The 141,977-nt window shown below is 39.9% G+C and overlaps 1 protein-coding gene across 1 annotated transcript; it reads left to right on the forward strand.

Moving 5' to 3' along the window:
- Positions 1 to 29,707: 29,707 nt before the first annotated feature.
- LOC134204256 (RING finger protein nhl-1-like) lies at positions 29,708 to 119,288 on the forward strand. Its single transcript, XM_062679077.1, is given in 12 exon segments — positions 29,708 to 30,423; positions 60,584 to 60,724; positions 60,972 to 61,107; positions 61,186 to 62,618; positions 63,409 to 63,481; positions 63,484 to 64,123; positions 64,220 to 64,453; positions 82,485 to 83,174; positions 83,242 to 83,401; positions 83,471 to 83,611; positions 93,137 to 93,213; positions 119,045 to 119,288. Coding segments are annotated over 11 exon segments (3,933 nt in total). The 5' UTR covers positions 29,708 to 30,423; positions 60,584 to 60,589; the 3' UTR covers positions 119,259 to 119,288.
- Positions 119,289 to 141,977: the final 22,689 nt, after the last annotated feature.

Consider the following 141,977-nt stretch of genomic DNA (forward strand, 5'->3'; position numbering starts at 1 on the left):
CCAGGAATTCCTCCGGAAGTTCCTCCAGGAATTCCTCCGGAAGTTCCTCCAGGAATTCCTCCGGAAGTTCCTTCAGGAATTCCTCCGGAAGTTCCTTCAGGAATTCCTCCGGAAGTTCCTTCAGGAATTCCTCCGGAAGTTCCTCCAGGAAGTTCCTCCGGGAATTCCTCCGGAAGTTCCTCCGGGAATTCCTCCGGAAGTTCCTCCGGGAATTCCTCCGGAAGTTCCTCCGGGAATTCCTCCGGAAGTTCCTCCGGGAATTCCTCCGGAAGTTCCTCCAGGAATTCCTCCGGAAGTTCCTCCAGGAATTCCTCCGGAAGTTCCTTCAGGAATTCCTCCGGAAGTTTCTCAAGGAATTCCTCCGGAAGTTCCTCAAGAAATTCCTCCGGAAGTTCCTCCAGGAATTCCTCCGGAAGTTCCTCTGGAAGTTCCTCTTGAAGTTCCTCCGGAAGTTCCTCTGGTAGTTCCTCAGGAAGTTCCTTCAGGAATTCCTTCGGAAGCTCCTCCAGGAATTCCTTCGGAAGCTCCTCCAGGAATTCCTCCGGAAGTTCCTCCAGGAATTCCTCCGGAAGTTCCTCCAGGAATTCCTCCGGAAGTTCCTCCAGGAATTCCTCCGGAAGTTCCTCCAGGAATTCCTCCGGAAGTTCCTCCAGGAATTCCTCCGGAAGTTCCTCCAGGAATTCCCCCGGAAGTTCCTCCAGGAATTCCTCCGGAAGTTCCTGCAGGGATTTCTCCAGAAGTTCCTCCAGGGATTTCTCCAGAAGTTCCTCCAGGGATTTCTCCAGAAGTTCCTCCAGGGATTTCTCCAGAAGTTCCTGCAGAAGTTCCTTCTAGTTCCTCCTCTGGATTTCCTCCAAAAACTCTTCCCAGTACACTTCATAAATTACTTTGCAAACTCTGCAGAAATAACCAAGCGATTTTTTCGGAAAAATTATCCAGGAATTCTTGAAGATCTTCTTATGGAAACTAAATTGAGAAATCGAGATCAAGAAAATTTTACGCGCATTTCTCTGGGAATTCTTGCAGAAATTCCTACTCCAAAATTTTCCAAGGATTCTTCCGGAAAGTCGTTCACAAATTCACAAATTTCTCCAAGAATCTCTTCGCCAACTTTCACCGACACTTCTGCAGAGTTTCTCCAAGAATTAACACTTAAAAATTTAATAATTAATTTCCTTAAAAATAAGGAAAATACTTCAGAAATTCTCACGATTTCCCGAGAAGCACAAATCAGACAAAAATGGTTGCAACAACTCGATTGTGACTAAATCTGGTCACATATGAGTTACAGTAGCCTATGTGGAACATATGTGCTGCTAGGGTTTTTCCTCTCTAATGAAGAATTCACAACGGAGTTTTTGTGGGAATATCCGAAGGAGTTTATAAAAGATTTTGATGATCCATACATGAAGTATTTCTTGAAGACGCAAAGGAATTCCTGGGTTTTGAATCTAAGATTTTTTTTTTGAATGAATTTCATGTGGTCTTATAGAGTTTCTGCAGAAATGCTAGAAGAAGACGTATTAGTTCATAAATAACTTCAAAAAAAGATTGTCGAGTTTCCAAACAATTTCTTACTGAAATTCTGAAACATTTCGAGACCGAAATAATTTATTACGTACTAGAAGAAGTTCTAGGAGTAATTCTTTGAATTCGTAAAGAAAAATTCCCTTATTTTCTGAATAATTTTAGGTCAGGTGCATTTTGTTTGAACGAACATTGTTATGTTTGACCGAGCATACGTTATACAACAAGGGATCTAGTGGTTTCCCAACAAACAATTCAGGCTGAATAAGCTACTTGCTTAGCTGAAAAAGCCGGTTTTTAATTAAATAAGCCCTTCATCAGCTTTCAACTTTGTTGGGACTTTATTGGAAATGAGAATAATAACTGCATAATTGTAAAGAAGATAACTGTCATATGAACGTGGCTGAAAATATGTATTTCCTACAGGAGCTAGATATATCTAGACGGTAAAAATGCCATCGGCGTGGTCAATTTTCATACGGCGGCGCGCCGAGTCATTTTTGACGGCAGTGGCGGCGTAAAAAAAATCGTCGTCGTCGGCGGCGCATAGGTTTACAAAATTTACAAAATTTACTAAATAGTAGCGGCAGAAGACTAATAAATGCTTCAACAGCAAAAAAAAAACATCTCAGTAATATGGTAGTAATTGTTTAGTCCTATACCTCTTATATCGTGTTTACCTTTATTGCATATCCACAATGAAGCAGTTCAATCAAAAAAGGCTCACGCTCACTATTTAATCGAAGTCAATCACATGGCAGAAACGTCTACCATCTACCTAGGCCGGAACCATGCTCCAGATGGTTGGGCTCAGGTAAACGCAAAGAAAGAACGAGGTCGATTGGATGGATCAATCAAACTATACACGAGAGAAGCATAGTGATTACATCGATTCAATGGATAAAGCTCAGATGTGTTTCACTCACTGGCTTCCAGGTTTTCTACGACGACGACCTTCCCCTGGTCCCACTTACTGGCATCAGAACAAGAATGGACAACTTTTGCAGGCTTCGGTCGTACAAAAGTGCATATCGCACGTCTCCGCTCGTCATCGTCGTCGATCGACATTGATGATGTGGTGCGCCTATTCTTCTCCGGACGGATTGGCATATTGTACAGGTACGTACGTTTATTGACGTTTCACTTCTTCCGCCGCTCAGATCCTGCCAGCAAGCAGTCTGTGGAGAGCGCTGCAACAGCAAACGGGATCCTTTGGTGGAGAAGTGGCATAAAATTCATTTTTCTTTTGATGACACAACCGGAATTTTTCCTTCATCCTTAATTGTACCCCAGTTGAGGAGGTGAGCAGCCACAAATGCAACGAGGTGGAAAATGTATAGCAATATGGAGATGAAGGTATGACGATGAATGTTCAGTTAGATCAACTTTTTGAATAATTATAAGAACGATTGCTTGTTTAATGGCTAGTTGAAAGTTTGTTTTATAATTTGAAGAAATTGAAAAATATTGTAATTAGATGTTCAGTTAAATTAATTCAATCATTTTACCGTCGCCACAGAATGGTTCTAAAACAGTTCAGTGGTCTGTCGAAAGTTCCAAATGTCGACTAGTAAGATCACACCTCGCATCCATCAATCTATTTGTTGATTCCGGCCCAACGTTTCTCCATCATCGGCTCAACGATTTTGACTGAACACATTAGTCAGGAACGATGCGGCTTTTTTCGCCTCATTATTTCCGGTTGCCATTCGAATTTGACATGAGCTCTGCTGGGGGTATTTGCTCTGCAACGATGTGAAAGAAAAGCTTCTGGATCCATCCTGACAGTAAATCGATTGGATCCATCTTCTTAATTGTTGTTGTTGTTCCCACAACACCTACCGAAATAAGTCAATGGGTGCTAGTTGTTGCATATGACACAAAGTAGACAAAAATTAATTATGTACCCTGAACTTAGATTCTAGATGTTCTTTAAAAGCTACTAATATAGAGCTGGCAAACACAATGGCATTTTCAACGATGTAGAGAAAATTCCCAACCGGAAAAACCCTTCTAATGAATTGGGGAACGCGTGACCCTACCGTGCCTCAACCAATTAGGCTACCTGAGTTAGCCAAAACACACACCTAATTAAACTTCATTCGCGAACTTGAACATTGGTATGGATTACATAACAAAAGCAAATATGTATAATTGAATTACGACAATCGGTGGAGTGGCATGTCCTCACGACAGCCCATAAATAAAACTTAACAGAGGAAATAAACAAACTGACTGGCGTGAGGCAAATCGCGGCCTTCACACGGGTTCGTGTGACGGAGAAAGTGTAAGAATGAGATCATTAACAAAATTTAAATAATGGCACGGCCAACCAAAGCGAGGACAAATAAAAGTCGCGGCGAAAGAAAAAGAAACATGATAAAACGTTGCCGCAGTTTAGGATTTTTTTGTTTTGATTTTATCGGTGGTGTAACATGTATGAAATATGCTGAACTTGTTCCTTTTTGTTATGTAGATGAGGAATGGTTTCCGCGACAGTTAGAAGAACAGATCTGAATGTGGCAGGTTTTGGAAAAATCGTTGAAATTGCAGCAGTTTGCACACTGACTGATTTCTTGCTACATGCAGATACTTCACAGACTTCGAACTCTCGGGGAAGTGCATCAGGTATAGCTCATTAAATTTTAAAATCTGCGTTTATTTAAGGCCCGTCTCCTTCTGCTTGCTGGTGCACAGGATCAGTCGGTCTGTGATGAGTGAAACATTGCACCAACTTCCGCTTGAAGTAAACATCTACGAATCGGTAGCTCTTACCGTCAATGAATCGAAATATATTTCCTTGCAGTCCTTGCTTGACATGGTAATTAGGATCTGAATGAAGCTATTCTGAAAACCCTTTGGTGTGGAATATCTCCGAGGGTCGCTATACGATTGCATTTTTGCTCATCCAGTAACGTGTAATGATCTCAACGAGTGTTTGTTAAATTTTTCATAACTAAATAGTGTTAAGGCAGGCATTTTCGTCTTTTTTCATAGTCTCGAAAACCAATAAAAGATACACTTTCTTGCCAAACTCATCCGTACCAAACCGTAAGCTCAGGAGAAACGTTCTACTATAATGGAGCTCTAGCAAATGACGTTGCTTTCGTTGGCTTCAGCCCCCACGACGATGGACGGAAATACCTACCATGTCCCTATATTTTGTGAATGACTGCTTAGAAGATGCGGCAGCCTGGTGACAATTTCATTACTGAAGATCGAAGTCGTCATTCCTTACTTTCACAACACAAGAATAAACATTGGCCCGCTGAGTGAGAAACTAACGCTTTACCATACAGCTATCTTCGTTTCTTGAAAAAGAGGTGATCAAAAGGTAGCAGATTACGCGATTTACACTGAATAAGCATTTCACTGGGCAAAGTCATCGACGGCTTCAGCGTTAGTTGCGTTGCATGAAGTTTTAAATAATCTGACATTGGAAAATATACGATTCGGTTCAAGTTATATACTTTTCGGTTCGTGGAACTGCAAATCTCTCAACTTCATCGGGAGCACACGCATACTCGCCGATGTGCTCAAGGACCGTGGATTCGGCATCGTAGCGCTGCAGGAGGTTTGTTGGAAGGGATCAATGGTGCGAACGTTTAGAGCTAATCATACCATCTACCAGAGCTGCGGCAACACACACGAGCTGGGAACAGCTTTCATAGTGATGGGCGATATGCAAAGGCGCGTGATCGGGTGGTGGCCGATCAATGAAAGAATGTGCAAGTTGAGGATCAAAGGTCGGTTCTTCAACTTCAGCATAATCAACGTCCATAGCCCACACTCCGGAAGCATTGATTATGGTAAGGACGCATTCTACGCGCAGTTGGAACGTGAGTACGACAGCTGCAAAAGGCACGACGTCAAAATCATCATAGCAGATTTAAACGCTCAGGTTGACCAAGAGGAGCAGTTTAGACCAACTATTGGGAAGTTCAGCGCTCACCGACTGACGAACGAAAACGGCGTACGACTAATTGATTTCGCCGCCTACAAGAATATGGTCATTCTCAGCTACTTCCAACACAGCATCCCGTATCGGTACACCTGGAGATCACCACTGCAGACAGAATCACAAATCGACCACGCTCTGATTGATGGACGGCACTTCTCCGATATTATCGACGTCAGGACATACATCCAGTTTCTTCGAGTAATACGTTGTCCAACGTTAAAAAGTTGTTTAGGTGATTATACAATCAGGGCCGTGGTGAATTTCAAATTAACCACATTTTTTTCTACTCCCATTTCCAAAAGCCCAAATCTGAGGTAATAGTTGTCATACAATGTTGACATTTAAGTCGATTGTTCATCATACGTAAGCAAACCATCTACCATTCTATCCCCCCACATGCGTGTTATGGTTGCCCCAAACTAGTGCTCTTGAAAAACATACAACACGTGGTTTCCAAGATGGCCGAATCGTGACTTTGTTGTATAACCACCTAAAAGGGATTACTCATAATGATTGCTGATAGGAACTTCTAAAATACTGTGCTAAAAATAGGACCAGGAATGGTCAATAAATGAGTCAAGGAGTCTACCCAACCAGACCTACGCCACTATTTGACTTCCACGACTACGTCGACAACAATTGATACTGATCCCGTCGTCGTCTTCCAAGCCTCAAAAAGGTCATTGTCGTCAACAGCCTTGGTCAGTCCTTTTGCCGTTCGGTCGCTGATCCGTTGAGCAGGATGATAAGTCACGGTATGGATGAAAACCAGTACTGAGGGATGTCATGATTGTCAGCTGACAGTCACCTAAGTGAAATTTGTTTGTCACTGTCTTGCGTTACACGGCATCTGCGCACATCAACAAGCCATACAGTGAGCTACATTTTCGACGTCGCCTGTTATACCTTGGCGAATGAATCTCGTTTTTGAATGGTGTTGAAATGATGTACTAATAGAGTCATTTTCTAACACGTTGATACGCTGTTGACAAACAAAAACAGTGTTTCCAAAAACTAATTAGCCTTTGATTTTACTACACGGCGTTCACGGTTTTCCTCGAAACAAGTGAATACATGCACAATCTGACAGTTCTTTATGGAATTTCACGGCGGAGGAACAGGATGGGATTATTGTTGGCCATGTTTCACTCATTATGACAGATAGCGATGAATTTGATAATATGAGTGAGCAAAGGCATCAACATTGTATTCGCTATATGCGAATGATATACCGCCGGAAAGAAGTATAAAGACAAGCATGATTTTCATACATTTTCATCATGTTTGAGTATCGAAATCTCGATTCGTTGCGATTCTATTTGAATAATAAGCAATATGAGCAGTATAAGCAGAAAATAAGCATAAATTTAACATTCATTGAATAAAAATTCAATTTATTTTAGGCCTGCTGACAAAAAATATTCCAATCAAAAAGCTAAGAATCGAGACATTGACCTCCCAACATGTAAATTTTGTATCGAAACCTAGCTTGTCTTTATACTTATTTCCACCAGTGTACACCGCACCAAGACTTGCACACTGAGTTCAAACGCAGAGTCCATCCTTCTCTATAAGCAGCTGTGTACGATTGTTGTAACAATCAAATCCGCTATAAACGTGACACGCTTGACATTGCTTTATTTCTGCAATGGGCAAAGTCAGAGTGTATGTAATTTAGAGTGGCGACACTGTCAGAATTGGAATAAAATTTATCTGTCATTCCCATTCAAAATTGTGTTCCAAACGAGCAGGAGACCTGTCAAATGTGGCACCATGTCGCTACGCTTAATAACATACACTCTGGGAAAAGTATTTATCATGATGGTGTGCCGAACAGCGCAACGAGACAGCTATGCATAATCGGTTACCATGAGTGATGATTGGTGATGGCGATAGCTCGCAGTGCGATTGACCTCAAGGCAGTTTTCCGTGACTTTCGCTCCGTTGGGAATAACAGTAATAGGGCAAAAGATCCGATAGTCGTGGGTGTTCCTATAGTTGCGGTAGTGTTATTTTAACAAAATCTACTTAATTAACGCAGCAACCCATATTGTCTATCAATTTGTTGAGCTGTGATTACTCGAAACCTGAACATTACTCGGCTTTGCACCAATAGTTGCGGTAGTGTTGCAAGTCCCATAAGAAAACAATGGGATTCGCAACTATAGGAACACAAATTAAAAAATACCGCAACTTTTGGAACACTGCACCAATAATTGGAGGTATCATTTTAGGTAACAATAATGGTTTCTGCAGCGTTTGAAATACTTTTCGTTTAAAATATAATTGATGAGCTGTTGAATAAGTACTTAAGGTAAGCGATATGAAAAATAGATGCGGTGTAAGCAAAGAAACAGTGGTAGAACGCGCTTAGTTCCTCTACTATTGGGTCTTTTACCCTACCTCTCGGTTAAGTTAAGCATACTTCTCGAAAACACGCGCAAACAAGCCTTTACTTATTCTCCACACAAACTCGGATTTCTCAAATGTTCTGCGTCCTACCTGAAACACGTCCGATCTTGCATCATTTAATTTAATCACTCTTCTTTAAATATATCAAGCAATTACAAAATTATCTACGAAATAAATATTTTTTACACAAAAAATTGAAAACTATATCCACGAAAATCCTTTTAAAAAATTGAAAAAATATAAAAATTTCCATGTAAAAATAAAAATAAACAACTAAAATTGATTTATTTATCGGAATTTTGCATTTTTTCCAATGGAAAATTTTTATTTCTTCACGGAAATTTTGGTTTTATAATTTCATACTTCATTTTTTACTTTTTAAAATGCTTAATACATTTTTGTTTCTTGGGAAGAAATTAATTTTTATGGAAATTTTGCATTGTTTAGGGAACAATCATTTTAATTTATATATTCTTCCCTAATTTCATCATTGGAATATTCCTAATCTTCTTCATCTATATACATAAAAATTAATTTATATCTGTCTGAACCTACTAACTGAATCGATCGGCGTGAAAATTTGTATGCAGAGGTTTTTGGTGCCGGGGAAGGTTCTTAAAATGGTTCAAGACCCCTCCCTCCGTTAGAAAGGGGGGCTCCCATACAAATGAAACAGAAATTTCTGCATAACTCGAGAGCTAAGCAGAGAATTAGTCAATTTTATGCGAATCGAAGTTCGTCGGGTCTGCTAGTCTTTTATATAAAAATATAATTCTTAATAAATCTTTTTTTGCTGCTGGCAAACTACCACGTCGACATTCACTTTGTCAATAATTGTCTTCAGATTTTTTTTTCATAATCACCATGGTAATTATGACATTGTTTATTTTTGGACACATAACAAAAATTATTATGTATGAGAATCGAAAACGTTATGCAGCTATATTCCTATTCCACTCTGAGCCTTCACGTACTGAAATAACAAGACTGTTATGCTTGTTACGGGATAAGAAAATATCACACGTTCGGGTTACTTTTATGGCATCCACTAGAGCTCTGCTGACAAATTAGCTCACGTACGCACCAATGTTAGGGTGTCTCCGACAAACCAAAGCGTTGGTAAAAATCACCGCGAATTATATGATGAGAGAAATACGTCCATCTGTTATGATGATAGCAGCAAAATCCGAACAAAATTCAATACGACTATGATCTAAATTCGTTCGTCGATGAACCTTAGGTGGTAAACTAACAACTCGTACACTTGATTGCACACAGCCAGCGAGTGCGGAGTCTACCCCAGAATCCAGAGCCTACTACTACATTTTTGTATACTTGGTACAACTCGTGACTCATGAATCTGCGCCATTCACCATTTTCACCGCCAAGTATTGAATGCAGTATTTTCCGCTCAAACAATTGGAGAATTCGATAATCTGCATCTTTTAAGGTGAATCAATCCAAATAAATTATGCCTCGCGTTTTTAGAGGCACCAGCCTCGATAAAGAAACGATGAATAACTATCATCTTTTTATTTTGGTTTTTCTTCGTCGCAGCAAGCGTAGAATAAAAAGATGTTAGCAACTCCCCGCTTAAATACTGATAGTGGTGCCCTTGAAAACCAGAGGTGTGTGTGTGTGTGTGTGTGTACTGGCAGTGATGTTATGGAAGAAAGCTGTCTGTTGAAACAGTCAGATTTAATCCGAGTGTTAGAAAGTGTTAGCTCTACTGCAGCTCCAGTGACCCATTTCAGAGTGCCTGGTATTTCATGTCCACTCCGAGGTCACTATCACTAACAGTAAGCCCCGCCTGGTTATTCCACCGTTTATCAGATGGATAAAGGTGTCATAATCAAACTTCCTACTTTAATTTATTTTGAATCTAGCGTGCATATAGTTCAAAGCATTATATATTTTTTGTTGAACAGATGTTTATTGCCATTTTAATGTTCCTCACATTTGCTAGTAATTATTCTCGTTTCATCCCATTCATCGCTCCGGTTATTTCCATCCACTAATCCTTGGTTAATTTTCTCTTGAAAAGTTCGACATCCACCGAAATGAAGTCTTCTGTTGCAGAGAGCACAAATATCGCCTTGTGCAAGGTGTTTCAGTCCTCAATGAACCTCCATTTCAGAGCCCTGGTTTTGTCGCGTTCTGGAAAGCTAAACGTCGTTAGATAAAAAAAAGGACATACCTCTAAATCCTCAATCCAATAGGTTGAAAAGTAGAACCAGGGGATCATAAAGTCACTATCATCTTCCACATCATCTTCTATCTACATCGCTCATCTACATCCGACTTCAAAATTGGCGACATGATCTTGCGTATTCGCCAGAATCGCTCCAAAATAGATTCACCTTTCCTGCCGGAGCGCTGCATAATTGTGGCTAGAGAAAGTGCAACAGAAAAATGCTCCGAAAACTAAGGAACATGCTCCCTAAAAAGAAGAAATACTCCTTAAACCAATAAAAAATGCTCCTTAACCTGAGAAAATGCTCCTTAAACTAAAAACAGTGCTCTGTAAGAAAAATGAAATGCTACATAAACTTATACAAAATGTAATCTTAGCCTACAAGCAATTCAAAGCATTGTTGAAGAAATTGTGCACCAGACTGCTCATAGACAAACAGACGTCCCATACAACTGCACATCGCATAAACATGCTTGACGATACGAATTTCATTAAAATCACATTGCATATAATGCTAATTGGTTTATTCATCAATTTCCCTGCAACCACAAAAGATATCTTAGTTACAAGATAAATATTGTCGCTTCGGTTCCCTTTGTTCTGCTGTCCGAAACATGTTGGGTACCGAACTGTCAAATTGTATGTATTTTTCCTTCATTGACATTTAGCACCCTATCCTCGCCAGCAAAAGATGTTCCGGACAGCCACGACAGCGACAATTTATATCTTGTAACTTGAATGTCTCTTATCACCACCCACGGCTTGAGGAACTCGAAATTGTCGAAATCTGCGCTTACAAAATTTTCTAAGGAGCATTTTCAATTGTTTACGGTACATTCTTTTCGTTTTCTACGGTACACTTTTCAAATGTTTACGGAGCATTTTATATATTTCAAGGTAATTTGTTCAATAATTTAAGGAAAAATGAACAGTTTTTCTAACGAGCATTTTTCAATTGTTTAAGGATAATTTCATTTGTTTTAATGAACAATTTTGGGCTGCCCTTGACGAATCAACGATGTATACAGAGCTAGTTTTTTCCGTGTATGTAGGCTGCGAGCTTTAGCTGGCCACGCCAACTGTAGAAAGTCCTACTTGCAGCAGCAACACGTCCTTTCAACACGCGACAAACGTTATCATCACATCACAATGAGTGCTCCAGGATATATGAACTTGCCAACAACCTCGAATCGCTTCCCATCCCTTTCCACTTCGGGACAAACGACTGTTGATTGCCCTTTGTTTTGGTAGCCACCAAATACTAAGTTTTGAGTTTATGATCAGTTCTATTCGTTTAGTCTCCCGTTTAAAAGGCACGAACGCCTCTTCCACAGCTATGACATCTACACCAATGATGTCGGTGTCATCCAAAAAACAACCAAGGAGCATGCAAGATTTAATTAATTCTTTAGAGCGTCTTAGGGGAAATGTTACACAGGGATGAATTGTAAAGCCTTATAAGATTTGTTTATGATGGTTCCGTTTCTGTGCACACCAGATCTTCATATTGCACCATCCAGAACTATGATGAATAGCAGATTAGAGATCGCCATCTAACGTTATGAACGAATCGGATCTAGTATCGCACAAATCAGCCTCATAAGCTTTGCCAGAAAGCCATGTTCTAGCATTATTTGCCACAGCTCGTTCCATTTTAGTGAGTCGTGCGCTACCTTTCGAAAAATTTCGTTTCAGGTGGTTCGAAACGAAATTCCGCGGAATTTCGCGGAATTTGAGCATGGCGAAATTTGAATTCTTGATTTCGTTTCGTAAAATTACAAAAATTTCGATAGAAAAAAATAGTTTTCAACGAAATTTAACTGAATTCCGCGGAATTTTGAAACAAATTTAGACTTAAACCATACTGTCTCGTACGGTCGTGTATTATTTAAAATTTTGGCTGCGCGGCTGAACAAAATCATAAAGCACAAACAAAATAAAAACAAATGTTATACAAATTTTTCTATTAACGTATATACGTATTTAGTTTTGTTCTATAAAACGTCTTCGGTGTTTTGTTAAAAATGTCCACCAGAAAACCGAAAAATATCTTTAACTATTCTATCCCATTTTTTCCCAAAAGTGATCCGACCTAATGATGTCAGGCTCAGAGTGTAAATGTAATCAGATATGAATCAGATCAGTACAACTTAGTCAAAGAAGCAAAGTCTTTTTTTTTTGTGTCTTTATTAAGGAGACTTTCAGCCCGAGGCTGGCTCGTCTCCGCGAAGCAAAGTCGTGGCGGATTCCTGAGACTCTTGTAAAGTCTCTGTTTTATTAAAGTCCCACTTCTTCATCTCTTATGTCTTAAACCACCATTCCATTGAAATGAAATAAGGTTTTAAATAGAATTAGAATCAGAATACAAAATAAATCCCACAATTTCTATATTTCTATATACCTACTTACTGATATAAAACTGAACCGATATAAAATTGATCCAATTCGGAAGCACCCACTGCACGATGAATTCCTTTGAAAGCGGCATAAATGCTGGGGTATTTCCTTATCGCCAATGGTAAACGGAAACACGGCGATTTATCACAGACTGCTTCTTCTGTTACTATAATTTTATTAGTCGCAAAGCAGTTATTTGACTTTGAGAAAATGAATTCAGAATTGCGTACATAATGTACATAATGTAATAAAAATTCTGCGGAAAAAAAAAAATTAAAATTTCGTTTCGTTTCGAAAAATTTCGAATTAAATTGGCGTTGATTTCGTATCGTTTCAAAGTCTCGAAAGTAAATATAGATTTCGTTCCTTGTAGTTTCGAATCAACACAAACATTTTAAATTTCGTTTCGTTTCGTTTCGTTAGGAAAAAGTGTCTTATCGCATACCCTTATTTTAGAGTGTATCATTCACCACAATAACCTTCTATTATGTAAGGTTTGTTGTGGAAAAATACTCATCTGTAAATACTTTACTCTTGAAAGGCATTCGAACGAAAACACAAATACTCAATTTTTGTTATTTGGTCATAAATAGAATTTTGAAACTTAGCTTTGGAACTCATTTCATTATTTTTAAGCAAAAAACAACTGCATAAAAATTATATTCCGTTAAAGAAGATTGATATCGTGTTCGCAATTTTTTTTAATCGGCGCGCCGCTGCTCAAAATCTGTCATATGGTTGATCTGAAGCTACTCAAGCGCTTCAATTTTCTACAATAAGGACACAAACTGTATGAAAATGCAACCGAGCTCTTGACAAACAAAGGAAAAACCCAGATTAATCCACCTAGCGGCGATGATGCCTTTCTCGTACATCGTAAAATGTACTGAAAAAATCACATAGGAAAGGTCAAAAAAGCACTTTAGGGGGACAGTTCGCATATTTTCTATCATTTTGCATGTTTTTGCATTAATTACTATGCATTTCCACCATTTTTGAGAAAATTTTTTTTTCGATTTTGAAATTTTTTTTTCCAAGGGGGGACCCTTGGGAAAAAACAATGATTTTTCAATAATTCCGAAATGCAATGTCCGATCAGGCCAATTTTCAATAGCAAACAATGGGACCGCATTCCCCGTCGAATGCAACTTGTTGCGAGTAAATCGGGTAATGCTAAGTTCCAAAAAGTGTGTCTACAAATTTTGTACACATACACACATACACACACACACACATACATACATACACACAAACAGACATCACCTCAATTCGTCGAGCTGAGTCGATTGGTATATAACACTATGGGTCTCCGAGCCTTCTATCAAAAGTTTGGTTTTGGAGTGAAATTATAGCCTTTACGTATACTTAGTATACGAGAAAGGCAAAAACCTTATAAAAAATAAAATAAAATCTACCCAGGTAACCAGTAACATTAAATAAAGCATTCAAGTGGCATTATTTGCGTCGTAACGGCAAAACATTAAATGCCAAAAAGCTTTATAGTCGCCTTTAATGCTATTTTAATGCAAGTTTTGGCCCAATGTATGACTTCTTAAGTGCTTTATCCTACTTTATTTATAAAGTACAACTTTTGCTTAGTAGCATTTTTAAATTAAGAAAATTCTATTCGTTACAACATTGTTTTTTTTTTCATATTATATCGTTATTGTATTTTCATATTCAAATAAAACACAATCTTTTACTCTCTTCAAACGGGATTCAAACTCGCGCTCTTGCCACCCGACGCTGTAGTTGTCATCACCCTTACCAGCTGGTCCATAAGAGAGAGAAGGCAGTGGAAATAATGTTGCCCAATATAAACATTACGCCCCTTCAGGAACATTGAAACTTAATCTAACTCATCTCAGAATGCTATCTTCACAAACGTCATACCTAGGTGCAATGAAACAGCTACAGTAGTGCCGCTTTAAAGCATCAATCGAACATACTGCAGTGGAATAATAAAATGTTGATAAACTTAGTGATAGGGTTAGGTTAACGATAAATACTCCTGTCGTCAGTGGTCAGAATGGGAAAAAAATGGTGTACCTACCGATTTCAATTCTCATCTGGAAGTTCATTGGACAAATAGCCTCCGCTATATGATTCCATATTGGAAAGATGCACGTAAGTATATGGTTCCATATTGGAAAACGTTGGACGTATGGTAGTGTTCATACTTCAAAGTAGCACTAATGTAGCTGTTTCGTTGCAAATCACGAAAAACAAAATTGTGCAGGTCAATCAAAGTTAATATCCTATTTCCGGGGATTAAACCACCCGACTTGGACATTAATTTACAATGTTTTGAAAACTCATATGTCAATATGTACATTATGTGAAAGATAATGATTTGAAAAATGTTTTGGAGGTAACCATTTTCCCTTCGATGGGACTCGAACCCACGACCCTCAGTACGCTAGACTGGGGCTTTAACCAACCCATTCCCAAATTGGACGCATAGTCAAATCACTCGTAATCCATTTGTCAAGCCAACACTTCCACATGTGTATAGTACACGTTCACATTAGAGGAGCGTGATTATTTAGAATGTCTGGCGGCTACATATTAACGCATTTGCACAAAAGTACACGCGGCGCTCCGTACAGGAAACGACGTACCGCGCTTTTTGCTGCCCGTATACTCGATTCTTATGGGAAGATAACATTGCGGCGTTTCCTAAGGTGCGGTTGTTTCTTTCGAATCTGAAACGCCGCGTGGAATTGCACAAGATTCCTTTTGGGAACATTACCACAGCCGCGCGGTGTATCGTATTGACAGCACCCTACAAAACATTCTTCACCAGCAACTGTACTGATCAAGTGAGGTTGTGTGAGCTATTTGCCAGTCCGGTCGTCAAGCTCATACCCGACCGCATTGCGTAGGCAAGAGCACGCAACTCAGGTTCAGTTCAATCAAAGTTATTTGCCTATTTCCGGGGATTAAACCACCCGAGCGAGTGATTTGACTATGCGTCCAATTTGGGAATCTCGAGCTCATTCAGTAGCCGCTAGGTTGCGAAGGCCGACGAAGGTCCTTCGTAGTACAGTTGGTTGAAGCACCAGTCTAGCGTACTGAGGGTCTTGGATTCGAGTCCCATCGAAGGGAAAGTGGTTACCTCCAATACATTTTTTAAATCATTATCTTCCACATAATGTACATATTCACATATGAGTTTGCGAAACATTGTGCATTCAAAATGCTATTATAAGACTATGCCTCTCATGATTGCTTTGAGAATGCTTATTTAGAACAGCCAAGTTTTCGAAATGCTTATATACAGCATGGAGCATATGCAATGCAAGTATAATGCTGCTATAGTGCTTACTTTAATGCTTATTGGTTACCTGGGTATTGAACAAGTTAGGTCCCAGAAGATTATTCCGGGAAAATTTTGAGAAATTCTGCAAAACCTTCCTGGTAAGTTCATTAGAATTTCCTAAGGATATTATAAAATTGTTTCCGAAGAGTTGTCGGAGGAAATACCAAATACCTTTCCCAAGAAATTCCGAAAAACTGCTCTTGGAAATTCGAACGTATTCCCTTTCATGAGGAAATTTTAATGAAATTTCCCAGAAAATTTTAAGTATTCCCCCGTTAAACTTTCAAAAAACTTTCCATGCGAATCTCAAAGAATTTCCCGTGAAAAATTCAGGTTACTTCCCGAGGAAATTTAAATGAATTTTTCAATACTCTAAGATTGGAATACATCCAAATTGGCAAACCGTGTTACTCCACTACCTCCGACGGCTAAAAGTACTGTCGTTGTAACATCGAAAACTCTTTAGTCTAGCTGAGTCTCTGAAACTCCTATTAAAAGTTGGTTTCTGATGCGATCATATAGCTATTATATACACTTAGCGTACGAAAAGGATTAACACATGATTGGGAGCTTTTTTTTCTTCCTAAAATCCTTTCAAGTGCTGAATGGAACCCTCGAGCACAAAGCGCTAACGAAAATCTATGCAAGGACGTTGACATGGATTTATGCGTTGAGAGTGAAACGCGTTTCACTTCTCGTTAGAATGTCGAATCGTACTTGCCGAGTCATGATAGAAAATCGATGCATGCTGTGGAAAGCGACATGTTTTTATTTTCGACACATGATTTGACCATAATTTTGTGATCGATGATGGCCATCCATGAACATTGAACATCATAGGTACAGTTAATTCCAGAATTGAAACCTATTTAATATTTTTCTTCTATAATTTTCATACTGTGTGCATTTAAATCGGTATATTGAAATGAATATAAAAAATGCGTTACACGCAAAAAAAGCGTTCATGAATTCGTGAGCTAACAAGTTCCCGGTGTATTTTTTCAGGAACAATCATGTCATGGATTCGGGAATACAGTCACGTTTTCTGGAACGTTCTGGTGTTCCCGAATCCATGAATTAAATCACGGTGTATTTTTGCTGGTTCACGAATTCGGGAACGCTTCTTTGCGTGTACATTACACTATTTTGCTACCGATTCCAGCGATTTTAGTTGATTGATATGTGACACTAAGCTGCTCGATGGACTCTTTATAGAAATTAGTATAACGAAGCTATCTTTTTGCTGTTTGATGATTCTTCTGTGTGTTTCTTTCTGTAACTCCATCCGATTGATGCTCACTTTTAGGAGCATCTGCAAATTTCGTCAAAAAAGACAGAAAAACAAACAACTACCAAACAGTATGAACTATCGGTTTTTATGTCACACGTGTTCTTGATAAAATGTTTTTACGACACTGGTTGTCTTATGACTTTGTTTTTTTGGCTACATTTTTGTACTTCCCTATTGCAGATTGCATTATCACATTACCCTATCTTCAGTACATATGTCCATATGCCAATCAAATGAATTATATTTTCCCAAAGAAAACATGAGTAGATCACATTTCCATCGAAGCAGTATGCTCTCCTCCTACAGGTTCTTTGAAAATTGATAAACTTCTACAAATCTTTACCAGAACGTTGTATTTATTTTGAGCATTGAACTAAACGATGATGTTTTAGTTTTGAATAATTATTTCTATTTTAAGCGTTAGGGTTTCCTCGCACACATTTCGCTCGTTTGCGTAAACATGTATATGGACTTGAAAATAAAACCCTTTTCGGGAATATTATTAATGAACATCAAACTTTTTAATGCCATTCCACACTACTGGTGCAGTAAATCTATTCCTTTCGCTTCCACTTGTAATGCCTCGACCGAGGAGAAAAGGCTGTCAATTATTAGGAGTTTGCAATCAACAAATTTGCAATCCATTCTCCCAGAATGAAAACTTTTCGGAATGCGAGTTGACGGTTCCTTGTCTCAATTTGTGCCGCTTGAAAAAGTTCGTGCCTGTTCGTGGGCAAAATCCATCATTCAGCAAGCGAGCTGTGAAATTGAGTTACTACTTAGTCCAATACATAATAAACGGTATAATAAATGTTCTGCGCACAGACAATTGGGAAAAGCCTTTGAATAATTCTCGCATTATGTTCTAAAGATGCCGGAACTATATGAAATGAGTTATTTGCGGTTTCTATTTATTCCGTTTAATTCAAAACCGTCTGAGCTTTATTATATCGTTCAAGCAAAAGCAACCGCATGGAATGTTTTGCCTTAGTAAAATCTATTTAATGTTTTAAGTCATCACCAATTAGTTCCATTTGAATATCATATCAAGAGTTATTGAAACTATTTCAGGAGGGGACTTTGAGAACTCCCATTCCGATAATCATGCAGAAATTAATGTATGTGTAAAAATTAAACGTCTAAATCTTCCCACATTTATAAAAAAAAGAATGAAAAACGCCCTGATAATGCGCGTTTGCTACTTTCATTAACGTTTTCACCCATTCTGAACCTCTAGTTCGGTCAGTGCTCCGCATTGCCGCAATGCCTCGACCCGATTTCATCCATCGGTGAGTAAATTAATTTTCCCCACTTGACCATGGCCGTGTCTAAAACGTCTGACGTCCATTATTAGCGAATCATTCGTGAAAACAACAACATCCGCTCGACTACATTTATACGTCGAACCATTCCGAAGCGGTCAGACAACGACCGTAGTGACCAATTCCAAGGCGAAAAATCAAATCCAATATTCATATTTCCGCTGCGCACCGTCGGATGGTCACTGGTTCGTGAAGCGAAGGGTATTCAATTTTGGAACTGTCGTAATAGTTCGAAGCATATTCTACTTCTGTTGGTTTCAATATAAAAGCAATTAGCATCATTAATATTTATAAAATATTCTCAAATCTGCATCATAAATATTTACTATTATTCAGATTTTTCAAAAAGTTTTAAAGAAAACATAAACCCACTTCCCCTTATTCAGTTTGGCGATCACTGCTTTAGTTGCGGGTGGGTTTCAGTTGCGCCTGGCCGCCAGCACGACATTATTACTGGCAAGCGAGGATTATGCTTCCGCAAAAATCTTCGCTGGGAAACGTTCGTCGCGCCGCGTGAGTTGAGAGAATTGGGACCTATTTTTAGAATGGGGGAAAACAGTCGCAAAAACCAAATAGGATATCTTCGAGATCGAGAGGTAATGTGGGTAGGTCGGTGGCAGATACTTACGTACGGACATGCTCTCGCTTCAATGGCGGGCACGAACACACGGAGTCGTCTATTTTTAAGAAACGTGTGCGCTTCTTAAAGTGTTTTTTTTTTTCATTGGTGCCGTGAGGTAGAACGAACTGCACGGGGTGTTGTGATGACCGTTCGGTGCGTGCGTGACCGGCTTTTGGGTGTTTGCACGATACACTCGAGGATCCATGTCTTGTGTCGATACAAATCCTCCGGAAAACGTTCGCTTGTGATTGATGTGTGTGGGAAACAAGTTTACGTGGGAATATATAGTGGGATTAACTGAAAAATTCCATACACTGAGCATCTATAAATTACGCCATGTTATCATTTTTTTTGTATTGGTGGATATAGCAATGTACTGTTACAAAAAAAGGCTTACCATCTTGACAAGTACACTCATTTTATCTTAAAGCATTCTTTGCCTGAGTTCTGGTAAGTTTGATACAATCGCTAACCGCGTTTTGAATGCAAAAATCTTGATTGCATGATAGTCGATATGATTTACTCAAATCGAATTTTCGTTGGAAATTTTCGAAGTTGTCTGATCCTCTGCGTTAAGATTCATAATATTGAAATCAACGATTTTTTTAAATAATGGGATTTAACATGAAATTACTCTCTCGGAGATACGCGATTTTTTGTAAAATGTGTTTAGACCCAGGGGCTTGTGCCGACGAAGCCTCAACAAAGATATTTCGCGATAACTATAGATGCTTGCAGTGGCGCCGGGAGTGGGTGGGACAAGTAGGACATGTCCTACGCATGAAAATACCTGGGTAGGACAGTCAAAGCATTGTCCTACCCATGATTATGGTAAGAACATACCATATGGATAACTAAAAGATCTATCCACATAATTACAAACTGTACATGGATATTTTCCCGTGCGGTCGGTAACAGTATCCTTTACTGTTGACAACTGTGAATGAACAATCTCATATAAAGTTTAAACAGTTTGTGGTATGGTTATTTGACAAATAACAAAATGTTGAATGGTTTGTTAAGTTATGTCACCATAAAAAAACAGCCGTTTTCGCGTGCAAAATTTTCGCTCGACAGTATGATAAAATGTTAACATATAATGCAGGCAATTTTAAAAAAAAATTAGGGTCTGGATGTTATATATTGACATTTAGTATGATGTCAAGTAGTTATGGTTGAATCGACCGAAAAGTATTTGATAACCGCAACGTAAACTGTGAAGCTATATCTTACATCGTAATAACGATTCTGACCATATAACATGTTGTTTATTTATTATGCGGAATTACTATCAATACTTGTTCAATTTCTGAAGATTTCCACAGGTATGAATTCCTAGAAGTTAGTGATAATTGCTTGAAATCATCCAATGTATTATAAAAGCTACAGAAATCCATAATCATAATGTTCTATAAAAACTGGAAATGTAACGATTCTCCTAATAGTCATAGGGAATTTTATAACTTATCTGAGGAAGTCCGGAGAGGATCTCCGGAAAATCGCTGAAATTACATTCTATAGATTTAATAATTCCGTTTTTGTCCTACCCACGTCTCGGAACGTGCCCGCGCCTCTGGATGCTTGTTATGGCCATGTCCAATTGGTGAGGAAGGTACACGATGGTTGCTGGACACCTATTTATGGTAGATTCAAAGAACTATACGACCTTTTTATTTGTGCCACGTGAGATTTTTGGAAATGCTATTATGAAAGGTATAATTTAAGAAAACGACCTAAGTTTAATGTAAAGAAGTACCATTAGAAAACATGAACACAGTTATAACATAATATGTGTTACAAAATAAGAAAGTTGCGAAACTGAGTTTGAACCATGAGCACAAATGAGCGTCACTGAGTGCTTGTGATTGTCAAATAGTTCCCTCCAATGTCAGTGAGTTTTGCTAGTGCTAAAAAGTATCAATGAGCTTTTCAGGAACAATGAGTGTCTATGAAGCACACTTCTGCATAGTATAGTTCGAATAATCATATCGCAACCTTCAGTGCGATTATTCAACCATCAAGACATTTGGAGAAAATATTACTCAAGGTCTGGCGAGTCCACCAAAAAATACATAAAAAATAAGAACATATTTTCATTTGTTTGCCTGAGAGAGAAAAAAAAGGTTTGTTCACTGTCTCTTGACGAACACGAACTTTCCAGTGGAATGTATTTTGTACCATCCGTTGCAGGGCTCATATTTTGGACCACCGAAATGCATTTTGTCATTTTAATCATACAATGATATGTTCCGATTTCTTCTAGTTCCGATTCTGTCACGCTCCGATTTTGTCACGTTCCGATTTCGTGAACAGAATTAATCCAAGAAAGTTCAATCAATTTTTTTAAGATTTAGCTTTTAAAATAAAATAACTTGGGCTAGTTTTTGGCCAAAAGTTGTATTCATAATATTACAAGCACTAGCGGAAATAAGGCCGAAACTAACAAGAGAGGATTCTCTTCATCGATTTTCCCTCATCGAAGTACAAGATGCGGCTTTTTTTGCACTTTGTCACGAAGAACGAAGGATTACATTGTTATCTGGCGTTCTGATATGATAGAGTGTAAACAATCCCGCATCTTGTCACTTTTATTTCGATGAGGGGAAGTCGTACGGAAGTCGTATACTAAGTATACGTAAAGGCTATATGATCGCTATAAAAACAAACTTTTGATAGAAGCCTAGGCTCGGAGACCCATAGTGTTATACAGTGAACTCTCCCTAACTTGATATTCTGTAACGCGATATTTTCCCTTACTCGATGAAATTGAAAGTCCCTTGAATCTAGCATACTGCGTTCCCTCCGTAAGTCGATACCTCCCTTACTCGATATTCTCTAAGTCGAAATAATGTTCCAATGCATTTTCACCTCGCTAACTCGATGTTGTCAGAAACAGTTACAGTGAGAAGTGGGAAATAATCAGTAAGAAGTATGAAATGAGAAATGAGAAGTGAGAAGTTCGAAGTAAGAAGCGAGAAGTGAGTAGTGGGAAGTGAGATATAAGTGAAAAAGTGCGAAGTGAGTAGTGAGAAGTGAAAAGTAATAAGTGAAAAATGAAAAGTTAGACGTTAGAAGTGAAAAGTGATAAGTGAGAAATAAGAAGTTTGAAGTGAGATATAAGAAGCAATAACTGAGAAGTGAAAAATTAGAAATGAGAAATAAATAGAAAGAAGCAAGAAGTGAAAAAATCGAAATGTGAAGTCGAAAGTGAGAAGTGCGAAGTGCAAGGTGAGAAGTGAGTAGTGGGAAGTGAGAAATAAAGAGTGAGAAGAGAGAAGTTTGAAATGAGAAATTCTTAGTAAGAAGTGAAAAGTGAAAAATGAGAAATGAGAAGTAAATAGAGAGAAGTGAGAAGTGAAAAATGAAAAGATAGAAATTCGAAGCGTGAAGTGACAAGTGAGAAATGAGATGTAAGAAGGGCGAGGTAAGAAGTGAAAAGTGAGTAGTGGGAAGTGAGAAATGAGAAGTAAGAAGTGGGAAGAGAGATGTGAGAAGTTAAAAGTGAGAAATTCGGAGTGCGAAATAGTAGTGAGGAGTGAAAAGTGAAAAGTTGGAGGTTAAAAGTGATAAATGAGAAATGAAAAATCAGAAGTGAGATATAAGAAGTTGTAAGTAAGAAGTGAGAAGTGATAAGTGAATAATGAGAAGTGGGAAATATATAGAGGCAAGTGAGAAGCGAAAAGTTAAAAGTGAGAAATGAGGTATTCGAATTGTGAAGTGAAAAGTGAGAAGTGAGAATGAAAAGTGAGAAGTGCGAAGTAAAAGTAAGAAGTGAGTGGTGGGAAGTATTAGAGGTGAGAGGTAAGAAGGTAGAAGTGAGAAATCCGAAGTAATGAGAAGTGAAAAGATAGAAGTTAGAAGTGATCAGTGTGAAATGAGAAGTCAGGAGTGAGAAGTCAAAAGTTAGAAGTGAGATATAAGAAGTTATCAATAAGAAGCAAGAAGTGAAAAGTGCATAATTAGAAGCAAGAAGTGTGAAGTAAGAAGTGAATTGTGCGAAGTGAGAAATGAATGGTGAAAAGTGAAAAGTGTGGAGTGAGAAGAGAATACTGGGAAGGGGGAGGTAAGTAGCGAGATGTGCGAGAAGTAAGAAGTAAGTAGAGAGAAGTGGAAAATGATGAGTGTGAGGTTATTTGTGAAAAGGCAGTAGGAAGCTTCTTGTTGCTTCTGTTTATGTTACTACTCACATCCTACTTCTCACTTCGCAACTATCACTTCTAACTTTTACTTACTTCCGTTTTTAGTACTCGCTTCTCGCAACTCTGTACTTAATTCGAACATCTCATTTGCTCACTTAATAAGGAAACAAATGTTTACTACTCGGCCAAATGGTATTCGGTCAAATATAAATGTGTTCCCTATCTAGATACCTCTCTAACTCGATGCGCCCTTCAATATCAAGTAAAAAGAGTTCACTGTGTACGAATCGGCTCAGTTCGGCACCAACACCGCTATCAATCAATCAATCAATCAATCAATCAATCAATCAATCAATCAATCAATCAATCAATCAATCAATCAATCAATCAATCAATCAATCAATCAATCAATCAATCAATCAATCAATCAATCAATCAATCAATCAATCAATCAATCAATCAATCAACTAAATAACCAACCAATCAACTAACCAACCAATCTAGCAATCAACTTATTAATCAATCAACCAATCAATCAATCAATCAATCAATCAATCAATCAACTAATCAATCAATCAATCAATCAATCAATCAATCAATCAATCAATCAATCAATCAATCAATCAATCAATCAATCAATCAATCAATCAATCAACCAATCAATCAATCAATCAATCAATCAATCAATCAACTCAATCAATCAATCAATCAATCAATCAATCAATCAACTAATCAATCAATCAATCAATCAATCAATCAATCAATCAATCAATCAATCAATCAATCAATCAATCAACTCAATCAACCAATCAACCAATCAATCAATCAATCAATCAATCAATCAATCAATCAATCAATCAGTCCGTCAAGCAATCAATCAATCAATCAATCAATCAACTAATCAACCAAACAATAAACCAATCAATCAATCAATCAATCAATCAATCAATCAATCAATCAATCAATCAATCAATCAATCAATCAATCAATCAATCAATCAATCAATCAATCAATCAATCAATCAATCAATCAATCAATCAATCAATCAATCAACCAATCAATCAATCAACCAATCAATCAACCAATCAATCAACCAATCAATCAATCAATCAACCAATCAATCAATCAATCAATCAATCAATCAATCAACCAATCAATCAATCAATCAATCAATCAATCAATCAATCAATCAATCAATCAATCAATCAATCAATCAATCAATCAATCAATCAATCAATCAATCAATCAATCAATCAATCAATCAATCAATCAATCAATCAATCAATCAATCAATCAATCAATCAATCAATCAATCAATCAATCAATCAATCAATCAATCAATCAATCAATCAATCAATCAATCAATCAATCAATCAATCAATCAATCAATCAATCAATCAATCAATCAATCAATCAATCAATCAATCAATCAATCAATCAATCAATCAATCAATCAATCAATCAATCAATCAATCAATCAATCAATCAATCAATCAATCAATCAATCAATCAATCAATCAATCAATCAATCAATCAATCAATCAATCAATCAATCAATCAATCAATCAATCAATCAATCAATCAATCAATCAATCAATCAATCAATCAATCAATCAATCAATCGACTAACGTAAAGATGCCTGGTTGAAATTGCCATTTTTTCATGACATAATTACCTTCTGTTTATTTCTCTGCTTAAAGGCCATTTAAATCCCGAATGCAATGCACTGAAAAAACTCGAATGCAAAACATTTCGACAGAAAACGTATGAGCTACCTTTTGAACCTCTATCGTGTATTTCAGCTTCATCGTTAAACAGCGCAAAAACTTAAAGACTGTACGAAAAGTAAACCGTAAGTGAAAGTGCTCCAGATATTTAACGACGAACACGGCGATCAGCTAAGGTAACATAGAATTTAATCATCCGTCGATCATTGCACTGAAATCAACTATGTTTGTGCAAAACACAGAATGGCGGAAGGAAATAAAAATCATGGCGAAATCAAACGAAAATCACACACCATTAAGCAAAAATTACAGATTCTGCAACATCTAAACAATAAAGAGATGCACTTGTCGTAAGACGAGTTTGCACAATCTCATTGAATTCCACCACTTAATTGTATCTTGACAGATACGTATTTCGACCTCAAAAGTAAGGCCGTCTTCAGTGTCTCGTACTTGACTCGACTTCTAGTCCACTAAAAAGCTCAAACTAATTTTCTTAACAAATAAAGAGATGTCCAAGACAGATCTTGGCAAGAGGGATGGTTAGATCAGCCATATGTAAAATTTAACTGAACGGAAAGAAAATTCTGCATAACTCATCTATGGGTTCTTCTTCTTATTGGCATTACATCCCCACACTGGGACAGAGCCACCTCGCAGCTTAGTGTTCATTAAACACTTCCACAGTTATTAACTGCGAGGTTTCTAAGCCAAGTTACCATTTTTGCATTCGTATATCATGAGGCTAACACGATGATACTTTTATGCCCAGGGAAGTCGATACAATTTCCAATCCGAAAATTGCCTAGACCGGCACCGGGAATCGAACCCAGCCACCCTCAGCATGGTCTTGCTTTGTAGCCGCGCGGTCTGCGTTGCTTTTCTAATCTTTGTCTGAACACACTCTCGTGCACAATTAGGAATAATCCAGGGCACAAGACGGTAAAATAGCGGATCACTTTCATGCCCTGTGTAATGGATCAGACTCACAGAAGCTGCCAATACTGAAGATTAGTCATTCGAAGAACCCTCGGGCGTTCATAAATGTCCATGGGGGTGCCAATTAAAATCGACTTTTCGAATTAAAAAATCGAGTGGTGCTCAAAAGTTTCATATCATCTCCTAAGCCCCCAATTTCAGCTCAATCGGAATTCGTTAAGTGTTTGATCAAAGCGGGCGAAGTTTGACTGTTTCGAAACACGGAAAAATCCTAAAAAGACGGGGGGAGGGGGTGGGGTGTCAGTACGGGAAAATTTCGAAATCGAATTTTTGTTTGATATTAAAGGCCTAAGAAATGCATAAACCGTCGAGATCTGGTGTTATCTCTGAGACATTTTTTCAAACATTTGGCATCAAAATAAAAACTCGATTTCGAAAAAAAAAATTCTAAGTCTCAAAAAGTTATTTATTTTAATTTTTGTTTCGAGAAACAATAGAGCCCGACGTTTCATGGATTTCTAAGACATTTGGCATCAAAAACAAATATTCGATTTCGAAATCAACAACAACCCCCCCATCCTTGGAATATTTTCGTGTTTCAAAAAAGTCAAATTTTGACCACTGTAGTCAAACCCTTAACGAAGTCCGATTGAGCTCAAATTTAGCATGGGAATTTTTGAGGAGATGAAACTTTTGATCACTACCCGTTGTTAAAATTCGATGGTCATTTTTACCCATACATTCCATTGGCAACCTAATGTCCATATTCCATTGCTGTACCATTGCCAGTTTTCAAGCTGAAGAAGACTATTTTTGGTTTAAAAGCGCTTCCAATGTTGGATGGGTACCGATGTGCTTCAGTAAAGGTGTGGGCCAAAGTCCTGTATGTCTGTTTCAGTTGAAAAAATAACCAAAAAATTGCCACCCACAGTGGAGTGAATAACAAACGTGACGTCCACTCTGTGAAGTGAAATGTCACGTCTTTTATAAAAAATGTACTGAGTATGCCAGAAGTGACGTCACATTCGGTAGCAATCGGCCATCTTAGAAAACCCAGCTGAGAGTTTCCTTCTCAAAAGAGCGAAAGTTCGTTGAACAAATACTACTTTAGGGTTTTGCCCACACCTGTAGTAAAGCACATCGGTTGGGTACTATCAAGCAATGGTTTTCTGGCACATATGTTCTAATAGTATGACAGTTTGCTGCAGAGCAAGGAATAGAACCCAAGTCTATCCTGCTTTTGGACGACTGCTCGGCACATCATTTCGAGGATGAGCTAGCGGCTTAATCTTTGTGGATTTTCTGTCCTCCAACGTTACGCCTCTCATTCAGCCAATGAATCAACATGTTATTCAAACAATCAAGTATCAAGTACAGCAAAATACTACACAACGAAAATATTTTTGGTGGCGGCGATGCGGCACAGCGTCTTAAGCAAGTAAACCTCAAGGACATCGGCTTCTGACTTCAAGAATCCTGAATGGAAGTGTCTCAAAATGGGATTCAGAAATCGTTGAAGAACATCGGGGTGATTGTTGGCAACAAGTTGATGCACGAAGACGATATATTATATCTGGCAACGCTATTCAATATTCCGACTGTTGAAACGGACACGTCGCACCTTCTGAATGTCTTGAAAAGGACTTATGCGTTGATGATTACAGCGATACGGATATTATTACTATGGTGAATGCTGGTCAAAACTACGGATAAGAATTCCTTGAGGATGACGACCTGGATGAGTCGGAATGTTCTCAAAGTAAGATCATTATTTAGTATCCATGTTTTATTCTAATATTTTTGTTTAAATTGAAATATAACTGACTCTGTTTTCGTTTGGATGTTTAATGATAGCTTGTTGGATTGTTGTCATAAAAATAAAATTATTCGATGAAAACTTACAAGAACGATTGAATTATGATTGCGCATTAAGTACGGCATTCTTATTAATTTGATCCGAATAAATAAAGTTCAAACAAGACAAAAATTAAAGCAATTTTACTATTCATATCCGGTCAAAACCATGGAACCTCTATTTAGGGAAATCGGTGAAAATTTAGACGGTGCTTTAAAAGAGATTAGGTGGCGTCTAGAAATAACGCAATACTGAAAGAGGGTGGAGATCTGTCTAAGCATTACGACTTCTAGAAACATTCTAGAGTTTTCATACAAATGTATTTTGCTGCTGCAGATTTTAAAGTAGTCAAATATTGTCAAATTTATTGTTATATTACCAACGGATGCTACTTTATCTTAGGGAACGTTCAGAAATTACGTCACACTTTTAGTGGGATGTAGAAGGCTTCTAGAAGTGTGACTACTGAAATCATTTTTTTTGGAGATTTCATGAAGAAAAAAGGGATTGCAAATGGTTGATTTTTGCGTGACATAATTTATGGACGTTCCGTTGATGCACTCCTCACTTACCAGGAATCTTAACCAGTCACAGTTGATGATGAATATACATTTCCTATGTTTAATAACTTTGGTCTCTTTTCACTAAGAACACTTTTCTTCTCTCCCTAGCATGATCATGTGGTTTATGATCAGTTCCTTAGCATTTAAAAATGTTAGAACCTGAAAATCTAACATTTTCCCAGCAATACACCATTTTACTAAAATTTTAGCTAAAAAATCGTCACTGTTTCGATTTTGTCAACTAAAACTCTCGGACGGTGTTGATAAAAACGGAAAATATCTCCCAACAAACAATTTAAGCTGGACAAGCTAGTTTTTTGGCTGAAGAAGCCACGAAACAAGCTCTTCTTCAGCTTCCAATGTTTGTTTTAGGCAACTAAATGAACATATCGTGCGCTCTTTGATCACTTTCGCATGAAAGCCATTCATGAGAGAAACTTGGGGTTTGTTTTGCAATTCAAATTTCCAAATTATTTGAACAGTTGAGTGCAAACAATTGTCATTATACGATATTGTGATACACTGTTTGACAATATGCAAAGTAATTAGACAAACTGAATCTTTCAAAACGGTTTTATATATCAGAATATCTGATACTGCCAATGATCGAAATAAGTGAACCTACCATAGAAAAACGTTATTGGATGTTCCCTGCACCATCATTGAGCCTCCGGATTAAATTTCTTCCATATTCTATCCTTACCAGGAGCTATTGTTTAATTAACTTGCTACAGGTTTTCATTTTGAAGTGCGTTAAAGAGCATTGCTAGTAATATTTGCAAACTGAACTTCCTTTATAAATCCTGTACAAAGAAAATATGCCATGTATTAAGATTGATGAAAATCATTATCACACAGCTATTGTTGTCTCATTCTCATTAACTGAGATAAAACTCCAGTAAATAGGTTCGTTGTTACAAAATTGGAGAGCTACATTAATTTCTGACGTTGACAGCAAATGCATAAAGGCACTGTAAAATGTAATGCTTCCAGTGGCAGACTGGAAGCCCTCAAGCAGAACAGTTGTTAATCTAACGATCGGCCTTCCCGATTCGCCGAGACGCTGGATAGTGTTCTTCTTTTGTCCATTTAATCCAGCCGGACAGGTGTATCGATATTCTATTTCAAACTTTCCTTTCATCCGATTTTCACACCTACATATACCATCCACCTCATCGCAAAATAGCCGACCATTCAATAGCGAGCGAAAAAATCCAAACGACGACGTCAGCAGAGCACTGCAAAGGAAGATCACCACTACACAGCGTTGGTTACTGATCATTCCCATATTTTTTCCTCACCGAACGAACGGAGAAGTGCGATCGACAGGCAAGGGCATTTACATGTGTGTGCGCGAATTTTCCACCAGCCAACGGGATGCTGCTTTTCTCACAACAACTCGCAGCTGAACTGGCCAAAAATCGGCTGCACCGCCAGTAGTCGTCTTCCGTTCGCTCGACCGCAAATAAGTCAATTGCGGATCCCAGCTGGCAATCTTCCGAACATTGTGATTTAAATTTCATCGGGAGCAGTTTTTCGGTGGAAAACTTTTGAAGTGCACAGTTGACTGCAAAACTGTGCGAGGAAAAGCGTGAACTGAACTGAGCTGTGATTTTTTTTTTGTTAGAGTTACGAGTTGCGAGTACTTCTCGGAATCGAGGCTGTGCAGTGTGCAGTGCCGTGCATCTTCAAAGGCATAGTTGTAATAATCGTGAGCCGCAGAAGCAGTGCATATTGCACGGATTCTTCTTAGTGACGACCGAATAGAAAAGCTGAAAAGGCCAAGTTTCACGCGGAATGGAAAATTAAGCAGAAACATGGAAATTCCTCAGACCTGACAGAAGTTTTCCCAAGTGCGCTTTGTTATTGCAACCGGTGTAAAGGTGAAGTTGAGGCTAAGCTGGGTACGCTCTGTGAGCGAAACTGCATTGAAGAAAACAAAGGAAAAGTATTTTGGTCCCATGTGTGAACGAAAAAGTCTGTGAATAATCCACTCTACATAAGTACACATACGAGCAGCGGCAAAAGGTTAAAGCTGGCTACGAAGTTAATCAGAAGAAATAGCAGTGAGTGAGTGATTCATCGAGTTGGTGCACAACGAAAAAAAAGTAAAGCGAACGAATTCTGAGTTTCACAACGCCAAGCAAGAAAGTACGTATCCACGAGGACTGGTCATTATAAATTTGGTAAAGGTCGTGGGTGGTATGTGGGTGATACGACATACGAATTCATGATGTCACTACTGGTCGGAAACGGATGGGGAAATTTCTTGTTCCTTTAATCTAAGCTGTGTGTGCTCAATCTCATCATAAATTGGAATTTTCTATATTTATAAATATATTATCTTCATATAAGTTGCATAGCCGACCTCGAAGGAACAAAGCCAGCCATAGTGAAATGAATGGCACGTTCCAATATCGGACAACAATGCATTTCGTTTTTCATGCTTTTGGTTTCTGAAATTTCAAACAGCCATTCTCTCATACAGCAGATGCTCGCTTTCGGGAGGAATGCGAATTTTCCCCCAAAAGTTTGCGATGCTTTGATGTTGCATCCTGCAATCGGTGCTGCTGGATGGACGTTTTGGGAATTCCTTTAAATGTTTCCAGTGTGCCGAAAATGATCAATTTCTGCTGGGGAGCCGGCAAAGGCTTAACATTGAAATGAAAATCGCTAACTTTGTGGCACGGCATATGAAATAAGATAAATTTGATCGGATATATCTGAATATTTGAGCATATAAGACTCGAAAGCTTAGTACATTCACGCGACCGCATTTTTAATTAATGAAACCCGCCAAATTGAAAAATAAAAGGAATAATTTATTCAGGCACTGAAATAACCCAGATTTATCCTGCTAGCAGTGTTAGCCTTTCCCGTGCCATAAGGAAGTTAATAAAAACAATCATATATAAAACTAATAAAATAGCATATAGGTAGGGTAGGTGTACCAATTGTCGCCATACATAAGAACAACTATTTTTTTTTTTTAATAAGTAAAAGGCATGTGGGTGGACTTTATATTTTAAGCGAAAGGTTTTACTTCCTGCTCCTTAGAATTATAACAATTTTCATTGTGAAAACCACAATGAAAATTGTTATAATCATTAAAATTGATTAATCCATAATAGGAACGCATGCACCAGTTGTGGCACTATTCTTAATTTTGGTTCCTTATTTGGCAAATCCCATTGTTTTCTTATGGGACTGGCGAAATAGGGACCACTAGTGCGACAACTGGTGCAAAGAACGTCAATGCATAGTTACAAATAGTGTGTATACAGTGGCTAGAAACATCGAAAAAAAACTTCATTTTTCGAATCAACTTTGTCTAAATAACGTTAAAAGTCAAAATAAGTTATTTGATAACTATAGCAACAGTGAATGATTTGCCGAAAAACGAGGGTGCCCACAACCGAATTTCGCAGCCGTTTTGGAAAGTGATGACACAAATTTTCGTGCTATAATATTGATGGCAATCGTCACTGAAACTCAAAAAGGGCCATCCACAAAGTACGTCACGCTTCTAGGTGGAGGGGAGGGTGTTTCAGAGCAGTGTGACGATCCATACAAAAGTTTTAGAGGTTTGTTACAAAAAGCACGACAAAGGGGGGAGGAGGGGTGGTTGAAATCGTCAATTTTTGCGTGACGTAATTTATGGATCTTCTCGTTATTGACTACAAAAGTACCCATTGGACCTCACATTTTCAATACAAAAATTTATTTGTTCATAGTACGAAGAAGAGTTACCGTTTTGACTCAAATCCCGAACATGACTCATATTCCGAACAAGAGTTGTAAATATTTGACAGCACTTGATGCAGAGAGGTTTTATTTATTTTCTTCCTTCCTTGAAACCAATTTCACATTCCCGAAGAGTTAGAGGAGTATTTTCTATTTATTGTCTTTATTAGGGAGATTTTCAGCCCGAGGCTGGCTCGTCTCCGAGTGAGAAGAGTAAACAACGGAACTCACATCATCCAGTGCGCCACGAATATGAAATTCACTACAATAAAAAGAACACATTCACCCAGCAAATGACAAAAAATTACCACGAGACCAAATGGACCACTCACATTCATGCTTCCCGTTACCTTGGGATATGGATACTCGGAAGTAGTGCGTTACGGTGTAAATTCGGCCATATCGCCAGACTCGGTACAACACTGAAACTGACAATATGGCGTCCCTAACGCCGAATCCCAAGGTGTCAGGCGGCCCGTACACAGAGGATGAATGACCTGGGAGGGTGAAACAATTGGCCAGGCAGTTAACGGAGCCTTTGGGAGGTACCCACACAACCTCAATTGGTGCACATGTGGTGCAAACGAATGAGAGCTGGGGAGTATAACTCGTAATACCCCCACAGAGTGAGGCATCGAGTGTATGGGTGAGCAGAGAAGTTATCATGAGGCAGTGAATTGATGGTCGTCGTCGTTTGCTGCTGATTACAGTATAACGTTCTATTGATTTTGCGAAGATTTTCGCCATAACTACCAAGGCGTGTGTCCATTAAATCTGCACGGAGGAGCAGCTCACGCAATGCCTTCATGTAGGTAATTTTCTTTAAAGTAGATTTTTGTAACAAATAATCCTTTGTTAACAAACAAACAACGTTTGTAACAATAATGATATAATAATCTCATAATTATGTTACATTTTAGAGAAGGAATTTTGTTACAGTTTTGGGCATTTTATCATCTAACCAGTGTTAAAAAACAATACTACTTTTTAGGGTGACTTGGCCAGAAGGGCCTCGCCACCTGGGGTACCCCTGACTTCTGGTCACGGCCACGGAAGTCGTCTGGGGTGGATTACAATCACCTCTTTTCCCAGGGCCGGCTCTTCGCTATTCTGCTGATCAAAGGGAACAAAGAAACACTACACCGCAATTTCACTTTTTCGTAACTATTTTTATTATGACTTACTGTGTGGCGTGTTTCGTGTAAGGTGTAGGGCTGGCCAGCGATGACGGGATGCTCGAGATAGAATGGGTTGGGCGGGCGGAGTACTTTGCAGGCACTGCAGACCAAACGACGTGGTCCTTTCGGCCAAGATGGTTGCCGGTGAACGATGTCGCTTTACGACGCGTTGCGATTTCCCACGAGTGATTGGCCGTACGGGGACCAAATCCGGCGCTGGTGGATGAATCACACCTGTGCGATAAGTAACGATGGGTCCTGACTCCAATATATTAAGCAACCTGAATGCTCTGAATGATTCCAAAAATACTTGATGTGGTACCACTCTTAAGGCAGCAAAGATGCTGTCGTTTGTAGCTTAGGGAACTTTTTAACTTTTAACTATCTTTCGGTAGACTTGATCCGATCACTATGACGGTTGGAGTTGAAAAGAGTGATCTTCTTACCCAGTAGCTAAGACTCATAAGACCCCTCCTTTCCTCATGCAATCTCATCCCATTCCCTTTTCCTATATCCTTTCCGCAACTCCAATGCCTTCCCAATCCTTTGTCATCCCGTAGATTATTGTATCGTGTGTTTAATGTGTGAAGTGTGCTTAACTTAATGATAACATTATTTGATTTGGCAGTTGGTTTATTGGGAGTGGCTTATTCAATTTTTGATTACAGCGGTTTTCTCTCCTTTGAGTTCATATTGAACAGCAGTATGTTTTTCTGCTCTCTGCGCTTTCTAGCTCAGGACTGGGGAAATAGGGTGAACGTACCAGAATGGTAACACCAATCAAATTTATAACACATTTTATTATTATTTATTACTAGCAGTCCCGCCGAACTTCGTTTCGCCTGAAATTGATTTATTCTCTGCTTAGTTCTCGAGTTATATAGAAATTTCTGTTTAATTTGTTTGGGAGCCCTCCTTTCCAAAGGAGGGAGGGATCTTGAACCATCTTAAGAACCTTCCCCGGCCCCAAAAATCTCTGTATACAAATTTTCACGCCAATCGGTTCAGTAGTTTCGGAGTCTATAAGGTTCAGACAGACAGAAATTCATTTTTATGTTTATAGAAGATTATTATTATGTTTAATAAACAACTCCCCTTGTAATAATTTTGTTATGCATTATCGATCAAGACTGTCGATCGGGACGCTTTTATCAATGGGCATTTATGTTTGTGTTCTTCTTCCCCAGCGTTAGCATCCAAGTGCATGAGCATGCATTTTTGCACACAATTCTTCATTGAACAAGAACTTTAGGACTCGTTCCACGTAAAAAGTGTTTGTCATGTATGAAAATCAGTAACGCGTGTATTTTTTACGGGGCTGTCATCCTGGATCACATCCTATCCAACTCACGGATAATTAGAGCGTATTTGTCGAATACTATTGACAGCTTTCCATAATTCCGGTGTTTGATGGCATACAGACAATCCCGCATATTGATCATAGTGGCAGTATCAGCCTTTTGGTAGGTTCTGACCAAAATATCCATCACCTCCTTAGCGTACTTCAGACCGATAACCATATTTCTGCTGGAGCTGCTTCTTTATCGGAAACATCGGTAGCATAGTCCTTTTAAAGGCGTACGCAACAGTTTATACATGAGGTCCATCCTCGACAGATAATTTTTAACGCGCCACTTCCAAGCGGCAAAGCTTGCTTCATATTCGCCAAGGGCGTTGCTTTGCTGTGATGAGCAAATAGCTTTAAACGACAGGACTCGTTTGAAAGTTCTCCTCTCAAAGCCACCCGACCTTCTCGAAGTGCTGGCGCTGGTCTTTCCGTCCGACGTTATGACTCTCCAATAAACAGGAGTTGTAACCCAACGTGAACTGAAAATTCATAAAAAATCACGCATATTTTTTAAAGAGATTCCCGAGGAAATTTTTTGAAGATTTTGTTTTGGTAATTCTGAAGAAATTCCTAAGGAATTCCAAAGTATTGGCTTGCAAACGTCTGTTTTTCGCCGAACATAAAAGAAATGAAAAACTTATCGTTGATGTGCCGCCTGCAGTGAGTTCATAGGAGAATTGCGAATTCCAACAATTGGCATCTATAGCAAGCCTCTTATCTCGCCGGGGGAACATCTGCGTTTTGCCAACTTTGATTAGAATCCCACACTAGTGCAAAGATATCCTCCGAGAAGAGATAAATTTGTCAACAATGGACTATTTTTCCGTAGGATATTGACGAAGAAATTCTTTATGCCATACAAGTAATCATAACATACCTCCATGATTGTTTACAACAAAGAGCCGAAGAAATGACTGCCGTTCGAACGCAAACAAGATCCCTTTCTCCGAAACGAGACAATTATCGTCAATACGGCATAAAGGAATCCATTTACTTGTTTTCTCCGCCGTAGCGTGAATCAACCAATCCAACCAGTGTGGAAACGGTCGTAGGTTGTGAACAAAAATAAAATTGAGACGATTGCGGGCTGACAAAATAACGACTAGGAAGTAAAAACAACGCAGTCAACATTCAGATTATCAACCGTCACCGGTACCATCCTACGCTGAGGGTTTAACGGAAAACGAGGTCAAAAATTTTAAAAGTCGAAATGGAAGGTTTTTCTTGCGAATCTCAAGATACATTGACTATAAATAATTGCATGTATTTATATTTTATAATCATATTTTGAAGAATTTTTAAACCAGAATTAGAATGGACAATGAGTTGATGTCATGTTTCTTCGTTTTGTTGTAAGAGATTTCATAATGTGATTTCCGCTACCTTTTCTTTCTGCAGGTTTGATAAAAATGTACATTTTTCTATGATGATTCCATAGTGCAGTTTGAAGTTCTTCAATGATATGACGACATATCGATGAAAACGAGATCCACCTACCTACAAAAAGAATTACACTCAACCAGATTTATTGCTTGTGGTTTTGATTACGTTCTATCAGAGCCTTGTTACGACTTCTGTTCAGGTTATCATAAAATTTGATGATATTGGATGCCAGATTATGGCTTCAATTGAGTCGGATGATACTCTTTGATCATGAACGAATTATGGGAGCGTTGCTATGATGAGCTCATCGTCTGGTCCTTCTTCCAATTTGACGATTTGCTGTGTGCTTGTTTGACAACAATTTGTCATTGTGTCACATTACAGTACAAAACCTAATAAAAATAGAATCTTCTTGCTATGATGAGTTGAAGAGAAAGCTGCAGTGCTTCGTTACAGTAAAATGTTAATTCACATGAAATTAAACGTAACACGTTAATTATTGCCCCAATTCGAACAATATTTTACTGCTTACGTCTGAAAAGAGTAAACATTTGAGTACTGAATGTTGCCCATTCCACCGCTCAATACATCACCCATCTAAAATTAGAACCCAATAAAATTCATCCGTCACCATCCGAATACCATTTCATTCATAAGTGGACGCACATTGGCAATTGATTGTAAGTACAAATTGATCCTCCCAAATCCATGACTCGCGAGGGAAATATCGCACAAGGAAACTTTCCCACAGACGACGATAATGCTTCACACAATCAAGTTTTCCCATCGGACCAGCACGACCACATTGACAGTTGGATACGCATTTCTCGCTCGATTTCCGATCGCCACCATCCGTACTTACCAGTTTGTTGTTTTCGAGCTGGCAAGTTTTTCCTTTTTCGTCCAAAAATAGCACCCTCATCATCGGTACGGCCTTAATCTGTTGATGTCTGCGCAGCGTCTTTGGTCAGGTTCGGTTTCGAAGCTCGTCTTTGTGTTCGGATCGGAGTCAGATTAGGGAAAAACATCGCGCGCAAAGTGATGATGACTGACGGGATATTTCAATGTCAGACACGGTTTAACGGAGCTCCAAATGGGGGAAGATTCGAAATTTCTAGGTCAATGGTGTCGCGAATGGTTGAGGTGGACGCGTAGAATGCAAGGTCAGTGGTGGGTAGTTTCCGATTTGTTGAACCAACAGCAACCAAATGAACCCAGGGCTTATGTTCTTTGTTCTTTGCCTCTATGGTATTCATTGTATCAGAACATTGCCGGCTTGCAGCTTTAAATTCATTATTTGGACAATCAATCAACGAATACGAATAAGAACAATCTGTAAACAAAGCATAATAGGAAAAGCGTTCCCTTTCCTTTACAGTAACAAATCCATCCCGTCTCGAAAACAAAATGATTCGTCATTTGCGTCGTTTCTTTGTTTCTAAATACCAAAAAAAAAATCCCTAAAATAATTATCATTCATTTGTTTTTGGAAAGTATGAGGGGAAGGAAAACAAGTATTCAAAAAGTACATCCTGTAGGATGTATACAATTTTCTACATTTATTATTACAGACGTGATGATGACCAACCAAAGATGCTAGAGTCGATGGAGGTGCATGGTACGCTAACTTTCACATATTCAGCCGTTGAGTAAAATTGTATTACCGTCTCTTTTCCTCGAGAAAATATTACTCATTTTTCGTCAACATATGCAAACTGTACTAGAAGCTACAATTTAGCAGGGCGCTATAGCAGGAGCAGGGCACTGCCAATGGTCGCATATCAGTCCAATATGAAAAAAGTACAAACAGAGAACAAAAGACGATTAAGTTGAAAACTGGTTTTCTATCATTGAATACTTTCATGTTTTGAATAGTGGATCTGATTGACTGAATAGGCTTATTGTAATGTTGTACTAATAGGAACAGTAAATAAGTAACATAAACTGTTTGTAAGCTGTTTGACTAAAATTACGGGTTATGTTTACTGGTACATAAAGGGATTAGACAAAAAGGTTGATCTGCATAGTGCTCTCCCAGTTCAGCGCAGTTCGTGAAAAACCTGAATGCCGAGCAGTATGCAGATCAGTACCCGGAGGCCGCAGTAGCGATCGTCAAGCGGCACTACGTCGACGACTACTTCAATAGCGTGGACACAGTAGAGGAAGCGATTCAGCGAGTGAACGAGGTAAAGTACATCCATTCCAATGGAGGTTTTCATATTGAAAACTGGGTTTCAAATTCTGACAAGGTTTTGGAGAAGCTTGGCGAGCGAAACAGCGGATCGACGGTGCATTTTAACCAAGATAAGGGAAGCGAATACGAGCGCGTGCTTGGGATTGTGTGGGATACGGTCGAGGACCTATTCTTCTTTACAACCGCGTCGAAACGGATCGTACTCAGCATCGTGATGGCTCAATTTGATCCCGCTGGGTTCGTCGCGCCAGTCACCATTCTTGGAAAATGCTGATTCAGGATCTGTGGCGCACGGGTTGCCAATGGAACGACATCGTACACGAAGCGTCATTTAAGAAGTGGCTTCGCTGGACGAACATTCTGGATATTATGGCATACAAGTTGCCACGCTGCTTCTCCGATAGGGCACGATCGGATGAGGTCCAGAACGTGCAGCTGCATATATTTGCGGATGCGAGCGAGACGGCGTACGGGTGTGTGGCGCATTTTCGAGCCGCGGTAAGAGGTATGGGTGCCGACGAGGCTGAACGTGGCAGATCAGCTGACGAAGTAAGGTAAGAATCCGAAAATACAGCCCAACAGCGCGTGGGTACGAGGACAGCAGTTTATGTACGAGAGTGAGGAAGAATGGCCGAGGAAGAATTTGCCGCCGGTGAATACGACTGAGGAACTTTGGGTCATTTGTTGCTTCAAGACGTTTGGGTACAAGCGGTTGCTGTGGACGCGAACCGTTTCTCGAAGTGGACGATCCTGGTTCGAACGGTGACGTGTGTATTTCGATTCGTGACGAACTGTAGATGGAGGAAAGAAAAGCTGCCGATAGAGACACTGCAAGCGACGAAAAATCAGTTGAAGTTTCGGATACCGAATGCTGTTGCGTCGGTTCGAGTACCGCTGCAGCAGAAGGAGTACGAGAAAGCAGAGCGATGTTTGCTGAAGGCAGCGCAGGCCGAATGTTTTATCGATGAGTTGAAAATTCTGTCGAGGAACAAAGATCGTCCGGCAAGCCAGTGGATGACAATCAAGAAGTCAAGTTCGCTGTACAAGCTGACTGGAAGACGAGGATGGCGATGGTGAGTTTCTACCCTTTGACGTGCGGTTCCCAGTGATTCTTCCGGACGACCACCGGATCACGAGGCTGATAGTCCAGCATTACCACGACAAGAGTGGCCAAGGATACCGCCAGGTGGTGAAAAACTAGTTGCGGCAGATATACTACATTCCCCATTTAGATGCAGTGATCCGTAAGGTGGCAGCATCCTGCGTATGGTGCAAGGTGCGTCATTGATGTCCCAAAGCGCCTAGGATGGCCCCGCTGCCAGTACAGTGGGTCACACCGAATCTGCGTGCTTTCAGCTACGTTGGCGTCGATTACCTTCGACTACTCGACGTAACCATTGGGCACAGGACAGAGAAGAGATGGATCACGCTGTTTACTTGTATGGTGACTCGCGCTGTGCATTTGGAGGTGGCGCACCGGTTCATCGGTCGCCGGGGTTGGCCGATCGAGTTCTTCTCGGACAACAGGACGAATCTTCGAGGTGCCAGCAAGAAAGCAGTGGAGGCTGCGCAGGGCATCAGAGATGAATGCGCAGACCAATTGACGAACGCGAAAACGAAGTGGACGTTCAACCCTTAGGCCACACCACACATGGGAAGCGTCTGAGAACGGTTGGTCCGCCAGTGAAGGAGTTACTAACGGCGTTTAATGATGATACATTTATATTATCAAAGTTCCTACTATTTGTTTATTTGAGACGCCATTATGTTTTTAGACAGTCCGTCTATAATGACGAGCAAACAATTATGTGAAGAAGTGACGACAGAAATCGTCATAACTTTTGGCTGCGCGACTATCGTCGTGGTAGGCATGTTGCGTAAAGAAAACGAATAGGTGATGCGTTGTGTAATGTTATGACGAAGACTTTATTTTTTTCGCTTTCTTCATACGACGAGAACGACTATTGTCAGCCCTGTGGCATCCTGGACAGAGTAACGGGCCGGGGAATATTCTGGAAGCCGCGTCACAACCAACATTCGGCCGATTAGGTAAATGGCCAAAGTTGAGTAAATGGGATTAGTAGTGAATTAAGGAAAATTTTATTGCAAGAGTAGAGTTGAACAGTGAATTAAATCAAGATTGTATTTGCGGTTAGAGTGAATTACGTGGAGTCTGGTCAGCAGATAACAATTAAGTACACTGTAAGTAGGTTGAAGTGCGAAAATAAACATATAGTAAATTAGACCATTATCAACAGCTGACGCAGGACAGTAAAGTGGTGCTCAAACTATCGTAGACAGCCCGCGACTAGACAAAATAAATAAAGAGTTGAATAAATTAATAGCCAAGTCTAACTGGAAGATTGAGACGGAAGTTAAAGGAGGAGAACAAACTAAAATTGTTAGTAGAAATGTTACAAAAAAATATTATATTTGTAATAAGTTGTAAAACAACCCACAAAATTAAATTTCAATTAAACTTCCTCAGTTTGATCTTCCTGTGCAAAGGTTGATTACAAAAACGGTTTCGTTCAATATCCGACCGTCCGAACAGCAATGTTTGGATATAAATCAAATCATCATATCTTTGCTTAACCTTAGTAAGATGTTGGGGTCAATATGACCCAAAACGAAACTTCAAAGTAGAATAACTTTTTACCTGATAATCCGATCGTTCTGAAATTTCCTGACTTTTAATATTTTGTGGAAATGAAGCATCTGACATGAAAAAAGTATTTTAAGGTGCAACAGGAACGACCCCACAAAAAAAGTTACGAATAAGATGTTAGGGTCATATTGACCCAGAAATGTAAATGCTTATAAAACAGTCAAATTATAACCGAATCACAAAGTTTATATACCGTTTGAAAGATAAACTCATCAATTTTGTGGCTATGTGGTGATATGCTGGTTCTGGAGACAATGGCCACCGGGAAACGACTTCCACGGGGACCTTGTCGGTCATATAAGGGGAGCATAAAAATCGCTCCATATATGCCATTCGATCGTTAATTCTTCATATATTCTCTTAAAACGGTAATGTATGGTCCATGAGAGGGCTTCCGACGAAAGTGGCCACTCCTGGTACATGCAAGGTGCCCCCGGGGGAACACGCAGGAGAGGACATTTCCGTTTTACCACCAAAATATGCCGTGCGGCGGCTCTTTTGTCATGATTTTCCACCAATCAGATGGTTATGCGCTTGAAATCGATAAGTGACCACATTGGCCACTCCTGGTACATGCAAGGTGCCCCCGGGGAACCCGCAGGAGGGGACATTTCCGTTTTAGCACCAAAATATGCCGTGCGGCGTCTCTTTCGTCATGATTTTCCACAAAATAGATGATTATGCGCTTGAAATCGATAAGTGACCACATTGGCAACGCCTGGAACCTATGAGGGGGCCCCAGGGAACCCGTAGAAGGGGACATTTCCATTTTTACACCAATATAAGCCGTGCGGCGGCTCTTTTAGTGTTTTCCCATCGAAAAGATGGACGTGCGCTCGAAATCGATAAGTGACCACATTGGCTACATTTGAAACCTATGAGGCTCCCTCGGAAGTTGGCATTTCCATTTTACACCAACATATGTCATGCGGCGGCTCTTTCGTCGTGATTTTCCTCCAAATAGGTGCCCTCGAAATCGATTATTGACATATTGTCCACCCTTAGAATCTATGAGGTGCCCCCGGGAGCCCGTAGAAAAGTACATTTCCATTTTAACACCAAAATATGCCGTGCGGTGACCCTTTCTTCGTTATTTTCTACCAAACAGATGGTCATGTGCTTGGAGTTGATTAGTGATATTGTCTACTCTTGGAACCTTTGAGATGCCCTGCGAACCCGTAAGAGAGGACATTTTCATGGTTATATCAAATGTACTGCACCGCTTGCGGCAGCTCTATCTTCGTCTATCATTGTCTACCCTGGCCACAAGTCTTCAAAAAGTTGGTTATGCGCTTGAAATTGTTCTTCATTTGAAATTGAGTATACTGAATCAAATTAAAAAATAGTTTCTGGGCTACTGTGATGATGGATTTTCTATTCCGCTTCTCTATATTACTATTAGTCGATGGTCCCTTCAATATCGACTCATAGAAGTTTGAGGTTTTCACCGATCGCCGTGGACAATGGTATGAAAACGCATCATTTTGATATAAAAAAGGCGGGTACCCTGTAGGTTGTAGATATTAAGTTCAGAATGAATTACCTATTTGATAGAAAAAAAAAAACAAGATTAATCTACCTAGTGGTGATGGTGCCTTTATCGTTCGTTCAAAAGGGTTGAGGAATTTTCATATTTGTTTATTTGCATTCTAAAACTTTCTGCTGAACGCAACTTATTGCAAGCCAATCGGATGAGCATAAGTGCCAGAAAAGTGATTTTCCCATGTAGCTGCTGTAGTATTTTGGCCATAACTTCGGAGCCCATAGTCCGATCTGGCCAATTTTCAATAGGAAACAATAGGGCAGGATTTTCGTCGAATGCTATTTACTGCAAGCAATTCGGTTGAGGAAAACTTCCTCAAAAGAAAGTTAGATTTTGTGTACACAGACACTTTCAATGAATTCTTCAAAGCACTCCACAATTACCGAAATTGGGCCTGGGGTTCCCCCGGGTTGATATTAGATTTCAAGAGAATTACCAAATATTTGATGGAAAATTATAGTGAAAGAGCCGCTGCACGGCATGTCTTTAAGGGCCGATGTCCACGTAAAGTTTTTTCACGCTGCTTGCACGCCGCGTTCACGCAAGGTACCCAGCATCAAATGGAGTAATGCACACGTAAACGTGTGCACGACTACATTTGATGCCGGATACCTTGCGTGGACGCGGCGTGCACGCAGCTTGAAAACACGCTACGTGGGCATCGGCCCTAAGTAAGAGTAAGAGTAAGAACGGAAATGTCCTCTCCTATGAGCTCCACGGCGGTACTTCATAGGTTCCAAAATGGCAAATGTGGTCACTTATTCATTTCGGTATAAAAACGGAAATGTCACCATCTACGGGTTCCCCGTGGGCATCTCATTGGTTCCAAGAGTGGTCACTTATCGATTTCAAGCGCATAGGGGAAGGTGGGTAGACTTGATCCCCGGGGAGACTTGATCACCCCCTGTTTTATCGAGAACAAAAGTAGTTTTGTTCTAGCGTATTTTTTATTATTGATCCTCTAGACAAATGACCTTTATGTGGTGAGTTATTTTTTGGATTGACAACCTTATTTATTCTGCAGGGAGGTTTGTATGTTTTGACCTTCCTAAAGATTTTTGTATTGGCCACGCAAAATTCGAACAACTTTTCATAACAATGACAAAGTCTTTCGTTTTTTCACAGCAACAAGCCATAAATATGATGTGTACTGATGAAAACGTCAACATTCCATCAAAGTTTTTGGATATTTAGATTTGAAGTTATTGCCTCAATATGGGGACACTTGATCCCCCGTTAGTCACCCATACAAAAATTTGGCGAAAAAAATCAAAAAAATTTAAAACCGTTCTTAGGCTTCTAATTTTTTGTAGATTTGACGGATTTGATGAAGGTTTGACAGGAAACATTATTTATTGCGTAGATTTCATAGAAATGGGATCAAGTCTCCCCAAATTTTAAAATTGCATGTGCTGTTGAAATCAATAACAAAAATCGTGCATGTATACGCACAGCAATTCGATAATTCCACGAATTTTGAAGGGAAAATATTTAAAAAATCTGAGGGCACCTTTCTACTTTAATCAAAGCAAGTTCTTGGAGAGGGATAAATTCCCCCCGAATATTTTTAAAATCGATTCTTGACAGCACTCCAAAAAATCGTTTGTGTAACAATAAGTACAATAATTTAAGGACTGTCATACATCAGTAAAGTTAAATACTATATTTCTTAAAGAGTCTGGAAATCGCGTATGTTTATTTATTCTTGGTTGTGATACATCGGAAATCAGAAAAGGGGATCAAGTGTACCCAGTCTCCCCTAATCATCTATTTTGTGGAAAATCATGACGAAAGAGCCGCCGCACGACATATTTCGGTGTTAAACGGAAATGTCATCTTCTACGTGTTCTCCGAGGGAGCCTCATAGGTTTCAAATGTAGCCAATGTGGTTCAAGAGTGGCCAATGTGATCACTTATTGATTTCGAGCGAATAAACATCTCTTTGGTGGGAAAACACAACAAAAGAGTTGCAGCTCGGCATATTTCGGTGTTAAAACGGAAATATCCCATTCTACGGGTTTCCTGGGGGCACCTGATAGACTCCAAGAGTGGCCAATGTGGTCACTTATCAATTTCAAGCGCATAATCATCTATTTTGTGAAAAATCATGACGAAAGAGCCGCCGCACGACATATTTTGTTGTTAAAACGGAAATGTCCTATTCCACAGATTCCCTGGAGGCATCTCATAGGCTCCAAGAATGGCCAATGTGGTCACTTATCGATTTCGAGCACATAATCATTTATTTTGTGAAAATCATGACGAAAGAGCTGCCGCACGGCATATTTTGGTGTTAAAACGGAAATGTCCCTTTCTACGGGTTCCACGGGGGCACCTCATAGGTTCCAAAAGTGGCCAATGTGATCACTTAGCGATTTCAAGCGCATTATCATATATTTTGTGGAAAATCATGACGACAGAGCTGCCGCACGGTATATTTTGATGCTAAAACAGAAAAGTCCCCTCCTGCGGGTTCCCCGGGGGAACCTTGCATGTACCAGGAGTGGCCACATTCATCAGAAGCCCTCTCATGGACCATACATTACCGTTTTAAGAGAACCTATGAAGAATTAGCGATCGAATGGCATATATGGAGCGATTTTTATGTTCCCCTTATATAACCGACAAGGTCCCCGTGGAAGTCGTTTCCCGGTGGCCATTGTCTCCAGAACCAGCATATCACCACATAGCCACAAAATTGATGAGTGTATCTTTCGAACGGTATATAAACTTTGCAATTCGGTTAAAATTTGACTGTTTTATAAGCATTTACATTTCTGGGTCAATATGACCCCAACATCTTATTCGTAAGTTTTTTCTAATATCCGAAGAAGGTTAAAATAATAAAATTTTGATAAAACCGGAATCAATGGACGCTGAAATTTTCAAAGTTTCTGTATGTTGAAAATGCATTTTTTTTCCTGTGCTTGACATTGTTTGTGCATCTTGCATCTTTCATCAAGCTTTCCCCAGAAACCAGCACTCCAGCACCTGCACCAAGCACTGCAGAACGAGATCCCACCAAATATACGCAAAGATATGTCCATTTTCGAGAAAATGGCCCTACACCTTGAGACAAGGTCACTTTCACAGGTCATCAGGTACTTGTTATTGGTTGGTCAGTGAGTCTTACAGTCTTAAAAATGTCTTTATAGTCGTCGTCTTGCAGAAACATGAAATGAGATATTCATATTTACATAGTTCTGGTCGGTTCCAAAATTGGCGGCTTCTCTGGAGCACCTTAAACCTGTTACGAGACTATAATGCCAGTGACAATGGCCACAACGATCCTGCAAATGTTTCTGTTACCATCGTCTGGCAAAAACATGAAGGTTGATACGAATCTGTGTCAAAAGGTCGAAAGTCAAAAGGTCGAAGGTCAAAAGGTCGAAAGGACAAAAGATCAAAAGGACAAAAGGTCGAAAGGACAAAAGGTCGAATGGACGTAAGGTCGAAAGGACAAAATGTCGAAAGGACAAAAGGTCGAAAGGATAAAAGGTCGAAAGGACAAAAGGTCGAAAGGACAAAAGGTCGAAAGAACAAAAGGTCGAAAGGACAAAAAGTCGAAAAGTCAAAGATCAAAAGGTCGAAATGACGAAAGGTCGGATTGATAAAAGGTCGAAGGAAAAGAGGGTAAAAATAATGACAGTAAGTTGAAGGAAAAGAAGGCTAAAACAAAGAATTGGTCAAAAGGTCGAAAAAACAAAAGATCGAAGAGGAAAAGGTCAACAGAACAATAAGTCGAATAGACAAAGGTTGGAGGTTTAATTTTATTAATCATTGACTGTTCTTACGAATTATGTCTTATTTATATTTCAAACAGACGCTATTCTAGTTTATTTAACCTTCCAATTCCAAAATTTCTGTTTTCGCTCAAAATCACTATTTTGCTTTCTAAAACCGATCTGAACACATTTCAGGTAAAAAATTTAGAATGGTGATTTCATCAATTTTACCTGTTAAGAATTTTGTTCTTTTAGTTTGAAATTATTTTTTGACCAGATTCGAACAAGTATTGAGCTTTATATTATTTATCGACATCAAAAAATTACTAAAATGTATCAAAGTACTCCGTCTAAAGGCGGTCTGGGGCGTTAAAGGGTTACTCGTTGACTTCATTAAATGAAAAAAATGATAAGGGTCCGTTCACATATTACGTAACACAAATTTGAGAAATTCCATACCTCTCCCTACTTCACAGCGCATTGTAAGGCTTGCTAATAATAAAAATAAAAACATATTATATATTTATTAAATAAATTTATTATTATACACAGATTAATTTAAATACGCGAAACTAAAAAAAGGGTTATGATTAGAATAAAGAAAAATTCAACAATAAAATATATTCATGTGAAACTCAAATAAATATTAATATGCGAAACCCGAACGAACAGTCTTTGACTGAAAGAAGGAAAAAAATCAACAATGAAAACCAGATCATACGCAAATAAATATAAATGTAAGAAAATTCTTTGATTAAAAGAAGGAAAAATTCTACAATTAAATATTATTAGGTGAAATATAAATAAACATAAATGTGCAAATGAATTGTTCATTGATACTCGATGTTTAGCCTCATTTTTTATAATTTCGACCTCTCATCTCATCTCACCTTTTAACCCTTCGATCTTTTGACCTTTGACCTTTTGTCCTAGAACCATAAGTTCTATCTTTTGTTCGTTCGACCTTTTGTCCTTTCGACCTTTTGGCTCAGAGTTTTGGTTCCAACCTTTTGACCCTTCGACCTTTTGTCCTTTCGACGTTTTGTCCTTCTCAGATTTTTTTTCGACCTTTTGTCCTTTAAACCTTTTGACATTCGACCTTAAGATTCAGTTTGACTTTGTTTCAACCTTTTGTCCTTTTGACCTTTGGACCTTTTGAGCCTTTTGACTCAAGTTTTTTGTTTCATCCTTTAGTCTCTTCGACCTTTTGAGCCTTCGACCTTTCGTTCTTTCGACCTTTTGACCTTCAACTTTTTTTCCTTTCGACCTTTTGTCCTACAACCATTAGTTCTATTTTTTGTTCTTTCGACGTTTGGTCCTTTCGACCTTTTGTCCTTCGACGTTTTGGCCTTTCGACCTTTTGACCCTTCGACCTTTTGTCCTTTCGACCTTTTGACTCAGATTTTTTGTTTCGACCTTTTGTCCCTTCGACCTTTTGACCTTCGACCTTTTATCCTTCGACATTTTGTCCTTCGACATTTTGTCCTTCGACCTTTTGACCTTCGACCTTTTGTCCTACAACCGGTTGATACCCATATTTGCCTAATATCGATCTGTTATCATTTGATCATATTTCCGGGACCGTTTTTACAAAAATGGCTATATTTTTACATATTTCCAAAAGAAATTCTAAAATAACTCGTAAGTTTCGAATGAATCATTTTAAAAATTGCAGGAAAAAGCTCTGAATTTCGGAAGAATTCATGAGGTGAATTCTAAAATAATCCTTAACGTTTCTTATTTTAATTTTCAAGGAAACATCCTGGAGAAATTTAAAGAGGAATTTCTATATTTATTTCCAAAGTTATTTCCAGTTATTTAGTTTTTTTTTTCAAAGGAATCACAGGAGCAATTTTTTAAGATCTGAAGAAGTCTAAAAGCAATATGCTTAAAGGAATTCTAAGGAGAAATATAAGAATGTTGGAAATTCCTTAAAGAGTTCCTTTGTTTTCAAAAAGACATTAGGAATTTCTTTGGATTTTGTTCTGGATCTTTGAAAGGAATTCCTGATAGAGTTCCTAAAAGTATTCCTAGAGGAATGGCCTAAGGTTTTCCAAAAGAAATTGTAGAGGGAATTCGTTGTGGAAGTTTTAAACTGATTCCTGAAGAAATTTTTGACTTCCTGAAGGAATTACTGGATTAATTTCCGGAGGACGTTTTGAAGAAATCCCGACAGTAATCTTCCAAGGATTTCTGAATGGTCTTCAGAATGAAGGTCACTGAATAACTGTAGAAATTTTCAAAGAAATAACATGGGGCTATTTCCGAAGAAATTTCTGGAAATTTTTCAGAAGGAATTTTCAATGAAGCTCCTGAAGGTACTTTTCCGAAAGAATTTTAGCAGGTATTTCCAAGGAACTCTATTCTGAATTTCTTCCTTAAATCCTTTAGGAATTGATTCAAATAAAGGGTTCAGGAACTCCTTCGATTTTTTTAAAAAGAATTCCTTGTGAAATTCCTTTAAAAAATCTCCCAACCTTTACCAACTGGTTTAGAAAATTTCTTTTGTTTTTTTTTAATTCGTTTATGAATTCAGTATGATTTTTCTTCAAGAATTGATTTAGAATTTCCTCATAAAAATAATTGGGAAATATCTACAGGAATTTTTCCACAAAATTCTCAAGAAGTTCTTTCCGGAATTCCTCCAGAAATATCCTTTAGGAATAATTTTAAAAAATCCTGTTTGTATTTTAAGCTTGGATCCACAATATCAATACCTCATTCGACATTGGATGACTGAAAGCAACCCGGCATCAGTTCTGACTTTGACAGAACTTTTGTTCAATATTGACTAGACATTCGTTCAGCATAGAACATACCTAAAACCTCACTAACTCACTAACTTTGAGGATCGTGTGAATTGAAGAAGGCAGAACCAATTGTGTCTCTAGGTCTTAAAGTTAGACTCCATAAGATTACGTCATCCGTACATGAATGCTCATGACAATTTACAAAATTAATTCGAAAAATTACCCAAATTAAAATTACTTTTCAAAATGTACGTTATATCGGAGGAAAATGTACGCTATATCGAGTGACGTTATGTCGAGTGTACTTTATATCGGGGTTTATATCAAAGATTACCTGTAATTATTCAGAAGCGGCACAATATCGAATCTAACCTATCTCAACTAGTTTTACAGATATCCACTTACTGCATGAGAACTAAACTTGCAACCCAAATTCACTGTTATGCGGTATCTGAAGTGCATAAATCATTTAGTTGAAGGAAATTGATGTATTATTCCACTACTGTCTGCAACCTAAAAGAACGGTGTTTGTTCTAACTTTCAGAAACAGTACCGGCGTGGCATGCAAAATAGATATTCTATGCCCAGGGAATCAAGGATTGGTATTCCCTTCGCTTTTGCTCGCTATGCGAACAGGGTACCGCAAAATGGGACTCATATGCGGTGATTATTTAGATGGGACAAAATGGCCTACCGTTTTTTCAAACTTTCTAATATAAACTAATTGATCTTAAAACATAATATATAAAAATATGAAACACGGCGCTTGGCGAACTTAACTCGCATCTGACTAAAATTCATATGGGACTGATATGTGATCATAGGCAGTATAACAAAGGAAAATTATGTTAATGATAGATTTATTCTGGACACCAAATTTTCCTCACAAGGCCATCAGACTACTATTTCAATACAATTTCACAATCATGCAACGAAAGTGTAAATAATCAAAATTGCTCGAAGATTTGTCTGATAAACGATACCATACCACATTTACCCACTCTCTGTAACTCATCCTTCAAAAATAAACAGATGAAAGGCAAATAGACTTGTTACTTTTTCTGTTATTGTAACTGATTACACATGTTACCAAAGTGAACCGAAGAAACACATCGACGAACACAAGTAAGGAAGTGAATGTGCCAGCTGTACCGCATTCCGAACATTCGCCACCCAACTCGTTTCGCTCCTTCTTCCTTCACGAGTGCTTTCCTTTTGACTGATTTCACGATTCGGAAAAACGTGGATTCCATAAACTGTATCTTTCCGTCTTTCTGAATCACCTCGACAGCCCATCCGCACCGCAATCATTCAGTCAATTTTTCCGATTCACACATAAAAAACGGGCACCCGAGGTCTCTCGTATTGTTCGTGGAAACGATGATCCCATCAAAACGGTTTACTGAACGGTATAACATTCCCAAATACCTCTGCGAAAGGCTGGGGAAAGTGGAAAATGTTCCTAACCACGTCGTCGTCGTCGTCGCCGTTGTCGTCATTGACGTCTTCGTTTGTTTTTCGTTGCGCCCACACGAACGAGCAATAACGGCGGCAATGTGCACCCGCGCCCGGTTAGAATCGTTATAATTCACCTTTACGGCGCAAAATTATGGCCCACGTCACCGCTCTCGTTCCTTGCCGATGAAGCAAAAGGTGTGACGGGTGGAAGCCATGATTTTGGCTTGTTTTTGTTTGTAGACGGGCGTGCTCCATGTCGTAACACATAGTTTGAGTGCAGTTTTTTTATGACAGGTTTGGTGACAAACCTGATCATAACAAAGTTGTTATCGAATGGAACATGGCTGATGGAATCTCTACACACTACTTATATCTTGTAAGAGGCTTCATTTGCGCTTATTTCTATTAATTGGTTGGCATATAAATTAGCTAATGATATTCTTTTATAGGATTTTTATTGAAACAATCAGATCTGTTCAATATTGATAATTAAATATTGAGAATTATCACAGATTAATCTGAAACATGTTTAGTGAAATGTTATAACAAATCTGAAAAGCATATTCGTTGAATTTCATTCATTTCCACTTCGAGGTCAGATACCCTTTATTTCCGCAGTTTAAAAAAATCACAAAAACGGTCATATCATCGCGCTTTAATGCTAATAAAGCCAACTGTGGAATAATTGAGCTTATCGTGCCGCATAACAATGATATCGAACAAACCGTTTTCATTTTGGTCTCCTTTGTTGAGCTGGATTTTCAATTTAGTTAACCAAACACCCGGGCACGCCGTCTGCATTATCTATAAATAAGGATTGGCGGTGGATTACGGTTTAAATAATTTGCCACTTGAATTGGAGAGAGCGTTCGTTCGTTTCGGCTGCTACATGACCGAACGCGTGTCGTAGGTACACCCACTCGAAGTTACAGTCACGGTATTAGATTGCTGGGAGACTTTTTCTTCGTTTTATGTTTGACATTTCGTCCCCTAATAGGCAAACATGCTGGATCAAAGCTTGGTGAGTACACTCACAATTATTGGAAACGACTCAATTTTGCGCAAATTTTGTTATTGGCTTATGATATCTTAATACATGTTGTCGAGAATGAACCAACGAAAAACCCCTTGAGGTAAACATGCTCTCAAATTACAGAAATTGATACTGAAAAGGCGCCACTTGTTTTTACCCACAATAATGTGGTCCAGATAAACTTGTGACTGAAGACAATGGAGGCGAAGTGAGCATTACTGCGTACTGAACATATCGATTAGGGTTAGTATAAGGGATTGAATAACATTATTGGAATACTGACCTAATTGTACTTAATTTTGGGCGCAGCTACAAATTTTTGGTTAATTTTTTGTTGCCGATTAATTATGATTTTTGGAATAAAAATATTGCGATTTCCGTTGTTTAATGATTAATACACATAAAATAAAACTAATGAAAGTGCTGATGAGAAAAATCTCTACAAATAATGTTTGTGTCGTTATTATAATTCTTTGCAAAAGTACCACCCATATATAATCAATGTGGATTCACTCATAAACTCAATTATTGCTTATTCGATACCACAAATAAACTATATTTAAATACAGATTTTATTTGTACTCCGCGTGGAAAATGGCTATGTGTGGATTGCTAAAAGTTTAGGTCAGGTCAGGTTAGGTTATGCGAAAAAGCGCCAGTAGCCTTTTGAACGTCGTATACTTTGTAGAGCACGAAAATATATTCTTAGAATGATTAAATTATGACACTCCTGCAAAAATCTTGATCATAATCTCAATCTTGAACAGCATTAAGTCTTAATCCTGAACAATAACCGAAACATTAACACGATTAAGTCCAAATCCAGAACATGATTTTGTCAGAATCCTGGACCGAAATTAGATAACAGTATTAAGACTAAATCCTGTTCAGGAATCGGACTGAATCCTGTTCAGGATGCGGGCTGAGTCTTGTTCATGTCTCGGACTGAATTCTGTTTAGGATTCGAACAGAATCCTGTTCAAGATTCGAACAGAATCCTGTTCAGGATTCGAGCAGAATCCTGTTCAGGATTCGAACAAATTCCTGCCCAGGATTCAAGCAGAATTTCAAGATTTTTTTTTATTTTTATTTTTTTTTATTTCAAGACACATTTTTTTACACCTCATTCATTCATTTATTTAGTTAACATCTAAACAGATAACACTGAATCAACAACACGGTTCGAGGCCGCATCTCTCCATCCTCGGATACGCCCTACGCTCGCCAAGTCGTTCTGCACCTGGTCTGCCCATCTCGCTCGCTGCGCTCCACGCAGTCTCGTACCTGCCGGATCGGAAGCGAACACCATTTTTGCAGGGTTGCTGTACGGCATTCTTGCAACATGTCCTGCCCATCGTACCCTTCCGGCTTTAGCTACCTTCTGGATACTGGGTTCGCCGTAGAGTTGGGCGAGCTCGTGGTTCATTCTTCGCCGCCACACACCGTCTTCTTGCACACCGCCAAAGATGGTCCTAAGCACCCGTCTCTCGAATACTCCGAGTGCTTGCAAGTCCTCCTCGAGCATTGTCCATGTTTCATGTCCGTAGAGGACAACCGGTCTTATAAGCGTCTTGTACATGACACATTTGGTGCGGTGGCGAATTTTTTCGACCGCAGTTTCTTCTGGAGCCCGTAGTAGGCCCGACTTCCACAGATGATGCGCCTTCGTATTTCACGACTAACGTTGTTGTCAGCCGTTAGCAAGGATCCGAGGTAGACGAATTCCTCAACCACCTCGAAGGTATCCCCGTCTATCGTAACACTGCTTCCCAGACGGGCCCTGTCGCGCTCGGTTCCGCCCACAAGCATGTACTTTGTCTTTGACGCATTCCCAGCAGTCCAACTTTTGTTGCTTCACGTTTCAGGCGGGTGTACAGTTTTGCCACCTTTGCAAATGTTCGGCCGACAATGTCCATGTCATCCGCGAAGCAAATAAATTGACTGGATCTGTTGAAAATCGTACCCCGGCTGTTACACCCGGCTCTCCGCATGACACCTTCTAACGCAATGTTGAACAACAGGCACGAAAGTCCATCACCTTGTCTTAGTCCCCGGCGAGATTCGAACGAACTGGAGTGTTCGCCCGAAATCTTCACACAGCTTTGCACACCATCCACCGTTGCTTTGATCAGTCTGGTAAGCTTCGCAGGGAAGCTGTTCTCGTCCATAATTTTCCATAGCTCTACGCGGTCTATACTGTCGTATGCCGCCTTGAAATCAACGAACAGATGGTGCGTTGGGACCTGGTATTCACGGCATTCTTGAAGGATTTGCCGTACAGTAAAGATCTGGTCCGTTGTCGAGCGGCCGTCAACGAAGCCGGCTTGATAACTTATCACGAACTCGTTCACTAATGGTGACAGACGACGGAAGATGATCTGGGATATCACTTTGTAGGCGGCATTAAGGATGGTGATCGCTCGAAAGTTCTCACACTTCAGCTTGTCGCCTTTATTGTAGATGGGGTATATTACCCTTTCCTTCCACTCCTCCGGTAGCTGTTCGGTTTCCCAGATTCTGACTATCAGTTTGTGCAGGCAAGTTGCCAGCTTTTCCGGGCCCATCTTGATGAGCTCAGCTCCGATACCATCCTTACCAGCTGCTTTATTGGTCTTTAGCTGTTGAATGGCATCCTTAACTTCCCTCAAGGTGGGGGCTGGTTGGCTTCCATCGTCCGCTGAACTGACGTTGTCATCTCCTCCGCTGCCTTGACTTTCACTGCCTGTACTCTCAGCGCCATTCAGATGTTCCTCGTAGTGCTGCTTCCACCTTTCGATCACTACACGTTCGTCCGTCAAGATGCTCCCATCCTTATCCCGGCACATTTCGGCTCGCGGCACGAAGCCTTTGCGGGATGCGTTGAGCTTCTGATAGAACTTGCGTGTATCTTGAGAACGGCACACCTAAGAATCTTTAAAAAATGTCATTAATTCTGTTCGAATCCTGAAAAGGATTCTGTTCGAATCCTGAACAGGATTCTGTTCGAATCCTGAACAGCATTCTGTTCGAATCCTGAACAGGATTCTGTTCGAATCCTGAACAGGATTCTGTTAGAGTCCTGAACAGCATTCTGCTCGAATCATTAACAAGATTCTGCTCAAATCTTTAACAGGAATCTGCTCAAATTCTGAACAGGATTCTACTCGAATCCTGAACAGGATTCTGCTCGAATCCTGAACAGGATTCGGCTCGAATCCTGAACAGGAATCTGCTCGAATCCTGAACAGGATTCTGCTCGAATCCTGAACAGGATTCTGCTCGAACCCTGAACAGGATTCTGCTCGAATCCCGAACAGGATTCTGCTCGAATCCTGAACAGGATTCTGCTCGAATCCTGAACAGGATTCTGCTCGAATCCTGAACAGGATTCTGCTCGAACCCAGAACAGGATTCTGCTCGAATCCTGAACAGGATTCTGCTCGAATGCAGAACAGGATTCTGCTCGAATCCTGAACAGGATTCTGCTCGAATCCTGAACAGGATTCTGCTCGAATTCTGAACAGGATTCTGCTCGAGTCCTGAACAGGATTTTGCTCGAATCCAGAACAGGATTCTGCTCTGCTCGAATCCTGAACAGGATTCTGCTCGAATCCTGAACAGGATTCTGCTCGAATCCTGAACAGGATTCTGTTCGAATCCTGAAAAGGATTCTGTTCGAATCCTGAACAGGATTCTGCTCGAATCCTGGACAGGATTCTGCTCGAATCCTGAACAGGATTCTGCTCCAATCCTGAACAGATTCTGCTCGAATCCTGAACAGGATTCTGCTCGAATCCTGAACAGGATTCTGCTCAAATCCTGAAAATGATTCTGTATGAATCCTGAACAGATTCTGCTCGAATCCTGAACAGGATTCTGTTCGAATCCTGAATCCTGAACAGATTTTGCTCGAATCCTGAACAGGATTCTGCTCGAATCCTGTCCTGTGTTCAGGATTCGAGCAGAATCCTGTTCAGATTCGAGAATCCTGTTCAGGATTCGAGCAGAACTGTTCAGGATTCGAGCAGAATCTGTTCAGGATTCAGAACTCTGTTCAGGATTCGAGCAGAATCCTGTTCAGGATTCGAACAGAACTCTGTTCAGGATTCGAACAGAATCCTGTTCAGGATTCGAACAGAATCTGTTCAGATTCGAACAGAATCTGTTCAGGATTCGAACAGAATCCTGTTCAGGATTCGAACCGAATCCTGTTCAGGATTCGAACAGAATCCTGTTCAGGATTCGAACAGAATCCTGTTCAGGATTCGAACAGAATCCTGTTCAGGATTCGAACAGAATCCTGTTCAGGATTCGAACAGAATCCTGTTCAGGATTCGAACAGAATCCTGTTCAGGATTCGAACAGAATCCTGTTCAGGATTTGAACAGAATCCTGTTCAGGATTCGAACAGAATCCTGTTCAGGATTCGAACAGAATCCTGTTCAGGATTCGAACAGAATCCTGTTCAGGATTCGAACAGAATCCTGTTCAGGATTCGAACAGAATCCTGTTCAGGATTCGAACAGAATCCTGTTCAGGATTCGAACAGAATCCTGTTCAGGATTCGAACAGAATCCTGTTCAGGATTCGAACAGAATCCTTTTCAGGATTCGAACAGAATCCTGTTCAGGATTCGAACAGAATCCTGTCCAAAATTCAAACAGAATCCTGTCCAGGATTCGAACAGAATCCTTTTCAGGATTCGAACAGATTCCTGTTGAGGATTCGAACAGAATCCTGTTGAGGATTCGAACAGAATCCTATTCAGGATTCGAACAGAATCCTATTCAGGATTCGATCAGAAAACTATTCAGGATTCGAACAGAATCCTGTTCAGGATTCGAACCAATTCCTGTTCAGAATTCGAACCGAATCCTGTTAAGGATTCGAACAGAATCCTGTTCAGGATTCGAACAGAATCCTGTTCAGGATTCGAACAGAATCCTGTTCAGGATTCGAACAGAATCCTGTTCAGGATTCGAACAGAATCCTGTTCAGGATTTGAACAGAACAGAATCCTGTTCTGGATTCGAGCAGAATCCTGTTCAGGACTCGAGCAGAATCCTGTTCAGAATTCGAACAGAATCCTGTTCACGATTCGAACAGAATCCTGTTCAGGATTCGAGCAGAATCCTGTTCAGGATTCGAGCAGAATCCTGTTCTGCATTCGAGCAGAATCCTGTGCAGGATTCGAGCAGAATCCTGTGCAGGATTCGAACAGAATCCTGTTCAGGATTCGAACAGAATCCTGTTCAGGATTGGAACAGAATCCTGTTCAGGATTTGAACAGAGCAGAATCCTGTTCTGGATTCGAGCAAAATCCTGTTCAGGACTCGAGCAGAATCCTGTTCAGAATTCGAGCAGAATCCTGTTCACGATTCGAACAGAATCCTGTTCAGGATTCGAGCAGAATCCTGTTCTGCATTCGAGCAGAATCCTGTTCTGCATTCGAGCAGAGGATTCGAACAGAATCCTGTTCAGGATTCGAACAGAATCCTGTTCAGGGTTCGAGCAGAACCCTGTTTAGGATTCGAACAGAATCCTGTTCAGGATTCGAACAGAATCCCGTTCAGGATTCGAGCAGAATCTTGTTCAGGATTCGAACAGAATCCTGTTCAGGATTCGAACAGAATCCTGTTCTGGATTCGAGCAGAATCCTGTTCAGGACCAGGGTTGGAAACGGTTGACATTTCTTTTTATCATTCAATCTGCCACGCAGTAAAATAAAAACAAAACATGGCAGCCGCAGCAGCAGCCACGACCAAGCAGACGACAGTCAGCACATGATTTTATTATTTTCTCTCCCCACAATTAACGTTTCTGTACGCTCATTTCAAGATGTTCAAGACCGTTTTTGGTAGTAAATGATTATTTCATTACTCCTTGCTCATTTTAGAGACTAGAACTAATTAATTAGTACCAACGGCTAGCATTCTTTCTAAGCTTTGCGCCACAGGCAATAAAACCCGATTTTGTTCTGTTTGCGCTGCGCACGAACCGAAACAAGAAATCTCATGCAAATGCTGACCGCACCGACGGCTCGACTCTCACGCAGCAGTAAACAAACAGTTTGCCTTATCGGCAAAAAAAATGTCACAATGAGGCGTACATTTTTTTGGAAAACTGTTTCGGTTTGTGCGGTGCATGAAATTTGACCGGATAAAATGTAAACATTCGCATAATCACAGTGTTTTACTGTACATTTCCCAACACTGTTCAGGACTCGAGCAGAATCCTGTTCAGAATTCGAACAGAATCCTGTTCACGATTCGAACAGAATCCTGTTCAGGATTCGAGCAGAATCCTGTTCTGCATTCGAGCAGAATCCTGTTCTGCATTCGAGCAGAATCCTGTGCAGGATTCGAGCAGAATCTTATTCAGGATTCGAGTAGAACCCTGTTTAAGATTCGAGCAGAACCCTGTTCAGGATTCGAGCAGATTCCTGTTCAGGATGCAAGCCGAATCCTGTTCATGATTCGAGCAGAATCCTGTTCAGGATTCGAGTAGAATCCTGTTCAGGATTTGAGCAGATTCCTGTTAAAGATTTGAGCAGAATCTTGTTAAAGATTTGAGCAGAATCCTGTTCAGGATTCGAACAGCATCTTCTCCAGGATTTGAACAGAATCCTGTTCAGGATTCGAAAAGAATCCTTTTCAGGATTCGAACAGAATTAATGACATTTTTTAAAGATTCTTAGGTGTGCCGTTCTCAAGATACACGCAAGTTCTATCAGAAGCTCAACGCATCCCGCAAAGGCTTCGTGCCGCGAGCCGAAATGTGCCGGGATAAGGATGGGAGCATCTTGACGGACGAACGTGTGGTGATCGAAAGGTGGAAGCAGCACTACGAGGAACATCTGAATGGCGCTGAGAGTACAGGCAGTGAAAGTCAAGGCAGCGGAGGAGATGACTACGTCAGTTCAGCGGACGATGGAAGCCAACCAGCCCCCACCTTGAGGGAAGTTAAGGATGCCATTCAACAGCTAAAGACCAATAAAGCAGCTGGTAAGGATGGTATCGGAGCTGAGCTCATCAAGATGGGCCCGAAAAAGCTGGCCACTTGCCTGCACATACTGATAGTCAGAATCTGGGAAACCGAACAGCTACCGGAGGAGTGGAAGGAAGGGGTTATATGCCCCATCTACAAGAAAGGCGACAAACTGGAGTGTGAGAACTTTCGAGCGATCACCATCCTTAATGCCGCCTACAAAGTGATATCCCAGATCATCTTCCGTCGTCTGTCACCATTAGTGAACGAGTTCGTGGGAAGTTACCAAGCCGGCTTCGTTGACGGCCGCTCGACAACGGACCAGATCTTTACTGTACGGCAAATCCTTCAAAAATGCCGTGAATACCAGGTCCCAACGCACCATCTGTTCGTTGATTTCAAGGCGGCATACGACAGTATAGACCGCGTAGAGCTATGGAAAATTATGGACGAGAACAGCTTCCCTGCGAAGCTTACCAGACTGATCAAAGCAACGGTGGATGGTGTGCAAAGCTGTGTGAAGATTTCGGGCGAACACTCCAGTTCGTTCGAATCTCGCCGGGGACTAAGACAAGGTGATGGACTTTCGTGCCTGTTGTTCAACATTGCGTTAGAAGGTGTCATGCGGAGAGCCGGGTGTAACAGCCGGGGTACGATTTTCAACAGATCCAGTCAATTTATTTGCTTCGCGGATGACATGGACATTGTCGGTCGAACATTTGCAAAGGTGGCAAAACTGTACACCCGCCTGAAACGTGAAGCAACAAAAATTGGACTGGTGGGAATGCGTCAAAGACAAAGTACATGCTTGTGGGCGGAACCGAGCGCGACAGGGCCCGTCTGGGGAAGCAGTGTTACGATAGACGGGGATACCTTCGAGGTGGTTGAGGAATTCGTCTACCTCGGATCCTTGCTAACGGCTGACAACAACGTTAGTCTCGTGAAATACGAAGGCGCATCATCTGTGGAAGTCGGGCCTACTACGGGCTCCAGAAAAAACTGCGGTCGAAAAAATTCGCCACCGCACCAAATGTGTCATGTACAAGACGCTTATAAGACCGGTTGTCCTCTACGGACATGTAACATGGACAATGCTCGAGGGGGTCTTGCAAGCACTCATAGTATTCGAGAGACGGGTGCTTAGGACCATCTTTGGCGGTGTGCAAGAAGACGGTGTGTGGCGGCGGAGAACGAACCACGAGCTCGCCCAACTCTACGGCGAACCCAGTATCCAGAAGGTAGCTAAAGCCGGAAGGGTACGATGGGCAGGACATGTTGCGAGAATGCCGGACAGCAACCCTGCAAAGATGGTGTTCGCTTCCGATCCGGCAGGTACGAGACGACGTGGAGCGCAGCGAGCGAGATGGGCAGAACGACTTGGCGAGCGTAGGGCGTATCCGAGGATGGAGAGATGAGGCCTCGAACCGTGTTGTTGATTCAGTGTTATCTGTTTAGATGTTAACTAAATAAATGAATGAATGAGGTGTAAAAAAATGTGTCTTGAAATAAAAAAAAATAAAAATTAAAAAAAATCTTGAAATTCTTTTGTGTACAGCCTTTAGAGATTCTACAGGCGAGAATATTGCAAATCGTGATAGAACATTTTTAATCTACACCAAGGACTACTTTCAGAAATTTAACGACAAACGTAGAATTAATAGGTTTAGACCATATGAAATTTTCATTTTAACAATACTGTGCTTCACAAAGCACGCATTTGGTTTGCAGTCTTAACCAATTTTCCGAATCATATTTTCCGCATTAAGCACTTGAGTACCATTGTAGCTCTTCAGAGAAAGCGCTTTCGAGTGCGTCGTCGTACCGTTTAAGCACTTCCTTTAATGGAACTCAAGTATCAAGTTGAATGGTTTCTGGCTTCGAAAGGCACATCATCGCACGCCGCCTTCAAAGCCAAATTCCCGGAAAGCACATTTTTCACCGCCAAGTGAAACCCGACAACCATCGGGCATAATCATCATCATCAACATCATCATCATCGTCATCCGAATGAATGTGTTATTGTTTTAATGCACACTCGGGTGTCGTTTTATCTCTTCGACTGATCGCATCAAGCGAGGATGGAAACGACGACAACCTTGGCCGCAGAAAAGTTTTCTACCGAATTAAAAGGAATGGAGCAAAAGCGGCTTGGGCTTGCACTTGGTCGACTTCCCCGGGATTCTGCCATCAATTAATGTTTGGGTTTTCTTCTCCATTAGGGCATTCCTCCCCGTTAGCTTCCGAACGTGTAACGTTCGCCTCCCATTACGTGCGGATATTAATGTGGTTATTTCTTGTTACCTTCCCCTTTCTCGTTTCAGTGAAAAATGGAGCAATTTGAACAACTTCTAACGTGTTGCGTGTGTCTTGATAGATACCGCAATCCGAAGCTTTTACCATGTCAGCACTCGTTCTGCATGGAGCCGTGCATGGACGGCCTCATCGACTACGTGAAGCGACAGGTGAGTGGATTTTGACGATGGTGGTGGGTACATGGGGGATTTGTAAGGAGGGGTTATGTTAAGCATATGTTGGGCAACTTCCGATTAATGTTAGCGAGTATATGATCTGTAAGAGTTTTGGAACGTAGAATAATAATACTGAAACTTGCTATTTGGCTTTGAAAATGATATATTTAATTTATGAATTGCAAAATAAAAATCATGTTTAAACATAGAAACAAATTCTAAATAAATTCCTTCTGAACAGGTAAAATGTCCCGAGTGCCGTGCGGAGCACCGCATCCCTTACCAGGGCGTGCAGGGCTTCCCGACCAACGTTACGCTGCAACGCTTCCTGGAGCTGCACATCGAGATAACCGGCGAACTGCCGGATCCGACGTCTGGTAAGCCTTTTTTTAAATTTCATTGGAATGGTGTACCTAACTTTCGGTTCCGGATCTGATCCGTTCTGTTCCCCACAGGTCAAGTCATGGAACGATGCAACGTGTGCTCGGAAAAGGCCTACTGTGCGTCGTGCGTCCACTGCGACAAAAAGATCTGTCCGGACTGTAAGGGAGCCCACATGGACATCCTGCGGCGGGAAATCAATCGCATCAACAACCAGATCCGACGTGGTTTGCACCGTCTCAAGGAGGTTCTCGCAGTAGTCGAAAAGAACGCCCAGAACTTGCAAAACAATTGCGGCAGTGTGTCGGAGGAAATCGACGAAATCTCTCGCCGATTGCAGAAGGCACTCAAGGACCGGACGGACTTTCTGCGTGGCGAAATGGACAAATATATATCGACGGAGCTAAAGAACGTCATTACCATGAAGGATAATCTGGAACTGGAGATTGCCAACATCCAGAGCAATTCCGACCTAGCCGAGAAGTTCATGAACGAAGGTACGGTCGAATGGGATGACTGTGAACTGATGGATACCAAGGAGATATTTTTGCGAACGGTTGATTTCATTAGGAATTTCGATTGCGAAACCATGGACTACAGTCGAAAAGTTCGATTCATCATGAACATTGACCCAAATAAGCTGATCATGGAGGTTTCATCCTACGCAGACCTGAAGCTGCCGACGGACTCGTCTGGGGCATGCCAAAGCCAAAGTATGCTTTTGCAGCCTTCGTCTGGGCCAGGGTTGATGCGATCGAAAAGTGATCATCGGTTAGCAGCTCAATTCCGCCAACAAGAAGCTCAAGGATGGAACCCAGACGATGAACCCCTACTTGGTGGACGTAAGTTTGGAGAAAGACCGGTTAAACCCGTACAGGAGAAGGAGAAGTATGGCAACGAATCTCGGTATGGTCGTGGAAACGATTATGACTATGACGATGAGTCGTCCACTAGGTCGAAAGGACGCTTCCGGTCAAGGTTCGCTCGTAGCCACCAGTTAGACAACGACTCCGACAATGAATCCAAACAGGTCCGTTTCAATGAGAAGGAAGAAAACAAGTCGAATAAAGTTTCTAGCACCGAAGATGTTGCCAAGGGTCCGTTGAGTGGAATATTCCGTCTGATGGATTCGCCACGAGTGATGAAGCGATTGCAGGACTCTGAAAAGGGAAAGACTAAAAAAGCGTCGCCAGTGACAACTCCAACGGTACCAAAGCCAGTAACCCCTACATCCGTAAAGCCCAAAGTAACAACATCACGGCAACTTTCTGAAGATGATGAAATTGCTAAGATCAAGAGGCAAAATAAGGGTGCTTCAACGAGCTCAACAACTACGACAACTCCGACACCCGTCTCCCCAGTCACTACCGAGCCGGAGCGTCCCGCTGCCGAACGTGTTTCTGCACTGAAAGCCCGCGTGACCGCAGCTGCAGCAGCCGCCGCCGCCAGTGATGAAAGTGATAGCTCACCTTCCTCGCCAACTCGGCGGTCGTCTCCGCATGTAGAGGTGAGATCCGATGATGAAGCGTAGCTCCGTCCTTCGAACTGTAGTTTACGAAATATTAGATTAAGCCGATTAAATTTTGCTATATGGATACACACTTTGAAGAACAAAATACACCACAGTTTCAACGAAAACGAAAAGACAGTCTCGAGACAATATTACGCTAAGTATTACCTTTTTACCGTATTCCTGTTGTCAGTCCCAATATGTGTTGAAACGCGCGCTACTCAGCTACCGAACGTCCTTAACCCTTCAAAATATTGTCTTGCAATGCTCGTCACTTGGATTGTAGAAACGAAAAAAATTGCCTCACTCGACCAAATTTCAATCGCCCGGTGAACTGCGAAAATAACTCACATATTGATGTTTCATATGTCCACACACGAAGACCTCTCATGACGGTTTTATCAGCTGTTGCTGTTCCATTTATGTTCCACCTTGCCAATGCGCAACCACAGCTACATCGCAGAGGTTATTATCCAATTTGTCCTATTGTAGTGTGAAACATCAAACCGTTCCACCCTCCGTGTCCTTGTTTGCAAATAATATCAATTTGGTCGCACGAGTCACCTTTCGAACCACACTTGGTTAGGTATACACAACACGCATTCCCTCTCCGGTCATCGTCTACACAATTCACAGCAAGCAACACCCGCAACAGTATCAATTAATTAAATGTACTACAATTAAAGCTAACCGCATCAAAGTCTGTCATCAACTGAAACGAACTATTCCCGTATCTCTCTGTCCCTTTTCCATCCCACTGAACCCATTCCCCCGTCCCTTTCCATAGGCCGATAGTGATCAGGATGATTCGGAACGTTCGAGCCATTCGCGGCAATCGTCTGCCGTCAAGGCAAGCACACCTGCCCGTCTCAACAGAAGAAAACCACCCGTTCGGCCAGCAGCGAATCGAGTGAGTCCAGCGAATCGTCAAGCGCTTCCCCGGTCCCGACACCGACTCGCGTCGAGGAGTCACCTCGACCGAAAGCATCGATTCTGAAAAATTCCGAACCAGTTCGCAATACCGCTTCTCCAACCTCCAACAGCTCGTCCCCGACGGAGAAGAAGCCTTTCCAGAGTCGATTCCTGCCACAGACTCAAACGCAACAGCCGGAAAAGAAGGAAGAGAGCGAGAGCAGTAGCGAAGAGGATACCTCTTCGGAAGAAGAATCATCCGACGAGGAAGAGGAAGAAGTCAAGCCCGCACCAAGACCAACGCCAACAGTCACTTCGTCGGCTTCATCGCACCGAACTGAACAGCCAAGCTCTCCTCTGCTAAGTCGCGTGCAAGCCCGGGAAGCAGCAGCGGCCGACTCTAGGAAAAACTCCCGCGAGGAAACTCGCTCCAGTGGGTACTCCAGCCCGACCAGCTACCATCGCAGTACGAACAACTACGAGCGGGACGAGAGCCCCAAGTACGGATCGCCCTCTGTCAGCTCCGCCTTGCGGTCCCGAACGACCGCTCACGTGGAACCGGAACCGGAGAACAAATACGGCAGCTCTGGGTAACGTTCGAAGCTTTGCTCAAACCGCACTAGCCGCTTGCTTTTCTTTCTTTTTCTTTTCTCCTTTGAATAGGACCTATTACCTTCCTGTTACAGATACACCAGCCGGTTCCTGAACAAGAGCAAGAGCACGGCCGTGGTCGCGGACGATGATGCCGGAGACGATTCCGATAGCCGCCTCGGTGCGAACCGGAGCCGGTTTAGCGCGTTGGCCGACAGGAGGAACAGACTGGCCCGCAGCCGCTCGTCGCACAACTTCGGCAACGATGACGAAGAGGACGAACCGGTGTCGCCGACGACCTCGTCACCGTCGGCTTATCTCGCTTCGAGGTGAGTCTTTGTAGGGGGTAAAGATTTGTTCATAATATAGTTTTCGTCGTTAGAATGTCTAAAGTGCTAGGGAACGGTTTGCCACTTCATCTCATAGCTCCTATTTCCATCCCATCAAAAACGAAGCAATGGAATAGAATTTGATTTGTTTATTATTTTTGTGACTTTTTTCAGCAGTGAGCACGCATGTTGACAAAAAGAAGCGACGAATTTGGTGCCGCATTTCTTTGTTTAGCGATGAGATGGGTATATGTACAGTGAGATGGAGATCGGAACAGTTCCCCTAATTATAAATTAGAATATAAATTATATTTATTCATTAGAGATATCGCGAAACAATTTTTCAATCCCTTTCCTGTATTCCGATTCCTATATGACTGACTTCGAACCAGAAAGATTCGTTTACAAGCTTCTGGCGGCACTATTCAGCAACCCCTTCAACTACCATCAGGGTTTGCAGAAATCGCTCTCATTAGATAACTTCTTCTTAATGGCATTACATCCCCACACTGGGACAGAGCCGCCTCGCAGCTTATTGTTCATTAAACACTTCCACAGTTATTAACGGCGAGGTTTCTAAGCCAAGTTTCCATTTTTGCATTCGTATATCATGAGGCTAACACGATGATACTTTTATGCCCAGGGAAGTCGAGAGTCGAGAAACTTTCCAAACCGAAAATTGTCTCGACCAGCACCGGGAATCGAAACCAGCCACCACCATGGTTTTGCTTTGTAGCCGTGCGTCTTACCGCACGGCTAAGGAGGGCCCTCATTAGATAACGAACACGAATATTTCGAATTATTGCAAGTAATGAAAAGAAGTTTATCAAACTTGTATACAAGTGCGAAAAACCTGAATCGGATAGGCAGCCCCCACCAAGCAGTGATGATAAAACATTTTTTGTTGAGAACCATATTGTATTCGCACAGCAGTGTAAAACAAGTTGAAATGCATAATCGGGACCAGTGCCCCCCGCGTTTGGAGCTTTTTCAAGAGAAATTTATCATGGGGTATAATAGCCCTCCGACTCATTTTTTGCCTTTCTCGTACAACAAAGTTTAGGATTACTCCAAAAAACAACTTTTGATAGAAGGCCCAGAGACCCATAGTGTTATATACCGATCGACTCAGCTCGACGAACCGAGGTGATGTCTGTATGTGTGTATGCATGTATGTGTGTATGTACATTTTACGATGCACGAGAAAGGCATCATCGCCGCTAGGTGGATTAATCTGGGTTTTTATCATGACAGCTTGCGAAAAAAGTCTCTCACGGTATGCTACATACCGCAAATATATACAGAAATGATGGAGGTTTTGTGATTCTCTTTTGTATTCAATCCCTGATTACCATGCGTCGATATCAGTGATGGACTCTAAAATGAAGGAAAAATCAAATTAATAAAGTACACTGAAGTCAGTTTTTAGGTTGGGGATACGTACAGCGTAAAAAAAAGGTAAATCCCGAAAACCGCATAAAAACGACTTCATCAAATATCGATTTTTTGTGGTTTGATTATTTTGAACATTGTGAAAAACCGCGTGAAAAACAACTTTTTCAGAAAATCGGCAAATCCCGTAATCCGCGTAAAAACTACCCGCGTGAAAAGCGACCCCAGTGTACCCAATTAAGAAAAAAATTAAACGTTGAATATTGATACACATCGTTCTGTTGTTTCGTAAATTCGTGACACAGAATAGCCGCGTGTTTTAGCCCATTGGTGTAAATAACAGTGGGCTAGGAGGGGGTTTGCCCTGCCTGGGAAAAATAGCCCCCCTGAGGTTTGAAAGTTAGTAAGCAGTGATATAAATTTCCTACATATAGCATAATGAATTATTGAAAAAATTCGAACACAAAAGATTTATCTCCCATATTCACCCTCTCATGATGAAATGTATGAAAAACAAAAATAAGATTGTTTCTCATTTCTGAGTAAGATTCCTGTGTGTCGGTGTGAAATAGCACCTCGCGTTAATTATGAAAAGGCAATATAGGGCACTGCACGGACTGCTTTGTCTCTTTCTCACAGCAAAGAAATTAGAAAACAACAAGGCCAGTAAATGTCAAAATATATGAGGAACGAAAAGGCAAGAGATTTTTCCGTGCAGTGCCCTATACCGTGCGGGACCGAAATCCGTACAGCATCGAAATCCGTACACCTGATGAGATATCAATAAATTAAAGGTGGTTGAAGGTAATTAATGTAGAAATAATTAATCTTATTCTGTTCAGATTCTTGGCAGTAAGCTTTAGGGCATATATTTGGAAAGAAGGATTTGAAATTAAAACAACAAAAATCAAAAACAAATCTCCACCCACTAAACGCGGAGTTTGTGCCGCCATTTTGTTTTCGGGTAGAACATAATGGTGCGTATCGAACTATTTACAGTGGTAGTTTAGTCAATCAGACTGTTTCAATTAAAATATTTACTTGTCATAAGACGACTTAATACATTGAATTCCACCACTTAATTGACTTGGTCGAGTCAAGTACGAGACACTGAAGACGGCCTTACTGTTGAGGTCGAAATACGTATCTGTCAAGATACAATTAAGTGGTGGAATTCAATGGGATTGTATTAAGTCGTCTTATGACAAGTGAAGACATTCCACTAAAAAGCTCAAAATAATTTTCTTATTAAAATATTTAGTTAAAAAATAATTGTACGGATTTTGATCCTTTGATTCGATTTCGAGTCAGGAGTAGTTGATTTAAATTATTATTTTATCATGTTTTTCGTAGTTTTTAATGAGTAAATGTGAAACACTTCAAAAGTAGAAACCTCCATGCTCCTGTGCCAAATGTTTTATTTACATTCGATTCCTATTTTATAATTACTTTTTTATATACTAAGGTGCTTAAGTGTACGGATTTCGATGCCCCACGGTACCTTTAACCTTTTGTCTGTGCTCTGGGGTCAATATGACCCCAGGCCACTTTGAGTGGCTGCCATTTTTTTTTAGTTTTCAACCGATTTTCCTAATTTTTGGTAGTTTAATAAAACTCGCCGAGGTCTGTCTCCTAGGTCGCTTGAAAAATCTTGAAAATATGCGCTACAGTGTACTTTTTTCAAAAAACTTACGTTGTCTGTGCTCTGGGGTCAAATTGACCCCAAATTGAAATTGCTATAACTTTTTTAATGTTTGTCCAATTTTGGGTTTTTGGGGCTGTTTCGAAAGATAATTTAATCATCTTTCAGGTCGTTACCAAAGATTGACTATAGGTGGGCGGGTACATCGCGGGGAGGGGTTTTCGTAAAAAAGGAACAAAAATAGTGATTTTTCATGCTTATTTTACTTATATCTGAAAATCCTACAAACTTATTTTTTTTACCGGGATCTCAGCAAAATGGTCAACTTTTACTGAGATTCGCACAGCCGTGGCCCAGCAATCATGTTTTTTGCCGAGATTTCTGTCAAAATTGCTGAAAATCAGCAAATATTTTGCCGAAAATCAGCTAACAAACGTCATTTCTGCTGAAATATCAGTTTTTTATTTTGCTGGCGCACGGCTGTGCAGATTTTTGCCGAGCTGCAGAAATAAAAACTAAGTGTGTACTCATTTTGAACTGCACCTTTTCAAAAAGGTTATGCAGGGAGGCGTGTGCTTTTACATGAGGCATTGATTAGTTTAGCGCTTGGTCGCTAGGCGGCGGTATATTTGAATTCATTATTTTAGACTACTCAAGTAACTCCGATATATGGAATTTTCCTCATTGTAAATCTCGCTTAACTTTTCAAAAGGACCTAAGTTACATTTTTTTCATGTATTAATTAGAATAGCGCATTCGACAGAAAAACATGAAAGCTTTTGATTGCAGTACTCAAATTAATTCATGAAAAAATGTTACTTAGGATCTTTTGAAAAGTTAAGCGAGAAATATTCTTATCGCACAAATTCGAAATTTGTAAAGATGGCGTCTGTAACAAAGTTCGTCTGGTGGGAATAGACTGTCATGTGACGGAATAAATAATAAGGAAATTTACAAATAGGCGGCGCTAGTGTACTTGCAATATTCTTGCATATATGAAATATTGCTTTAGCTTGAGATCCCTTATACCTACACCCAAGTTGTATTCGGCAACATTGTTCAGGATGTCTAGCACTACAATGAGCACTTCTTCCAATTTTTAAATTTGTGCGATAAGAATATTTACACTGAGGAGAATTCTATATATCGGAATATCTTGAGTAGTCTAAAATAATAAATTCAAAAATACCACCACCTGGCGGCCGAGTTTTAAACTTATCAACGCCTCATGCCAAAGCACATGCCTTCCTGCATAACCTTTTTAAAAAAGGTGCAGTTCAAAATGGGTACGATTTTCGGATATAAGTAAAATAATCATGAAAAATCACTGTTTTGTACCCTTGTTCACTAAAACCCCTCCCCGAGATGTCCACCAATAATCAATTTTTGGTCACGAACTGAAAGGTGATTGAATTATCTTTCGAAATAGCCCCAAAAACCAAAATTGACTGAACAATAAAAAAGTTATAGCAATTTCAATTTGGAATCAATTTGACCCCAGAGCATAGACAACGTAAGTTTTTTTGAGCACAGACAGAAGGTTAAAAGATTTGAAAGCACCAAAGTCAGCTTAATATGAACAACAACGGAGAGCCACCAGCTTATCAATCGAAGCAATCGTGATACTTCGCCATCAGTCAAAGACATATGCTCAACCATCATGGACAGAAGTGACAGTTTATCAGCAGACTTGCGCTTGCCTAGCAGCTTGATAATTCCCATCAGCATACGAGAAGGATTCACATCAGAATCCTAGAAGAATTCTCATTGGAATTTCTAAAAAATTCCTATCAGAATCATCGAAGTATTTATACCGGAATCCAGCAGAATTCCTACTGGATTTCTTTTGGTATCGTTGCGTTGAGGAATAAACTGGGGAATAATTCATGAAGGGTTTGCTTCAGAGTCTCTCGTTGATTTGCTTCGGAATTCTTCCGGAGTTATTCAAAGATTTGTTTTGGAATCGTTCGGAGATTTGCTTCGGAATTCCTTGACGATTTGTTCCAGAATACTTCAACTTCAACAATTTGCTTCGGAATCCCTTGAATATTTAATTTGGAGTCTCTCAAAGTTTCGCCTCGGAATCCCTCAATGATTTGCTTAGGAATCTCCCGACGATGTGCATTGAAAACCCTCGACGAATTACTTTGGAATCATTCGATGATTCACTTCGGAATTCATCGATGGTTCAACAGGAGGATTCATTACGGAGTCCCTGCGGGATTAATTCGGGATCCCTTAACAAATTTCTTCGGAATTCCTCGACGATTTGCCTCTACGTCCGTGGAACATTACCTATGAAAAGGAACATTCCCTTCGGACTCCCTGGAACATTCCTGTCGAAATCCTTGGTGGATTTCCTTCAGAATCCCTGTAGGATCCCTTTGGCGAGTCCCTGACGGCAATTCATCACATATTGTCCTTTGAGTGTGCAGGACAAAGCCGAGCGTTACTACACTAAGACGAAATAGCCAAACGTTATTAATTTGTAGCAATTATCAGCTAGTAAACAAACACACTTCGATACTGTGGGCTATGACAGAAAGCATGTGCTTGAGAAAGGAGAATATTGATGAGTGTGATTGATCCGCAATTTCCTTAGGTGGTTGGACCGTATTTACCACATTACCACTAAGATAACTTAATGAGGTGTTAAAACGTTCGGGCATTTTTGAAAAGAAGCTCAAAATAGAGAAATTTATATGAAGAACCTACAGTCCCCATTATAGCCAATAGGGGAAGAGGCCCCAAAACGCCCCCCCCCCCTCTCTCCCGAGGTAAAACAACTTTCGGGTATTCACTTATATTGACATATTTGAGATAGCTTTAACAAAACTAGACGCAAAATTATCTAGGTTAGGTGAAAAAAGTGTCAATATAATAGAAAGCAATGTAGGAAAACCGAAATTTTCCACATTTTGATGAAACATCTAACATTTCGCCCTAGTGAAACTAACCTACAATGTACTACGCGTCTCCACGCACTGCCCATACCAGAATACTGATTCGCCGACGCATGGTACGTTGTTCCCTTATAGCTGCCAACTAAAAGGCGTTTTGCCTCATAAGTTTTCCGGCAACGAAATAGGGGAACTGGGGGTAGGACGCCCACGTTAAGGAAAATGCCATTTTTATCAATGAAAACCACCATTTCAGCCAGTTTTCATCAGCGCATACTGAAGAACAGCATATCTGCGACTGACTACCGATAACAGATATCTAATTGTCCATTTTATTGCACAGAAATTTGATTTTAAAAGCACCCGAAAAAAATGATTTTGAAACCATGCGGGTGAGATGCGCCAGTGGATGGGTTAAAACGCGCATGTGCTTATCGTACTGATTTTCATTTTAATTGCCTACATTAAGGCAATTAACCGAATGTTTCAGCTGTTTCGGTCATACGAAATGAGCATGGGCGTAATGCCCCACACCGACCTCAGAAGTTTGAAGGCCCATAAAATCGTTTTAAAACCATTTTTGACGACGATTTCGTGTGGAACATAAAGAACACGAGTAAGCAGCATGGCTCATGGCTCAATTATTAATTTATCAATGTATAACAGCGACAGAAAGACTAAATTCCACCGAGCTAGAATTGCATCAAAACACGCAAAAATCGTTTTTTCGAGTTTTTCATGTATAACTAGAGAAAAATCATGAAATATATGTATCCAATGGCAATATTTTTCATTGCTTTATCGTATAGACTATTGAAAATAATCAAAATGGGGATATTTAACCTTATTCAGGGGTGGCGCGTTTTAACCCCTATGGGCGTGCTACCCCAACTTCCCCTATCACCACTTTTTTTAATTGTAATATTATCAATATGATTGAATTCTTTCCTAATTTTAATATGGCATCAGTTGTATTGTTCAACTGTTGCATAAAGTAGAAACGCCCATGAAAAACGTTATAGCTACCCAAGCAACCAAAAGTTCGGATAAGAGGGGATGTTTTGGCTTAATCAGCTCGCATTTTAAGTAATTTTTTTATATGGTGGGAGCGCAAAAGTGAACTTTTAAGTTCCGTTAAGGTGCTTGGAACTCAATGTGAACCAAAAGTGAACTAATTGGTTCGGTTAGAAACAAATTTAAGTAAAATCTGAACTTTTGGTTGCTTGAGTAAGGCATGAAATCAGTCTATGCTTACCCGAGCAGCACACATGTTGCACAAAAGTTTCTGTGAGCCATATGTAACCGAATTCAGTCACATTGGAGTTGCTGCAACCAAATCGGTCTGGATTGTGCTGCTAGGGTAGCTAGGGCTTATTACCCCTACTTCCCCTACTAAGCAGTGATAATTTTCTTACATTGATGATCCGGGTCATTTGAGCAGTTTTAGACCAGGTTGGTCATCTCTAGAATAAATGAAGAATAATTCGTACAATAGAATGGCTTGGGATACCGACGACACTAAACCTACTCTGACATAGACCTTTCTACAACTTGGTACTGCCCTTCGGCATTACTTTCGAAAGAAAACCATACGATTAGTTATTGGTTGGAGTTTGCCAGCCAGTTGCACTGAAAATGCAGGCAATCTGGGTGGTTGCAGTTGAAATCGATTCCACTTCTTCACCGTTTGATACAATGATACATTCTCTGGCTCTGAATAATGTTATCCAGAGTAGTATCCCGCCCGTAAGCTGTCGCGCTCTTTTTAAGGAACCGAGGAATATGTTGTAGGCGGTTTAGTTCACCCCTGGGCAGTCATGGAAGCAAAATTCCCCATGTGGTTTGCCCACCCATCTTGATGCACTTGGTATGAGCTATAGATAGTAGAATCTATAGATGAGCGAAAGCATGGCTGAGTCGATTTTTTGCCCGTGCATACGCGCATATGACGTCACAGCCCTTAACGTTTCCATTGAAATCGTGACGTCATACTCGTTTGGAGACACGTTTGACAGTTCGTTTGGAGACAGAGGATTTATCTTCGCTCATCTATATATTCCACTATCTATAGTATGAGCCAATGAGTTTACCCATCATTCGTAGGGTTGTTCCATTCCTGTTGCAATTTGCGGCAACCGAAGTTACTCTAATGGTCTTACGGGCTTCTCTAATCCCGCACATGGCGAAAAACTGCTCGTCTTCCCAGATAATTAGTCCAACCCGTTATAACATCTCGTTTCATCTCGTAATACCGTGCGCTAGGAGGATATCATTCTAAGGTACATCAAGTGGATAGATGCAGCCACACTCGCCAGCAGCTTACGTCTACTGGAGCTATTGAACATAATCTTCGAAAAATGAGTGTTAAAACAATAACTGTTAAAGCTGTCTTCCAGGCGTAATCTACGTGGCTTACGAGGGTCAGCTTATTGTCGAGCATTACTCCCGAAAGATTCAGATCCCGCTTTGAAGTGATCTCGCAAGTATTTTATGTAGATCACTGCATCTTGTACCGACATAATTGTTCCATCTTTTTTAAAACTAGTCCATTACACCACAATCCTGATCGCGGAAGCTGCAGTCAGTTCGACCTTGACGATAGACTTTCTGAAAATTCAAGCGCTTTATCATCTGTGAAACTGATGATCTTAATATCGGAAGGCCACATAACGTTCCATAGAACAAGGCCCTGAATGGGCCCTTGGGAATATTCCTGTGGTAATAAGAACACTACTCTGATCGTCATCTGTTTCGTATATATCGTATTTAACTACCATACAGTAGTATGCAGTTCTGGAAATAGTTTTCCAAAAGTTTGTATGTCTACACACTAGTCACATACCTGCGAAAGTTTTCTGCTTCGATGTGGCGATGGCTGCGAAGCTGCCCTTGACGATGGCGGTGAAAGAAAAATCGCTTGCCTGCAAGATGGCGCTCAGCTTATGAACCCGTACAAATGTGGCCGATGATGATTTACCAGACAAGGGCCAAAGTACCTCCACAAGGCATCGTCTACTTTGTTTCGGCCACGGCCGACTTTTTTGCTTTTAGTTCAAATCAGTGGTACGCTATTGGCGACGTACTTCAGGCACCGAGTGTTCTGAACGGTCCGTAGGGTTTACATTTTACAGATTCGCGATCGACTGTACATTTTTGCTTCATTGTACTCACGAAGCTTCACCGCCTTTCGTATCACTACCCCAAAAAGGCGGGCCTTGATGAGCGCACGGACTGCACAAAACACTTTCAAAAGATGTACGCGACCTAAATGTCGCAAAAAAAAACTTTTTGTCGACTCCAACACGCAGCACGGACAAACAGAAAAACGAATCAAAATTAAGATCTTTAAAAGAAATTATCAAAGATTGTTCTTGAGCAAACAACCTCTTCAACATTTAGCACATTATCTAGTTATTAAGCCAATTCAAAAATTCAATTCAAATTTAAATAATGACATAGAGTTCGCGCCTTCGCAGACATCGATCTAACTTCACTACATAGAACATTACAAAGTATTTTTGCCATATTTAGTATGGCTGCTGTGATAGTACTTAATCGTCATTACATTTAGCCTAGACACAAACCATGTCGAAGGCTTGCTTTCTCTTTGACGCGCACTGAATTTTATTTTGAATTTGAAAATTATTCTACTTGAAAAGAAAAGAAAAACGTCGAAAGAAACTATAAATACTACAATAAGAGATCGGCGAAGACGCCATATTGTTCCCAATAGAACCGTCAAAAGCAGTTCCAACTCGACTTGTTTACATTTTGCATCCATAAGAAGCAAGCAAAAAGTTCAAGTGCTGCCAGTTTGATTTTCACAATTTCATGCATTTTCATACGTAGCCATTTCGACAGTTTTTCACTCCGTCGGTCTCTGGTTATAGGGTTGCTAGAAAAACTACTAAACTCTAAACCAACCAACTCTGCTGTCTCTTAATTCTTACCGATGAGAACAATGTAGCTGAATTTGTAGATGAGGTTGCCCGAGCAGCACAAGTCGGGCAACTCTGGTTGCAGCAACTTGAATGCGACTAAATCTGGTCACATATGAGTTACAGTAACCTTTGTGGAATATTTGTTCTGCTAGGGTGGTGAATTTGAATTGTATCGACTCGTTTCGCTGTTGAACTACATACTCTGAGCAGCAATGCTTCTTGAAGAAGGTCTTGCTAAACTGTTCAAGGATGTTATCGATCATTTAGTAATCTGGCTTCGATCATTTAGTAGTTTGTCAATAACACATGCCAGAAGCTGAATTTCAAAATGTGTTGTATGGAGAACTTCTAGGGCGAATGTTTCTCTACAACTCTGCCTAATAGTTCCTGCTTTGAATTCCACCAATAACGGAGTTATAGCTCTAGTTGCAGTTACTTAAACTAAATGATTAAAATTTTGTTATCATTTTGTATAAGTTACTGCAAACAGCGTTTGAACTCCGTTATTAGTAGAATTCAAAAACGAATTATTATGCAGTCGTAGAAAAACATTCGCACTAGAAGTCATCCATACAACATATGTTGAAATTCAGCTTCTGGAATGTGTTATTGACAAACTACTAAATGATCAAACCCAGATTACTAAATGATCGATAACATCCTTGAGTACTGTATTGTGCAGTGTTTGGCCATATCCCTATAGCTGTTGATAGCTGATTCCTCCTGAGAGTGTTTCTGCCGTTTTGCTGAGATGCGCAGATTAGGGAATGTTGAGTTCGGTCTCTTGGATCCAGGTGTTGATCCATCCTTTTTTTTGGTTCGGGGTCCGGGATGAAGTATATCTGGACCTTTAGCGTTATCGGAACGTGTATAGCTCTGGTAGTTAAGTGTAGTGGGGCAGGAATCATTAATCTCTTCCTATGAAATAATGAGTAGCTGGTCTTCATTGGTTCAGAGTGTTCTCTAATGTTTTTGACGTACAACTACGTCTATCTTTTTATATTGGGGTACATTTTGCAATTGCAAAAATCGGACACCGTCACGAAAATATGACAGGCTTTGAACTTTTATATCTCAGCCGTTTCTTTTAAGGGCTTTTCAATTTTTTTGGACCATTTGATCAAGGATGAGACAACGCTTCTCTTTATTCATATGAAAATACTGATTTCTAGCTATTTATTATCGAGAATTGACAAAAAGTTTAGAAATAGGTAAACCAATCAATCACGTACATGCACCACTAGCACAGACATCGGAAATCAATCACTTGCGGGTTTGGATCTAATCCTCGGTTTGAATAAGAATTCACGCACAGTGGACGCATCAAAACGATCGCAGTGGAGCGGACACAGCATCACGGAGGCGCTAGTAACATTTTTAACGGAAATCCATCGCATTGGTGGTGGTCCTCGGTGTGTTCTACAGATCATTCAACCTCAACGAACTGGCATTTCATATGAAAAAGGGTTGACTATAAAAATAGCACTGTTTCGATCGCGCGCCGTCGATGTGGCGATGCTGAAAATTTATCACAAATTGTGGTGTCAGTTAGTTTTTGGAATGGCGCATTGGGGAAAGAAAATTGGTTCTTTGGTTTAACAGCGAAAATGGACTGTTTCGGTGACAACGGTTTCTGTTTAAACCTTTTGGCCCCGGGAGAAAATGCTCGGTTCCGGAAGGTAACCCACCTAAGCCCCAAACAGCTGGTCAACGGCCGCTTCCGTGGTGGGCACTAAAGGCCTTCTTCTATCTCCCGGGTCCCAGGGCGTTATTCGTAGGGGAGAGTTTCGGATGTGGGAGTCCTACTAACAAAAATGAATTGCAACTTACGGTGGTTTATTGACAGAGGAGGGCGGCCGGGTGTATCGTGTAAACCATGGTTTCCCAAACTGTGGGTCCCGACCCCCAGGGGGGTCGCGAGCGGATTGTTGGTGGGTCGCGCAGAACAAATATTAATTGCAGCTCGAATGCTGAACCTTTTGATCATTTTTTTCAGGAACATTATTTCAAGTTCAAACCGCATTTTATATAAAATATCCATCACCACGCTATTTTATTTAAACATTCATGCCTAAAAGCTGTCCCTTAATGAAGTAAAATAAAAACGCTAACATTTTGACAAACAATACCATGTTCGTCATTTTTTGCATTTGTACATGTAAGGTAACGTGAATATTTTGTATGTGGAAGAAGCCGAAACAGATGACATTCTGATTCAATTAATGCTTAATACTACTTGATAAAATGCATTTTTTCAAAGGTGGGTCGCGAGACATATAGAATTTTGCTAGGTGGGTCGCATACTCAAAGGTTTGGGAAGCTCTGGTGTAAGCGATGTCAACTAGTAGCAGCATCAAGCGATGGCGTCGTCGTCGATTACGTTAGCGAAGGACTCGACAAGGGGCGTGGTAGGGCTGGCTGGAGCGCGCTGGACACCACGAGGCTCAGGACGGACCGAACGAATCGGTACTCGGGACGTGGAGTCGCTTTGGCTGGCGGTTGACGGTGAGGCGGAGGATCTGGCGAAATCCGAACGATGGATGTCGATGTCGAGGCTTAGGTCAGCGGTTGATGGTGAATCTTGGTGAAGCGGGTGAATTGACTGTGCAAATCCGTCGACGGATGCGTGATGGAAAGAGCGGGGCCGATGGCCGACCGAAATCCTGGGCGTTTGGGGTGCCAGCGAACGAACGTGACCACGACTAACTGGAGCCGGGACCGATGATTTTGTTCGGCGGGGCTCGACGGATGCGTGATGGAAAGAGCGTGGCCGATGGCCGACCGAAATCCTGGGCGTTTGGGGTGCCCGCGAACGAGCGTGACCACGACTAACTGGAGCCGGGGCCGATGATTGTGTTCGGCGGGGCTTGGCTTGCCTGTACTTTTTCGCTGGACGGAATTTCGGGGCTGACTCAACTAGGCTGGTGGTGGTCGTAGAACTACTCAGGGTTTGACACACGCGTTGGAACAAACGGGAGCTCATGGACAATCGACCCGCAATATTGGCGCTTACACATGAGTCTTCACACCGTGATCGTCGTACACTTACTGTCCCTCGTTCGGTTTGGCGAGCTCCCGCCACCCCAAACTCTTGGGCACTCATTATTTTCGTCCTCTTCACCGCCCGAGTAGCACAATTCAGGCAAAAATAGTTGCAGCAACTTGATTGTGACTGAATCTGGTCACATATGAGTTGCAGTAACCTAGGTAGAACATGTGTGCTGCTAGGGCGTTTCAGTATTTCTGCCCCAATGATTCAGTCGCATTCACACTGGCTCCAACTGGCTGCGTTACATTTGGAGCTTTAGTTGTGCAGCCGCCCACCACATTCGAATTGGATGTAATATTGCTGTACAATAAATAATCCTACCATCCCACATCGTAATGGCAATCAATGTTACCGTACGGTAACACTGTTAGTGATTCCATCTATTCAAATTTACGGGCTTATTTTATTGAATAAAGAAAGATGCTTTCCATTGCGCGAGCAATTTTGATCGGGATTCCGCAAAGCGCGGTTTAACCATTTATAAGGCAGTGGCATCTATATTGTTTTTTCGTTTATTAACAAGATCTCTACATATTATTTCCCATGTAGTGGTTAATTTTGCTACCTAGTAGCCCCAGATGAATTTGAGCCATAAAAATTTAAATGCCAATTTGAGAAAGATTTTTTTTACGAACAGATCCTACCCGATCAAGAATGCATAACAAAATTATAACAAGGGGAGTTATTTATTTCAGAAAAATTATGTAACAAAATATGTTATAAAATTGGCTGGTTAGTTGTTAAAATAAAAAAAAAATATATCAAAATTCATAATTATATCAGAGGTTGTTACCTTCATTTCAACATTATAACAACCGTTGATATGATTATGAGGTACAAAAATCTACTTTCATGGTAATTGCCTACATCACGTATAAAAATGTGGTACGCTACAACGCCGGATTTCCATCCATAATGTAGGCAATTAACTTTGTACTAGCTATTAACATCGAACATTGATTCATGTTATACTGGAGGTGATTACCTCCGCTTTATTCCAATATCAAAACCCTGATTAATCCACCTAGCGGTGTTGGTGCCTTTCTCGTGCAAAAAAAAAACAAAAAAATATGAGTGAGTGCTTTTTAGCGTGTTTTGCGCATATAAAATAGTATTTTGGCCATAAGTTTTGATCCCATAGTCCAATTTGGCCAATTTTCAATAGCAAACAATGGCAAACAATTGATATGAGATAAAATTGGCCGAAGACACATTTTTATCGAATTATCTAATTAATACACACGTTGTTTTAAATAACAACCATTGATAGAATTGAGTTATAATTTTGTTATGGATTCCTGATCGGGTAAGCTGCGAGTGGAAGAAGGATTTTCAGTTATAATTCGTTTTCAAAAGACGACAAAGATATAGGGTTACTGCTCCTGGACTTCATCTCATAGCTCCGATATTGGTCTCACGAAAAACAAAGCAATGAAAAGGTATTTGGATTGCTTATTATTTTTGTGAATTTTTTCAACAGTGTGCACGCATGTTAGCAAAAAGAAGCGACAAAATTGGTGCCGTATTTCTTTGTTTGGGGATGAGACGAATATATGTTCAGTGAGATGGAAAACGAAACAGTTCCGCTACTTTTTCCCATTGGTAATAATTATTTTGAATCTCATGTGTTAGATTATAGCGTGAAAAATGCTTTGCCTTTCTTGTATATTTGGTTTTTAGATTTTCGACAAAATTGCTTGGGAAAAAGTGCAAAACAAAAAATCACTTAGGGAAAATACCTATTCTTGGCAGTCTAAGACATTCGCCAAATTGAATGATAAAAATAATGAATAATTACACTGAAACACAGGTATAGTTCAACTGGTATACATTCATATGCTCTTCCTTTGATGATTGGTGTTCACTTAATATAATATCTTTTTTTGTGGTAAAATTAATATTAATAAATGTGGTAAATTTAATATAAAGTAACAGGTCAACGTTTCTTCTATTGGCATAGCAATTTCTATTATCAGCAATGGTTTTGCTCCCTTCAGCAACTAGACATGGAAGTAGAAAACTAGTAATGTATTGGTGCCAGATGCTGGTTGTTTATATCCTCTAGTAGTAAAATTCATTCATAATAATCGGCCGCACGCTCATCTCGCTTCACTCAATTTTGGAAGAAATTTTATTAATTATCAAAACTGACTTAAAACAAAACATGAATTTTAGCCTTGGCATCAATTTTATGTCACGTGGAAGATAGGCAAAAACATTTAAACACATTGTAAAACAAATTTTACCCCTTATGCGGCCAACAAAAAACAGACGTGAATGGCAGATAGGGTACCCGTGTACCCAGATATTGACAATTTCATAACTTTTACCATTTTTAACCTATTTGAATAATGTTGGCCATTTTGGAGAAGGAACTTACATACTTTTCGTCCACTGCCAAGATTTACATCTTTTGTCTTTTGTAATGTCTTAGAGTCTTCACGCGTAAGCAAAAGTCTATCAACCAGTTTCAAATATACAACTTGCTCTTTACGGTCCTTAGATTTGAAGGTCCTTACATGATATGTTTGTTTCATCAAAATAATCATGGGGGTTGTGTACAACGACGTAAACTATGTAAAACCAAATCTATACACATAAGATTGAGCTGGAGCCACCTCATTCGTACACTACGTTTCACAGTTGAATAATTGATAATACCCTAAAAGTAGGCAATTATTTATGGTTGAAATGCGCTATGTAGGAACGGGAATGGTTATGATTTTTTTGATGAGCTTGGAAAGTATTAAAGTTGCAAAAGGAAAACGGTTCTGTCAGCCACATAAGGCTTAAAATACTACGGTGTGGCTATCACTTTTGATATAATTCATGGTCTGAGTAAAAATCTGAATAGAAGCATTTGTATTCTAACACTTTTTTAAAATAAATGCCAACGCTGGATATTTTGTTCGTAGTTTTGCTAAAATCAAATCACATGGAATTGTGCGTGGTATTTTTTTTAGCGTGTGTTTGATATGCTCACAAACACATTCTCTCGCTCTATTCCGAAGTGCGCTGCTGCCAAAGAAAACGAACAGTCCCAATTTTATTTAGTGAAACATAGAGCAAATATTGGATAAATTTGCTATTTGTGGTGATAATCAAGTGGTAATAAAGTGTAAAAGTAGTTTACGTACCTAATTTGTCGTATCATACACGATAAAGAGAAGAAACAGGTGATCCAAAAAAAGTAAGTAACAGTTTGCTTTTCGTGTGCTGCTTTCTTGGGCGATGCAATAATGGCAAGGATTTCGTAGGTGCAAATTTGTTTCGGTGATTAATTCGTCAAATCTTGCTACTTTTACACAAACAACTTATTCAAATGAAAGCCTAGACATGAAATTGTGTGATTGAATCAAATTTATGTTCATAAATAGTGTATGTTTGCTGGAAAACGCAAATATTGTTGAGGGTGCCAACAAATGTCGCACCCTGCCAAAGCCGTATTCTACCCTATAATGCGTTTTCCAACTAGGACTCTTCGCTAAAAAATGCAATGTTTTGATTTGTATAACGTTTTTTTTTTAATCTTTTGTTTATTTTTGTTGTAGCCATTTCTACCGCTTGCAAGGCAGTAGCAAATTACATTCTCCGAACGGCCCGTTGTCTGCGGAATCCCGATCAAAATGGCTCGCGCGCGCCGGAAAGCGGCTTTTTTATATCTAATGAAGTAATTCCATTAGCACCGCCCCATCATTAATCGTTATGAGTTATATTTACACACATTATATTTACACCCATATCAGATCACAAACGGGCGGGGCTAACGAGCTTAGTTTATTGAATACAAGAAAGCTGCTTTCCGGCGCGCACGAGCAATTTTTATCGGGATTCCGTAAAGGGCGGTTCTACAAAATTTGATGTAGCGGAGCGGACACAGCAGCACGAAGGTGTGGGTAGCAGTGACAATGCTGAAAATTTATTCCAAATGGTGGAGGCTTTGCGAAAAAAATTATCAAGTGGCGGTCGGACAATTTCAACGCAAGGTGCCGACAAGCTTTTGGATGCAGTTAGTTATTGGAAAGCAACCAACCCGAGCAGGAGAAATTGGCTCAATAATACTTAATTCTGTTATTCCATACTCTATTATGAACTAGCCCTGCATAAGAGATAGAATACCAAAAACTAATTTGCATAATACTTAAGCCATAACAAACTCAGTTATTAAATTGAAATTCAATACCAAATGCATGACCAATTTCGTTTGGTATTGAAATACCTAAGCATGGTATGCCTCAAGTATTCTGCATAAAAGTTTTCGGTATTATTTTTTGCATCTTATGCAAGGCTAAATCATACCAACTTCTATTATCGAGGTCGTTGCTCCTGCTCGGGAAAGAACGGCATACAGCAATGCTAACATTCATCAAAAAGCTTAGTTTAAAAATCAAAATATTGGCTATGCCTGACGAAAACCTACGTATTTATAAATATTACAATGTGGTGAAGTTAAACGGAATAGTACTAAACTCGTCTTATGACAGGTAAAGACATTTCACTAAAAGAGGTTAATAATTTTCTTAGCTTTTTTATATTGGCATTACTGATGACTCAATCTTGCTGCTTTTAATTCATTAATTTACTTTGTTAGTAGAAACAACAAAATACATTAAAATGTTTACCGGTCTTTCACGTTGCAAAAGATTCATCTTCAAGTACAAAGCGCTGTATGCCGATTAACAAGAACAGGAAACATAGGATGCTTCCGAAAAATCGTTTTACAAAAGCATTCAGAGGTGTGATAATCATTTTCCGCTCATAGCCACTGCCGCAAAACGTTGTTTTACGCGTTTTGTCTCACCTTTCCACCTTTTTATGACGCAAACAATGCCAACGCCATTTTTGGTAAATTCAGCTGCGGGCGTACATCTTTCATAATTGCTCAATTCTTGGAAAATAAGTTAGATAAAAATGTAGCCGAGCCATAACAAATTTCAAACAAATAAACAACATTTTTGTGTACCTTTCTCGCTTCGTCTTCCCACCTGAAAGTTTGGTTATGACTATCTCTAATGATAAATAAAAATGTAGAATATCAAAATACAGATATTACTCAACTGTCTCCGAAGGCAAACCGAAACATTTCATCACTTGTTCCTACTTCCAGATACGGTGCCTCCTCATCCCTCGCATCGCAACCGGCCGACCTGTCCCGTAGCCGTTCCACCCACGCGCTCAAATCCCGGGAACCATCGCCGGATCGCAACACCGGAGGAGACAAGGACGGTGCGGCCCTCAGCTCGTGGGCTCGCTACCTGAAGAACAAATACGGCAACCGATCCACCAAGGACAGCAAGGACACACCGTCCAGCTCGTCGCACTCCACCACATCCTCCTCCCTAGCCTCCCCGTCCACATCGTCATCCGCGTCGTCCTCGGCAGCCGCCCGGCGACTCAGTCTGGGCCTACCCCTGCGCCAGACGGACATCCTCAGCTCCGATGATGATTCAAAAAACGGGGTAGGCTCCCCTACCTCTCCTACGGCAACAGCAGTAGTCGGTATACCAGGGGCAGCAGGTATGTCCCCTAGGACGCAGTACCTGCAGAAGCGCCGACAGCTGTTCCAGATAGGAGGTCGGGGGAGCGAACCCGGTTCCTTCACGTGGCCCCGCGGCATCGCCGTGGGCCCGGACAATAGCATCGTGGTCGCGGACTCTTCCAACCATCGCGTCCAGGTGTTCGATTCCAACGGTATCTTCGTGAAAGAGTTTGGCCAGTACGGCAACGGTGACGGCGAGTTTGATTGCCTCGCCGGTGTTGCCGTCAACCGTATCGGACAGTTCATCATTGCCGACAGGTGGGCTTTCAATAGGCATATAAAAATAGAATAATAATAATGTGAATGAAATGGCGAATTTTCGCAGATACAATCATCGTATCCAGGTCCTGGATCCGGCCGGACGCTTCCTGCGTTCGTTCGGCAGCCAAGGCACGGCCGATGGCAAGTTCAATTATCCGTGGGGCATCACCACCGATGCCTTAGGTTTCATCTATGTTTGTGATAAGGAAAATCATCGTATTCAGGTATGGGAACATGCAATTAACCATGCGAAGAAATAAAATCATACAAATCGAACTGTTCGAAAATTACAGGTGTTCCAATCGGACGGCACCTTCATCGGTAAATTCGGTAGTGGTGGCAAGGAGGAAGGCCAGCTCGAACATCCGCACTACATCGCCGTCTCCAACACGAACCGTGTCATCGTTTCCGACTCGAACAACCATCGCATTCAGGTGAGTTATGTTGACTTCTATAGGTTGACCAAAAGTTGTATGTTATCCTTTGTCTGAGGGTGTGGAATGTTTGATTGGAGCAGAGGTTCTCCATTGTACCTTTGACGGTATATTGGAACAATCGAACCCATGAGACGTTTGAGAACCATCTGAGTCAGTTGACCGAACGGGTACCGAGAAGGCTCATACAAATCGGAAATCACACACCATTCCAAGTCAAACAAAAGCGATGAAAAGCGTTAGGAATCCATCGTGGACACGTGTCATTTGTCCCTTGTCAACGATTTTCCGGAATGGCTGCTCGGTTCGATTTCTCGATTTTTGTGTTGTTTCTTTTTTCTCTCCCGCTGTGTGAGGGACAACAAGCCTTTTGCGTGCCAGACTGAGCCAACACGTACCGCATCGAGGCATGCAGGTATCACACATAGGTCACACCTTTATCTTGAGGTCGTCGTCAGCAAACATAGCTACAGTTTTGGAGATTGTCAGAGGGCACGAGAGGGTATGAACACGGAATTTGATAGGCTTTCTGGCCGGCAAGTTGGGAATGTGTGTGTGTGTGTGTTTTTTTTTTCGATCATGGTCCGGAGATGAACTATCAGTGCCATGGGGTGCAATTATCGTTGATTGACTGGGCAGGAGGTAGCGTTGTTTTGCTATCACAATCACATCGGATTTTGTGCTGGATTTTTCGTAAAGATTAATGATACAAATGAGGAATCAATTTTGTATTAAATAATACAAGTTAAGCGAAACGTCAAAGAATTCCGAGACAATGCTGTTTTGCTTCTTCACTTGAATTAAGTAAAACGCAGATTGATTCACCTAGTGTGAATCATTCTCGCCTTGAAATCTCAAACGGTAAAAGTTGTTTTCAGTAATTATTTCTGAGTATGAAAGTCTGTTAAAAATGTGGCAAAATGTTGACATTAAATCATATTAAAATTGTCATAACGTCGGGAGTTGACGACATCAGGGGTAGACAATATTGGGACATGATAAAAATCGAGCCATCACTGTATCTCGTACATATTCATTCTTGGAATGATGCCAAAGAAATTCTATTGGAAATATTATACGTAATCTTTTTTTTCGTTATTAGAAATTTGGAAATTGGAATCATTATACGTAATTTTTTTTTCGTTATTAGGCCGATACAAATATTTAAGATCTATTTTGTCTCCCCCCCTCGGATCTTTATTTGCCAAAAAAATATTTTGAGGGGGCTACAAAATAAAATTCGGATTATTTTGAGGATTTTTAAAAACTTCCTTTAACAAATCCGAGGAGTTTTTTGATTTTTTTTTTTTTTTTTTATTTTAATATTTTTTTTTATTATCCCTCCCCTTGACCTTTCGAAGACCAGTAGGACAGAAAGTTAATTAAATATTTGTAACGGCCTTATTCCTTTCTTTATTTGACAGGCAGGATTTCTATTACTCAATATTGTTGTCGTTGCCAGTCCATCTCGTCGTGGGTACATTGTGTCCGTTTGTCCATGTCGTGCATCCTAATGATCGTTGCATTGTTCGGTTGCCATTTATCCGGGTACGTTGGAGGAAAGCCTCCGAGAAAAATTAAGTTTTGAGTCGTCATCAGGCAGCCGTGACGATAAGGCGCGTTCCCTAATATGCTGCCGCATGGGCTGTGCATCCGGTGACTGACGAGGATTTGATGGAAGGGCTAGGAATCGAACCCATGACTATCCGCTTATAAGGCGAACGTGTAGCCAACTACGCTACGAGACCCGCTCATAAGTAATCTTGTTTGAAGTAATTTAAAGTCAACTAATAAATCTTAAACCCGGATGAGCAGCTGAAATACCTCAAACCTAAATCCCAACCCCGTCCATCACCAAATTACGCAATCTAACCTTGAGTCGCCACGAGTATCTTGGTCTTTGTCCCTTTCCCTTACTAACAGTTGATAATAAGATGATATCGATTGTAAATATCATTAAGAGTCTCGGCTCCGTTAAGTGTTATACACGCCTGAGCCTGCCAAATAAATACAATAGTTAAAAAAAAAAAAAAAAAAAAAATCTTAAATCCGTTTACTTTCCATAAAATAGGAGCTATAAACAGTGAACAATTTAAGTCGAACAATATGAAAGGAGGCTTCCGAGCCTCTTAGAAGGAGGCCTCCGAGCCTCTTGGAAGGAGGCTTCCGAGCCTCTTGAAAGGAGGCTTCCGAGCCTCTTGAGAGGAGGCTCCCGAGCCTCTTGAAAGGAGGCTTCCGAGCCTCTTGAAAGGAGGCTTCCGAGCCTCTTGAAAGGAGGCTTCCAAGCCTCTTGAAAGGAGGCTTCCGAGCCTCTTGAAAAGAGGCTTTCGAGCCTCTTGCAAGGAGGCTTCCAGGCCTCTTGAAAGGAGGCTTCCTGAGCCTCTTGGAAGGAGGCTTCCGAGCCTCTTGGAAGGAGGCTTCCAGGCCTCTTGGAAGGAGGCTGAGCCTCTTGGCAGGAGGCTCCCGCGCCTTTTGGAAGGAGGCTTCCGAGCCTCTTGGAGGAGGCTTCTGAGCCTCTTGGAAGGAGGCTTCCAGAGCCTCTTGGAAGGAGGCTTCTGAGCCTCTTGGAAGGAGGCTTCCGAGCCTCTTGGAAGGAGGCTTCTGAGCCTCTTGGAAGGAGGCTTCCGAGCCTCTTGGAAGGAGGCTTCCAGGCCTCTTGGAAGGAGGCTTCCTGAGCCTCTTGGAAGGAGGCTTCCTGAGCCTCTTGGAAGGAGGCTTCCGAGCCTCTTGGAAGGAGGCTTCCGAGCCTCTTGGAAGGAGGCTTCCGGGCCTCTTGGAAGGAGGCTTCCGGAGCCTCTTGGAAGGAGGCTTCCAGCCTCTTGGAAGGAGGCTTCCGAGCCTCTTGGAAGGAGGCTTCCAGGCCTCTTGGAAGGAGGCTTCCGAGAGCCTCTTGGAAGGAGGCTGAGCCTCTTGGAAGGAGGCTTCCTGAGCCTCTTGGAAGGAGGCTTCCGAGGCCTCTTGGAAGGAGGCTTCCGAGCCTCTTGGAAGGAGGCTTCCAGGCCTCTTGGAAGGAGGCTTCCGAGCCTCTTGGAAGGAGGCTTCTGAGCCTCTTGGAAGGAGGCTTCTGAGCCTCTTGGAAGGAGGATTCCGATGAAAGGACGACTAGCTCAGGACTTTCTGGAGGGCACGAAGCGCTTGGCATCGGCTTGTTTTTACGAATTGCCTTGTACCGTCAGAAATTATAATAACGATTGATTGGTTTGATTGAAAGACGATGTTTCCGACCTCGGTGAGTCACCGATACTTTGCCCCTAACGAACGATTCATGATTGCCGGAGTGGCGCGGTGGATCTCAGCTGCTCGAGATCTACAGGGTTGGTCTCGTTTTCCAACAGATCCAGGTCGCTGTAGTTGTGTGGAGCTCGTTAAGTTAGGTTCCACTGGAGGGGGAAAGTGATGTTCCAGCGCTTCATTCAACGTTGAGGTTGAAAATCGAGGGAGGAGGAACAGTAGTAGAGAGTTGGTGGCCTAGAACCAACAACTGATAAATATGGTGGAAGACAACGGGGCAAAGTTGGAGTCTCAGCAACTGTGACGAGAGATGTACTCCTGCTCCACCCGAGGTAGATCCTTCTCCGCAATCGATCTTTGGTTGCTGTTGGGAAACAGGATGTTGCTCCTTGGTTGGGGTTTCTGAGTCGCAGATATGGAGGCGTTTTTAAGCCTGTGGAATGTGTCGTGGAGTGTTGATTAAACTTAATCCAGTCCTAGTAACGGGCATGTAGCCGACTGCTCAACAATCCGCCTTCTGTTGGTCTCGTACTGTTCTTACTATGGGACCGGAGATGGAGGGCGTGTTGGTACTTTTTAAGGGTAAGTGTTAGTTAGTGAAACAAATTCACGTTTGGGAAGCCGAGCCTTCGCGTTTTTGACGTGTTTGTCGTTTGTGTTGGTACTATCAAAAGTTATGATATAGAATCTTAGGTTGGCAAGGGGGTAAAAAAGGCAAACTGGGCTTATTAACTCCTTACGTTTTGCCTTTCTCGTATACTAAGTATACGGTAAAGGCTATATGATCGCTCCAAAAACAAACTTTTTATAGAAGGCCCGGAGACCCATAGTGTTATATACCAATCGACTCAGTTCGACGAATCGAGGTGATGTCTGTGTGTGTGTGTGTGTGTGTGTGTGTGTGTATGTGTGTGTGTATGTGTGTGTGTGTGTGTGCGCAAAACTACTCAAAAAATGTCACTCATTTTTCGGGCACTTATCCTCAACCGATTTGCTCGCAACAAGTTGCATTCGACGCAGAATCCTGTCCCATTGTTTCCTATTTGAAATTGGCCAGATCGAACTATGGGATCAGAAGTTATGGTCAAAATACAAACTCATACGAAAAAATCGCGTAAAAAATGTCACTCATTTTTCGGGCACTTATCCTTAACCGATTTGCTTGCAACAAGTTGCATTCGACGCAGAATCCTGTCCCATTGTTTCCTATTTGAAATTGGCCAGATCGAACTATGGGATCGAAAGTTATGGCCAAAATACAAATTCATACGAAAAAATCGCGTAAAAAATGTCACTCACTTTTCGGGCACTTATTCTCAACCGATTTGCTCGCAACAAGTTGCATTCGACGCAAAATCCTGTCCCATTGTTTCCTATTTGAAATTGGCCAGATCGGACTATGGGATCGAAAGTTATGGCCAAAATACAAATTCATACGAAAAAATCGCGTAAAAAATGTCACTCATTTTTCGAGCACTTATCCTTAACCGATTTGCTCACAACAAGTTGCATTCGACGTAGAATCCTGTCCCGTTGTTTCCTATTGAAAATTGGCCATATCGGACTATGGGATCGGAAGTTATGACCAAAATACAAATTTATACGTAAAAATCGCGTAAAAAATGTCACTCGTTTTACAGGCACTTACCCTCAACCGATTTGCTCGCAACAAATTGCATTCGACACAGAATCCTTTCCCATTGTTTCTTATTGGAAATTGGCCAGGTCGGACTATGGGATCGGAAGTAATGGCCAAAATACAAATTTATACGTAAAAATCGCGCAAAAAATGTCACTCATTTTTCAGGCACTTATCCTCAATCGAATTGCTCGCAACAAATTGCATTCGACGTAGAATCCTGTCCCATTATTTCCTATTGAAAATTGGCCAGATCGGACCATGGGATCGGAAGTTATGGCTAAAACGCAAACTTTTACGAAAAAATCGCGTAAAGAATGTCACTCAATTTTTAGGCATTTATCTCTAGCTGATTTGCTCGCAACAAGTTACATTTGACGCATAATCCTGTCCCAATGTGTCCTATTGAACATTGGCCACATCGAAATATGGGGTCGAAAGTTATGGCCGAAACACCATTTTCGCCTTTTGCCTACAAAGTATACGAAAAGGTTATATGTTCGCTCCAAAACTAAACTTTTAGAGAAGGCCTGGGGTTCCATAGTGTTAAATACCAATCGACTCAGCTCGACGAACTGAGATGGTGTCTCTGTGTGTGTATGTGTGTGTGTGTGTGTGCGCGCACCAAAAGTGCGAAAAGTTTAGCTCACTTTTTTGGTACTTATCCTCAACCAATTCACTTACAACAAGTTCCACTCGACGCGGAATCCTGCCGTATTGTTTTATATTGAAAATTTGGAAGATTGGACTATGGGCACAGACATTATGGCCAAAATACTTTGTGTTTTGAAAAAGGCGCGTAGAAAAGCCTAGCTCACTTTTAATGCACTTACCCTTGATCGATTTACTCACAACAAATTGCATTGGACGCGGAATCCTGTTACATTATTTTCTATTTCAAATTGGCCACATTGAATTATCACCTTAAAAATTGTGGCCAAAACTCTTTTTTTTGCCTTTCTTGTGCAACATAATTGTACCGAAAGACTATCATTTCACTCCGAAAACAAACTATCGGATGCTTCCACACTAATACAGTTCCCTCCCTCTTCATACGGGAGCTTGGCAGAAGGAAGGTCATGAGATTTATATCATAACAAATATTGCTCTCCGCTCGATGGGAATGACATTTTCGTTTTCTTTTTGTGTAGTCGGAGCTTCAGTTTAACAAACATCCAAAAGTAATATCCTCAAAATATATGACTGGGTAAAATAAAACATGGGTATGTACGTCAAAAAGATTAGAAAAGGAAAAAAAATGTCGAAATTCTTATTAGCATATTGAGGATCAAGTTGAAAACCGAACCGAGGTCTCGCGACAATCGCATTTTCTCGCATTTCCGGATGTTGCAACTGCATCGCGAGTAGTGCGCATCTGTGCCATAATCGTGCACCACTCGCGATGCAGTTGCGACATTCGGGAATGGGACAAAATATGATTTTCGGTTTTCAACTGGAACTACATCTTTGCTTGAAAAAATCCAATTTTCATAGAACGGACAAATTTTTTTTTTCTTTTTTACTCCTAGCTACTAGCTCATCTATTTTCAAGCATACACATTTTACGAAGGTCGAGAAAGGCACCATCACCGCTAGGTGGATTAATCTGGGTTTTTCATTTACTGACAGCACACCGCTCCGGTTTCAGTCGAGAGGTGGCCAACTCATCGCCGTCGTTGAAGCGATGCCTTGTGAAAAATCACTGCCGTAGTTGTTTTTCCCGCTTTGGCTCTACGACTTCGTTGTTTTTGCATGCTTATTGATTCGTTTATTCCTTCTGTATGGTGTTGGGCTTCACTATATTCCGCAATTTGCTGATGATGTGGTCTTTGATATTTAAGTTGGCTTTGAGTTTGTTCACTGTGTCGGTAAGGTCAGCAATTTTGCGGAACAGCTCCTCGATTATGCCACTTTTCTTGACCGTCTCCAGTCGACTTCCATGCTGCTGCAGCTTGACAAGGTTTTCCATGTGTTATTTTTTTTCGTTTGTATTTCTTCTGCAGTCCTTTGATGGTCTTCTTAAGGTCGCAGTCTCCTGGTCCTTGCTGGAACTAACCTTTTTTTACAAATCAAGACACTTGGCTTGGGCTTGGGCCGGTAGGAAGCTCCAGCTCTCTACTGGCTTGTGTACATAGAACACCATGGTCGAACCGAATGTGCTGGGCCTCGACCTATTTCGTGTAGATAGGGTACTTCTTTGAAAACAGAAAAATAGTTTAAAAATATCAAATTTTGCTAAGATAGCAAAATGAGAAATTGACATGAAGACGACAATATAAATATATTGCACTAAATATTATGCGGAGATAAAGTATTGCTATTTGTAAGAAGTGATCAAATTCATGTGCTATTAGATTGTTCTTATCCATAAAATGTATTGATATTGAAATGATATTTCCGTGAAAATTGATATTGTTGCCTGCTCTTTTATCTCTCATATCAATCAAGTCCGTATCTTGTTATGTTATTCTATTCATTGCTTCTTCCCGGGTTGCTATTAATGTGGACTTTCGCTCGTACTTCCAAGGGAAACTGTTTTGAACTTCCTTGATAAATAATTTTATTACCACGGTAGATTCATTTGACTTTCCTCGAGAGATGCATCCGAATTTCTTCGGAAAATTACTCAGAATCTTCCTAAGGAATTCTTTTGAATTTCCAGAGAAATCTTCAAATCCCTACTGAAAATTCTACCTAGTTTCCAAGACATAATCTTCCAATTTTCCGAGGGATTTTTTCCACATTAAGGCATGAAGTTCTCAGGAAATTCTTCTGAGATTCTAATTTAAAATTATATCTTTTTCCTTAAATAATTTAAATTCTTCTGGATATCTTTGCAAAGTTTTTTTTGAGTACCAAAAAAGAAATTCTTTCGAAAGAGCAATTCTTCCGAATTTCCAATGAAACTGTTTTTTTTTTAATTTCCTATGATAAAATTCTTCTGAATTTTAACAAGATTTTTTTTTTCTTTTATATTTTCAAATCTCAAGAGGATATTATTATGAATTTTAACGAAGAACTTATTCTGATTATCCACTGTCAACTTTATTTATAAGCTCATCTGCTTGTCTACACGTGTCGAAAATGTGTTTAGAAGCAGCTTGATTAGCTTGCATCATTATGAAATTTTTATTTCTCTTCACAACGATTAGGCAAAATCCGAACACAGGGTCGATGCCTTCAATGGCATTTTCCTAAACCATCTGCCACTCCTCGTCATACCACATAATGTCTTCAACCAAATTCCACTTTCCTGAGGAATTCACAATCTTTAATTTCCACCATGGCGTTCTAATGGACAACGAACCTGCTCTCCGTTCTATCACTTCAAGGATGGAATTTGGATAATTTGCCATTTTGATTACGTGATCTCGTCGTCTTGCTGCAGATAGAAACAGATTTTCTATCTTCAAGTCGCAAATCGAGAATGAAGCTAATGGATACCCTCCTTTCGAAAAAAAAAAGAATGGCGAAAACGTTTCTCCATTGTCTTTCCGTTTCCTTCCAACTATAGGACACAGCAAACCGTTCTACATCCGGTCAAGCTGTTGACAGTCACCACACCAGCTGACTTGGAAAACTCACACTAATAGGGTCAGGTGGGGAGAGATGAGTCACTGGTCTTTTCTTGTCAGACGGGCTAAAAACGCCTTCATGATTTGGTTCAAAATCTGTGCATCTGTTTTGAAATTAATTTCAAGTGGGGAAACTTATGTCATATGTCATAAGACGAGTATTTCCATTGATTTCCACCACTTAATTGTATCTTGACAGATACGTATTTCGACCTCAATAGTAAGGCCGTCTTCAGTGTCTCGTACTTGACTCGACTTATTCGAGTCAAGTACGAAACACTGAAGACGGCCTTACTGTTGAAGTCGAAATACGTATCTGTCAAGATACAATTAAGTGGTGGAATTCAATGGGATTGTAAAAACTCGTCTTATGACAAGTGAAAACATTCCACTAAAAAGCTCAAAATAATTTTCTTATCGAAATTTATGTCATTTATTCCTTTACTTCGATTCAAATTAACTCATCACTACTCTTGACCCACTAGAACGAAATATCAAGTGAAATATTCGGAAAAGTATTCCCCGAGCGACTCACCTTACTACATTTTCCCCTACACCCAAAAAAGTCAAACGCTTCTTTTCTGCTTCTTTGTGTTAACCAAATAACTGAACGGCACATATCTAAACATGTGGGCGGTTTGTGGACCCTTTTCATCGAGTAATACATTCAGCGATTCGATTCCACGATTATAGGGGCTGAAACGTGAAACGCGCTCATCCTGGGTGGGCTTGTCCCTGTGTCCAGTCCACTCAACAACTGGGTCGGGGGGTTGGCGAAAAGAGCCAGCCACACAGAAATTGATAGACACGTGTCCCCCAACAGCGGAATGTCATGCGAACCCGGAAGGGTGCCGGAACGATGATTGATTGGCATCGGTGGACGAACACTTGTTCGTGGGATACGACCGACTTGTTTGAACGATTCCGAACGAGATTGGGGTTTTGGAATGATTTTGTGAAGCGTTGGTATTGGGGGCTGAATAAAATTAGGTTTTGCTTATAAATAAAATTTATCGACGGTCTAAATGTATCGGAATAAGGTCAATAATAATAAAATTATATTTTGTGTGTTTCTTTCAGATTTTCGACGTCAACGGTCGTGTTCTAACAACATTCGGTAGCGAAGGCTCGGATGAAGGGCAGTTCAAATTTCCAAGGTGAGTGAACAGTTGTAATCGTTATGATCGAAGATACTTCAACTAATTTTGATTCAATTGATCTTGAATAAGGATTCTTGTTTTTTTTTAATGAAATCTTAGTGATTTATTATTTTAGAGCGACTTAGGGGAAATGCTACAAGGTTAAAAGACTATTATTCTTCCATTTACTTCCACTGTTCAAATGGAAGAATAATAGTCTCTTAACCTTGAAATCTTAGTGATTCTAAAGGAAATATCATCAGCCAGTCAGGGCTTTCAAAACGATATGCTAACCAAGGCACATTTTTGAACTGGAAATCAACCGCTCTAATTAAGCTTTGACTGAAATGAGAATATTTGGTGATTTTCACTGGCTTTAATATGCATCAGTATTATTTGGTTTACAAATGATTTTGATTACACTATAAGTGATATGTGATGAGTCTTTTCTCTAGATATGATTAGCCAAATAATGGCCCCAAACAGTGTTTTGCTTCATGCGAAAATGTTTTTTCAAATGCGAAAAAACGATTGAGAAAACAACCTTTGCTGACGCGGAAGTTCAAATGATTGTCACTTCAATATTAGCTATGACCACGATGAAATTTCAATCAATTTGATGTCCAACATTAAGTGAATGCAACAGAAGTTCAATCGAATAGCTGTCAAATCAAAATCGAGCTGTGACTTCCATTCGATAGCTCAATTGACGAACGATAATCAATCGTTCATCCGAGAATAGTACTCGAATGATTGTTGAATACCTAACAAAAGAAGAGAAAAAAATTTGAAGACTATTCATAAATTCAGCTTGTTCTTTCACATCAAATGGAAATTGAAGTTCTATGAACAACTTTAAAAGTGGGCTTTAAAAAGAATGTATGAAAAAAGGAATTGATTTGAATTTGAAGCGGCAACAAATAAAAGAGTCATACACATTTTAAGATTTAGATTAATATAAGGAAGTATGAGTCTGTCATGAGATATATCCAGAACAAATTGATTGACTTCCCTGTAGGAAGAATTTCCATCCTGTCACTCAATTGAATGAATATAGAACAAGAGCCAGTTTTATTCAATAAAAAATAATTTAATAATTTGTTCCACTTCAATCCCCACGATTTCCCCAGCGTAGTACACTAAAGGAATTCAAGAAGCACAGAAGACCCACTTTTATTTGCCTTTCCATCATTCCGTGGAGCATTTCATCTCTAGGTTGTCTCTATCATGGTCGCCGCCGCCATACTTTCTTTCCGTATTTTTTTTCTCTCTGGTACCATCCATACCCATCATGAGGTGATGATGGCTGACTTGTGCAACCGACGACGACGACGACGAAGACATTGGCGACGTTCTCGTTCCGCAATGAGTTGACGACCTTGGGGGTGCCAGCGGCAGCCAAATTGGGCAAAAAAGGGGAAAAGATTGTTTGTCAAAGTTGATTTCGCGGGCGGAAATTGAATAAAGAGCGGAAGGAAGATAAATACACTTTTTCCCCCGGACACCCGAACTTTTGTCAATGGGTGCAAGCTGCGAATGTGACGTTAGAGAAGCGGGGAGTCTGTTCCCGTGATAAATACAACCGAAGGAGGTCAGCAATTTCCGGTGCTTTTTTCTGACGCTCCCAGTTTGAGTCCTCTTCGGTGCGGATGGGAGCGGTGGATCAAAGGTGGATCACTCGCACACAGAACGAGTTCGTAGAGAAATGGAACCGATTCGGGAAACGGGAAGTATTATAAATTTAATTATAATTTCGAGATCGGTGATCTACGAGTCACCCCCGGGGGAGTTAAATTAATGTCAGGTTTTATTTCATTCGAAATACGGACTGATGGGAGTAGTAATTTAATAATTCCGACCGGAGTAAGTCTGACGAAAACTCTCCCCCAATCACACTGCATTTATGTCGTTCGGTTCAATTATGATAAATCCAGCAGACAGCTTGGAGTGCTTCTGCCAGGATAATAACGGCTTATCCTCAATTTAGTCTAAGCCTTACGAGCTTTGGTTCTGTTGGAATGGCTGTTGAGAACGATTGCTGGCTACGCAGCCTTGGGATTCTGATGAAATTTAGTGTGCGATTTGAAAAAGGATTCTATCACTGGAAGAGAAAGATTGAGAAGCATTATGCATACAAAAATACAGATCTCTCAGATAAGATGATGAAAAAATGCACTTAATTGACAATATCATAATTATTGATGTAAGATAATAGTGGAGACATTGAAGATAGTTATTCCGACCAAAGCAGTAGTGGCCTTAGTCGTTCGTAAAATATTTCCATATTTTACTTGGTTCATAACCGTATGGCGCCAACCACGTAGTCCAAGCAAATCGTTTTTTTACCTGATCTATGCACTGGGTGCTATAAGTCGCAGCTTGTCATGTGCGAGAATAGTTGATTTTGAATTTATTATCATGTTTTTGTAAAATTAGGAATTAGATTCGTCTGATATCTACTTTCAGCTTAGTAGAAGCAAACAAAGTTTAAGTGATGTAAAACTGTTATTCCTCACGATAGATAATGAGTACTGAAGTTTAATAAGTAACTTATTTGTGTAATTTATTCCTGATTTAGTGAAAATATAGGCGGTTGTGTAAAAAAAACATCCTTTTTATTTTTACAGATACGTATTTCGACCTCAACTGTGAGGCCGTCTCCAGTGTCTCGTGCTTGACTCGACGCAACAAGTGAAGACGGCTTCACAGTTGATGTTGAAATAGTTTTTTTTTAAGAAAACAAAACGTAGTGGAATTAAATGGAAAGTACTAAGCTCGCCTTCGACAGTTGAAGACATTCCGCTGAAAGCGCTTAAATAAATTTTCTGAGAAAACTATGGGTCAATACAAAATTTTGTTGCATAGCTGTGGAACAATTGAGTTATTTGTTCTTTGGCCACTAAGAGTGATCAACATTTGACAATGTTGGCATAAACAGGCGAAGCATATCGTACAAAAAGTAACCAATATTTTCTAGATCCCAGACTGAATCTGACTGTAAACCAAACAGCCCAAGTGGCCTAGAGTTGAGCTTTTCTTCCAATCTATTGATGGAATATGAAGTCTTAAGTTTTACTGCCTCGAGAGTGTCATCAGCTACCTGTAGCATTACGTCATCCGCAAAACCCGTCTGAGGCTAATATGATGATACTTTTATGCCCTGAGTAGTCGAGACAATTTCCAATCCGAAAATTGCCTAGACCGGCACCGTGAATCGAACCCAGCCACCCTCAGCATGGTTTTGCTTTGTAAGGAATTATTATCGGTTGTCAAGGGTTCTAGGTAGTCCACGAACTCCATAGAGTCCAGATCTTCCAATTAACCTCCGTAATGGAGGCATATATTAAAGAATTAACAAGTTATGTGAACCCATACTGATATTAATTTGCATTCTAAAAGGTCCTTGCAGTTGTCATTAGATCTAGGTAGACTACTTATAGTCAAGATCTGCCGATCAATCGCCGTAATAGAGGCTGATATTGAACAATTAACAAGTTGTGTGACCTTATATTGGTAACAGTTTGCATTCCAAGTTGATCTTGTTGTCGTTAGTTCTAGGTAGTCTACGAACTTTATTTAGTAAATATCTGCCGATCAATCTTCATAAAGAAAGCAAATATTTGAGAATTAAGACAATGTCTGACTTTATATTGATATAAGTTTGCAATCTTAGCAGTTCTTGTTGTTGTCATGGGTTCTAAGTAGTCTACAAACTTAATATGGTCAAGATATTCAGATCTTACGGAGATTGTTATTGAAGAATTCTTAAGATCTTAAGGAAGTTATTGAAGAATTAACAAGTTGTGTGACAACTTCTTGGTATACCAAGGTTCCATATTATTAATATAAAGCAGTGCATGCCTTGGTAATGTGATAAAATCGAGCAGAAAACTTGATGAAACCCGGGTACACAAAATCGGGTCTATTCCACAAAGGGCATATACCACATTTGAAACAGGCTGATAGATCTTTAGTTACGCGTGTAGACCTTGAGGCCTCGCGTCAGGCATTTTTTGTATAACAAACGTCATGTGCAATATTTGAAACGGACCCACAGATCTCTGGATCGCATGTAGGTCTTACACCCAGCATTTCTTGAAGGGCAAAGACCATATGTCATGGAAGCATTCTATTTCATGTGTAACAAATGACATGCATCACATTCGGACTCACTCCAGGGATTTTTTTGGTGACCATGATTATATGCCAGAAACGCATTCTATCCTATACACCACAAAATGCATTTATCATTTGGTCGGGGTTCAGCCAAATCGCACCAAGCGCCAACGAAAAATTACCCATTTTTCTGCTGAAACTTTCGTTTAGCAGATTTATTTGGTCGTAATTTGTTTCCGACATCCCTCAACCTCATAACTGAGGATATCCTATTGCAAATGTACGTTTAAAGTAATATGAAACTGTTTTCGTTGTTCTTGTACGAACAAAATAGCACAAGTTAGTCGAAAAGCCGCTTGGTGCGGTTTGGCTGAGCCCCGACCATTTTTGAAACAGGCCAAAAGATCTATGGTTACGCATGTAGATCTTAAAGCCCTACTCCAGTGATTTCTTAGATAGCCATGAACATATGCAATTGAGTATTCTATTCTATGTATCGCAAAACACAAGCCCAAGCTTTTGGCGATTTTCGAAGAACTTAAATAAAAATGATGATGATCTGCTTATTGTGCGTCAACATATCAACATGGATCTGCAGCACTTATGAATACGCCGGAAATGCTTTCAGATGAGCTGGTAGATCTGAGGTCCATGGGGTTGTTGAATGACTGACGATAGTGAAGGTCTGTTTATTATGTTTTCGTATATCAACATGGGCCTAAAATGGTTTAATCAACTTGAAATACCTGTTGTTTAGTTGCTAGACCTTATACTATTCCTTATACTATTCCTAGATACTATTACAAGACTTTTTGGCGCACTAAGCACATCTCATGGCCTCAGCATTCAAACTATTGTACAACCATGATACCGTAAAGAATTTATACGACCCTGATACGTAAATTACCTAAAAGATACATCCTTAGACTAAAAGTAAGTTAAATATTAAAATTTGCTTACCTTTAATATTTTTGCCTTTCTCGTACAACAAAATTGTACTTAAAAGCTATATGAACACTCCGAAAACGAACTTTTGATAGGAGGCCCGAAGACCCATAGTGTTATATACCAATCGACTCAGCTCGACGAACTGAGGTGATGTCTGTATGTGTGTGTGTGTGTTTTTTTACAAGGGTTAAAGGCCATCAAAAATCTGCGCGACAGACACCTCGAGCATCCACACTATGCTCGAAGGCGAACAGGGATGGCCCCCCCCCGCCCTGCTAAAAATGTGCCCCCCGGATAACCCGGGTCCCTTATCCTCCTTGCCTCGCCCCCCCCGGGACCACGGGATGCTGCGACTCCCCCGGGGGGGGGGGGGGCTGAGCTGTGCTCATGCACTTCTTCTAAAATTGTCATTGTCTCGATCCTTCGGCGGTCGTGCCGCAAACTTCCTCACTCGAATCCTTCTGACTTCCCCCGGCGTCGAGGGTGGTCCACCAGTTCCGGTGAAGGAAACTTCCGCACTGATGGTGCCCCGACTACCGGCGGCTATCGCAGGGGACGCTTTCGCGCATTGCGCCGTCTTCGTCTTCGGGTTGCAGAGGTGGTCCGACAGTTCCGGTGGTGGACTACATACCCGAAGCACTTCCTTCTTCTTTCTTTCGCAGGTTGGCGGTTCGACGATTCCGGTTGGCAGAAGACTCGAGACTAAACACTGCTCACTGGACTCACACTGGATTTTCCCACTAGACTACGCTTATTCGCTGGTCACTTCTCCATCTACGCTGCAGTTCTGACAGTATTTGCGTCACGACTCTGCTGACCACATTCCACGTGCCTTCTTCGTGACACATTCGCTCTGCGATGTTGTCCGCCCTTAGGGCAGGCATTCCTCTACGTACTTCCGCAAACCTTGGGCAATCGAATACCACGTGTTCTGGAGTCTCTTCGACATTCTCGCACTCTGGACATAACGGTGAATTAGTATGTCCAAACCGATGCAAGTACTTCCGGAAGCATCCGTGGCCCGACAGAAGCTGCGTCAGGTAAAAGTTTACTTCACCATGCTTTCTGTTCATCCACACCGACAGGTTTGGGATGAGCCGATGGGTCCAGTTCCCTTTCTCCGTACTATCCCACTCTTGTTGCCAACTCACCATAGAACGCATTCTCACCTCCTGTCTTACGTTTCTGGGGTCTCTTCGCCGATAACACTTGATTTCTTCCTCCAGTGTGATGCAGATGGGTAGCAGTAATAACGCATACTGCCTCTGACGATTTCGTTCTATATGCGCTGGCGACTCGGATGGCCATCAGCCGGAACACACTTTTCAGCTTTTCCCGGTTCCGCTTGGTTTGCAGTGCATTGCCCGAAGCAGGATCCCCATATCGCATTATCGATGACGCTAGCTAGCAGACGCCTCGTGCTGCTTCTTGGACCACCTACGTTTGGCATGATCTTCGCTATTGCGTTCATTGCCTTTGCCAACTTTTCACAGGTGTAGTCAACGTGGCTATTGAAATTTAGCCGATCGTCGATCATCACTCCCAAGTGCTTCAGTGATCGCTTCGAAGCAATCGCATGGCCTCCGACGACGATCTCCATCCACTGGATCGCTTTGCAGTTGCTGACTAATAGCACCTCCGTTTTGTAGTGAGCTATCTGCAGCTTAACACCACTCATCCAGCGCTCGATCATGGCTATCGTCTCCGTCACCAACACCTCCACTTCTTCAAGTGTCGCGCCCATTGCCGTTAGTGACACGTCGTCCGCAAAAGCCACGATTTTCACTTTCCTGGGAAGCTGCAAAGTCAAAACTCCGTCGTACATCCCGTTCCAGAGTGTTGGACCAAGTATGGAGCTCTGGGGAACACCGCTGTAACGCGCATCGATTTATGTCCTTCGTTCGTATCGTACGTCAGAACTCTACCCTGAAAATAACTTTTCAGGATATTGCACAGATAGTTGGGGACCCGCATTCTGTGAAGCGCCGTCGCGTTCCACCAGTAAGCTGGACGCCGATTGCTTCTCGGTTCTAGTTTTCGTGGCATCGTAGCGTCGCAAGCCCTTACCATCATTCTTGTTAGCTCGGCCGCATCAATGATCTCGGTACTGCTGTCCGGTCGAAGTGCTTCAACGAATAGGTCTTTGTTAAAGGCTTTCGTTTTCCACCTCCGATCACTGGATATCCTTCTTCGTGTTGCACCAGGATTTCGTTGGCCAATACGGTAGCGAATCGCCTGGTGGTCGCTGTGAGTGTACTCCTCGCTAACTCTCCAGTCCATACTTGCCACCAACGAAGGACTGCAGAACGTGATGTCGATGATAGACTCCCTCCCATCTCTCCGAAACGTGCTCACCGAGCCTTCATTACACAATCGTACATCTAGCTTCGCTAGAGCTTCCTGCAGGATATATCCTCTTGTGTTGGTCACTCGACTGCCCCATTCCACGGCCCAGGCATTGAAGTCACCTCCTATGACTACCGGCCTTCGTCCGATCAGCTTATCGGTTAACAGATCCATTATCTGGCTAAACTGATCCACGGTCCACCTTGGAGGTGCATAGCAGCTGCATATGAAGACGCCGTTAATTCTGGCAATCACGAAGCCTTCGCATGAACTCTCCACCACTTCTTGAATAGGGAATTTGCCCATGACTTGTATCGCAGCCAAACCCGTTCTATCTGTCACCCAGTTACCGTTATCAGGGGGAACTCGGTTGTGCGGTTTCACAATGATTCAGATTAATCTGAATTATCTGCATTACTGCTGGCCTGCGATCGCCCTCTTGTAGGCTGGGCATTTGTAGCCACCCGTTTGATGGTCATTTCCGTCCTCTGAAGTGCAAAGCATACACTTCGGTCTTTGCGTGCAGTCTCTCGCAAGATGACCTGTTTTCCCACATTTCCAGCATATGTTAGATCTGTCCAAAGCCCAAACACTTGAAGCATCTCTCCATAGATTTGCTCACTTCTGGGGCGGCTTTCAATGGGCATTTCGACCATCCAACCGTCAGTTTGCCTACTTCCAGTGCCTTATGAGCAGCGGTTACTGGCAGACGAATCATCGCTGTCTGTTTGCCTTCCTAATCCGGATCGACATTTGTACCTCGCCTATATTGCACTGCACCTGTAGTGCTACCCGCAGCTCTTCTTCCGACGTGATCTCGTCTAGCTGTGAACCGCAGGGTCCTTCTTCAACTCGAAGAGCTTCTCTCCGGTTTGTGTGCGCCTGGTCCTTATCACGTTTTCGCCCAAGTCCCTCAACTCAGGATCTTCTCTAACTTTTTTGAGAAGCGCTGCATACGTCGTAGCGTCGTTAGTCTCGAGCATCCACACTATACTCGAAGGCGAACAGGGATGGGCTCCTCCCGACCTGCTAAAAATGTGTCTCCGGATAAACCGGGTCCCTTATCCTCCTTGCCTCGATCCCCCCGGGACCACGGGATGCTGCGACTACTTCGGGGGGGGGGGGGGGCTGTGCTCATGCACTTCTTCTAAAATTCCGGCCCCTAGCTTAGGCTAGTTCGCCGACTGGCTTGCTGAGATCCACTGCTACGTTGTCTCGATCCCTCGGCGGTCGTGCCGCAAACTTCCTCACTCGAATCCTCCTGACTTCCCCCGGCGTCGAGGGTGGTCCACCAGTTCCGGTGAAGGAAACTTCCGCACTGATGGTGCCCCGACTACCGGCGGCTATCGCAGGGGACGCTTTCGCGCATTGCGCCGACTTCGTCTTCGGGTTGCAGAGGTGGTCCGACAGTTCCGGTGGTGGATGACGTCCGCACTGGCGGTGCCCTACATACCCGAAGCACTTCCTTCTTCTTTCTTCAGCAGGTTGACTGATCGAGTGCCGAAGTCGGTCCGACGATTCCGGTTGGCAGAAGACTTCCGGTTTTTGATTCGATTTGAACCCATCTAATCAGGTTAACTTAGATTCTATCAGATAAAACCAGATTGATTAGATTAGGACAGTGTTCACGTACGTAAAACGTTTAAGTTTAAACCAACCCGATAAGGCCCACGAGATAATCTGATTTGTCCAGATTTGATCGGATTCAATAAAAATTTATAATTTTCCAACAAATTTCATAATTTTAGATCAGATAAGATCAGTTTGAACCAAATTAGATCAAATAAGCAGATTTTTGATCATAATTGAAAGGTGTGATCGGATTCAATTGGATCAGATTTGTTCAGATCACAGATTTGATCGTATTTGAACAGATCAGGCTAGATAAAATCATAAAGTTTGATCGAATCAGATCAAATTTGATCAGTTTTCATCGGATTAGATATGATTTTATCAAATTTAATTATATTTAATCATATTTGACAAGATTTGATAAGATTATATCAAAATAGATCATTTTTGACCACTTCATCCCAGATTTCAATAGATTAGGTCAGATACTTTTTCTTTTTCTTCCTGATGACATAACATCCTTCCCCTTCTAAACCAAGTTACCATTTTTGTATTCGTGTTTTTGCCTTTCTCATATACTAAGTACACGTAAGGGCTATATGTTCGCTACAAAAACAAACTTTTTCTTTATTAAAGAGGCTTCCAGCCCTTGGCTGGTTCAGCTCTTTTTTGTATTCGTTTATCATGAGACTAACACGATAATACTATTATGTCCAGGGAAGTTGAGGAAATTTCCAACCCAAAAATTTCCTAAACCTAACACGCATTCGAACCCTTTTTAGCCGCGCATCTTACCGCCCGGTAATGAAGGTCTTGATCAGATACAATCAGATTTAATCAGATTTGTTGAGATTACATAAGATTTCACAAGATTTTATCAAATTTAGTCTTATTTGGACAGATTTGATCGCATTTGGTTAGATTTGATCAATTTAGATCAGACGAGACAATTTTCAATAGAATTAGATCAAGTTCGATCAGATTTGATTGGATCAAATCTAAAACAAAATAAGTTTAGATGAGCTTATACTGAAACATGTGTGTTCATATTACATGATTTGCAAGCAGATTTGAATTGAATGAGATTGAATCAGTTAAAGTTAGATCAGTTTACATCATTTCATAGATTTGAAAGACGATTTTGGATTCGATTTGAATACGAAAACATGCACTTTTTTGAGATTTTGAGTAAATTTGGCAGTCTTTTTTTCAGTTTTATGTCGGGATCCAAGTTTTTTTTTTCAGTTAGGGGCCGTACACTAATTGTGTTACGTATTTTTCTGGTTTTTTGTTGAAGTAAGATTATTTTCATAGATTTTTTTTTTCATTTGTTTGGAGCGGAAGAATTTGACATAGCCCTTTTTACTTACGTCTTACTTAATTAGTATACCGCTCCTTAAAGCTTGGTCGTGGCATCAGGGGTAGAGAAGGGAAGAGATAATGCTGCCATTTAAATTACAGCAAAAACATTTTTTCTCCTTATTACTTCAAGGTAATTCAAAACTGCTCACTACAGCAAAAAAAATCTATACAAACAACCGCTGCCCCAAAGATCAACTTTTGACTTTTCGATTTTCCATCTATTGAAGAAGTTTCCGCTCTTGGAGCACCCGGAACTGATCCAATGGTACCGAACGAGCCATCTTGTGCCTATGCGCGTGATGTAAACTTCGACTAAAACAAGTATTTCGAGAGGATAAAAGTTCACGCTGGCCGCCAGTTGCAATTGCCATTTTGCGATAATTTGGGCAAGATTCTCGAAGAAAGTTTACACATCAGCTTCGGCCTCGTTCCTTGTACAGCTTTTCCGCAGGAAGAAGTTGAGGTTTGTAATTAAATGTTGAAATAGTGAATCTTATTTTCCTGGAAACATCTGTTTGTTTTGCTGGTTGCAGATTCGTCATAAGTCCTAATCGAAAAAGTTCTACAAGCATTGGAAAAACTTTTTCCCTTTTAGAGTTTCCTTCTTCGATATGTTAAGATATCACGACTTTTTCTGTCAGCATGAAGGATTACACTTTAAAATATGATTTTAGTAGCAATTATCAACCTATTTTTTGCTCTCTCGAGGATGAGCGCAATGAAGTCATTACTATGGAAGCAGCAAACCAGCCCACAACTTGGTTATTATTCCTACGAGCTGTGGAACAGAAGCATGATAAATGGGATCGCCACTCAACCGCACTGCTGAGCTGCTTGTGGTGGCGAACTCGATCAAACGGAAATTAACTTTCTCGTGATTCCCTCCGGCGTGGCGCACAATCAAGCTCAACAATAGTTTTCAACTGGTAAAGAGGAATTTCTATTGGGTAGCTAAAAACTAACAGCATCCCCCAAACGCATCAACTGAGGGTGAAATATCGTAACTACACATTTACATAATTAATATTTATTAGAATTTCGTTTTATCATCAAGATAATAATGCCGAGCATAATGAATCTTTTTTCTAAAAATGTAAAATCAGTCAAATTTTACAAAAATAAAACAATTTTTACAATTTTGCTGCATTTTTTCTTGGGATAATAAAAAAACGAATCAATTTCGGAAAACGCATACCCTCAATGCTCGAAAGTTCCCGCGAAGCAATTCAGTGAAACCGTAATCATCCATGCCAGATATATTGCAATACAGCATGGCCGGATGCTTGGAACAGCGTTATCTTCGTCTCTCTGCTTCTGTGCGAGATCCGAGCGCTTCAATTTTGTCCTGTTCCAATACCGGGGTTACAGCTTGGGGGATATTGTTTATTTATCTCATCTTGCATCATCGCAGTTTGCTGGAGGCTTCTGTTCCTTGGCGTTTCGTAGACGATGAGCTGAATCGGAACGTTACACGATTTATCCATTGTTGTATTTGGCGCAGAGGATACAATTTCGTTCATTATTGTCGGAAGACAAGGAAAGTCTTCCCTGGCTAACTGTGTGAAAGTGTTGACGGTTACTTCAACTTGAAAACAGGCAAAAGTCAAATGGGTATGTAGCGCCATGCAGTTGAAGCAGCATCTCCTCCACTTCCGAGAAAATCAAGGACGTATAACACGTGAGATGGAAGCACCCCGCAGCTTTATTATCGCCATGAGGAATACTCCATCGGTTGAATGGCAAAAAAGGGAGAAAATCAATTTCGATTTCATCCATCTGGTGTCACGACCAGTGTGGGAACGGCTGCTTTGGGAAGGTTTTGGCGAAGGGCGAAACCTGGTGGCGTGACTCGTACGTTTGTTGGAGCTTTAAGCAGCTTTTGCTCGTTAACGCGCCTAGCGTATCGGTTATTGGCAGGGGATGAACAAGGAGTACAAGTCGCCTTTGCTGCGTGTTGGAGGATTTTCACATTCAATCCATTTTCAATCGACGTGCTACACATGTAGACATAGAAGACTTTCAATGGACCCGCTTGGTTTACCGTTTACTCTTACTGGTACTTATGTATAAGCTTCAAAAAATCTGAAGGTTATGAATTCCCGGTAAAAAAAGTATGCAAAAATGATTCCGTTAATCCTGAGAATGATCAATTGCGGACTATCCACATCTACGCAAATAATTTTCGATGCAGGGCAATTTGACTTTGATAGAAGATGTTTTGATAAAAAAATGTTAAATTTGAACTATATTTGTCTTAGAATACCTCATCTACTAATTAAAAATATAACCGAGATAAAATAATTTATGGCTTTTCAGTGGAATGTCTTCACTTGGGATAGTATAGAATTTAACAACTTGATTGTTGTAATATATAACATTGCGCCATTAATTTTAGCATATTTCCTGACCGATTCGTGTTCCAGAACTTTCACAAATTCCGTAGGGTTGAGTTGTCCTTGAAAAAAGTGGCCTTTCATACGTTTAAATCAAAACAGGTCGTGTGATACCTCAAACTGCATAATTTCACAAAGCCGTGGTTTTCCCGCAGTTTTTCATATTTTCGAACACGACTTTGCGAATCTCTAAAAATGCTAATGTATTGTACCCTCCTTACCAGGGTTTGCAGAAATGGCTCCCAATAGACAACAAACAACGATAAAAGAGAGGCAAAAACTGTTCCGAATCATAACAAGCCATGATAACAAATTTATCAAACTTGTATACAAGTGCGAAAAAGCAGAATCGGATAGGCAGCCCCCACAGAAAAATGGTGATTTTCGCTTTGTTTTCGCTTCTTTCGTGTTGGTTACTGCACAGCTGTGTAAAACAAGTTGAAATGCATCATCAGAGCCAGTGCTCCCCGGATTTGGAGCTTTATAAAGGAAATTTATCATGGGGTATAGCCTCCCGAATCAGTTCTCTATCATGACAGCTTGCGAAAAAAGTCTCTCGCGGTATGCTACATATCGTATATGAATACAGAGATGATAAGTGAGAGACTTGTTCTTTCTCTTCAGGATTCAATCCCTGGGTCCCTTCCCAATGCGAACCAAATGGCTGTACGGTATTGATTAGTACATTATAATTATTCAATACATTTTATTGGAAAATTCAATACAAGAAAGCTGGACCTTTGTCTGATTTGAACAAAATCCGGACATTTCCACGATCAAGAATTCATAACAAAATAATAGGAAAGGGTCGTATGGCCGAAGCCCATTCGACCGGAAGCCATTTGGCCGAATTCCACTAGGCCGAACAAACCATTAGGCCGCAACCCTTCTGACCCCGAAAGGGTCATTTGGCCGAAAAGGTTCTTTAGCCGAAATTCTCATTTGGCTTAAAGGGTGGTTTGGCTGAAAGGGTCATCTGGCCGAAAAGGTCGTTTGGCCGAAAAAGTCATTTGGCCGAACAGGTTATTTGGCCGAAAGGGTCATTTGACCGAAAGGGTTATTTAGCCGAATAGGACATTCGACCCAATAGGTCATTTGAAAAATGAGAAATTGGGAGTGAGAAGAGAAACGTTTCAATGCTCATTCCTCATTCCTCACTCTTACTGCAAAAGTGAGAAACGTGAAGCGAGTAGTGAGTACTACTCACTTTTCACAGTGAGAAGTGATAAATGCTAGGTGATAAGTGAGACGCCTTATTACTCACTTCGCGCTTCTCACTTTCTCACAACATCTCACATTGAGTGAATTTTACAGGAGACGTATTTTCCCAAAAACTTAGAATAATATATTCAAATTAACAATTTTCTGCAACTCAACTGTACTGACATGTTATGAGTGATGTGCCTAGGTAGTGGTGGGAAATATGTAAAGTTTCTGGACAAATTTCAAGCTTATTGAAACAAAATGCACATATACCACTATTAATGGGAACAAAATGCAACAGAAACCGAAAATCGGTACCAGTAAAAGTGGTACATGTACTGTACAACATTTATGCATTCTAAACGGTAGTTAACCATCTTGAAATTCAAAACAGTGCACAATATGAAAAACCCAGATCAATCCACCTAGCGATGGTGGTGCCTTTCTCGCGCAATAAAAAAATAAGAAAAACACATAAGAGAGGTCGAAATAGCACTTTAGCGGGATGGATTTTACTTTCTCCATCAATTCATATCCACTTGCGGTCATTTGAGTGCATTGCTGCAAACTTTGAAAAAAAAAAATTTTCGAAAAAAAAAATAAAAATTTACCAGAGCATCTGATTAATCCCCCTAGCGGTAATGTTGTCTTTCTCGTACATTATAAGAAAATGTATTTTGACCATAACTTTTGAGCCCATAGTCCGATCCAGCCTATTCTTAATAGGAAACAATGGAACAACGTTATCTGACGAATGAAACTTGTTGCGAGTAAATCGGTTTAGAGTGAGTGCCTAAAAAGAGTTTAGATCATTTTTGATCACACACACACAGACATTCACACACACGTACACACATACATCACCTCAATACTGTTTGGGCTTTCTTCTAAATGCTTTTGAAGTGATCATATAGCTTCTACGTATACTTAGTAGACCTCTTCATGTTTTCAAAAAGTATCAAAAATTTAACCGGTCAGCCCAGAATTACAATTCTTATGCTAAAATAAGCCTTCTGTCAAATTTTCAGCTAATTCGGATAAAATTTCGAGGTGGCTTAGGTCGATTTAGTGTTATTGGGCTATTTTCAATTTTGGAAAAAATCTAACAAGATATATAAACGTCGAAAACTATCGCAACAACCTCTATACGGAAGCTTTGGGTGTGCTCTACAAGTCTTGTGAACATTGCTGATTCGTTCCGTTCACATTTTGTTCATGTTAAAGTGATTTTCAAGCTTTTAAGTGCATAAAAATATTGTTTACCCCAAAAGTCGTTGTTCTACAAAATTTTTGAGCTTATGACAAATGATTGTTAATTTATTATTTTATAGTTCCCTTTTTTCCCTGGAAATTTGAGTAATATAATTGCCCATGTGCGATTTACCGTTAAATTCTTAAAAATCAGAAGCTGAATATTTGTCATAAATTTGCACGCTGAGATTTCTTCGAACAAGTTGTTCAAACAAAGAAGCTTCGATTTCACTTGTTACTAAGATGCACTTTATGTTAAAAGCATGCAGACATATGATGAAATTAACAAAATTTGGAAGTCGTTTGTTGTTAGCATCAAATATCATATGATTTAATTTATGTGTTGTTCGAAAAACTTGCTTGAAGAAATCCTAACGTGCAAATTTATGACAAATGTTCAGCTTCTGATTTTTAAGAATTTAACGGTAAATCGCACATGGGCAAATTTCCAGGAAAAAAAGAGGAATAATAATATAATAAATTAACAATCATTTGTCATAAACTCAAGAATTTTGTAGAACAACGACTTTTGGGGGAAACAGTATTTTTATGCACTTAAAAGCCTAAAAATCACTTTAACATGGACAAAACGTGAACGGAACGAATCGCAATGTTCACAAGACTTGTAGAGCACACCAAAAGCTTTCGTATAGAGGTTGTTGCGATAGTTTTCGACGTTTATATCTCTTGTTAGTTTTTTTCCAAAATTGAAAGTAGCCCAAAAACACTAAATCAACTTGAGCCACCTCGAAATTTTATCTGAATTAGCTGAAAATTTGACAGGAGACTTATTTTAGCATAAGAATTGTGATGCTGGGCTGACCGATTGAATTTTTGATACTTTTTGAAAACATGAAGAGGTCTAATACTTAGTACACGAGAAAAGCGAAAATGAGCAATTTTTCAAATTCATGTATCTTACAAAATGGTGAATTTGGGCAGAATTTTATTCATGGTTCTCAAAGTTTAAAAGTTCAATAGTGTAGGGCATGATGTTTTACTGCGGGGTATTGCGGGGTACAAAACTGTTTTGTTCTTTAAATATTGCGTTAAATATGCTTTTAAAAAACTACTAAAAACTAAATTTTGGACGGAGCTATTATTACATTATCAAGCCTACTGCATAGATCTGTTTAAGAGCTTTGTAACGGTATATAAATATGTTACTTTTTTGACGAAAATATTGCAAAGCTGTCAGTTTTCCCAAAAAAACGTAAAAATATCTTTCCTAGGAGGGGCTAGTTTGAACGCCCCTCCATCCCTCCCTAAAAACTCTAAGAAATGAAAACCGTCCTGATTATAAAATTATAGGTTATAAGCTGTGTATTCATTACATTTTACTCGCCCAAATAGAAAATTGGCCTTTTGGTAGTTTTGGCCACTCCTTTATATGGGGCTGTCCTATTGTGCAGTGTAAAAAACGGTTGGAGGAACACCCGAATTGCCGAACTTTCTTTCAAATAAGCTGATTTTAGTGGGTTGAGCTGTTTTTGGCAACGGAATGGCCATTGTGATATATACCAGGAATTAAAATGTGCATATCTCCAGATTTAGTTAACAAAAACCTATTTTTCTTCATTCCCTTACTAGATCTTTGCAAATTGAAGTCGTTTATGTAGAAAAAAATCAAAATTGACAAAATTATGTACCGCTTTTTCTGGCAGCTTTTCAAATCAGAGGTTGTTACTTACATTTCAGCATTATAACAAACGTTTATTTTTAATCTGCTAATTTTATTTTTTATTTTCACAAATGTAGACTTATGAAGACTTTTAGGGATTTTCAAGACGCGTATTTTACTATGAGAACATCGTCTTTTTCCGTTGTGAAGTTATATTAATTTACTTAAAAAATTGGCTCTAGTCATATTGGTAAAACTTTTTTTAGTTTGCCGGTAAACGTAATTTTCACAGAAAAACATTTGTTTATATAATCAGCCAACTTAAAAACTACCTCAAATCACTTGTCATAAGACGAATTTGTACAATCCCATTTAATTCCACCACTTAATTGTACCTTGACAGATACGTATTTCGACCTCAACAAGTGAAGACATTCCACTAATAGCTCAAAATAATTTCCTTACAACAGAAAATGTTTTCTTAGCAAAAATTATTGGAAAAAGCTGCGCTACAACTTTGTTGATTATTACATGTTAGTATTCCGTAAAATAAAAAAAATGTGATGGTCCACCCTAGTCTTCAATAGTGCAATGTCGTTTGATCGCCATTTGGCCGAAAAAGTCGTTTAGCCGAAAAAGTCATTTGGTCAAAAAAGAATATACGGCTCAAAATGTCGTTTGTTTGGACTAATTCTTCTTCTTCTTCTTCTTCTTCTTCTTCTTCTTCTTCTCCTTATTCGTATATCATGAGGCTAACACACGGTCTTGCTTTATAGCCGCGCATCTTACCGCCCCGGATGGACAAATTATATGAACGAAAATGTCATTTGGCCGAACGGAGCATTCTCCTCATTTCTCAGTTCTCATTTTTCACACTATTCACACTTGTTTAACGTTTGAATTCATGAATTCTACATATTTCTTATTTCTTCGAAATAGCTCTTTCCCTTTAACTTAAGAATGGTTGATCGAAGGAGTGAAGAATTTAACTTCGTAATCGCGAATCCTAACTCTTTTCGAAGTATTGATTGCACACATCCACAGTGAGTAAGGATGAGTGAGTGAGAATGAGTGAGTATGAGTAGAATGTATTATTGTCTAACTTCTACACATATATTGTGTATCCGGAATAAATTTATACCGCTTTTTATACCGAAGTTGGATTTTTCTCTCGATACAGGCAACTTTCCCAACTTCGGATATAGTGCGCTGGATTCGCCTAAAGATGCGCGAAACAACGCATCAATTAGTTTGACAGATAAAACTTCGGAAGAATGTTCGGTTCGGAAGTCCCGACTTCCGAATTCTAAGTTGGTGCTACGCCGACAATACTACATCAACAATTGCGCTCGATCAAATGGTGGCTGTGCGAGATTTTTGTTATTGGGTCATACACTCGCAGACAGGAGCACAATGGAAAGGTTAGAGTCTGCCGCTGAAGTTCAGCTCAATCAAAACTAATTGCTTATTTTTGAGTATTGACCAACCAACTATTGTAATTCACGTCCTTGTCGGGTTGTGACAAATAAAAGCTGGAGGAAGAATATTAATTTTGGACACTCATTCTTCTACATCTACATCAATTATCCAAAATTTATCGATTGAGCGAAATTAAAAGCAACTGGGTGAATTATGGTTCTTTTCAAATAACTTAATTAATTCCCAATTAATTTATCGATGAAATCCATTCTATTGTTTATTTACCAGTGTAGTTTTTCTCGACTGAAGAGCAGCCCGGAAAATCCGGCCAAAAAATTACAAGTAGTAGTTCGTAACGAAACTTATTTTTTGTCTACAACTACGAGTCACCGGGCAATTAAAAAAAATCTCTCAAACTTAACAGTAAAAATGAGTTTATGTATCCTGGGATCAGGGTAGAAATATTACAAAGTTAATGCAATGAAAGCATGAATCTCAGTATGACAGTCCAACTCAGTATGACAGACTGACAGTCCAGTTAAAAAAAGTTATTAATCCGAATTCGTTGAGCCCTTAAGTATTGGTGAGCAATTTAGTTTTGATTATTTAATTGGAAATCTTAACAAAAAATTACAAATTAGTGTTTTTTTTTTATTTAGCGACAAATTATCAAAATGTGTTAAACCATTGATACTGCTGTTGCAAGTTTCAGCTTGTCAGGATAAATTACGCTCTTTTCTGTATTTAAACATTAAAATGTGAAAAATTAGGAGTAATTACCGACAAATCGCTGAAAACGCACCTTAGTGATAAATTTTCTACAGCAACCACCAGCCGACGCGCGTTTATTATTTTGCTACCGATGGAAACGGAACGATTGAACTATCTCCTATTGCCAAGCGATTGTTTTTTGTACATAAAAAAAATCGATTCGGATCAACATTCATTAGCTTAAGTTTTCAATATGGCGTATATATAATCTCTAACAGCGGCAAAACCAAGATCAAAATCTTGTGCCAACGTCAGCCTTTCGATAATTTTTCGCTGAAACGTTATATACGCCATCCAAGGGAATAAATTTATTACAGCATCCTTCTCAGACGCGTGCTTTTGATTTTGCTACTGACGGCATCGTAACTATTGAATTGTCTGTCGTTGCCAAGCGATTGTGTTTTGTACTTCTAGAAAAAAATATCTCGGTTCAAACTTCTCTTGTTAGGTGGTCCTGAAAAGAACATATTAATTTTATATAATTTATAAAATTGATTTTTTTTCTAAATAATGCGCATTTCAGTCACCAACGTCTACCACTCAATAGATTAAAACTGGCGACAAAATTGTGACTTGAGAGCTGCTTTCATTACTGGTTGCCATTCGATAGATTTTCAGACTGAACCTGAAGTTTTCTCGGGGTTCGGAAAGAATTTAAATTTTTAATAGTTTAACGTTGATAATTAATAATTTTCATGAATTAGGTAAATGCGGGAGAGCTTCCGAATTGATTGACTAATAATTCTTGAAAATCCATCAAACGGTAAATGCTAAAATCTCCCCTTAGTTCGTCACGGTCACGGGTTTGGAAATTTTCGTTTCTGAACCTTCTTTTCGCCAAGAACCATCGAAAAAAAAATTATGACGAAATATGGCCTATATGACAGGATAGCGCTTGTATTAGCCCAACATTGACATTCCACTCCGGAAACGATTGTTTTGCAAATATGTGTCTGTCCGTGTGTTTGTTTATGTATGCTCACATAAGCTGAGAAAACGTTAGTACACTTTTCATGTAGTAATCCTTAACGTTCAAAAGTTATAAAGAAAACGATGGTTTTAACCAAAAAGGTTTTTGTCCTGGTTCAATATGAAAAAGGCAATGTTACTACTAGGTGAATTAATTCTGGTTTATACCTACAAAATTTGAATCTCTGAAAAAAATAACTCAACTGTTGCATTAAAAATCACAGCATACGAGAAGTGCTTTGTTTTTCTTGTATCTTGTCTTAATTCATGGTGTTTGTGAAATTGTTAAACCGTTAACTGTCTCACAAAATACACTTTTTTAGTCACACGACCAACTATTTCGTTTCTTATTCGTGACTACGAAGTTGATGCCTCTATTCACGTTGGTGATAAAAAAAACCCGAAATGCTACCTATATCTAGAGTGCTTTGAGAATAGGTCGTATGTACAAAAGAGAGTCTCTCTTTGTCTCCATTCTCTTTCGATTATTACAGATCTATAATAAAGTTTACTTCAGATTTCTGAAGATTATAGCTTTGTCTAGCGTTCTGAAGTGAAAATGTGGCAAAATATGCAAAACTAGCTTATGTACAAGCGAAAGAGAGCGTGAACAAAGAGAGCCTCTCTTTTGCACATACGACCTATTCTCAAAGCAATCTAGATATCTGTACATGCAGATCGTAATTATAAAATTTGTATATCTGTATACCTACCAGATTCTGTTTGAAAACTAGTAAAAAATCTGTGTAAATGCAAAATGATATGTAGTTTTAGAAACCCTTGACCTGGGACAGCGTCTCTTGAATGACGTGCAGCTGCTCGTCGATTTCGTCCTGTGTTGCTGGTAGGCCATGTTGCCGTCCACGCACCTTTGGAACCCACCCCAGTCGACACAATGCTAGTTTCGATGGGTATGCTGATGCCGGTTTACAGAGGAGCCAATTTCCGCTACCATCGGGTAGTGGTCTAAGCTGAGCTCCTGGTAGAAGATCAGCTGCAAGATGTGATGTTTCATATTTGTGATGAGATGGTCGATTGTTGTATGCACTCCGAGTTGAAGAATCCGGGCTCAGGACCCGTGCAGTGGCTTTCCTCCATATCGTTGCTCCAGATAATGCCGTTTCGATTGCCATGAGTGTTCCCCCAGGATTGATGCTTCGCATTCAGGTCTCCAGCAATGGTACACTGAGTTTTGTCTTCGCGTTAGCTTGACGATGTGCCTTCGAAGGGCAACTCATGATCCATCGTCGGCTTTGACGAGCATAATTGTGCCGACAGAAGTGGTAGCTTCGACACCGATGGCCTCGATGACACTCAGCTAGAAGCTTGGCAGCGAAGACTGATGACCACACCACCTCCCTTGGTCGGCCGTTTGAGTCTCACAATGCGAAAGTCCGGACATCCAGTTTAAGATTGGTTTACTCGTGAGCGAGCAAACATTCCAGTTGACTCGGACATGCAGTCATTTTCAATGATGAACATGCCAAGAGAAGATCTGGTCGAATCGGGTTTTGCAACCACACAGCCCAGTGGCAAGCTGCGAGAACATCAGCAACAGTTGCTTGCGGTATAAAGCGGAGAAAATTCATCCGATGGGATAGTTTCGTTCTCCGACTGCCGACGGAGCGGGGCCATTCGCTGAAAATAAGTTGCTGACGATTAGCTGTCCTCGCCTTCAACAGCAGTGTGCTTCGGCACCTTGTTTGTGGCCAGAACGAAAACACTTGTCAACATTTTCCTATGCGCGAATAAAAAACACGAGCGTTCATGTCGCTGTCCTATAGAAGTCATGCAGTGGACCAGACGACCCGTTACTTATGTCAATCGGTTATACAATGCCGAAGACAATAGAAATTCATACAGCTTCTCCGCGGAAATGCAGAAAAATGGATGACGTTTTACGGGGAAGGCCAACTAATGTCGTTTTCGGTTATTGCTGGGTCGAACCTAGTTCTGCACCGGATCCGCTCTAACTGCTGTCAAAACGTTCGGTTATTCGTTCAGGTTGGATCGCGATCCGCACCAGATCCGACCCAAAATGAATGAGGTTCGCTCTGCCGATTTATCGAGATCCAACCTAGGTTCACCAATACATTCGAACACAAACTGTCAAACTGGTGTTTATGTTTACGCTAAAGGAAAATGAAATCGTAAAAGACACGGATGGGTATTTGATTTTGTTTGTTTCATTTGTTAAATTTATCAATTTTGTTGCTGTTTTCCACGCAAAAATTGATTATTTTAATTTTGTGCTGTCTTCAAGTTTCTCTGATGGTGAATCGGATTCAGATATCGACATATTTTTCGCTGATTACTTCAGATGGTAGCTCCATTATAAACAAAATGAGGGTTGAAAATTTGGTTGAAAATGTGATTTAAAAATGCAGTGACGAGAAGGTAGCTGCTATTTATTCACTATTACGTTGTGTATTCGAACATATACTTTAGGTATAATTGCTCTATCAATGGGAAAATAGCGTACCAGAGTATCTGCCGCTATGAAGTTATTTATACCAAAATGTTCATACCATTATTTTATTCATGATTGCAGTTCTGTGCATAATTTGTTCAAGGTTACGGATTTGAAGAATATAAACATAATGTATTAACCCTGGCATTAACCATTTGTAAGGCTTTGGCAACTATATTGCCATCAACAAATTTATTGTGTTTATTTACAAATGATTATTCATAAATAAATTCAAATGTTTATTTAGGAACAGTTTTTATACGAATTGAGCATAATTTTTGAGTGGAAGAAGGGTTTTAGTTGTAATTCATTAAAAAACCGACAAAGACATATTTTATCCCATTGATATTTATTATGTTGAATCTCCTGTTTAGATTATGTAGTGAAAAATGATTTGCCTCTCTTGTATATTTGGTTTTTGCAGTTCTGACGAAATCGCAATTTATCCCTAAAGGTCCCCTCTTGGGGGAAAAATAGCAAAAAAAAATGCAAAAAGCAAAAAAAGAATGCTGTTCAACTCTTGTGCGATTTGATTCTTTGTTTTAAAATAAAAGGCCCCAAATCTCAATTGCTTTCATATTTTCTTGTTCTGTTCCATTTCAATGACATAATTGATAATTCAAATCTACTGTAACACAATCACTGTTACCCAAAAAGCCATATAGAATCAGCATAATAATTTATCGGGAAACACGGATTGGCATAAATTCTTTCACGGCAATCCACATTGCCGTCGTCATTCATCACAAGCTCCTAATCACATTAATTTATTGATGGATTAATAGTCATTTTAGTCATTAAACAATTAACAGAACGTCTGATTTGCCCCATAACTCATAAAACAAGAAAAATGAACACTAATAACAAAATTCAGTATTTAAAATATGTCTGTTTCTGCAAGCTGATAAAAGAGCGAATTGAAAACAAAACAGATGATAGGGATTAAGTTCTCACTAATACCATCAAACTGACTCGATCCCGATTCGTTTTTCGTTCGGTTATTCAGAGTCGAGGTCGGACCTGACCCAGGTTTAAAACCGAAAACGACATAATTGGCATTTCTCGTAAACAATTTTATTATCATAGCCGCTTATCTCTTTTATTTAGAATAAGCTTTCCCAAAGAACCCGTATCTTTAGATACATTATTAGAAAAAAAAAACAAAAACAAATATTACAAATATACGATCATCATAATTTTTCGTTTACAATTTGCGTTTGCCCGCCCGTTCCCCACTTTTGCATAGTATGTACTCCGATCGATCGTTATGGGATGAAAGTTGCCAAAAACATTCGATGGCTCCCGGGGGCATCTTTTGTCGGTAGGAATTTCTATATTTAAAATTTTGTCACATCCGGCCGTCCACCGTTGCCAGTGACATCCGGAGCAGTAGGGACGGGACATCGTTGCTTCATTCAACCACAGTAGCGGAAATCGAATAGAAATTGTTGGTGCCGAGACCTTGGACGGTGTGCGTGGGGGCTGCTGGCGAACAATCTTCCGAGCGAAAGTTGTTTTATCACTTTTATTCGATCGAAGAGAATAAAGACATTAGAGGTTGTGAACACAATTGAAAATTTAATTATTTTAAGCTTACGGAATTCGTTTTAAAAGTAATTAAGCTATTATGGACGTAAATAGTTGTTTCTTTGAAATAAAATGAATCCATGAAGACTAGTTGTGGTCAACATTATGGATCCCACCTCACACAAAGATTATTCAAATTGCGTATTACTTGGCGGAGTTATTTATATACCAATTTGACCAATACAAAGTGTTCCAAGAAGATGAATTATATGTCGGTGTGCTCATTGTGTCCGGCTCTGCGAAAAACCTCCCAAGCCACTGTAATTCAATAAGAAATTTTGGGAACTGGGAAAAGTCAACCAACCGAATTCGAGTGCCGACCATACCCAACGATAATTAATAATTTCCCCACAAAAGATGTGTATCCCTTTCGGAGAAACGCATACCATTGTTTGCCCCATTATGAAATTCCTTTTACGGGTTTTTCATTATGCTTTTTCGGAAGCAAAAATTAATATCGATACTTTGGGGGAAACGAGCACCGTTTGACGTTATTAGCGTGTGTACCATTAGCGTGTGAATTCCATCTACAAAAAAGGACTTTGAGAATCTTTTAGAGGATAATTACAATTTGCAACAGCTTCCAATGATGGCCGTCGAAAGTTTCTTAAAGTGGAATCTTCAAAATTTGGTGCGTATTTCGATAAGCATAGAGCAAGTTTTTTTTTGCAGAATTGCGTCTTAAAGAAAATTGAGCTCCACCGATATTGGAAGAAAATGAGAATCATCCGAAGCTGTGGCTAATAAAATTATAAACCAATGACGATCAATCATGTTTGCCTACGTTCGGCAAAGTGAGCAACAACGTTTGTCACAATTTTGAACTCAAACAAAAGCACGTTTAGGGACAAAATGCAAAATACCGTCGCCGAAGAAGCGTCGTCGTTCGGGCATCGTTCATTGTATACCTGGAAGGAAAAGGAGAATTTGGGAACATCAGCCAGGCGGTCGCTTACCTTCGGTTCCGAAGGGAATTCATTTCTGTCGTTCATCTGACGTTGGAAAGTTATGATTTCGCTTCATAGGAATCGGTGAACGGCAGAAAAAATAGAATTAGGCTTATTCATGCGACTAAGTCTGCATTAATGCAAATTAAAAAAGTTAGACCTGTTGCGTAAAATGATCTTTATTGTTGCTGTTTTGCATATTCATAAGAACATTTTCACGGTATGCAAATCTCTTGGCTAAATATGAGAAAAGTACATACTTCTGCTTAGTGAATGAACCGCTTTTCGTTTTTAATAACATCATCAGAAGTTCGGAGAGAGGTGTGCATGAGTGGATGATGAATGGAGTTGGATATTTTTCGACAGGTATTTTCCCAAGGAGGCCCCCAACAATGAAGCACGCCTCCAAAGTTATGATGGATGGGATTGTGTTTCCCGATGGAGTCGGGTGTTATTTTTGGCGCTAAGAGCTCTGGGACTCCATTCCTTAGTAAATTTGAGACAATCATTTTGGCTATCGATTCTGTCAAATTTTCTGCCAATTTGCCGAAAAATGTGTTGTTTTATTGTAAGAAATAATAGTCTTCTCTGTAGTATTGCAATCAATTCCCATACGTACGTTTTTGTATATTAAAAAGGTATCCTTACAATTCGCTATAAGTGCCACACGTATATTGGTTTTCACCATAATAATATTTTCACTGAATATGAATTTTCCGGCATCGAAATCCATTTGAATAATTTCTCCATACCAACAAATTGTTATATTTCGATAGCACTGAACGAATCTTTGTACCATATAATAAATTGTCATGATTTTAATTACTTACCAGCAAACAACACAATGAACGTTTTTCTTCTCCACATTTTCCAGGGGTGTCGCCGTCGACGACCAGGGCTACATCTGCGTGGCCGACTCCGGCAACAACCGCATCCAAATCTTCCACCCGGATGGCAGCTTCCTGCGTGCGTTCGGTTCCTGGGGCTCCGGTGATGCCGAGTTCAAGGGCCTCGAAGGGGTCGCCATCATGTCCAACGGGAACATTCTTGTGTGCGATCGGGAAAACCATCGGGTGCAGGTGTTCTAAAAGTCTCCCGCTTGGGTATTACGCACTATTTTCGGGTTGAGTTTCAAGTTTGATTAAGTAGGAAACCAATTTCGAACTGATTGACTGAATGGCAAACTTTTCATTGCAGATAAATCCCCGCCATTGATCGCCTGTACGAAAGGAACGCGATGAAATCTTAAAACTTGTAATCGAAAAAAATATGCGGGAAAGCAATTCGTCACGAACGGAAGAGACGGAAACCCGAGCGCAGCTCGGAATGCCAATTTCAGGCACCAGTTGTTCGAAATTATCGCTCGGAATCGTGGCCAAATCAATTTCATAATTTACTTATTCTAGTCCAATGCTTTCGTAATAATTTCCTTATCTGTTATTAATTTTCAGTCCTCTGTCTATGAGACGTAGTTATGTTGATGTTGTTTTGGAATTTTGCGCTGATTGGTTCGAAGATTTTTATCCCCAATGGAAAACTTGTAACGATGCTCATCAATCAAAAAATAGCGAACGAAGTGGAAAATAGAATATTCAATCTTGAAAATGCAAATGTCCTAGAAAGTAATAATAAAGATTTTGATTTTTGTGTTTGAACATCTAAGCAGTGGGGAATAAGCGTGATTAAATTTCCGCGCTCGATATCACAGGCCTTGTGGTGCGAGCGCCCTAATCCGTAGCCACCGCCGTTCAATCCATCATGCGGAATGACAACATAATCCTATTCTTTTGATCTGTCAATTAATCCCAAAAAAGAATCTTCTCTCGCAATGATATCCCTTTATCGACCTCAAGAATTCTTTCCCCCCTTATTGCCAATCATCGTTCGAAGGTTCACTTATACAGTGCGCTCCAGTTTTTGGCGACTCGGAATACAATTTATGTAGATTCATTTCGAAATGAATTAAAATATAAGAATAAAAACCCTACCTTTTTTCGATGCTCAAGAAAACTTGATGGCTTAAAGCGTTGCTTAATGTACGAATATGTACGGCTGGTAGTGGAAATACAAAGATTTCGAAAATCTGTTGGAGTAGTCAATATCAAGTTTATAGTAAAGAGTGGGATCCTACAATCGACACGACACTGTATCAGTGGCATATTTCAAAAAAAAAGCCTTATACACATTGTTGTATACAACCGCGAAAGGCGAGGCAAGCAAATTCGATTTGCGATACCGTGGGTCTCCGTTTCTTCGCTTCGTTCGTGCCAATCAACCCACGTGTCTCAATGTGATCACCATCTTCCCTGAAGGATGCGTCTACCCGGTGGCGCTGTTCGATGGCGAGAAGCAAAAATTCTCTATCGAACCGAACGATGATGTGGCGGGAGCTCTTGTTAGGACGATGCGATGCGAGCTCAACGACCCACGCGAGTATTCGCACATCCAGTGAAAGTCTTCCTGATAGGATTTTCATCAGTTTTGACATGTAATGCACGATTCTCATTCTTCTCGTTTCGCTTGCTTTGAATTCATTGCCCAATACAGGAACAGAGCCTGCCGGCAGTCGTAGTTATTATCTGAATCAACTGAGACGTAGCTACCCGTCTTACGTACCATAATGCGCTCCTAGTCCAATCAGAACGGAACAGTGAATAAACGTGTTTCTACTAGGAAAACGAATGGATCTAGTTCAATTGTGCAACCAAAAGAGGGAAAATGTCTAAATTTTGTTATAATTACAGCTAACAGTTATCTAAATTAATCGAATACCATATAAAACAAATTTCTTCACTTGCCTTAACATGAGTTAGCCTTAACACGAGATAAGGTCTTATGAGGGAGGGGCGGGAAAACACAGAAAAATCCCTTATGTAATTAGTGCATCGACCCTTAGTACTTGTTTTGGAACAATCAAACTTTGAATAGAATTCGAATCGTCCAATCGTCAGTCCAACCGAGTTACCTTATTTTGTCTCTTCACAAAAAAACGGTTACGAAGTAATTTGGGCGTACATTATCTTGTAAACGATTATGTACAAAACACGAGAATTCTAAAAACTAAAATTTTAAAGTCATCTGATAATGACAAATATCGGCTCCTAAAAGTTATTGTGGTATTTACCGATGTTCATCAATCTTGGAAGATTGGTTGATACAAGTGGAGCAGCAGTTTGTGTCACTGAACAATGCCAACAATAATTATATTCGTAGGAATTTGAACAGTTCGAAAAACTTTTTGTTTTACCCAAGCATAATAGTTGATATATTGAATGTATTTCTTATTGGCATTACATCCCCACACCGGGACAGAGTCGCCTCGCAGCTTAGTGTTCATTAAGCACTTCCCCAGTTATTAACTGCGAGGTTTCTAAGCCAGGTTACCATTTTTGCATTTGTATATCATGAGGCTAGCACGATGATACTTTTATGCCCAGGAAAGTCGAGACAATTTCCAATCCGAAAATTGCCTAGACCGGCACTGGGAATCGAACCCAGCCACCCTCAGCATGGTCTTTCTTTGTAGCCGCGCGTCTTACCGCACGGCTAAGAAGGGCCCCTATTAAATGTATTATGCCTTGTTAAAGTTCTTGCTGTTTTCAGTGTGCCTTTAAAATGTCAAAAGATGTTTAGTGTGGCAGTGGCTACATAGTGCCTTACGCAGTTTTGATCGGAAAAAGGGTCGTTGGGCCGAAACCTATTCGGCCGAAAGCCATTCGGCCGAATATTCCTTGCTAATACAAAAGAGCAGTTACATCTAACTGGCGCATTATTCCTACTTATCTTCCGTATTCAACGAGGAGTCGCACACTATCCGATACATATTTCTGCATTTCTCTACACAGCCTGAAATATTTTGTAATTCATTTTGATGCACATATTTGGAGCTTAAAAAAGGAACGCAAAAATAAACGTTTAAATTTTAAATCTTAATTGATTTAATTTATGGATTGATTTGACACCGAGCTAGTCATCCTGAGCTATTCGTCCCCTATATGTTTATGTTTTGGTCCGAGTTCTTTCAGGACTTCTGCTGACCCTGCCCCGATAAATTTGGTACGACGCTACTCATGATTACCGCAGCCAATTCAGGATCCCACGGCGCCACACGACTTATACAATCAATTAATGGATCCCGTACTGCGATTACGTCAAATATTAGTTACCATCGTAGGGGATGACAATGGGTTGAATGGGGGTGCCAATGGGTCACTGTTTCAACTACATAGAATGCTTGAGACCTTATAAGAGACCTTTTTGAACGATTTTGTCATCCGACCTCCAGACTGTCGGTGAAGGCGCTGACCCATTCTCACCCCCAGACTCATTGTCCCCCAAATGACGGTACTTAATTAGTTGGTCTTTGATGAAGTCTTCGGGATTAGTTTATCTACACTAAGTTGTAGATCTGGAACCATTCCTGGGTCTATAACCCGTTGATGAATAGGGGTAACTGCTGGTAGAAGTATCACTCAGTAACCTGCAATGAAGTATAGGGAACTCTACTATTGTGTTTTCGTTGTGACTCGTGAGCTTAAGGTCCCAGTGCGATTCCACTGTGCATCTTCCGTCTAGTGTGGGAACGTGGTTTAGTGTGGGAACCCAAAACTAAGCAATTTTTTTTTTAAATTAAGTAAAATTCACTTAATATTAAGTAAAATATAATTAATTTTGAATACCAAGAGTTAGGTAAATTTCACACAACTTTTGTAAACATGAGATTACTTAACGTTGAGTTCCCACACTTGACTGCCCTTGTTGAGTGGTTTTGCTCTTCATTTTAAGACAACAAAGGGAAGAGGGAGGGAGACGCAAAAGAAAAAAATTACCTAAAATTAGGTACTTTTTTTTAACCGTGCGGAAACCCTACATTCCGATACAAACGCAAATACTATTTGCTTTTTGAAGTCAAACCAAGAATCGATTTAAATTAAATTAAATTTAGTTTCAATTTGAAATCTGTATCATCTGACCTTTCTAAAATATGAACTTTACCCCTAAACTTCGAAAAAAACTTTTTCTAAACAAAAAAAATATGTTTTTTTTAACTTTGAAAATTTCCGGGATCCCGGGATTTCCCGGGATATAGAAGAATTTTCATCCCGAATCCCGGGACAGCATAAATGGCCGGGAAATGGAAACTCTAGAATAAAATAATTTGGCCGAATAGGTCATTTGAAAAGTGAGAAATTAGGAGTAAGAAGAGAGACGTCTCAATTCTCATTCTGTAAAAAATGAGGAGTGTGAAGTTAGTAGTAAGAAGTCTCACTACTCACTTCGTGCTTCTCACTTCTCACTTGAAAAATGAGTAGTGCGAAGTGTGTAGTGAGACGTCTTATTACTCATTTCGCGCTTCTCACTTTACAGTGAGAAGAGAAAATGAAGAGTGATAAGTGAGACGTTTTGAGACCTATTCGGCCAAATGTCCTATTCGGCCAAGTGACCTTTCGGCCAAACGACCCGTTCGGCTAAATGTCCCTTTCGGCCAAATGACCTTTTCGGTCAAATGACCCTTTCTGCCAACTGACCCTTCCGGCCAAATGATCTTTTCGGCCTAATGACCCTTTTGGCCAAATAACCTTTTCGGCCAAATGACCCTTTCGGCCAAATGACCCTTTTGGCCAAACGACCCTTTCGGCCAAACGACACTTTCTGGAAAAAGGACCCTTTCGGCCAAATGACTCTTTCGGCCAAATGACCCTTTAGGCCAAATGACTTTTGACCTAATGGTTTGTTTGGCCTAGTGGCATTCGGCTAACGACCCCTCCCCGTTTTGATCGAGCAGTCATGCCTTGTATACAACCCCTGTGTTTTTCTGCAGCGTCTCCTCCCTACTCACGTTTGTGATTCTGCAACCGCCGGAAAGTTTCTGCCGATGCGGGGACTGCTTTCCGCTGACTTTCGGCGGCTTCTCGAGCAAAATGGCTCTTACTTAATAGACTCTCGACTGTTTAAATCTTACTAATACATTTTTTGGCTTTCAGTCTTTACTGGCTATTAAAACGACATATTTCTTCTACGCCCGACGTTTCAATGGTTTATTCCATCTTTTTCAAGGGTTCTATTAAAAAATTGGCAGATTACAAACAATTATGAGATGACATACAAATAGCACAAAAACTTGCAGAAAATATCGCTTTTTGTCCGGTGGTTTGTTGAGCTCACTGAGTGTCATAAAAACATTAACAAATATCGTCAATTTCCTAAAAAAATAACAGTTAAACATTCATCACTATACAATGCAACATATCAATAAGAATGATTAACATTGAACAAAATATTATGACTTAAATTTTTTTAAAACCTGGGTGCTTATTCACTACTCTGCTGATAGTCAGTAATATTCGTTTTCAACTGTCATTTTGTAATTATTTAAAAAAAAATGTCATGAGTGTCTAGATGATGTGTGTAATTTGATTTCTCTAACTATTGAGTGTCATTATCATTATTGTTGGTGTTTGTCTGGTTTTGTGTTCTACGGTTATCTGTTCGATTTCTTGTTTTCAGTGTGTAAAATTCTTGCATACGTTGTACTTAAACTGTCGCAAGCGCTTCGTTTGTTTACCGTTTTGTCAGTGTTGATAATATGACACATTTCCAGAACAGGAAGAGCGGAGAATCTTCGATGGTGGTCCATTATCTCCGCTCTATCGAAATCGAAACGATGGTTGTTATCGACCGAATGCAGTAAAAGAGCAGTTTTCTCTTTTAGTCGACCGAGTTCATAGCTGTTGTAATTGTCGTCGTTGTCGTGTGATTCGATGTTGTCAATGAGTTTGTCTAGTTTTCTTGTATCGCTCTTGTGATGACTCAACCTTGTTTTTAGGCTATTGGTCGTTAGCCCAACATAACTCGCATCACAGTCTCCACAAGGAATCCTGTAGATCACATTACTACGATACTGTTCTGGTATGTGATCTTTGATATGCGTGAAGAAACTTCTGATGGTGTACTCGTTCCTCGTTGCCAATGTAGTGTTGGGAAAATCATTCTTAAAAGTTTTGGCTATACGATCCGTCAAGTTATTCACGTATATCATAGGCTTGTAAATGACTTCCCAGTAGTATGTCTGGCGGTAGTGCTAATATGAGGTCGTGACATTGTTAATGACATTGTTCATCAGTGCTTCCATAATCATGTCAGCAATGGTAGGCGATAAAGGGTTGCCCATAGCAGTTCCCGATATTTGCGTGTAGTATTTCTCACGATATAATAAAATAGCTACATTCAATAAAAACATAAAGATCTCAAGGAACAAATCGAGATTTATGTTTTTGTTTTTCTTGATTTCTCCCCAGCATTCAATGATTGTATGGGAGACCAATTCTCATAGAATGCAAGTAAACAGAGAGACAACGTCAAAGGACACTAACACATAGTCCTCTGGTAATCGAACAGAGTTGATAAAGTCACAGAACGTGAATGAATCTGTAACATTATGGCTACTGTGTATTGACGCTTGTAGTATGCGACCAACGTATTTGGATAGCGTATACGATGGTGCATTTATATTGGGCACGACGGGTCGAAGAGGGAGATTCTGCTTGTGTGCCTTAGGTAATCCATAGATTCTGGGGCATTGCGAAGATCGTGCTCTTAAACGGTACGATGTAGCGGTGTCGATGAGGCCCAATACCAACAGCCTATCTACGATGTTGTTGTTCTTCTTCTGGTAGCTTGTGGTTGGATCCTTGCTGGTCATTTTGTAGGTGGTGGTGTCCGACAACAATTCGAGCATTTTGTTGTTGTAGTCCGCTAGTTGTAGTTAGTTGTTGTTTACTACTGTTTGTTTACCTTTGTCGGATTCAGTGATAATAATCTCCGGATTTTCCTTGATGAATCGTCTGGAAATCTTGCACCCGTGTGACAGAAAAGATGCCAGTGGATTCTGTGTTGTTCGGTTGAAGTTTTGGATGTAGTTCTGCATGATGTTGGTTGCTGCACAGCGATTGCGATCTCGGACTTGTCGATCTGGTGTGGAGACCAAAACATTCTCTATATCAGCAATGACGTGATAGAAATGAACTTGATGAGCCGAAGTGTATGGAAGTGCAAACTTTGAACCGAGACTAAGCATAATCTCGACTTCATGTGGTAATGTTAAAGTGGTGTGTAGTAGTGAGACGTCTCACTACTCACTTCGTGCTTCTCACTCCTTATTTCTCACTTCTCACTGAGACATCTCACTACTCATTTCGCGTTTCTCGCTTTTTACAGTGAGAAGAGAAAAATGAAGAGTGATAAGTGAGACGTCTCTTCTTTTTATTGATAACTTCTCAGTTTTCAAATGACCTATTCGGCCAAATGTCCTATTCGGCCAAGTGACCTTTCGGCCAAACGACCCGTTCTGCCAACTGACCCTTCCGGCCAAATGATTTTTTCGGGCTAATGACCCTTTTGGCCAAATAACCTTTTCGGCCAAACGACCCTTTCGGCCAATTTCCGCTTCGTCGCATTTGCATTATTTTCTCCCGGACCCGTCATGGAAGACTCAGTGGCCGGATCGGTCACGGGAAAGGTGCCGAAGCGTACTACTCCTGGAGGCGCGGGTAACCCCTCCAAGCAGCATTTACAGAGCAACGTATATTCATCATTGCCGCATGACGATGCTGGCAATCCGCCGAAGAAACGTATGAAGCAGCAATCGCAGCTGCCGCAGGTGCAATCTGAGCGATAGGAGAAGTGCCCGCCTGTGTTTGTGAAGAGCGATCTGCCCTAAAATTCGCCAGTTAATCGCTGAAGGGCCCCCCGCATTTGGGGCTTATTAAAAAAATTATCATGGGTTGTAGCCCCTCGAATCAGTTCATTATCGTAACAGCTATTAAAAAACGTCTCTCACGGTATGCTACCTATCGAGAGTGTATACAGACATGATAAATGAGAGATTTTCTCATTTTCCTTTGGGTTCAAACCCTGAGGAAGTGCTTCAAGCTGAGTTCGAGAGTTACGGACTGAAGCCAGTAGTCGTGCAAAAGATCGCTCGTCACGACAAGGCGAAGAAATATCGCGACCAGCTTTACCTGATACATCTGGAGCTCGGCTCCTCAACTTGGAAGGACCTGAAGGTGGTTAGCGTTATAAATTACACCGTCGTTGACTGGGAGCGATATTGGCCAGTGCACCACGACGTAACGCAGTGCTTCAATTTCGGGCACGGCACCAGAAACTGCCGCATGAAGCCACGCTGCAACAAGTGTGGCGAACCCCAACCGACTGACGAGTGCGACAAGATGGAGATGGCCGATCCCAAGTACGCCAACTGTGGGACAAACATCGGGCCACCACAAAGGGCTGCCTAAAGCAAGCCAAGTTCCTGGAAATCCGAAAAAGGCTTCCACCAGGACCCTACCGAAGAAGAACCGTCCTCCTGTACTCAACAAGGTGAACATCCGGTTATCGCGGCTCCCCGTCGAGCGATTCCAATATTACAAACGCACAATCGACTGGCAGCAGCAGCTGCTTTGGTTCAAGCTCCAACACCACTGACCATATACTCCAGCGAATAGCCCCTACTCCCTCTTCCTGGATTCTTCCGGCAGCCAGATGGGCATCCTGTACCCCCGGAGCATTTCACTCCGCTTTACACCCCGGCTAGCTGGCTCCGATATTCAGCCTACTTGCGGCTAGGCTTGGAAGCTGCAAATCCCGGTTCAACCAGATCTACACTCTGGGCATGCTCCATATTGAAAATGGCTTCTAGGTTGGGTCTGGTAACTGGAACGCTTGCAAAATCGTCGAGCTCAGCGATTTCCTTCAAGAGTAAGCGCAACAATTCCGGATTTTAGGCTAATGAGGTTTGATCAAATAAGCGCCAGAGGGGAAGGAGTGGCAATTGCCTTGCGGAGCAACATCGCCTTCTGGTTGCTGCCGAACTTCAAGCTCAAAATATTTGAAGCCGTTGGAGTGGAAGTCTGCACCTCCGTCGGAGTCGTCAGTCAACTACGGCCCGTCGGCCGAACTATCAGTGTTGTGCTGAATCATTATCAAACGATAATGATTGCAATTTTCATATGAAAACTTTTCACGTAAAAACAGGAGGCGAGTTGTCGCCGGCGACAACTTCTCAAATTTTGTACTCAAATGATAATAAACTCAAAATTTTCATTCAAACATTCACCTTTACTGATATCAGCAAATTGTCAACAGTCCCTTAATATCTTCTATTTGGCGTTATTGTTTCATGGTAGTAAGTCAAAAGAGTTCAAAATGTAACGGTAAATGTCTCAAATCAAGATACGACTTTTAAACGATTCTTAATCGCTTGCGAGATTTTAGCACTTGATAATTAAAAAGTAAGATCACGGGGGTGAGTGTTGATCATCCTCGATTTTTTGAAGATTAGATTTTTTCCATCCCTGCGAACTACGAAGGGATACAGTCAAGCTCACACGGTGGCAGACCTCAACGCCGGTGACCTAAACGCAAAGCACCAATCGTGGGAAAACACCGTCTCAAACCGGAACGGAGTCGTCTGGTCCAATGACGAGCTGGAGGGCCACTACACCTAGGGTGACCATATGGTATCCTAAAGGAGGACATGTCCTCCTTTTTCATTCAAAATCAGATGTCCTCCTTTTGCATTAAAATGTCCTCCTTTTTAAATATTTTCAAAAAACAGTTGAATTAATAACTTTTTCTGTAGAAATTCTAATCTAATGAACAATACTTCAACTAAGATCCATTCGCAAATTCATCGTGTTGCACGTTTTTTGCGTTTTTTGCTTTCTAATAAAAAGATATTTTCCCTTAAGTTTTCCAATAAAATCAATGTTAATATCGAAAATTAAATACTTGAGTTACAGTAGCACAGGTGTCGAAGATAGCAGAAGAATCGGAATAAAAAAAAATGGATTAGAAAAAATGCAAATATTTTTCAAAATTTTCTTCGAGTAAACATCGAAATGCCTTTGGAACACATAGCACGGTACGTTTCTTGAATACGTGAGGCAAAGAGGAGCCTCTATGCCATGCCTTGAAATCTGAACTAATATGAACAGTTGAGTTTCTTTAGTTAACAATATCACTCTCATTAAAATGCCTTAAATTTTTTCTATGACACTCAAGAAAAAAAAATCTCCACTGGTCTACTAAGCATCTTGTGATCGGTCCTTATAGAACCTAATGTTCTGTCAGATATCTATTGCCAAATGTTCGTAATTATATGCGATGAGGTTTTCTTGTTTAAATTCTGTGGAATATTGCTGAAAATGCCAACATAAATTATATTTGTTCACTGTTGGTTTAAAATAGTTGAAGCCAAAATCTTACCATTACTAAGAAGGTGCTCACAGTTTCTGGAAAGTGATTAATATAGACTATAACGACAGTTGGAAATATTCCATCTGAAGATGTAATGTTAATAAAGTAAAAAGAAAATGCCGTATCTCCCAGCTAAAACAAAGTTACATATGCTAGTGAATAAGTGTACGAGATGGAAGCGATGTAGGCACATCCCTCTGTTGGAGCTCACATGAATTGCATGACCTCCACTTTGTGCACCTATTCGGATTGAAATAGGACGATCTTTTGTTTTTGTTTAAAAATTAAAAATCGATTTATATGTTTTATGTCCTCCTTTTTCGCTACGTTTTGGGTGAATTGTCCTCCTTTAGAAAGATTTCATATGGTCACCCTAACTACACCATCCTGAGTCCTCGCAGCCCTACCCAGTTGACTGGTGGTGGTTGAAGTTGAAAGTTCGATGAATCGGCACGAGCTAACCCGGCGTAACTATCACCAAGTCAACTGGGGTCGGATTCAACTGGGGTCGGTACATCGACTATCAGCGGATCCGGTTTCATCCGAAGACGTCGACGAACAGCAGCACGCCATCCAGTAGGCGCTCTCCCTAGCTCGCTAGCAGCATGTACTAAAGGCCCATCAGGTAAGTAGGGGAACTAGGTTTAAAATGCGCCAGTCAGCTAATACGAGCCATTGCATTTTCTGGGTTGATAGGCTAAATTAAGTTACAAAACCGATAGCAGCTGACGCCGAAACATGTTTTTAGATCAACTAATTAAAAATAATAGTCAAGACATCTATAATAAAAATTTTAAAAATATTTTTTTTTTTCGCCTTTTGATAATATTTAAGCTTCCGTTCCCTTAAGGATTTTCCACGAGATAAAATCATTTTTTCAATAATTTTTGCACATGTCTGGAAAAACAAATTAGTAAAGATTGTGCCAAGTTACTGAAAAGTTAACTTTACTACAGTTTTCATAGAAAAACTCGCATTTTAATAAAACCTCTGCATGGAGGATAAAACGCGCCCATCTGAAGTGCTTGACTATGGATGCCATAGTTTGAGAAGGGCGTGTGCCAATAATAATTTATTTTTAAATAATTATCAATTAAAAAGTAAAAAAGTTATAATTGAAATGTGGGAAAATAAAAGTGAAAAGTGATGAGTGAGAAGTGAGAAACAACAAGTGAAGAATGAGGAATTCAGAATTCCGCTAAAAAGCCCTCAATAGTTTTATAATCAATCGTGAATTGTAAGCTAAGATTTGAGATATGAGAACTAAGGAATGAGATGGGAGAAGCGAGAAAAAATAATGAGTATTGAGAAGTGAGAAGCGATAGGCAAGCGGTAAGAGGTGCGAAATAAGATGTGATCAGTGAAAAGCGAGAAGCAAGTAGTGAGTCGAGAAGTAATAAGCAAGATACTTTGTGTGAGAAATGGACAGTAAAAAAGCATGAAGAGGAATATGACAATTGATAAATAGGATGTGAGAAATGAGAAACGAGACGTGAGAGGAGCAAGGTACAAGGTGTGAAATTGCAGAATAAAGAAAAAAAAAAGCGAGAAGAGAGACGAAGGGAGAGTAGTAAATAGTATGGAGACTACTCAGAATAGAGTTTTTTCAGCATAGATTTTTGGGCATCCAAGAAATCCCTGGAATAAGGGCTAAGGATCTACAAGCGTAGCTGAAGATCAATCGGACTGTTTCAATCATGGCACATGTCCTTCTGGATGTGTAGAATAGAATGAGCCAACGTAAGAGATTCTGGGTCATTCAGGGAATTCCTAGAGTTGGGCCGTAAGATCTACACGTATTACTAAAGATGTATCGGAATGTGGTACATGCCCTTTTGGATGTGTAGAATAGAATAAGTCAACGGCAGAGGTTTTCGGTCATCCAAGAAATCCCTAGAGTTAGGTCCTCAGATCTACACGCGTAATCAAAGATCAATCGGACTGTTTCATTTAAGAAAATTCTGGAGTTAGGCCTTAAGATCTACTTGCGTCATTAAAGATGTATCGGACTGTTTTAATGTGGTACATGCCTTTTTAGATGTGTAGAACTTAATAAGTCAACGGCAGAGGGTTTGGTCATCCAAGCAATCCCTGGAGTTAGGTCCTCAGATCTACACGCGTAACTAAAGATCAAAAGGGCTGTTTTAAATGTGGTACGTGATCTTTTGGATGTGCAGAATAGAAAAAGTCTACGGCAGAGGTTCTCGATCATCCAAGAAATCCCTGGAGTTAGGTCCTCAGATCTACACGCGTAGCTAAAGTTCAGTCGGACTGTTTAAATTATGGCTTTGGACATATTCTATTCTATGCATCACAAAGGGCATGCTCCATATTTGAAACAATCCAAGTAACCTTTGGTTATGCATGTGGATTTAAGGCCTTATTTCAGGGATATCTTGGTCGGGGGGAAATGCTTATCTAACCTTCCGGTCAATGTCATCATATAGTGCATATACTCCTGTATATATACGATTGTGATGCATCACCAGTGCTACGATGTGCACGTATTACCTGGCAATCTAACTGCATTGATTGTCTGCCTTTTCAGAATTCCCAATAAAATTCCGTTGAAATATCACAAATGATGGTAATTGTTTGTGGAAAGGGAAAGAAAAGTGCAGTGGGTACTGGCCAAGTTCCCCTGGCGGTGCTAAAATGATAAGCGGGAACAATGCCTAATTTCATTTAAATCTTTTAGTATCATTAGTGATTAGCACACGTTATTATTTTATGTGGGGCAAGCATGGAACATATTTTTTCAACGCGGGTGTCAGGCGGCTGACCCATGCTCGACCAAAATAGTAAAATTTAGCTAGAATATTTTAATTTTGTTTGATTGTTTGCTATTGAATTTTATATCAGAAATCGCGAAAATACTTGAAATAAAACTTTGTAAAATGTTTAGTATAATTATCTTTAAAAGGTATGGTTTGATTTTTGTATTCGATGAACCTAGAAGAATCGTTTTGCTCACTGAGCAGAAAGTACAAATTTGGTAAATTTAGATTTGTTCAACGGATAATTTTTGATAGATTGAGGTTAAGAAATCGTCTGTAAATTATTTAAAGAATAAACTGTAAATAAAATTGATATTAGCATACTCTTTCGACAGCCGGCTGGCAAGAGTTTAAATAAAAACAGGTAAAAAACATAGTCTGTGGGTCGAATTGCCAGCTTGAGGCAAACCTCCATGACCTACCTTACCCTACCAAACCACCAACTCCGTAGAACTTATGAGGGCGTCGCCAAGTCGGGGGCCTCTCGTTAAGTAAGCTCTACATCAACATTTCCTTTCCCATCCCTAGTTACGGTAAAGATGGGCGTGGCCGGGAGTAGTAATCCTCATGCTTATGCCATTTTTATCTTAGATTGGAATCAAGGGTAACTCCCCACCTCGATTTCCGATAGCAATCTGGATAAGGATTCCATAAGAAACATGAGTATCACTAGTGTCCAATCTACGAAGTATACCGTAACAACGCTAACGCTAACGCTATTTCAGGGATATCTTGGTCGACCTAAAACCTATGCTGGCAACGCGTTATATTCTATGTATCATAAAGGGCATGTGCCAGTTTTGGAACAATCTATTTGATCTATAGTTACGCATGTAGACTAGAGTGGCCCAGCCTAGTATGGGGAGAATAAAAGTCGTCGGATTCTACGGGGCACCCTCCAGGATTTTGCCTTTAGGTGAGAAAATCATTCTCTGAAAATTTCAGCCTGATCGGTTATTGCATAAGCTGGCGCAATTGATTTGAAGTTAATATGGGGGTTTCAGCCGAAATATATGGGAAAATACACCTATGTTACTATTTCGTACAGGAAATTGGATAGAAAAGCCCGATTGAGCCCAGATTTGCAGGAAATGAAGTTAACATGCCCATGAACAATTCGACATAAAATTCTACTACTACTAAATAAACTTTAAATCAGTTTTTGGCTGATTTATTTGGAGTTGGGTTGAGCACTTTGAAATTCATTAATTGCCATGAAAACATACGCATGCAATCAAAGGTGCCTGCGATGCGTGATTTCGCGCGCACTGAAACATAAGTAACTGCACGCGCGCCACAACACATATCGCAGCTACCTTCGATTACATGCGCTTGTTTTCAAGGCAATTAATGAATTTCAAAGTGCTCAACCAAACTCCAAATAAATCAGCTAAAAACTAATTTAAAGTTTATTTAATCATAGTAGAATTTTATGTCGAATTGTTCATTGGCATGTTAACTTCATTTCCTGCAAATCTGGGCTCAATCGGGCTTTTCCATCCAATTTCCTGTACGAAATAGTAACAGAGGTGTATTTTCCCATATATTTCGGCTGAAACCCCCATATTAACTTCAAATCAATTGCGCCAGCTTATGCAATAATCGATCAGGCTGAAATTTTCAGAGGATGATTTTCTTACCCAAAGGCAAAATTCTGGGGGGTGCCCCGTAGAATCGGACGACTTTTTGTATCCTGGGCCAGTCTAATGTAGACCTAAGGGCTTATTCCAGGAATTTCTTGGACGACCAAGAACCTATGCTTGGAACGCGTTCTATTCTTTGCATCACAAAGGGTATGTCTCATATTTGAAAAAATCTAAGAAATCTTTGGTTCCGCATGTAGACCCAAAGGCTTATTCCATGGATTTCTTGGACGAGAGAGAACCTATGCTGGGTACGCATTCTATTCTATGTGTCATGAAGGGCATGCACCATGTTTAAAACAGTCCGATCGATTTTTTGATGCTCCTATAGACCTTATGGCCTTGATCCAGAAATTTCTTTCTGGATCAAGGCCATAAGGTCTATAGGAGCATCATCAAATTTACATTCTATTCTACGTATCACAAAGGGCATGTATCACATTCGAAGCAGTCCGATAGATCGTTGGCTACTCATGTAGACCTTAAGATCTCACTCCAGGAACTTCTTATCAGAACGTCGGCTCCAGGGAACTTCTTGAAAGCGTGATACATGTACAACATATCTTGTATTCACACATCACACGTCGCACGTAAATTAGCAAAAAAAAAAATTAACGTTTCTAAAGCTTTCTAGGACTTTTCATAAATTGATACTTGATTCTTCTGTCAGTTCACTGCTGTTTGTTTACATTTTTAGGCTGGCGCGTTTCAACCCGCATGGTTTGAATTTGCACGAAAATGCAGCGCTTCAAAATAAAATCGTTTTCTCGGAATATAATTGGTTTTTCGACCAAATTTTTATTCCGTATAATAGATGTTAAGTTAAATTAGTGGCTAATACATTGGAAGTATATAATTTCGACCATTATCATCGTTAAATTGTTGAACTGGTATGTGTTGAACTTATGATTTTTTATTTATTTATTTATTTATTTTATTTACAGTCGTATTTTTTGTTTTAATCTGGCCGCTATGGATGACGAAAATATAATCTGTGTTGAATGTCATAAAATAGAAAAGGATGCTAGTAAAATAATAACCTGTATGTACTGTTTTTCTGAGGCGCACTATAAGTGCAGAAATATAATTGGGAATGCGGTCCGTCGCATAAAAGAAAGGGACTATTTCTGCTCTCATAATTGTTCTAGCATTTATCAGAGAATAATCGAGATGCAAAACTACAAATCCTCAATCGTTGAAACTCTCGCAGAACAACTTAAAGGAGCAGTTGCAAATGCTGTATCACATGAAATGGAGAATGTAAGGGGCGAAGTTAAGCAGATTACAGCTGCGATAGAGAAATCACAAGATTTTCTCTCTAAAAAATTTGAGAACATATTGAGTGATTTCAAAGAGCTCAAAAAGGATAACGAAACTTTCAAACGAGAAATTGACAAAATGAAAACTGCACATGTATCTCTGTCCAAAACAGTTAGTAAGCTTGAGTATCAGGTAGACACAGGGAATCGTGAATCACTTATTAGCAATGTGGTCATCTTGGGTATACCTTTTTCTCCAGACGAAAATGTAGAAGTAATTGCTCAAAAAACAATTGAATGTTGTGGTGTTAATGTTAACTGTGATGCGTTTGTATCTGTAGCTAGAATAAATTCAAAGAATAAATTAAGAAATGCCTTAGTACCCATCCGTGTAGTTTTGAAAAATAAAGAAGTTAAGGAAACTATTCTGATGAAAAAGAAAGAAATAGGGAAAATATTGTCAACGTCGATCAATTCCAATCTCACGATCGACGGTAAACCGACAACCGTTTCAATACGTGATGAGTTGACTCCATTATCGCTAGAGCTTTTGAACGAGATGAGAGGTTATCAAGAAAAGTTGAAGATTAGGTACATTTGGTCCAGTAGGGGAGGGAATGTTTTAGTCAAAAAGAACGAGAACTCTAAACCTGAAATTGTAAGAACTAGGGACGAACTGAAAGACTTGGTGAACCGTTATGCTACAGACTTCACTTCTAGAAGCACCCCCTCGCCAAAGAGAAAGCGTAGTGGTAGATATGTGAATAATTAATGTTTCGATGTTTGTAACTATGTATGTTTTTTTTTTTTTTGAATATGTAATGTAACAATGGCCAATGTAATAAATGTGTATCATGATAGTGTTGATGATTTTAATTCAATTTATCCTGAGAATATCAAAAATTGTTTTCATATTGCACAATGGAATGTGCGAGGCTTGAATAATATGCAAAAGTTTGATAATTTACTTGAGTTTTTAGATTGTATAAAAGTCCCTATAGATGTTTTTGTTGTTTGTGAAACGTGGTTGAAATCTGTTAACTGTCCCTTATTCAAAATTCCTAACTACAAATCTGTCTTCGCTTGCCGTGATACATCATCTGGTGGTCTTGCAATATATATCAGAAATGGATTAACTTTCAAAACTGTAAAAAATATAACTTTAGATGGACTGCATATAATTCAAATAGAGCTAAACATTAAAAGAGGCATTCCACGGGGGCATGTCAGTCGATCCTGAGCGACCATTTCGAAAATATTTGAAACTCTGCACAGTTTTTCAATTTCATCTAAATCGTCATTTTTCGATATCAAATCTTCATATTGAGTCACGACTAACTTTTCAAAAGGGTGTATGTGAAAATGGTTCAAAAATATTTAAAAAGCTGCACAGCAAAAACGGAATGTTCGATTGTTATGATTTTTTCAGCAAAGTTAGACAACTAAATGGTGATTCTTAAGAAAATGTGCACAGTAAAAAAAAATTTTTTTTTGTCTTTAAAAATATCATTTTTGTCACAAAAACTCAAATATCTCAAAACCCTATCTTTTTTCGAACGTAATTTTTTAGGGAAAACGGTCCATTATATTAGCTATCTACCATACAAATTTGGTGATGGTAAACTAATAAACAAAAAAGTTATGACATTTCAAACATTTCACAATTTTCACATTTAGTAAAAAAAAAATTTTTTCTGTGTAAGTTATTTCGAGAATTGCAGTTTGATGCAGATTTTATTGTTAAGGGACGTGATTTAAACAAGTTGTTTTCATGATATTTTGATTTAATTATTCATAGCATCTATAAGAAACTTAGACACGATCCAGTGTTGTGATCAAAAGTATTGATAGTGTCATAATTTTCATTGCACGTGACTGGCGAAAAATTCTTTTAATAGTGTTGAAACCTGTTGATAATAACGTTGATAGAAACATATCAGAAATGTTATTTTTAAGACAAAAGCTGCAAAATCAAAGATTTATATACACGTGTACGTCTATAGTTTACCTGCAAAAAATATACCTCTTAGAGAATAGACTTTATGATCGGGAGGAAACGGGTATCTTCAACAACAACAAATGCATGATAGGTACATACCATGACAATGCTCACGAAAAGCAAAAAATTACTACTACTAAGGTTGTTAAAGATCTTATAGTAATTTTTTCTTCAGTCAAGCAAATGACACCAAACTAGTCAGTAAAACTTAAAAGTGATTTTGTTTATTGGAATATTACGAACAACATGAGTAGCCGCTTTCTCAACTGTTGTAGGCCGTTTAATGGAAAAAGTGTTCAAAAGAGTTACGAAATCTCACCGAAAGCACCATAGATAAACTGAAAGCGACTGGTTATGCTCCAATGTCCACATTGAATACAAATTTACGCATTTGCACGTCCTGCCGTCTAAACGTTGACAAAAGAGCAATCTGTATATCATCGGTTGAGCAGAGCGCAGGAAGTTCGAAAACGACAGCAACTGAGGAATTGCCAGATGTATCGACAACGACTGAGGAATTACCAGAAGTATTAAGTGCTGAGAGCCTTGCCACCGTACCATCAGCGAAATCTGTTTCAACAAATCAATCGGAAGATGAGTGTATCCAAAAGGTCAACATCGAACGCTTTAACGAGGGCATAGCTGGGATAAAAGTGACCTGATTAAATGGAGTAAGATGGACTACGTTTATTACCCGGAGAAAAATACCGTGAAATAAACGAAGCTGTACGAAGAAACCTCTTCAAATTAGGGACCTGATGATGTGGAAAATACAGACTACGATGAGGTAATTATAAATATGAAGGAAAGGTTCTCGAATGCAGCCACGACAAGGAAAGAAAAATTATTGATTTTGTCGATGCTGCCAAGTTCGTGGTCTATTCAGGATGCCATTGATGAGTTCAAAACCAATAGAAATACAGTAAAAGAGGCAAAACAATTGAAGAATAACTGTCTTTCAACCAAAAATACTAGGTCTAGTACTGCATTAACAGATGAGACAAAAGAAATAGTAGTTCAATATTTTGAAGATGATGAAGTAAGTCGAGCTATGCCTGGTCAAAAAGATTATGTATCAGTAAAACAAGATGGAAAGCGTCAAGCAATCCAAAACGATTAATGATGACGACTTTGAAAGAAGCGTACACACGCTTCAAGGAAATTCACGATAATATTAAAATAGGTTTTTCCTCATTTGCAAGCCTTCGGCCAAGGCAATGTAAGCTTCTTTCCAATTCAGGAACACATAATGTGTGTGTGTGCACAACCCATGGGAATATTAATCTTATTTTACATAGTTTGAAAAGAATCAATTTAACAAAGGATATTAAAATGTTAACTGATGAGTCTTTTGTGTGAAAATACAACATCAAATTGCTATCTACGATCTTGTTCGGATTGTCCAGATTCTTCATCATTGGAAAATACTTTATTCGCTGAGTTTGAAGAAAAATATATTGATCAGTTATCATTTGAGCAATGGGTGACCACGGATAGGTGTGACATAGAAACTATTGTAAAACCTGTAGATGAGTTTGTGTCATATTTTTGCTTGAAATTAGAAAGTTTAATCCCTCACGATTTCATTAAAACAGAACAATCCAGCTTTGTAAAAATACGAAAATACATTTACAAAATGGTGAATTTTTAGTCATTTGTGATTTTTCTGAAAATTACAGCTTTGTATTGCAAGATGAAGTGCAGTCCCATCACTGGAACGTACAACAAGCTACAATTCATCCATTCGTTATTTATTTTAATGGAAGTACGCAAATTGAACACTTAAGTTTTATTATAATTTCCGAAGATTTAAGACACGATTCAGTATCCGTAAACTTGTTCATTGAAAAAATGATTAACTTTTTACGCGTTGGTAAGCATAAAGAAGTCAAAAGATATATTTCATGTCTGATGGAGCAGCGTCGCAGTACAAAATCGTAAGAATTTTTCGAGCCTATGTCAATTTAAATCAATGTACGGAATTGATGCAGAATGGCATTTTTGCTACATCACATGGCAAAGGTCCTTGTGATGCTATTGGAGGAACAATAAAGCGCATGGCCACAAGAGCAAGTTTAGCCAAAGAACGTGAGCATCCAATTAAAACTGCTAAAGAACTTTTGATTGGGCAAATCGTAGAAAAGAAAAAGATTTAACCAAATTATCATTTTGTTTTACTACTACTGAAGAGTACGAAATAAAGGCTTCAGAGCTCAGCGAGCAATTTAATAACGCGAAAACGACCCAAGGAACCCAAAAATTTCACTGTTTCATTCCATTGTCGGAAAATAAAATTAAAGCAAAACTATACTCAAACTGTGCTGATAATAATTCAAAAGTGTTCGATATTTTAAAAAATTTGAATAAAAATAAATAAAAATAAGTATTAATAAACTGTTTTCATGATATCATAACCCATACCAAAATTCAAACCCAAAACTCTTAGAGTTTCTATAACAACATTGTGTAACTGCCACATTTAATTTAATACTTAGGATAATATTAATTCATTTTTACTTATTTATACATATAATATTTATACATATAATATACATAATATCGATGAATACATAAATATGGAATATCATACAAACAACTTGTTTAACTCACGCAAGGCCCTTAACAATAAAATCAGCATCAAACTGCGATTCTTGAAAAAAAATACACGGAAATTTTTTTTTTTGTTTACTATATGTGAAAATTGTGAAATCTTTGAAATGTCATAACTTTGTACTTTATTAGTTTACCATCACCATATTTTTATGGTAGATAGCTAATATAATGGACCGTTTTCCCTAAAAAAATTACGTTCGAAAAAAGATAGAGTTTTGAGATATTTGAGTTTTTGTGACAAAATGATATTTTTAAAGGCAAAAAAATTTTTTTTTACTGTGCACATTTTCTTAAGAATCACCATTTAGTTGTCTAACTTTGCTGAAAAAATCATAACAATCGAACATTCCGTTTTGCTGTGCAGCTTTTTAAATATTTTTGAACCATTTTCACATACACCCTTTTGAAAAGTTAGTCGTGACTCAATATGAAGATTTGATATCGAAAATGACGATTTAGATGAAATTGAAAAACTGTGCAAAGTTTCAACTCAATAGAAAATCATGAATTAAAAATTTTCTTAAATTTTGATGCTGTTGCTTGGAATCGCTCTTTTTAAATATTATGTATGATGTAGTAGGCATATACAGACCTCCATCGTTTGAGTTTGCGAGATTCCACGATGAACTCGAAACGCTGTTATCAGCTCAAAGTTCACATCAAATTTACATAGCTGGAGATATAAACATTCCAATAAATATCATAAATAACAATGTTGTTCTACGATACAGAAGCATTTTAGACTCCTATGATTGTATTTGTTCAATTTGTTTGTAACTCGCCCTAGCAGTAATAATGTTTTGGATCACTTTATTATAAGGAAAGAGAACTGTGATGATGTTAGAAATGATACTATTTATTCGGATATTAGTGATCATTTGATTATAGTTTCATCAATAAAAACTTGCAATTCAAAAGAGTGTGTGGAACTCACAAAGACAATCATAAACAAAGCTAAACTAAACGATCTATTTACAAACTTTTTAAATAATTTGTCTTGCTATGAAGATGTTGACGAAACAATCCAAACAATAACATCTACTTATAATAGAATGGTTGCCGAATGTACTAGAATTAAACATGAAAAAGTAAAAGTTAAAGTTAAGCATTGCCCATGGTTGAATTATTATGTGTGGCAATGGATCAAATTAAAAAATAAATATAGAAAAAAAGTTAAAAATAATCCAAGCAATAATCACTTGAGAGATATGTTCAAGTATGTAGCCAATAAAACAAATAGTGCTAAAAAAGCATGCAAAAATAAGTATTTTAGGCAACTTTTGGACACCACATGTCATGCCAATCTATGGAAAAATTTGAATGAAGTCATGGGAAGAAAGAAAGGTGTTGAGAAAATTGTTCTTAAACATGAAGGACAAATAATCTCAGACAATTTTGAAATATGCGAAATATTTAACCAATTCTTTACAAACATAGGTACAAATTTAGCTGCCTCTATTCCAGCAAATAATTATAACCCTTTGAGCACCGTATCTTGTTTAGAACAATCAATCTTCTTGCGTCCAGCTGATGTCGCTGAGGTTAATTTAATCATAAAAGAGTTAAACGTTAAGAAAAGCTGTGGTTCCGATAACTTTCCAGCAAGTATCGTCAAAAATAACGCGAATGTATTCGGTAAGATTTTAACTCAACTCATCAATCAAATACTAAACCAGGGAAAATACCCTGATTGCCTTAAAACTGCTAGAGTTATACCTATTTTTAAATCTGGAGATGCTTGTGATACATGTAACTATCGTCCTATCTCAACTTTATCTGTGTTTAGTAAAGTATTTGAAAAACTACTAGTCAATAGAATCATGGATTTTCTAAATAGGCATGATGTGTTATATAAATACCAATACGGATTTAGAAAAGGATGTAGTACTACAACCGCAATTGTTGAGCTTGTTGATTTTCTGTTGCAAAATATTGATCAGAAATGTATGGTTGGAGGTCTCTTTATTGACCTCAAAAAGGCGTTTAACACGTTGAACCACAATATTCTTTTCAGAAACTGGAGTGCTATGGTATACGTGGCCTAGCTAATGATATCATTCGTAGTTATTTAAACGACAGGAAACAGTTTGTAGTTTTGAACGATGGCCGAAGTACTCCAAGGTCTATCGATATTGGGGTCCCACAAGGGAGCAACATCGGCCCTCTTCTATTTTTGATTTATATCAATGATATTGGAAATCTACCATTAAAAGGAATACCGTAGTTATTTGCCGACGACACAGCACTTTTCTACCAG

This window comes from Armigeres subalbatus, unplaced genomic scaffold (assembly GCF_024139115.2).
Source record: "Armigeres subalbatus isolate Guangzhou_Male unplaced genomic scaffold, GZ_Asu_2 Contig490, whole genome shotgun sequence".
In the NCBI taxonomy this organism is placed as follows: Eukaryota; Metazoa; Arthropoda; class Insecta; order Diptera; family Culicidae; genus Armigeres; species Armigeres subalbatus.